Source organism: Phyllobates terribilis, unplaced genomic scaffold, assembly GCF_046119375.1.
Source record: "Phyllobates terribilis strain yellow unplaced genomic scaffold, ASM4611937v1 Scaffold_7__3_contigs__length_470593459, whole genome shotgun sequence".
In the NCBI taxonomy this organism is placed as follows: domain Eukaryota; kingdom Metazoa; phylum Chordata; class Amphibia; order Anura; family Dendrobatidae; genus Phyllobates; species Phyllobates terribilis.
In genome coordinates, this window is record NW_027362767.1 from 301186169 (window position 1) to 301303065 (window position 116897).

At 43.2% G+C, this 116897-nt stretch overlaps 1 protein-coding gene across 3 annotated transcripts; it reads left to right on the plus strand.

Moving 5' to 3' along the window:
* Positions 1 to 29394: 29394 nt before the first annotated feature.
* ZC3H12B (zinc finger CCCH-type containing 12B) lies at positions 29395 to 106235 on the plus strand. Of its 3 annotated transcripts, none has more exons than XM_073641066.1 (6): positions 29395 to 29775; positions 91358 to 92160; positions 94015 to 94154; positions 96140 to 96374; positions 103610 to 103716; positions 104090 to 106235. In XM_073641066.1, exons 2-6 carry the CDS (start codon positions 91514 to 91516, stop codon positions 105520 to 105522), a joined length of 2562 nt encoding a protein of 853 aa, XP_073497167.1. In that variant the 5' UTR covers positions 29395 to 29775; positions 91358 to 91513; the 3' UTR covers positions 105523 to 106235. The 3 variants fall into 3 exon arrangements, with proteins under 3 accessions (XP_073497167.1, XP_073497169.1, XP_073497168.1); XM_073641068.1 differs by lacking the exon at positions 29395 to 29775 and adding an exon at positions 50165 to 50254; XM_073641067.1 differs by lacking the exon at positions 29395 to 29775 and adding an exon at positions 82295 to 82438.
* The last annotated feature ends 10662 nt before the right edge of the window (positions 106236 to 116897 follow it).

The window sequence follows — 116897 nt, forward strand, 5'->3', positions numbered from 1 at the left end:
AGAGGAGATCACATGTAGCGATGCCCAAATATTTGAGCAGCCACGGTCACATGAAGGCGACGGTGGGAAAGTGTCACAAGAGGTGGACGATGATGAGACACAATTGCCAGAAAGTCAGGAGGAGGACCAGAGTGTGGAAGACGAGGTGGTGGATGATATAGTAACTGACCCAACCTGGCAGGAGGACATGCAGAGCGAGGACAGCAGCACACAGGGGGAGGGAGGCAGAGCACCCCAACAGGGAGGAAGAAGCAGTGTGGTGGCCACAGACAGAAGGCGGGCAACCGTTCCCTGTAACACCAACATGAAGAAAGTTGCCAATACAACTGTTAGGTCTTCCTGAGTCTTTGCCGATAACCCCAAAAAGGCCATTTTCACCACCTGCCAGGCCAGCATCAGCAGGGGTAGCAAAACGACCAGCTTGACCACCACCAGCATGATCAGGCACATGGCAGCAAAGCACCCGACTTTGTGGACCGAACCCTAGGGTCCAGGAACAGTGTCTCCGGGTGAAACCACTGCTTCTTCCGCTGTTGTGCGTGCAAGCCAATCCCCTGTCCATAGTGCATGTGAAGATGCCTCCTGCCCTACACCTGTCGTTGCACACTCTTAACTAGCACCATCAGCAAGCACGTCCTTGTCCCAGCGCAGAGTTCAGTTGTCCATATCCCAGTCCTTGGAACGCAAACGCAAATACACAGCCAACGCCCAACAGGCCAAATTACTAAATTCCCACATTTCGTGACTGCTTGCACTCGAAATGTTGCCTTTTAGGCTCGTGGAGACAGAAGCTTTCCGCAACCTGATGGTGGCGGCCGTCCCTCGGTACTCGGTCCCCAGCCACCACTATTTCTCCCGGTGTGCCGTCCCCGCATTACACAAGCACCTGTCCCACAACATTAGCCGTGCCCTCAAAAATGCAGTTACTGGGAAAGTCCACCTAACCACGGACACATGGACAAGTGCTTGTGGGCAGGGATGGTACATCTCGCTGATGGCACACTGAGTTAACATAGTGGAAGCCAGGACCCAGTCGGACCTTGGGATGGAACACATCCTCCCGACGCCAAGGATTGTGGGCCCTAGGTCAATCAGGGTTGCCCCCACAGACTACAGCTCCTGCACCTCAGCCTCCTCCTCCTCCTCTTCAGCCTCCATCTCCGAAATGACCACATCAGTCACAAGCTGGAAGAACTGCAGCACTGCCTCAGCCAAGCGGCAACAGGCTATGCTGAAGCTAATATGCTTAGGTGACAAACCGCACAATGCTGAAGAGTTGTGGACAACTCTGAAAGAGCAGGCAGATCTGTGGCTGACACCGCTGAACCTACAGCCAGGCATGGTCATGTGTGACAATGGCCGGAACCTGGTGGCGGCTCTGAGACGAGGCTAGCTCACACACGTACCATGCCTGGCCCTTGTGCTTAACCTCATGGTTCAGCGGTTTATCAAAATCTACCCGGAGCTGCCGGATCCGCTTGTCAAAGTACGCCGTCTGTGTGCCCATTTTAGAAAGTCAGCTACAGCTTCCGCCACCCTTGCCGTGCTTCAGCAGCATTTGCAGCTTCTGGCTCACCGACTGGTGTGTGATGTCCCCACACGTTGGAACTCTACACTGCAGATGTTGGGAAGGATTTGTGAGCAGAGGAGGGCAGTTGTTGACTACCAGCATCAACAAGGCAGTCGGTATTCAGTTCAGACTCCACACATAAAACCTCAGGAGAGGACATGGATGTCAGACATATGTACCATTCTCCAAAACTTTGAGGACTCCACCAAGATGGTGAGCGGCGATGACGCCATAATTAGCGTTACCATCCCGCTTCTCTGTCTACTGAAACGCTCTCTGCTCACAATCAAAGAGGATACATTGCAGGCAGAGCACGATGAGATGGAGCTAGGAACCATACAGGGTGATTACACACAGCCCAGCCTCATCTCATCCCAATGTGGATTGGGTGACAAAGAGGAGGAGGTGGAAGAACAGGAGCTAGTTCCGCTCCTGTTATAGATGGTACTACCTGCACAACTGTCATACCGTCTGTTCAGCGTGGATGGCTTGAGGACAGAGAGGAGGAGAGCGTGGTCAGTCGTCCTCTTGGTGAGGACACGGAAGTCTTGCTGTTAGCAGTCTGGCATGCATGGCTGAGTTTATGTTACGCTGCCTTTCCAGTGACCCTCGCGTTCTCAAAATTCTGGGTGACAGTCATTACTGGCTGGTGACACTTCTAGACCCATGCTACAAGGAGAACTTTATATCTCTTATTTCTGAGGCAGACAGGTCTACAAAATGGGGCAGTACCAGAAGGCCCTTGTTGTGGAACTATTAAAAAAATTCCCATCTGAAAACGCTGGCGGCAGAGGTCACAGTTCGTTGGACAACCAAGGAGTACAGGCGAGAGAGACACAACTTCAATCCAGCAGAGGCAGGGGAAAACTGTCAAAGTTCTGGGAGAGTTTTCTCAGCCCCTCCCATTGCACAGGCCCTGAGGCGCGGGGTACTCTCACAAGGAGTGCAAAGTTTGGGAAGATGCTGAGGGAGTACCTTGCTGACCGTACCAACGTCCTCTGTGATTCCTCTATGCCTTATAATTGTTGGGTATCCAAGCTGTACACGTGGAATGAACTGGCTCTCTACGCCTTGGAGGTCCTGGCCTGCCCTGCCGCTAGCGTTTTATCAGAGCGGGTTTTTAGTGCCGCTGGTGGAATTATAACTGATAAGCGCATCCGCCTCTCAACTGAAAATGCTGACAGACTGACTCTTATAAAAATGAAGAAGGGCTGGATTGGGCCAGACTTCTCAACACCACCTCCAATTTTTTGGCATCTCTTGCATTCACTGCATAGGCCAACACAATGGGAAACCCAGTACGTAATAGTAGAGAAGATATGTGGCACCACCTCTGCTTTAAATATACTTTCCCTTTAATGCAGTGAAACTCCTGGATATACGGTGGTGCATGTCAAAGTGAATAATCATAACTTGCAAAAGCCAAAATAAAGGTATCACTCACCGATAGTTCCAAGGATGTCCTTTATTAGTACTCACAGTACTAATTGAGTTAAAATGTTCTCTAAATCGTATAAAGAGGGGTCTGATAGTTTTACCGATATAAAAAAATTTACAGGGGCATGTGATTACATACACCACATAATTAGATCTGCAAGAAATGAAATAATTCACTATATGGGAAATGGCACCAATTCTTAGAATTTTGTCAACATTATGGAAGTTACAGAAGGAGCAGTGCCCACATTTAAAGTTGCCTTTGGGGGCACTTTTTTCCAGCCAAGTTAACTCAATTATAACAAGAAAAGGGTCACCAAAATTAATACAACATATTATAGATTGTCATAATGCAGACCCAAAAGTATTACAATTTTCAGGACTAGAACAAGTAAAAAATTCCCCAAAGGGCGGTGATCGCAATAAATTATTGCTACAACACGAAGCCAGATGTCCGTCTCATTAATATTGCAGGTCAGTTAGTGACAGCATAAATTGTTTTTAACGCACTAATCATTCTGCACATGTATGTATTGATGTGTATAATATGCTGGCTGCTTAAAAAGCAGTAATCAGGTATTCACTTCACCTGGGACCCGTTGAAGCTCTGGAAGGGAGCGAAACAGCCGTCGTCCTCTCTCTCACTCCCCCGCATACCCTCAGGAACCTCCGTCCGATGCCGCAAGTTAATATGTACTGTGAGTACTGATAAAGGACATCCTTGGAACTATCGGTGAGTGCTACCTTTATTTTGGCTTTTGCAAGTTACAATGGGAAACCCACTTCCTAATAATGGGAACATTTTTTTTCAGGCGGCCCTCCTCTAGGTCTCTTCCAAGGGGCATTGGAGTAGGTCCAAATTTTTGGCAGCCCTTGCATTCACTGCATAGGCAAACAGTATGGGAGACCCACTTCCTAATAATGGGAACATTGTTTACAGGAGGCCCTCCTCTAAGTCTCTTCAAAGGGGTATTGGGGTGTGTCCAAATTTTCAAAGGGGTATTGGGGTGCGTCCAAATTTTGGGCTGACCTGCCACTCACTGCATACGCAATAACAGTATAGGAGACCCACTCTATAGTAATGGGAATAACAAAGCATAGCCGGCTGATGGCTCTCTAAGAATAGCAAGGGACGACTGCTGGTCCTTTAAGACTAGTAAAGGCCGCCTTATGGCCCTATAAAAATAGGCTTTGTGACTTTCAGAGTCCCTCCATCATAAATGAAACAAGATGTGTCTGATGATGTCTCACACACCACATGGCTAGATAAGGTTGTAAAATGTTAAAATGACATTTCCTGGTGAATGCATTTGTCACGGTTGAAAGCAATGCAAAATTGCAAAAACGCATCAAAAATGTTATGTGTGAACATAGCCCATGGTGTGGAGGAGTGTTTTTGGTTTTGGTTATTTATTTTGCCTTATATACAAGTCATTACCCTGAAAAGGATGTTCCTTAACATATTTCCCAGGAAAATCTATTTTGGTTTTGTTTTTGTATGTTTTATTGTGAGTCCATAAAAGTGGCGTAATACTCTGACAACGTTGTTGACAGCAGTGATCTGGGAGTCAGAAATGCTTCCAGGAGTCTTCCCCATGCTGTTCCCATGTCATTTGAGCACTGTTCCCATCGATTTGGGCAATTTTTAGGCCCTCTGCAGACCGCCGGGGGGAGCCGCCTGAAAAATGCTCGAGTTTCCCATAGACTTATGTGGCGCCCCTGAGGGTTCAGTCACCACAGAGGTACTGGTATCCCACTCTCAGGTAAGAATAGAGTGCTTCCCGGGACCCTAACACCTGCATCCAACACGTCCACTTCAGTAGGGCAGGGCAAGATTGCTCCTATGGGAGAGCACAGTCCCTGGCTGGAGTGGAGGGGAACCATGTAGTGGGGGTGAGTGGAGGACGTAGATCAGGGGAGCACTTGTGAGGGAGTGATATAAAAGAGGGAACCATCTTGGGAAGTGAGTCCAGTCAGAGAAGCCAGTAGGAGGAGGAAAGTGAGGGGAGCAGAGGCTCTGCAAGAGCTCTGCTCCAGAGCGGGCCTAGTGATAGGCCCAGGAGAAGGACTGAAAGAAGAGAGGAGAGGGAGCAGGAGAAAGGCTCCAGAAACAGAAGGGATCCCAGGGGTACGGGAAGTGCTGGAGGCCACCCGTACGTCCGAATCTGCCAGGCAGTGGAGGGATCGAGCCGCAGAGAGGACCGGCCCCTAAACTAGTGGAGAACTACAAGGCTCAGCTAGGAACCGGAGGCTGCTGTACTTGGAAGGTGCAGTGGCCACATCAGCAACTATATCGCCGAAAAGGTGGCCACATAGGGTCCAGGGGACTGCAGGTCGCCCGACAAGACCCGAGGTTACCGGATTGGGACACTGATTGTGAGGTGCAGGGCAGGAGGGCGAGAGCCAGCACAGGAAGACGACTGAGGAAGGCAAATAGAAAGGGGTCCTGTCAGGCACTCTTGAATTACCTGAGGGATTGCTGAACCCCTGCCTGGTGAACGCAGCATGACGTGGGAGGTTGTAGTCCGGAACCTGTCACCTGAGGAACTTATCAACTGTGAGTAAACTCGGAAGACTGCACCCCACTGTCTCTGTGATTATTATCTGCGCCATCACCCCTGCACTACAACGCCCAGCATCACCTATAACATCTACAACATCTACACTGCCCTGGAGCTAAGCTCTACCTGTGGAGAGCCACACCAGATTTGCTGCACTAACATCAGCTCCAGAGGACCTGCTCCGCAGCTGTGGCTCCCTTTAGCCGCATACCACAGGTGGCGTCACGAACTATATATATAAAAACTTTATTAATTCCCCTGTAACTATACCCCTTTTGATTGACCGCCCTGGGTCACGGACCGGGTCACCGCCACTGTGACATCTCCCCAAGCAACGACCGGCCCGGCACCGAATACCCCACGACCCAGGGGGCGCGACATATTTGGCGTCACGAACAGGATATGAACCCACCCGTTATCACCGGGTATTGTGCGCCTAGAGACTGTGTTTTATACTGAATGTGGCGCCCGCCCCAGAAGAACAGGCGCCATTATGTGCGAACCAAAAGACAACAAGAGACCGCCTCCCATCGTGGGCCGGGTCCCAGAATGGTGCCAAAAATGGAGCACGCCCCAAGCAGCAGTGATCATGAACGTGGATGTGTCCATCAAGGTGGGGGAGCTGCCCCCAGGTGTGGCTGACAGCAAGCAGCCATGGGACCGCCCCCGAAAGGGGAGAGGAAAAAAGAAGAAAACTGGGAGACAGGGTGTGGTCTCAAAGAGACCAGACAGACCACACCCGGCAGGCAAGATGGAGGGAGCCTGGAACCCCAGCCTGCGGCCTGCAGCAAGACGAGACACCTCTTACCTTGGGAGAGGTGATCAGTAAGCTGTCCCTGGAGGACGCGGAGTTCCTCCACGCCGAGATGTGTGAGCTAAGTCGGTGGGTGGGAGAGGCCCAGCAAACAGCCATCGCCAGCTGGAAGAGAGAGGTGCTGGAAAAGATGAGAGTGAGACGGCAGCAAGCACCGGAGTCCACAGGCAGCGCCCCAGCCCCGGTGGAGCCTAACCAGGACCAGGAGGCGGAGAGCAGCCCAGGAACGGCTGCGGGAGCAGGTAGAAAGAGTTTCCCTGACTCGCTCCTGGGCTCCCTGGTGGCGCCTCCATACTCGGGCGCGCACGCTCCCGACATACTCCAAAGACCAGAGTCCACCACACCGGGTGCCTGCTCCGCCGACCAGCTCCTCGAGCCCCTGGCGGAATCTCTGTACCTGGGCGCCTGCTCCGCCGACCAGCTCCGCGATCCCCTGGCGGAATCCCCATACCACCTGGCCTGCTCCGCCGATCCGCTCCTCGATCCCGTGGCGGAATCCCCATACCACCCGGGCGCCTGCTCAGCTGACCTGCTCCTGGGCCCCCTACCGGAGCCACCAGCCCCCGGACCTGAGTGGGCATACGGTGGCCCCACTTATGACTGGTCTGCCAGAAATGAGGACCAGCAGGGACTCCCTCTGACGCCCACACCTGCACCCCCGGTCGCCTGCCCAGGAGGAGAGGAGTTTCGGTGGGACGACCGGGAAGGGGACCCCATGGGGTTCCCGAGGGAGATGCAGGCCCTCTGGAGGGAAAAGGAGCGATATAACCGGTAGGTGCGGTGGGAGCACATGGAGGCCAGAAACATGGTGGCCAAGGCCCGGGCCCTCCAGGTAAAGTCCACCACACCCAGTCTCCATCTGGAGGGGATAGTGGTAAAATTTGACTTGGACGCTGAGTGGGGCTTTGTAAGGGAGCCCCACACTGATAGGTACGTATTTGTTAACCGGCGGGATGTAGAACCCCACCTCCAACAGGGGCATCCCGGCCGGGACCTATACCCTGGCGACTACGTCACCTTCACACGCCACAAGGGCGAACGAGGGTGGTACGCCCTTCAGGTGTACTGGGTGGCAAGAAGAGACCTGACCCTGCAGTCCCAGGCTGAAGACCCGGCTGGGTCAGCCTGCAGGAACCAAGAGTTTCCTCCCCAGAGGAAGCCCCGTTGTTAAGTTGTTTCAATAACAGAAACTGTACATAGTTACCTGGAAAGGTATGGCAGAGACACTGCAAGTTTGACAGATTTATGTGTGTGTTTATTTGATTACCCGGTAAGGGTACCAGAACTTGTAGGCTGAGGACTGTGAGCAGCCAAAACTCTCCATTGTAAATAATTGCACTTCTTAAAGTGCCCCTTATTGGTTTTATGTAACAACGAATGACCTCAGAACAAAAACCCGTTTGGCGTGGCCGAAGACGTGGTCCAACACCTGGATCACCTATGCCCTGCAGCCACGCCCCGGGCCTACGTTGAGGGTTTTCGGACGGGTCCCTCATATTCATGTTTGCTAGCTAGCACCTTGATAAAGAGAATGGACACCCGGTTGCAGATCGTGCTGTAACCTGTTGAAAAATGTTTCATATGGAAAAATATTTTATATGTGAATAAAAATGTTATTTAAAGATTCTTATAATGTTTTGACAAAGAAACCAGTAACGTTCAAGTAATGTGCCTCCCATAAAGGGAAGAAAAAGTTTTGCTGATTAATCTTATATGTGAATGCATTCTAAAGTTTTTGTAAGTTTGAAATACCTTGTTTTTGCTCTGTTCCAGCCTGCGGTGTTTTACCAAGGGGGTATGTGGCGCCCCTGAGGGTTCAGTCGCCACAGAGGTGCTGCATCTCACCCAGAGGTGTGGTATCCCACTCTCAGGTAAGAATAGAGTGCTGCCTGGGACTCTAACACCTGCATCCAACACGTCCACTTCAGTAGGGCAGGGGGCGAGATTGCTCCTATGGGAGAGCACAGTCCCTTGTCCCTGGCTGGAGTGGAGGGGAACCTAGTGAGGGGGAACCATGTAGTGGGTGTGGGTGGGGGACGTAGATCAGGGGAGCACTTGTGAGGGAGTGATATAAAAGAGGGAACCATCTTGGGAAGTGAGTGCAGTCAGAGAAGCCAGTAGGAGGAGGAAAGTGAGGGGAGCAGAGGCTCTGCAAGAGCTCTGCCCCAGAGCGGGCCTAGTGAGAGGCCCAGGAGAAGGACTGAAAGAAGAGAGGAGAGGAAGCAGGAGAAAGGCTCCAGAAACAGAAGGGATCCCAGGGGTACGGGAAGTGCTGGAGGCCACCCGTACGTCCGAATCTGCCAGGCAGTGGAGGGATCGAGCCGCAGAGGGGACCGGCCCCTAAACTAGTGGAGAACTACAAGGCTCAGCTAGGAACCGGAGGCTGCTGTACTTGCAAGGTGCAGTGGCCACATCCGCAACTATGTCACCGAAAAGGTGGCCACATAGGGTCCAGGGGACTGCAGGTCGCCCGACAAGACCCGAGGCTACCGGCTTGGGACACTGGTTGCGAGGCGCAGGGCAGGAGGGCGAGAGCCAGCGCAGGAAGACGACTGAGGAAGGCACATAGAAAGGGGTCCTGTCAGGCACTCTTCAATTACCTGAGGGATTGCTGAACCCCTGCCTGGTGAACGCAGCACGACGTGGGAGGTTGTAGTCCGGAACCTGTAACCTGAGGAACTTATCAACTGTGAGTAAACTCGGAAGACTGCACCCCACTGTCTCTGTGATTATTATCTGTGCCATCACCCCTGCACTACAATGCCCAGCATCACCTATAACATCTACACTGCCCTGGAGCTAAGCTCTACATGTGGAGAGCCACACCAGCTTTGCTGCACTAATATCAGCTCCAGAGGACCTGCTCCGCAGCGGCGGCTCCCTTTAGCCGCATACCACAGGTGGCGTCACGAACTACAGTACAGACCAAAAGTTTGGACACACCTTCTCATTTAAAGATTTTTCTGTATTTTCATGACTATGAAAATTGTACATTCACACTGAAGGCATCAAAACTATGAATTAACACATGTGGAATTATATACTTAACAAAAAAGTGTGAAACAGCTGAAAATATGTCGGATATTCACGGTTCTTCAAAGTAGCCACCTTTTGCTTTGATGAGACTGCTTTGCACACTCTTGGCATTCTCTTGATGAGCTTCAAGAGGTAGTCACCGGAAATGGTTTTCACTTCACAGGTGTGCCCTGTCAGGTTTAATAAGTGGGATTTCTTGCCTTATAAATGGGATTGAGACCATCAGTTGTGTTGTGCAGAAGTCTGGTGGATACACAACTGATAGTCCTACTGAATAGACTGTTAGAATTTGTATTATGGCAAGAAAAAAACAGCTAAGTAAAGAAAAACGAGTGGCCATCATTACTTTAAGAAATAAAGGTCAGTCAGTGCGAAAAATTGGGAAAACTTTGAAAGTGTCCCCAAGTGCAGTTGCAAAAACAATCAAGCGCTACAAAGAAACTGGCTCACATGAGAACCGCCCCAGGAAAGGAAGACCAAGAGTCACCTCTGCTTCTGAGGATAAGTTTATCCAAGTTACCAGCCTCAGAAATCGCAGGTTAACAGCAGCTCAGATTAGAGACCAGGTCAATGCCACACAGAGTTATAGCAGCAGACACATCTCTTCAACAACTGTTAAGAAGAGACTTTGTGCAGCAGGCCTTCATGGTAAAATAGCTGCTAGGAAACCACTGGTAAGGACAGGCAACAAGCAGAAGAGACTTGTTTGGGCTAAAGAACACAAGGAATGGACATTAGACCAGTGGAAATCTGTGCTTTGGTCTGATGAGTCCAAATTTGAGATCTTTGGTTCCAACCACCGTGTCTTTGTGCGACGCAGAAAAGGTGAACGGATGGACTCTACATGCCTGCTTCCCACCGTGAAGCATGGAGGAGGAGGTGTGATGGTGTGGGGGTGCTTTGCTGGTGACACTGTTGGGGATTTATTCAAAATTGAAGGCATACTGAACCAGCATGGCTACCACAGCATCTTGCAGCGGCATGCTATGCCATCCGGTTTGCGTTTAATTGGACCATCATTTATTTTTCAACAGGACAATGACCCCAAATACACCTCCAGGCTGTGTAAGGGCTATTTGACCAAGAAGGATAGTGATGGGGTGCTACGCCAGATGACCTGGCCTCCACAGTCACGAGACCTGAACCCAATCGAGATGGTTTGGGGTGAGCTGGACCGCAGAGTGAAGGCAAAAGGGCCAACAAGTGCTAAGCATCTCTGGGAACTCCTTCAAGATTGTTGGAAGACCATTTCTGGTGACTAGCTCTTGAAGCTCACCAAGAGAATGCCAAGAGTGTGCAAAGCAGTCTCATCAAAGCAAAAGGTGGCTACGTTGAAGAACCTAGAATATAAGACATATTTTCAGTTGTTTCACACTTTTTTGTTAAGTATATAATTCCACATGTGTTAATTCATAGTTTTGATGCCTTCAGTGTGAATGTACAATTTTCATAGTCAAGAAAATATAGAAAAATCTTTAAATGAGGTGTGTCCAAACTTTTGGTCTGTACTGTATATATATATATATATATATAAAAACTTTATTTATTTCCCTGTAAATATACCCTTTTTGATTGACCGCCCTGAGTCATGGACCGGGTCACCGCCACTGTGACATCTCCCCAAGCAACGACCGGCCCGGCACCGAGTACCCCACGACCCAGGGGGCGCTTCACTTACATTGGGCTCGTTGCTCGGGTCGAGCACCCGAGTATTCTAATGTGCTCGACCCGAGCATCGAGCACCCGAGCATTTTAGTGCTCGCTCATCACTAGTATTTACATACACATTTAACCGTTGAGGCGGGGCTGTTAGGGATATGTTTGGATGGCATTTTTTGAGATAGATTTACTCCAAAAAAAAAACTATAAAAGGTTAAAAAATACTAAAAATACTGAAAAACACTTCCGATTCATCTGTATTGAAAAATGATTTGCTGTTCATACGTTCAGTCTTCTGATCATTTTCAATTCGCTTCAGGTTTTAAAAAAAATGCCAACCATATAAAGGAAGTGACATTATCAGTTCTTCAGGTGATTTCCGCTTTGAAGCCGCTCCATAATTTACAATAGAAGTTAATGGGAGACTACAAAAACGTCATCAAGATGCAGTGTTTTTGAGCATTTCTGCAGTGTTTTAGTCTCATAAAACTTTAGCTTTTTATTCATTGCTTAATGGATTTCAAACAATGTAAAAAAAAAATTGCCCACAAAAAAATGCATAAAAGAAATACACAGAAAATGCCAGAAGACAATGTTAAATAAAAACGCCTAGAAGGAGAGATCTCTCAGTCGGTTTCTACTTGAAAAACAGATAGTCATAAATTATGTAAAAAAGAAATGCCTCAATAATTTACAGGTTGCTTTTTTTTCTTTTACACACTGAAAAAAGCATGGACTCTATAGGTATGATTTCCCATTGAAGTCTATAGGAAACGTATTCATTTAAGCAGAATCTGCTTCAAAATCCAGGTAAGCATGTTTTGTGTGACCATAACCTAAGGCTAAGTTCACATTTATATGCCTGCAGACATACAGCGTTTCCATCAGACATATGCATTAAAAATGTACATAAACATGCCATTCGTCGATCTATGTCTACCTATACTTCAACATCTGTATTTAATGTCAACCTATGTCTGTATTTAAAAAAATTAAAACATTATCCTTTTTTTTCAACTAGTTTTTATTGTTTTTTTGGGGTGGGGTGGGGATTTGCAGAGGGTGTTTCAAGGAGTACACATTTTTTCCTCCATTCAATTCATTAAAAACGTATATGTTTACTGCTTTATGATTTAATATGTCACCCATTAAAAATAGTGGAGAAAAAAATGTATGAGTGTTTTATACATTTTTTTTTTGGGGGGGGGGGGGGACGACAAAAAACGTGGTCGGCTGCGCTTTTCTGTATGTACTCAAAAAATGCATAAATATGGCAAAATGTAATCAAAAGAACCTATAATTTACTACGTCTTGCCCATTTTATTCTATGTGTACGTCACCTTATACTTCTATGGATTTTTTTTAATTCAGGAGTATACATCCGGGGGATTGCATTGTGTCAATGTGAACCTAGCCACTAACACACTGACACTAATAACAACTGACTGTCGCTTCACTTTTGTACCAAATTTGGCGCAACTCCAGTAATTCCCCCGTGGAGTAATTTTCTGCACATCAAGCAAGACGTCTCATCTTTTGTGACTTTTTGCTCCAAAAGTCACAAAAACAGCTGAAAACAGGAAAAAAATACTATTTTTGACTTTGCTCCAAAGTCTTGATTCTTGGGTGCCATTTTGAAGTATTTTTAAAATGAACAACAGTTGCAATAGGAGGAATCTCTATCCAAGATTATGTGCTAAGAATCATGGAGAGACGCAAACACTCTACAGTAATGAAGCAGCAATGTTCTATCTACAGCAATGTTCAGCGCTTCTAGAGAAGAGCGCCCTCTACCAGAATAAAACACAAACTGCTTCCACTTTTTTCTTCAAACATCAGACATTCCCATCTGTTTTACAACCAGGACAAATTAATAATAGGGTCAGAAATACAATTGGAGCAGTAGTTACAAAGCCCACAATTTGCCTTACCCGCATGATATCATATAACACTAACAGCTTGTTCACACAGCGGTTTTGATATGTTTTGTTAAGCGCATTTTTTTCTTGCGAGGAAAAAACCCACAGCGTTTTACAGTAACAGCGTTCTAAATCTTTATCTTAGCTGATTTAATCTCCATTTATAATTTTCTCTTAGTTTCTGTGTGTTTCCTTCCAAAAATGGATAGAATATGAAATAAAACAAAAATTGAAAGGAATTTGCACTTTTACCACGATAAGTAATATATTTAGAGATGTATCTGGGACAGGTGGGTGTCCCGGCCCCATTGCCCGGCCCTGCTGTCTTCTGTTATGGCCGTTTCCCTTTACTATAGTTTACATCAGTTTTTCTAGTAAAAACTACTAAATAAATGCTAAAAAGAATGGATATACACGGGTGCTTCTCACTAAATTAGAATGTCATCAAAAAGTTAATTTATTTCAGTTCTTCAATACAAAAAGTGAAACTCATATATTATATAGAGTCATTACAAACAGAGTGATCTATTTCAAGTGTTTATTTCGGTTAATGTTGATGATTATGGCTTGTCAACAGAAGATGTCACCTACAGTGGCTTGCAAAAGTGTTCACCCCTTTGGCATTTTTCATGTTTTGCTGCCTCACTACCTGCAATTTCACTCTTTTTTTAGAGAGAGTTTGCATCAGTCCATGTAAAGAACATGCCGACAACTGTGAACATTTGGTTTTCTTTTTATTGTCAAGCAAACAACAAATAACAAAATATGACAAAATAACTGAAAATTCAGTGTGAACTATTCACCCCCTAAAGTCAGTACTTTGTAGAGCCTTCTTTTACGCAAATTCCAGCTGCAAGTCGCTTTGGCTAAGTTTCTATGAGCTTTCCACGTCTTGCCACTGGGATTTTTGCCCATTCTTCAAGGCAAAACTGCTCCAGCTCCTTCAAGTTAGATGGTTTCCTCTGATGAACATTAATCTTCAAGTCTGACCACAGATTTTCAATTGGATTAAGGTCTGAGCTTTGACTACGTTTCCCCTTAAACCACTCAAGTATTTCTTTAGCAGTACGCTTTGGGTCATTGTCTTGTTGGAAGGTGACCCTCCGTCCCAGTCTCAAATCACTGCCAGATTGAAACAGGTTTTGCTCAAGAATATCCTGGTCGTCGCACCATCCGTCTTCCCTCGACTCGGACCATTTTCTGTGTCCCTGCTGTTGAAAAACATCCCCACAGCATGATGCTGCCACCACCATGTTTCACAGTGGGGATGGTGTTCTTAGGGTGATGAGCTGTGTTCATTTGGCGCCAGACATAGTTTTTACCTTGGTGGCCAAAGAATTCAATTTTGGTCTCATCTGACCACAGCACCTTCCTCTATACATTTTCATACATACAAGTTTGCCACATGTTTTTTGGCAAACTTAAAACGAGCCTTACAAATTTTGATTCTAAGTAAAGGCTTTTTTCTGCCCACTCTTCCATAAAGGCCACATCTATGGAGTGTACAGCTTACTGTGGTCTCATTGACACTCCAGTCTCAGCTTGGGAACTATGCTGCTTCTTCAGGGTTACCTTTGGTCTCTGTGCTGACTCTCTGATTAATGTCCTCCTTGCCCGGGCTGAGAGTTTTGGTGGGCATTTCTCTCTTGGCAGGTTTGTTGTGGTACCATGTTCTTTCCATTTGATGATAATGGATTTGATGGTGCTCCGGGGGATCATCAGAGATTGGGATATTTTTTTTAATAACCCAACCCCGACTTGTGCTTCTCAACAACTTTGTCCCTGACTTGTTTGGAGATCTCCTTGGTCTTCATGGTGGTGTTTGGTTAGTGGAGCCTCTTGATTAATGGTGTTGCAGCCTCTGTGGCCTTTCAGAAAAGGTAAAGTGTATATACTGATAGACATGTGACACTTAGATTGCACACAGTTGGACTAAGCATGTGACCTATGAAGGTATGAAGGTAATTGCTTGCACCAGAAATTTTTAGGGGCTTCATAGCAAAAGGGGTGAATACATATGCACATGCCAATTTTTAGTTATTTGATCCCATAAATTTAATTTATGCCTATATTTTTCTCAATTCACTTCACCAACTTAGACTATTTAGTGCTGATGCATCACACACAAAACGGATTACAAAAATATTTAAACACAGGTTGTATTGTAACAAAATAGGTAAAAATACCCCCTTGAATAGGTATTCAAGGGGGTGAATACTTTCACAAGCAACTGTATAGAGTAATTGGATGTAAATGTTTATTTGTGATCTTTCCTACATCTCATCAGTACTGTGGTTCCCATATGGTCCATAGTCTGACGATGGCTGATAACAGCAAATCACAGTATCTCCCTACCATTACTAAGGACATACTTGAAATTGTAGGTTCATGCTATACAAATGTATATGGGGCTGACCTGACATTACAATCTATTGCTGTTCTAAATTTGGTGATCTATACATGTACTGACGGTGGTTACGGCACTGCCTTCATGTACTGACGGTGGTTTCTTCGCTGTATTCATGTACTGACGGTGGTTCTGATGCTGCATGCACGTACTAATGGTAGTTTGGGTGCTGCACTCATGCACTCATGCTGCACTCATGTGCTGACAGTGGTTCTGATCTTGTACATTTGTAGCAATCCATAATGTGCTTCATGGCTATGTTAAAACTTAAAAAGCGTCAAAACTTTGAAATCACGAGGAGGATTTGGTGAGTTTCCAAAAAACTCAGTTTAAGTTAGCATGTGTTCACATTGATTTTTTTTGGAGCAGAAACTCTCCAAATCCTTCTCAAATACTCAAAATTTGGTTCTGATGATGCAATAATGTACTGATAGTGGTTCTTGCGATATATTCATGTAACTACCCCTTTAAAATTTATTTTTGCTGCCTTTGATGTTGGTTCAGTATGGCAATGTGGCCCTTGGACCACAAAATGGTGTGCACCCATGGTTTAATAGCACATGGGTAATATGGTGAAAATGTCAGATGCAACCAATTTTCGGGTACACAAACTGCAGTTGACATTATACCCTAATTTTGACTGTGCTTCCATATGGTGTTGTACACTGGTACGATATGACGTTAGTGTACTTCCAGATGAGTTTCATATGGTGTCTCTTACGTGTACCATATGAATTGCGAAGCCAGTACTTTAGGGGAGGAGAATGGCACTTACAGTAACCATCCTGTGGTATTTACATTCGTATCAGATCTTTTAGCCCATGTGTTGAACATTTTTGAGTATTTCAGGTTTATGCTGCAGAGAGATCATTAACAGCCAGCAGATGGCGCTGTGTTCTAGACAACATTGTATGACCCCTCTGGTTAGTTTTGTATTGTTTTTCCTGCATCTTCCATGTTATAATGATGCAGATAATGGTTGTTATGTGTCCCAAGAAGAACATAGACATTGTGGGAGAATGCTGAGTGCTGAATAATTGTGCTGAAGACTGGAAATCTGCAATAGAAAGATGGCATCATGATCTTATGAAGCATGGCACCATTTTTTCCCAATGACATTCAAAAAATCTTGTTGCCCAACACCAAGTCCCCGATTCATCATTGCCTTTGCAATATTTGTCAAGTTTTCCACCTTCTTTTTGTTTGCACCCAATTCTTCATTCTATTTGCACCTTTTGTTAAGTTTATTTTATACGTTCTTTCTGTTCGTTTTTTGGGGTTTCTTCTTTGTGGGTGCAGTTTAATGATTCCAGATGTTTTTGCCTGTGTCACCAGTACAAAGGTTGCAAAAACAGTTGAAGACAGAACAAAAGACCATTTTTGACTTTGCGCCAAATTTATTAATCCCATGCTCCATTTTGAAGAATATGGTATCAAAAATGGCAACTAATACCACAATACAAAAACTTTTATGCCCAAAAATGACGAAAGATTTCTCAGAGTGATACCTTTATTGGCTAACCAGAAAAGATTTTTTTTTCTGATTAGCCAATAAAAGGTATCACTCTGAGAATACTTTTGTCATTTTTCAACATAAAAGTATTTACATTGAATTTTCTGGCTGACACGGTACCACAATATAACTTTGTATTGTACAAGTACACAATGCAAAAAGAAAATTGAACAGAAAAGAAAAATTGTAAATGATGAATTGGGGTCTAAATGTACATCACAAAACTCTACAGGATGACATTATGTCCATATTATGGTTCTGTAGCCACTCAGAACTGGTATGGAGCCATAATATAGTTATGGAGTATAGAGAGTAAAGTAAATATGCATATCGCCTCTGCACTTTCCGATCATTATTTTGGGGTATGACAATGTAATGCTAATATACTGGTGTGGCCCTTTAAGCCAATTAGGGAAAATGAAATCCTCTGATTAGTTGCCAGGGGCAACACCTCCCATTTTGCACTACACCAGCTTTAAAGGGGTATTCCCATCTCCAAGATCCTATCCCAATATGTGGTAGATGTAATAATAATAATAATATTAACAAATACCACCAATTAGAAATGTAGTATAGTTTTTTTTTATTCGCTATCTCTCTTACCTCATGTTGCAGGCATTGCAGGACCTTAGGTATCCATGGTTACGACCACTAGCAACTAGCTAACTCACTGTCAACGTATCAGTGGTCGTAACCATGGATACCTAAGGTCCTGCAATGCCTACACATGAGGTAAGAGAGATAGCGAATCAAAAAAAACTATACTACATTTCTAATTGGAGGTATTTGCTAATATTATTATTACTACACGTTGGGATAGGACCCTGGAGATGGGAATACCCCTTTAATACAGGACTTCCACAATGTTCACGTTTACGAATAATAAATGATTTTCTGCATATAATTGATGGGTCCTGTTAGAAGAAACGCGACTAATAAGCCGTGGTATCTTTTTTACCTCGGCGCCACCTAACTGAGGCAAATTGATTAATTTGTGGTATAAAAAGTACACGTAACCTTCATTTAGTCATAATGTGTGTACGGAACAATTAGAAAATTCCAGGGTTTCTAGTGAAACACAAAGGAGGGGGTGATCCGAGTTACGGGAAGACACAGCTTAAATTTAATAGACCAGTTGATTCAGTGGGTGGGTGTAAGGTATCTGCTCCGTGCGGCAGGGTGGTTGCCATGCAACAGGCTCCGGAGAGACACGGCACAAACATGGGAAGGTAGAGGGAACGCTGATTATCCCTTACAAATGGGAACACTAGACTTAGTCTGCGCTGGTAATTAAGCACTTCATCACAGGCACACCGTATACTGTGTGTACGCTACTGGTGGAGAGACCGCAGTTCACACATGAACATTTATTCACTATTATTCAACTTTTCCGAAGTGAGATCTGCAGATGAAATACAATATATTTGGCACATTACTACATGGTCATGCCCTTTTTTTTTTTTTCAAAATAACTTTTGGTCCTTTTGATGTCTAAATTTCAGGAAATTGGGGTCCACAAAATGTAAAAATGTGAACATCTGGGCTCCATTCATACCTGTGTTGTGACTTTCCTTACAAGCACAAGTCAGAACACTGGGCCGGACCCCCTGCATGGCAGACAAGGGTTTGTCGGACAATGAAAACCTTTTTTCTTAGGCTTGGATCCAGCCCAGGCTGCTCCAGAGGTTTGTTTCGTAACAAAACAAATAAAGCACACTTTACTCAACCTCCCCAGGTCCAGCGCTGAGTCTCCGCTGCTGCTCTCGATGTCTGTTATTGCCTGCAGTGCTACCATCACGCCGCCAGCACTGCAGCCAATCAATGAGCTTAGCGGCTCATGCCATCCACTCAGACAGAGTTGTTGAGCTCACTTATTGACTGCAGCGCTGTCGGCATGACATCAGCACTGCAGACAATGAAAGAGACTGGGAGACTCAGCGCTGGACCCAGGGAGGGTGAGTAAAGCACAGTTTGTTTTTCTAAAAGAAATTGCGTCTGGGAATAAAGGATTTCTGAACTTGGAAAATATATTTACTGCAGTAAAACAAATCCCTTTAAGTTCTCCTTCACTCCTTTTTTCAGCATTTTTATTTGCATTTATTTTGTAACATTTTGAACATTTATTCTTAAATAGTATAAAGCAGCCTATGAGGAAATTGCTAGGAAAACAAAACTCTATGCCCTGTGTTGCATTTCAAATACAAAAGTCACTGACCTGAAAAAAAAACAAAAAAAAACTAAAACACAAAGTTAGGAGGGAATTCATCAAAGTTTTTACACCAGTTTGCTGGCTTATAAAACTTGCAAATTTTTGTTCCACCCATAGCTGCACAAAAATATTGTCGTTTTTTGCATTTTTACATTGGTGCAGCCACCTTTCCTTAAAAAAAAAAAAAACAAAGTGAGTGAAGCTCAGTGGAATGCTTGAGGTGAGCTGCTGCCCTAAAAATCTGCTATTATTTACACTAGAATTTTATGTAATTTAAAGTGGAAATATATTCCAGCTATGCCTCTTAGTAAATTTTATCCATCTTACTCTAGTGAGATCTTTATCAATACAAAAAAGTCAACTATTTTTTATTTATTATTCTATTACAGCTAATACAAAGCCAGAATGTCAAAAAGTATTGCTGACAAGTTTTATCCATGCAGCGTATGGTGTAAATGCTCCAATTCATCAAGTAGGGGGCGGATGGACTCAGATGTGCCTGATTCATTAAGAAGTTGTGCTACTTAATTAATCAGACGCATCTTAAAAGTGGTGCGCGCCTCACCACAAATCTTACTCCAGTCAGAGACTGGAGTAAGATTTGTGGTATAAATTTATAGTTGTAAATTGAAAGAGGTGGAATCAGCATGCCTCATTCTGCCCCAACTCCACCCATTTTGGCACAGCTGGACAAAACTGTTGTGAAAATACCAAAAGTTGCAAAACTTTGTGCAACTCAGCGTTGTGCAAAAATGTTGCAGCTTGTGAAAGCATTTTCCTCAGGACCTTTATTTTGCATTTCCCTGCAAAGTAACAACAAATGGCTCACCCCATTAATTTCACACCAGCTTCCAATTAAGACTATTTTTTTCGGCACTTAAATTTAAAAAAAAATAACTATGCATGTTTGGTATATCCATAATCTTAATGACGTGTAGAATCATATTGTCAGGTAATTTTTATCGTATAGTAAACATGGTAAATACAAAAAAAAAAAACAATTGTGGAGTTATGATTTTTTGCAATTTTGCCAGATTTGGATTTTTTCCCCCACTTTCCAGCACAAGACATGATAAAATGGGTGAGTCAAAAGCACAACTCATCACGCCAAAAACAAGCACTCATACGTCTATGTCGACAGAAAAATATAAAGGTTATGACTCTTGGAAGAAGAGGGAAAAATGAAATTGCAAAAATGGAAAATAGTCACGTTAGAAAGGGGTTAATGTAGCCTCAAAGATTAACAATCATTACAATTTTTATCTCAGAAATTAATATTACCCATATAATAAAATGTGTAATATATCTTATCAAAGATACCTACTTCTTTCTCCATCTAGACTGATTCATCATTCTCAAATCATGGGTAAAATCTGTCTTCAGATTACATATTTTCCCATTACTGAGATAGGAGATTGCAGTTGGTGCTCAAGAAGTTCTATGGAGGAGGAAGGAGCTGGAGGCATACACAAACATTTTTCTGCAGGTTCTCCTAAAACCACAGTTACACTTTAAAATATATAATGGAGAATGTAACAAAAAACAGGAATAAGGGAGCGATGCGGAATAGAACGCATGCAGGATACAAAGATATTTTACCACAATAAAAACATAACGCGTTTTGAAACCGATCCTGTTTCTTCATCAGATATGACATACAATGACATAAAGCCGACTTTAAATATGAGAACATCACAGACAAAAGGCATTTACCAACACCAGGTCACTATACTAATGTACTACAGGATGCAGCAGCCTCCATGAAAACGGAGGAGGCAACACAGGTGCAAGATACTGATGGACCACCACTCACACGCCGACCATTCATGGAGGGGGTGGTCACCTAGTATTGTATATGCGCACAGATAAGGCTTGTATAGGGTGCCAGTCACACAGGTAAGTGTCGTGCTCATTGTCTGGCTTACAGCCTATGGGCTTGCTCACACAGGCGTATCCAACCTATAAAACATCGGATAGCACTCAGCACAATGTTTTACTATGGGGCAGTGCAGATCTGCTATTTTTTTTTGTTAATTGCAGCATGCTGCAAGTGGCTCAGCAAATCTGATCACGCACACCCATTCAAATCTATAGGTGCATGTGAAACATTGGACTGCACTTGGATGTCATCTGAGTGCAGTCCGATTTAAAAGAGTACAGACAATGGAGAAGATGGAGAAATTAAGTTCTCCATCTTCTCCACAGTTGTGATACAATTCTCTTATGTGAGAGGATCACATCACAGTAAGATGACACTCAGCCCAAACTCTGATCACAGTTTGAGCTGAGTGTCATTAGCATAATCGGCCCGATTCTCTCAGATAAGAAAATATACGCCAGTGTGACGCCAACTTATTAGTTATGGAAAAATGCAAGAGCGCCATCGGGTCTAATCCAAAAAATAAATATTACATAAAAGTATTAAAAACTGCTCACCTAGCAGGGTTGTGTAGGACACAACACCTATAAAGCCTGGACTCCAAATGCTGCAGCTTCCTATGGATATGTCAGAGATAGATGCTGGGAAAGGAAGTTGTTTCTGCGCTCTCTGGAGTCACAACAAACCATTAGTATTGATAAAAATATAGGTTTATTGTCTACGTGTTTCAGAGTCCACCGATTCCTTCCTCAGGACAACCCGACCTATTAGTGACACTCATACTAGTAGACCAGGTGGGCTTCCCAACACTACTTTATACATCTTTTTTGTTGCACATTTTTTTATCTTTTTGCAGGGTGCAGCCAGGTCTTTTAGTATTACCTTGGGCTATTTGGGTATTTATCCCTGTCGGGTGCACTTATAAAGTGCAAAAAAAAAAGGAGCATGGACCGCACCTCCAAAAATCATACATTTGATCTAATGCCTCTCGACAAAAATATATATAACTGAACATGAGGTTCTTAGTTTAACATTCTGATCAGACTGTATGAAGCCGCTGCCACGTCGCGGCAAACCTCGTAGTGGGTCCTAACATTTCCTACCTGAACGGGAGCGGAGCCGTGCGCCAATTTAATTTGCAGGAGACTGCAAAGAGGGTCCAGCCTATTTTTGCTCTCACTTGAGAGCTTGAGGAAGGTGAGTCACAATGCTCCTTTCTTGTGGTGTTGGTGCAGTGTGTCGGCCATTGTTGCTGTGGTTTTGTGCTTGTGGGGCGGCATGGCCTGGAGTCATGGGGACTCGGTCTTGCAGCATGGGTGCTGTGAGGCACCAGGCCGCCCGCCCTGCTGGTGCATTGTCGCTGCGGTGGTGGTTGGCGCACGGCTCCGCTCCCGTTCAGGCAGGAAATGTTAGGACCCACTACGAGGTTTGCCGTGACGTGGCAGCGGCTTCATACGGTCTGATCAGAATGTTAAACTAAGAACCTCATATTCAGTTTTCTATATTTTTGCCGAGAGGCATTAGATCAACATATGTTTTTGGAGGTGCTGTCCATTCTCTTTTTCAGCTTAATGCACTTATAAAGTGCTGTGCAGCCGCCGGATCTAATACTATAGGCATCACTATTAAGCTGTACGGCTGCCTTTTTTCTCTGATGGAATATATTCCTGAAACCACTTTGAATCGCTACCGTAGGATGAGCAATAAAGAATCCTTTAGAATTTTGAAGCTTTGTACACTCACACCGGAGACCAGCCAACACTGATACACTGCAGAGGTGTCTGCTAACTTAAAGGGGTTGTCCGGGACTTTAACATTGATAGCCTACCCTTAGAATAGGTCATCAATGTCTGATCGGTTGTGATGCGACACCTGGCACCCCCGCTGATTAGCTGTTCCCGGTGTCAGCGGTGGCCGGAACTGATCAGTTACAGAGCTGCACAGCATCACTCCATTGACTGTATAGTGGCCACGGTTGGGTACTGCACGTCTGCCCAATAAATAAGGGGTGTATGTGCAGTACCCGGCCACGCCACTATTCCGTTGACAGAGATTGTGCTGTGCTGTGCAGCTTTGTAAAAGATGCAAAACCTACAAAAGACAAAAAATATATATCTCATACCCTACCATCATTATATATAAATGTAAAGCAAAGTTGCATATGAAATATAGGGTACTTAGTGATCAAAAATAGTTCACTAAGTACCCTATATTTCATATGCAACTTTGCTTTACATTTATATATAATGATGGTAGGGTATGAGATATATATTTTTTGTCTTTTGTAGGTTTTGCATCTTTTTGCTAGTGTGAACATGCTCCTATTTCTTGCATGTGTACCATCTTAGACCTCAGTTCACATTGCTTGAGCTTTGTAAAAGAGCAGTTCCATTCACCACAGACTGCAGGAACAGCTGATCTGCGGGGGTGCTGGGTGTCTGACCCTGGCCAATCATACATTGATGACCTCTTCTAAGGACAGGCCATCAATGCTAAAGTCCTGGACAACCCCTCTAAGCAACAACAGTAAATGTGAGAATTAAAAAATACCTCCGTTTTAAGGCTATGTGCCCACGATGCAGAAATGAAGCAGAAAATTTCTGCAGCATTTCTGCATCTCCCTGGCAGAAAAAACGCATGCAGATTGTGCATGCGTTTTTCCTGCAGAATACATGCGGATTCACATGCGTTTCCGCATGCAGATTGACAAGCGCTTTCCAGGCGATAGCATCACTTGGAAAGTGCTTGACAACTAGGTCACACTGTATAAATCCATGCAAAAAGCATGGATTTATACAGTGTGAACCGTAAAAATTAAAACAAATAAAGCTATACTCACCCCCGATGCCCCGGCGTGGCTGCAGCGCTCGTTCCTGTCTGGTTCCCGGCTGCCGGCATATCGCGAGACAGAGCGGTGAAGGGCCTGCGGTCACATGACTGACGTCACCGAAGGTCCTTCAGTGATGCCGGCATTCAGAGAGAAACCTTCGGACAGGTGAGTATAAACTTTATTTGTTATTTTATTCTTTTTTTACAGGTACAATGGTACCCAGGTCTGGATGAGAGTCTCCTCTCCTCCAGAACTGGGTACCATCCGCACATAGAGACGCATAGAAGCCGCTTGTAAAAATGTACAGTCGCGGTTTCTATGCGTTTCAATGCAAGTCAATGGCGGGAGTTCCGCTGCGCTTCCGCAAAATTAAATGACCTGCTGCAGATTTTTGTACGCAGCATAAACGCTGCGGAAAAATCCTGAGCATGTGCATAGAACATGCAGAATCCCCTTGGGGACCATGGGGTGCGGATTACCTAGCGTTTAACAAGCGTTTACGCTGCGGAAATTCCGCAGCATAAACGCTTGAAAAACGCTACGTGGGCACTCAGCCTAAGAGCACTTTGCAATTTTAGAAATTTAAGAACATGAAGCAACCTCGTTCAACATTTTTAATAAAACTTAAATGCAAATTTTTTTTTTGTTAACCCAAAATACATGTAATTAATTAAAATAATTGTCCTCAAAGATGTTGATTTTCTCTCTTATTTGATCTCCATCAGCAGTGTGCACATCATGGTCAGTGTCTTGAAAACAGTTGAGAAGGTTTAAATCTGCTGTTGGCATCAAAGACCCATTTACATGTGATATCTTGTAGACAGCACTCAGATCACTTTTTGTACAGGACTTGCAACGCTAGTAAATCTGTCTGCAATATGTACAATATACAGGAACCGACATAAACCAGATTTTTGGCTGCAATATCTGAAACTGAAAATCAGTGGAATTCATCTAAGGCTATGTGCCCACGATGCAGAAATGAAGTAGAAAATTTCTGCATCATTTCTGCATCTCCCTGGCAGAAAAAACGCATGCGGATTGTACATGCGTTTTTCCTGCGGAATACATGCGGATTCACATGCGTTTCCACATGCGGATTGACAAGCGCTTTCCAGGCGATTTTTGCATCACGTGGAAAGTGCTTGACAACTAGGTCACACTGTATAAATCCATGCAACCGGCATGGATTTATATACTGTGACCGAAAGAATGTTTAAAAATAAAAAAATAAAGCTATACTTACCCTCCGATGGCCCCGGCGTGTGCTGCCGCGTTCGTTCCTGGCTCGTTCCTGGCTGCCGGGATATCGCAAGACACTGCGCTGAAGGGCCTGCGGTCACATGACTGTGACGTCACCGCAGGTCCTTCAGTCCTGCAAGCAAGCACAGGGAAGGAGACCGGGGGCCGTCGGAAGGTGAATATAATCTTTATTTTTTATTTTATTCTTTTTTTTACAGGTACAATGGTACCCTGGTCTGGATGAGAGTCTCCTCTCCTCCAGACTTGGGTACCATCCGCACATTGAAACTCATATAATCCATGAGTACAAATGTACTGACACGGATTATGTGCGTCTCAATGCGAGGCAATGGCGGCGATTACGCCGCGCTTCCGCAAAATTAATGGACATGCTGCAGATTTTTGTGCGCAGCATAAACGCTGCGGAAAAATCCGCAGCATGGGCATTGAAAGTGTGGAATTGCATAGGGGACCATGGCAGAAGGCTTACCATGCGTTTATCATGCGTTTACGCTGCGGAAATTTCCGCAACAAAAACGCATGAAATACGCATTGTGGGCACACAGCCTAAGGCCGGATTCCTACATCAATGAAACACTGACTGTTCTCGGATCGGAAGACCCAGCCCGATCACCAGTTCTCCTTTTCTGAGGTCAGAAGACCCAGTGGTAGGGCCAGGTCTTCCAATGCGAGGACTGTCCGTGTACCCACGCACACAGCAAAATTTGCACTCGTTACATGCTGATTTTGTTGCGGATTTGCATTGGATTTCAAAGAGTGAAATCCGAAATAAAAACCTTCAAAGAGAACTGACATGTCACAGATTTTAATCCCTTCAATGCGGCCAGTTTTCGATTTTTGGTTTTTGTTTTTTCCTCTCCTTCTTTCCCGAGCCATAACTTTTTTTATTTTTCTTTCCACATAGACATGTGAGGGCTTGTTTTTTGCGGACGAGTTGTACTTTTGACTGACACCATTCATTTTACCATATAGTGTACTGGAAAACAGGAAAAAAAATCAGAGCGGGGAGATATTGTGGGAAAAAAAAATGAAATTCTGACATTGTTTTTTGGGAATTGTTTTTACAGTGTACATTTTGTGGTATAGTGACCTGGCCATATGATTCTACTCATCAGTATGATTACGGCGATACCAAGCATGTTCAGCTTATATATTATTTTAGTAGTGAAAAAAAAAATCTAAATTTAGCAAAATAAAATTTTTGAGGTTGTGTCGCCATATTTCGAAACCCGTAACCTTTTTATTTTTTGGTCGATGGAGCTGTGGGATGGCTTACTTTTTGCAGGGAGAGACAACGTTTTTATTGATAAAATCTAGGGATAGATGTGACGTTTTGATCGCTTATTACAGCATTTTTTGTGGAATTGCAGAGACCAAAAGAAAACGTAATTTTTGCCTTCTTGATTTTTTTCCTTTATGGTGTTTACTGATCTGGCTAATTATTTTTTTATTTTGATAGATAGGACTTTTCTGAACGCGGCGATACCACCTATATGTGTTTTTTTAATATCTTTATTTTTAATGGGAGAAAAGGGGTGATTTGAACTTTTATGGGATTTTTTTCATATTTTTTTAAAAAAAATTTTTTTACTTTTTACTTTTCTTAATTGTATTTGAAGCTGTGATCGTCTGATCGCTTGTGCTATATACAGAGATGCCACAACATCGCTGCATATAGTAAAAATCACATTCTCCTTTGAAACCCAACCAAAGGTTGGGTTTCAAAGGAGATCCGTAATGACAGGCATGGAGGTCTTCAGCAGATCAGGTGCTGGCAGCAGCCGGTAATACTCAGTGACGGAGCTGCTCCATCTACTGATAGTGGATGCGGCCGAGTACTGCACATCTGCCCCCTACTCAAATCGATATGGTGCAGATGTACCCTACCGGGCCACGGCCACTATCAGTTTGACACAACAGCTCTGTTACTGAGCAGTTACTGCCACCGCCGGAGCCTAAAACAGCTGATCGGTGGGGGTGCTGGGTGATGCACCCCCACCGATGAGACATTGATGCCCTATCCTAAAGTATTGGACAACCTCTTTAAGTACAAAAACGAGTATAGTGAATTCTTATTATTTGGATAGGTGTATATAGGTGGAGCACAAATGATTGTATGTACCGTTACTCACAAAAGATACTACCCAACGGGATACATTACAAATTTTTTAAATCAGTATAGAACTTCACTAAGGAGCAGAGCCTATGGATTCAAATTACACTACTCAAAAAAATAAAGGGAACACTCAAATAACACATCCTAGATCTGAATGAATGAAATATTCTCATTCAATACTTTGTTCTGTACAAAGTTGAATGTGCTGACAACAAAATCACACAAAAATCATCAATGGAAATCAAATTTATTAACAAATGGAGGCCTGGATTTGGAGTCACCCCCACAATTAAAGTGGAAAAACACACCACAGGCTGATCCAACTTTGATGTAATGTCCTTAAAACAAGTCAAAATGAGGCTCAGTATTGTGTGTGGCCTCCACATGCCTGTATGACCTCCCTACAACGCCTGGGCATGCTCCTGATGAGGTTGCAGATAGTCTCCTGTGGGATCTCCTCCCAGACCTGGACTAAAGCATCCGCCAACTCCTGGACAGTCTGTGGTGCAAAGTGACGTTGGTGGATGGAGCTGACATGATGTCCCAGATGTCCTCAATCGGATTCAGGTCTGGGGAACGGGCAGGCCAGTCCATAGCTTCAATGCCTTCATCTTGCAGGAACTGCTGACACACTCCAGCCACATGAGGTCTGGCATTGTCCTGCATTAGGAGGAACCCAGGGCCAACCGCACCAGCATATGGTCTCACAAGGGGTCTGAGGATCTCATCTCGGTGCCTAATGGCAGTCAGGCTACCTCTGGTGAGCACATGGACGGCTGTGCGGCCCTCCAAATAAATGCCACCCCACACCATTACTGACCCACTGCCAAACCGGTTATGCTGAAGGATGTTGCAGGCAGCAGATCGCTCTACACGGCGTCTCCAGACTCTGTCACGTCTGTCACATGTGCTTAGTGTGAACCTGCTTATATCTGTGAAGTTGCCAGTGGCAACTTTGCCAATCCTGGTGTTCTGTGGCAAATGCCAAGCGTCCTGCATGGTGTTGTGCTGTGAGCACAACCCCCATCTGTGGACGTCGGGCCCTCATACCACCCTCATGGAGTCGGTTTCTAACCGTTTGTGCAGACACATGCACATTTGTGGCCAGCTGGAGGTCATTTTGCAGGGCTCTGGCAGTGCTCCTCCTTTTCCTCCTTGCACAAAGTCGGAGGTAGCGGTCCTGCTGCTGGGTTGTTTCCCTCCTACGGCCCCCTCCACGTCTCCTGGTGTACTGGCCTGTCTCCTGGTAGCGCCTCCAGCCTCTGGACACTACGCTGACAGACACAGCAAACCTTCTTGCCACAGCTCACATTGATGTGCCATTCTGGATGAGCTGCACTACCTGAGCAACTTCTGTGGGTTGTAGAGTCCGTCTCATGCTACCACGAGTGTGAAAGCACAACCAATATTCAAAAGTGACCAAAACATCAGCCAGAAAGCATTTTATAACATGTCAATAATTGACATTAAATGTCTTTCATTTTTTAAATCCATTTACTTCTCTCCACTTCTGCCCCAGTCTTTGTTGATATGGCTACAGCGATGATGTCACGTGGACATCATGGGACCACTGCAACCAATCACTGGGCTCAGCATTGATGCCTATGTAGATGGCGCTAGACCGCAGAGCCTGGTGATTGCCTGCAGCGGTCAAGATATACTGTGCCATTAAAGGGGGGTAAAAACATCTGAATTTACTTTCAAATAAAGGTGGACAAGCCCTTGATCACAGCTCATGTGCTGCTTCTCTGTGGTGGACCGGTCCGGTACCGAGCGCTGATTACTACACACGATCGACCCTCTTTTACCTCCCTGGTTACACAGCCGACGAAACCCGATGGGAAGAGGATTATTTTGAGCGATTGTGTTGCCCACAGTCATTGCCCGCTGACCAGCTGCTGATAACAGTGATATTAACACTGGCACAGGCGCGATCCGATCACCAGGACAATGCAGGCGCCTGGTGCGAGCGACTGCAGCATGTTCACACCAGCTGATAATTGTAAAGCAGCGGTTTTTCCCTGATTTCCTGATTATGGGCTCGTCTCTGTCCCATTACTGCCAGGCTCAGATGGGAGGACGGCACCAGAGCTCTGATGCAGAGGTTCTTACATCTGGTGCTGCCCCATGACGAGCAGCGTGCACTGCTGGGCAGGAGCGCTCCAGGAGTCGTGCACTCCCACCTCCCCTCCATAGATGGCGCTGCGCTTCAGGTTTCCCAGGCCCAGCCGCCCGCCGTTGCTAGGAGACCTGGAGCGGGCGGTGTGTGGGCAGCTGCAGGCAGCGCTGGGGAGCTGATGCCGCGGGCTCGGGCTGCTCGCTGAGGTGGAGGAGGGACGGAGGGAGCTGCAGGGCCCGGACCTGGATGAAGGCCGCTCCCGGCGTGTGCCCTCCTCTCCAGGGTCTGGCTGAGGCCTGTCCGGCCTGTGTCGTGCCCCGTAGTGCGCTGCTGGAGGACTGCACTGGAGGATACGGCGCCCTCATGTACAGCCGCCTGGCGCCCCGCACTGGTCTCCGCCATCCGTCTACACCGGGGATGAGGAGCAGCGCAGACAGGCCGTGGTGAGTGTCAGTGTCACGGGCACCTGCGACCCTCTGTGTGCCATTGCCTCGCCTCCTCCACCTGTGCCATTGCCTCGCCTCCTCCACCTGTGCCATTGCCTCGCCTCCTCCACCTGTGCCATTGCCCCTCCACCACCTGTGCCATCGACCCCCCTGTGCCCATGCTTGATGGGAACTCCCTGTACCCTGCCTTCAGATGGGGGCACCCTGTTGTGTACTATGCAGGCTGCCCCACACATACCTGCTACTATCCACTGGTATCATTCCATGCCAGCCAGTGCCAGGCGCTCACGTGTGCCAGCAGACCAGTCCACACATATCCACTGGTATCATTCCATGCCAGCCGGTGCCATGCGCTCAAGTGTGCCAGCAGACCAGTCCGCACATATCCACTGGTATCATTCCATGCCAGCCGGTGCCAGGCGCTCAAGTGTGCCAGCAGACCAGTCCGCACATATCCACTGGTATCATTCCATGCCAGCCGGTGCCAGGCGCTCACGTGTGCCAGCAGACCAGTCCGCACATATCCACTGGTATCATTCCATGCCAGCCGGTGCCATGCGCTCAAGTGTGCCAGCAGACCAGTCCGCACATATCCACTGGTATCATTCCATGCCAGCCGGTGCCATGCGCTCAAGTGTGCCAGCAGACCAGTCCGCACATATCCACTGGTATCATTCCATGCCAGCCGGTGCCAGGCGCTCAAGTGTGCCAGCAGACCAGTCCGCACATATCCACTGGTATCATTTCATGCCAGCCGGTGCCAGGCGCTCAAGTGTGCCAGCAGACCAGTCCGCACATATCCACTGGTATCATTCCATGCCAGCCGGTGCCAGGCGCTCAAGTGTGCCAGCAGACCAGTCCGCACATATCCACTGGTATCATTTCATGCCAGGCGCTCAAGTGTGCCAGCAGACCAGTCCGCACATATCCACTGGTATCATTCCATGCCAGGCGCTCAAGTGTGCCAGCAGACCAGTCCGCACATATCCACTGGTATCATTCCATGCCAGCCGGTGCCAGGCGCTCAAGTGTGCCAGCAGACCAGTCCGCACATATCCACTGGTATCATTTCATGCCAGCCGGTGCCAGGCGCTCAAGTGTGCCAGCAGACCAGTCCGCACATATCCACTGATATCATTCCATGCCAGGCGCTCAAGTGTGCCAGCAGACCAGTCCGCACATATCCACTGGTATCATTCCATGCCAGCCGGTGCCAGGCGCTCAAGTGTGCCAGCAGACCAGTCCGCACATATCCACTGGTATCATTCCATGCCAGGCGCTCAAGTGTGCCAGCAGACCAGTCCGCACATATCCACTGGTATCATTCCATGCCAGCCGGTGCCAGGTGCTCAAGTGTGCCAGCAGACCAGTCCACTCACGCTTACTGATCTGAAGTTTACAGTCAGTGCTACCCCTATCCCCCCCCCTACTGACACCTCCTTTCTGACCTCTAGGATAAGGCACAGCCCAGTGCTGTCACATGGAGGAATCGGTGCCCTCCTCCGTCACATCATATTGGTACGTCAGGCCCAGCCGCTGGTAGCGGACAGCAGGGTTCCCCTTGTTCAGTTTATGAGACCCCACTTTTCAGGACCACAGAGAGTATTAAAAGGGAAAAAGTTTGTTGAAAATATGATCAAGTCATCAGGAGCTTTCCAATAATACAGGAAACACAATTCAGCACCATGTCCTCCAGCACGGACTCTGGTGGCCCCCCGAGTGTTAGTATAAGTGTCCAGCATGTCACCCTACTACTGGCAGCAGTGCGGCACCTGACCACTGCGGATGTCACATGGCGGCCACAGGTAAACAAACATTGCCAAAACTAGTGATGCATCACTACTGCTGGGTCCGTGGGGATAAACAGGTGACGAATGCTTCCCATTTAGTTTTACAGGATTTGTTTAGTTAAAAATTTTTTTTAAAGGAATTAGATACCTCAATTGCCAGTAATACGATTTTAACTCTCATGGCCGTGTTGTTGCCTGCTGGTGAGTAGGGATGAGCGGACCCGTGGAAGTTTAGGTTCTGGTATCCGACCAAACTGTAGTCCAAATTTCTCTCTCTTGACTTCACTTTGAACTATGAACATTACAACAGACATCCGGGAGAAGTCAGTGTTCGGCGTTTAGCACCAGACACTAAATGTCCAGTATGAACCCCGAACTTTACAGTTTGGGTTCGCTCATCTCTACCGGTGAGCGATATGCAGGGGCCTAGGAGCCACTTGTGGGGATCATTGTGCACCATTACATTGCATAGGGAGGAATGCCAACTCTCCTGCATATTTGCTCCATTTCATAGAATAAGGCCTGATTCAGATGTCTGTTCATTTGACATGCAAGAAAAATAGACCGAGTTTCAGCAGCGATTTTCTTCAGTTTTTCTCATATATTGTAAAAAAAAATTTCCCCACCTAACAGTGAATGAAAATTAGACCACACTCAGATGGTATCCAAGTCCTGTCCAATATTTTTTCACAGACCCATAGACTTTAATTGCCAATTGTGGTCTGACATTCACATCAATATCGGACTTGTCTCAGATTTTTCATGGTCCACGAAAAAGAACAGACATGTGAATAGTCCCATTCACTATCATAGGTACAATGTGATCTATGAAAAAAACACAGAGCTCTCATACACATTTTGGTTACTATCCATCGACTCTTATTTATAGTAGAGCTGCGTCTTTAAGAAGTCATGTGATGATTACTCCATACCATTTAAAATGATCAACTGAGAGTCCGTCCTCGCCTATGTAGCATAGTCTCTTTTCTTCATTCTCAGCACAGGGCTGACTCTCTTCTTAGCTTCTTCATTACTATCCTGTCGCTTTCTACATTTCTTTACTGCTTCTCTGCTCGTGTGACTAATGTTTGTGTCATTGTGGCAGTTCTCTAGTTATTAAACCATGAATACCAGGTTAGACTTCCATGTAACGCACAGAATGTTTGCACCCCAAGTTCTGTGGTTGCTTATGTTCACTTTTTCATGGTAATTATCAGATGTAGGTGTTTCATTGTATTTGGGCACAAGGTGGCGACCTTTAGAGTTTCATTTTATATCAACGAAAGAAACAACCCCCTAATCAGGTCTCTGATAATGTCCAACTTTTCTAATAGAGGCATAAATGTTTCTTCAAGACCTACTGTATGTTATCTACAAAGTGCATCCTGTGTGAATATAGGGGAACGCATTGAAATCTGTGGGTGACGATGTCCCTGAATGGGCTTTCCTACCCTGTGACACTACAAACTCTATAGGGTGGATTTACTCATTCTATTTTTTTTAAACAGAGTTAAATACAGGTAATTCATCACAGTGGCTCATACTGGATGATTTATTAGAAGCCTCTTTAAACTCTTCTGTTTAACTTTACACGATATCCTGGTTGACTTTTTGTGCTCACATTCAGGTGCGCATTTTAAGACGTGCACCATTTACAGATAAATCACTCCCCTCAATGTGATTTACAGAATAGATCTAATGCTAAGGGTGCGTTCACAATAGTAAGTCTTCCCAATGTGCACTGAGAAATTAAGGCTTTTCTGGCAGGAATATACACCTCTTTATGGTTTTTGTTGTTGCACTGTGCCTAGATGCATTTACTTTGCAGGTGGGGTACACACTACTAAGTTGAGAGTACAGTTTGTTTCGAACTCGCTCTTCAACCATGATGCCTTATGCTCAGAATCGGTACTGTTACTGTGGTCTACATGCTAGAAATTACTGTATATTGTCTATTTAGTTGAATAATTAAGAAACATGTTTTTCCACTTTGCATTATTATTATTAACCATGCCAGTGTTTTTTTATGCACATATAATTCTTATTCACACTCAATATTCTTGTTGTTTAATTTTTCATCCCACTTCAGTTCCTCTTCATTTTTTCCACGTTTCCCCGCGTGATTTCCAGTCTGATAAACAATGCAGTAAGGTGTATACAGGAAGTCAGTCTCTGACTACCTGTGAGCTACAGGGTGACATCATCACCTATCAAATCCCACTCGGCTCCACCCTCCTTGTTCCCCTCTATGTCCTCTCATGCAGCTAAAGCTATTGATGAAGACTTTTGACACTCTCTAAAATAAAAACTCTTTGTTGCCCACAGCAAACAGAGCACATCTTTCGTATTTCAAGAATGCATGATTAAAAGCAGATTCATAAAACAGTCTAAAAACAAACACTTTGCTGCCCATTGTAATCAGTCATACAACAGCTTTCAATTTGTATTAATGGGGTTGTCCAGGTTTGGCACAAAAGTCTCCAGTCACTTCAGGTCATTGCAGACTTGTGAATCCTCAAAGCGGACACAACATGCACTGTCAGGATTCTCCGGGAGTGGGCGGTTATGTGATTGCAAGTATGCGATATGCATACTATCGGCCACATTCCGACTAGAAGTGCGCGATCTTCCTCAATACACTCACGTCTAGCCGGAATGTGGCCGCTAGTATGCATATTGCGTGCTTGCAGTCACATCACCACCTGCTGTCAGCACCAGAGAATCTTGACAGGGTGTAGTGTGTGCTCTGTGAGGATTCACAAGTCTATAGTCCCATAAAGTAACTGTAGACTTTCGTTCCAAACATGGACGACCCCTTTAATACAAAATTAAAGCTGTTCTATGATTGGTTGCTATGGGCAGCAAAGACAGTTTTTCTTTTAGACCGTTTTATAAATCTCTTCAGATTCAAACTTTACATAAGAGAGCAGTGATAAAAGATAATCTGCCGCGTGCCGCCCGTCGGATGCGCGGAGGCTGCCGCGTGCCGCCCGTCGGATGCGCGGAGACTGCTGTATACTTAGGGGGCAGAAGCTCCATGTCACTGATCTATCACATTCTGCTGTTAGAGGAGAAATGTGATGAGATTTTGACATCATGGGAAATTAGAAGAAGGAATCAAGATGGCAACCCAGACCTGGCACATGAAGTAACTCAGAAATACACAAGAACCTCTACCCACCACCTCCACTCTCTGCATGCCCATCTTGCCCTTAAGCTTAATGGAGCACTTTGCAGCGGAGACTGAATCATAGTCACGCTCAATGAATATATAACCCAATTGTGCTAAGTCACAGATTCTTGTCCTCTTACAACTTCTGTGGGTGGCAGAGAAGAGGAGGAAGCAGACAGAAAGAGAAAGCTGCAATAAGCTGCACAGACTGGAGACCCAGGATGAGACGATTAACTAGTTAATTCCTGGGAGGTCAAGCTGCTTTAGACAAAATGGATTAAAGGAGTGGCAGGCATCTTTATTGTTCTGAGTTATTACAATCTACAAGTTTATTTCTCTCAATTGGAGAAACAAAATATTTTCAATGGGAGACCTGAAAGAAGTGATGTTTAGTGGCAACTTTCCAAGCTACTTGGGTCTCTTTATCAGGCATGGTGTAACAAAGTATCCAAAGTGACACACGCATTATTTAGTAAGTGTAATTGCCCTCATATTGCTGATACCTGCTTTCTACCATAGCTGTGTGGTGGAGGTGGCTTTCTTTCAGTGCGGTGGTGCTGCTGTACTTACATCTCCAAGGTGGTACGGCTCTGATGAAGAGAGGGGCCGAGTCAATGATCAGCTTGCTTCTGGGAGAACTGGACAAATGGGGAGGAGAAGGAATGGACTATTTTCAGAGAGGTGTCATCATTTAGTTTGGCAGAAGTCAGGACTGACCAAAAGTCTTTTACTACAGGAGAATCGTCATTACTTGATGTATCGGCCAAGGAATTTTCGGGTAGGATAAGACATCAATATATAAGTCCTAGACAATTCCTTTAATAGGGCTTGCAGAAATCTTTACAGAAAGCCAGAGTAATCCCATTCAGATGTCTGACACAGATTTTCCTTTGTATGTATGAGATTGCTCTTTCCAATAGAGCTTGCAAGTGCTGCTCCGAAGTTCACTGGATCTGGCCCGCTTCATTGTTTCTGCGCTCCCATTATGCTGCAGAGGGAAAGCTGCCTCTTCTCGTAGTTTTTCAGAGTGCAGATGTCCAAGCTATCACTCATTCAGGAACACACTGTCCCCCGGCAATCCGGAAGTTTGGAGCTTTCCTGAAAACTAAGTATGAGACGGCCCCTTTAAACGTTAAGACACTTTTTGCACCTCACTAGACACTTTTAGAAAGAGTGTGGAAAACCATGTGCGGCTAAGTGTGTCTGTAAAATACAACAGATTTACTAAAGGTAAGCCCCAGTTTTTTGGTTCAAAAAGTGATTTAAAAGTAAGGCAACTAATCAGTGATGTAAACATAGGCCAGACGGTCTGAAAGAGTGCACCAGATTTATCCTGCAACATTTGATAATTGTGATGCATTTTAACACTGAATAGTCTAAAGGCTCATTTTAGATGGTTAATAATTGGGGAACAAGTGTTCTAGATTATTGACCCATCTAAACAGGCTGGCAATAGTCTGCCGAAATAGCTAAACACTTGTTTGTCAGATGCAATGATTGTTACACTCGTCCACAACACATATTCCCCCCATGTAAGCTGGTGATGTGCTGCTGATACACAATAATTCTGTGTTCACAAAATCCTCATCGGCCATGTAAACAGGCCATTGAGACCACCTTATAAATGTGCTCACCGTCTGATTTTTACAGGAAATCTGCCCCAGTCTGTGGACAGGTGAGGCACTGTCTTTTGGACATAACAACTGTAAGGTATATTTACATCAATCTGTTCTTGCGGTGTTTCTTTTTTACATGCTTTATCTGTAAGTAATGTATGGCTGAAGACCTCGCAAAACCAAAACATTTCATGGTTAAAGCTTATATGATGCATTTTTTTTTAAACTACAGCTTTGACCACATAATCAAAAGGTATCATACCCTGTGCAAATATTATGAGACTTGCTGTTATCACATGTGGGCTGTCCTTACTAAGCTACAGGGCTGCTTTGTGGAAAATTACATAGCTAAAAAAACAATTCACTGACTGCATTATAACAATTAGGCAACTTTGCCAAAATACCTGTCGCACAGCCAAAGTCTGCTAGGTGTCGCTGCTGCATCACACTGCAATACAAGTCAATGGGGAAGCGGTTAGACTTTTTGCGACTTGTTTGTCGCTGTCCACTCGGGGTTGTAATGTGATTTGTATTGCACCTAGCAGACTTTATCAGATTATTTTTGAGGAAATGTTCCAATAATAGGGGAAGGGTGAAATAGCAGACTTTTCATTTCATTATTGGTGGAAATTTAAGCAAAAAGGAACAAACATCTGCTTGCTCCATATTTCACAATACCAGTTGAGTACTTGGTGTCCTCCAAATATGTATTATGTCTCCCTTGACAATTTTGAAGTGTTGCTAAGGATATACCGTAGTATGCCGAAATACATACAAGTGCTTTTCACTAAATTAGAATATCATCAAAAAGTTAATTTATTTCAGTTCTTCAATACAAAAAGTGAAGCTCATATAGAGTCATTACAAACAGAGTGATCTATTTCAAGTGTTTATTTATGTTAATGTTGATGATTATGGCTTACAGCCAATGAAAACACAAATGGCATTATCTCAACAAATTAAAATAATTAACAAAAAACACCTGCAAAGGCTTCCTAAGCGGTTAAAAAGGTCCCTTAGTCTGTTTCAGTAGGCTCCACAATCATGGGGAAGTCTGTTGACTTGACAGATGTCCAGAAGGCAGTCATTGACACACTCCACAAGGAGGGTAAGCCACAAAAGGTCATTTCTAAAGAAGCTGGCTGTTCAGAGTGCTGTATCCTAGCATATTAATGGAAAGTTGAGTGGACGGAAAGTAGGCATTAGACCTACCGGTAATAGGGTTTCCAGGAGTCCCTCATGACAGCACCATCAGGAGGTCGTCCTTCATATCCTTGATCGGGACAGGAAACACACAAGAGGTTAAAAGGCCCCCCTCCACCCCAACTACAGTGATTTTTTTCAAGTACCACACCAGGATGGATGCAACTCTATTTTATTTGCCTTTCAACAATCTATGTTAATTTCACGTAACCGTTTGGGAATATTTTTGGAGGGAATATAATGGGTGCTGTTATGAGGGACTCCTGGAAACCCTATTACCGGTAGGTCTAATGCCTACTTTCCAGGACGTCCCTCCTGACAGCACCATCAGGAGAATACCAGAGTATACATTTTAGAGTGGGACCACTGCCTGGAGGACCTTCCTTCCGAAGGCCATCTTTTGGCCTGATAGAATGTCCAATTTATAATGTTTACAGAAGGTGTTCAGATTTGTCCAAGTTGCCGCTTTACAGATTAGGTCCACCGATGCCCCTGCTCTTTCTGCCCATGATGCGGACATAGCCCTGGTAGAATGGGCTCTAATATTTTCTGGAGGGGACTTTCCCTCAGCTAAGTAAGCTAGACTAATTACTGATCTGACCCATCTTGCTAATGTAGATTTTGTTGCTTTTTTCCCCTTATTTTTTCCCCCAAACTGTATGAATAGGTTGGAATCTATGTGCCAGTCCTTTGTGACCTCTAAGTATTGTAGAACTACTCTCCTGACATCAAGTGAGTGGAAGGCTAGTTCCTGATCATTCTTATAGTCCTGACAAAAAGAGGGTAGGACAACCTCCTGATTCATATGGAAAGGGGTAACTGCTTTTGGTAAAAAAGCTGGGTCTAACCTGAGGATAATACAATCGTCTAGGCATTTCAGGTATAGGTCTCTGATTGAGAATGCTCCAATCTCCCTTATCCTTCTCGCTGTGGTTATTGCGACTAAGAACACTGTTTTAAGTGAGAGGAATTTTATGTTCGATTCTATGAGAGGCTCGAAGGGCTTGTTGCATAGGCTCTTCAGGACCATGTTTAAGTCCCATGGTGGGATATGGGATTTAATTGTTGGTCTTAACCTTGTTGTAGCATTAATGAATCTTTCTACCCATGGATGGTGAGCTAGCGGATTATCCATGAAAGCGCTCAATGCAGCAATCTGTACTTTTAATGTTTTGGGCCTTAGACCTTTTTCAAACCCTGTTTGCAAGAATTCTAGTATTTTAGGGAAGTCTGGAACGGAACTCTCAGATGCTGGTTGATACTGAGAACAGAATCTCTTCCAGATTTTTGTATAGATGGCTGATGTTACAGGTTTCCTACTATTTTGCATGGTTGAGATTACTGCGTCTGATAGGCCCCTAGATCTCAGGATCTTCCTTTCAGGGTCCATGCCGAAAGCTGGAGAAACTTCACATCGGGATGGAATATCTGTCCCTGAAACAGCAAGTCCTGCCTCTCCGGACGGATTATTGGATCCTCCAGGAACATTTTCTTCAGTAAGGGGAACCAACTTCTCTTGGGCCAGAAAGGTAGAATTATTATCACCCTGGCTCGGACTTCCTGAATCTTATTTGGTACCCACGGTATCAAGGGTAAAGGAGGGAATGCATATGCTAGATTCATGTTCCATCTTTGAGTTAAAGCATCTATCCCTTCTGGTCTGTCTTCTGGATTGAGGGAGAAAAATTTTGCTGCCTTTACTTTTTTCCGTGTGGCGAAGAGATCCCATTGGGGAATGCCCCATCGATGTGTTACCTGACGAAACACCACCTAGTTCAACTCCCATTCTGACTGTAGAACAGTTTCTCGACTGAGGAAGTCTGCTACTGTATTGTGAGAACCTTTTGGATGCACTGCAGATATTGAAAGGACTGATCTTTCTGCTCACTGGAAGATTTTCCCCGCCAAGGATTGTAGAAGGTGGTGACGTGGACCTCCCTGATGTTTGAGGAAAGCCACTGATGTCATGTTATCCGTTAATACTCTGACATGTTGACCTTTTAGATGTTTTTGACACCTTTTCAACGCCTCCCAGATGGCCTGAAGCTCTCTCAGATTTGATGATCTGGGACGATCCTGCATCAGCCAGGTACCTTGTAGGTATTGACTGTTTACATGAGCCCCCCCAGCCTCTGCTGCTCGCATCGGTAGTGAGAGTCATGAATGGGGTTAATTTCCACATGACTCCTTCCTCTAGGTTGGCCTTGGAGGTCCACCAAGTCAATGAGCGTTTGGTTACCTTCGATAAGGAAAAACTTTTGTCCAGATCGACCATTTTTTGATTCCAGGTTGATAGAATTTGTTGCTGCTATTGTCTCTAATGGAATTGGCTCCACCTGACTCCCGGTATGGAAGCTGTCATGAAACCCAGGATTTTCATACATTCTCGAATGGTAACTTTTGTCCTCCTCCTGAATTTCTTGATCTTGATCTTGACCCTGACCTCTGTTTCTTTCCCGACAGAAAAGACATTTGTTCTGAGTCTAGAAGGATTCCCAAAAAAATCTTTCTTCTTTCTGGAACAAGATGTGATTTTTCCCAGTTTATAATCCATCCTAAATTTCTTAGGGTCAGGATGGTTGATGTTAGGTTGGTTTTTAGCTGCTGTGGACAGTCTGCCAATACCAGGAAGTCATCTAGATATTGAATGATTAATATTCCTTGTTCCCTGAGGAACGCCATAACTTCGGCCATCGGTTTGGTAAAGATACATGAAGCTGAAGATAGGCCAAACGGAAGACAAGTGAACTGGTAATATAGAATGGTGTCTCCTTCTTTTAGTGCAAACCATAGAATTTTTTGACTGTGATGGTGAATTGGGACATGATAATAGGCCTCTTTATTGTACACATCACCATGTTGTGTCCGATTAAGGGAATTGTCGACCTGATTGATTCTATTTTGAATTTTTTGTAAACGACTGATTTGTTTAGAGACTTCAGATTTAATATGGTGCAATAATCGCCCCCAGGTTTCTTTATTGAAAACAGACCCGAGTAAAAGCCCAGTAACTCTTCTGCTACTGGTACTGGTATCAAACTCAGGAGCACTATCAGTTTTCTGACGTCTGTTATCAGTCTTTTGGTGTCCTGGGCGGATTGGGTTGTTGACAGGTGAAACCTTCCCTGCGGGATCTGTCCGAATTCTATCTTGTAGCCCTGTGCGATAGATTGGAGAATCCATGGGCTGTTGGTAATCTTCATCCATGCTCTGTGGAAAAGTTGGAGTCTTCCTCCTACTTTCCTGGCGTCATCTTCTACGTGTGTTAGCACTTGTAGTGGGAAGGGGATTCCTCGAGATACCTCCCTTCTGGTAGCCCCATCTACCTAACTTCCCTTTTCTGGCTATTGCTGGTAACGAGGTTTCCGAAAGGAGGACACCTTCTTAGGTTTCTCCTCTGGAAATCTTTTTTTTTTCATCTGAGGCTTTCTCCAGTATTTCATCCAATAGTGGACCAAACACCCGGAGGGCTGAAAAGGGAATGGCACACTATTTACTCTAAGAATGACTCTCTCCTGACCAGGTTTTTAGCCATATTGCTCTTCTGGATGCAGTAGAAAGGGCCCCATTCCGAGCAGCAAATCTTACTGATTCTGCCGAGGCGTCGGCAACCCTGTTGCCATCTTGAGTAGCAGAATTGAGTCGAGGATCTCCTCTCTGGATGTCTTCCTCCTCAGGTGGTCTTCCAGTTGTTCCAGCCATATACTCATGGATCTTGCTACTGAAGTGGATGCAATATTGGCTTTTATTATCCCCACAGATATTTCCCAGGTCTTTTTAAGGAGACTGTCTGCCTTCCTTTCCATTGCATCCTTTAGAGATGATGAATCCTCAAACGGGATGGATGTTTTTTTCGCTACCCTGGCAATCGGGATATCAATTTTTGGGGATTCGTCCCATAATGTTATATCTTCTGGTTCGAATGATAGGCGAGTTCTGAAGCTTCTGGGAATTACTAGCTTCTTCTCTGCCTCCTCCCACTCTTCCAGGATCATTGCCTTAATGTGATTATTCACAGGAAAAACCTTATTCCTGTGGGTTCTCAACCCCCAAACATCTCATCCTGCACTGATGATGGTTGGTAAGTGTCTAACTGCAGTAAGAAACACTATGCAGATAACAGTGTATCGGTACCTTCCCAGGAGAAGAGATATTTTTTCTTCTCTTCTGGGGGGTTAATGATAGTCTTCCCTGTCCTGATTGGGGGCAGAAAAATCCGACAACTCTTCCTCCCCAGAACTGGACTCCTGCTCCTGACGTGGCCTCTTGAGACAGGGCGCTCCCTGAGGAGCTTGTGGAGCGACTAAATCTGTGACAGTACTCTGCACTTCCTCTCTTACTATGGCTCTTAAGTCTGACATGAAGGAGGAATGTTCTTCTTTGACAACTTTTGCAATACAGGTAGAGCATAACTGTTTCCCGTATGTGTCCGGTAGTTTCTTGCTACAGATGGCGCATCTCCTTTTCTTAGGAGCTGATGTCATCGAGTCTTTTTTAGGTGTCTCCTTGTCCTAAAACGACAAGGAGCACAAGACTTTTTACTACCGTATACAAATGGGAATGTGGTGAGACGAGGGGAAGTACTCAGTAAACTTACCTGGACTGGAGGTTCAGTCGGAGTGTCAGAACGACCAGTGGTTCTATCTGCCATTACTGGTGTGCTGGTTGACTGATAACCTTAGTCCCATCCCCCCCTTAAATAGATTTTCTCACCTGTCTTCCATCTGCATCGTCAGAAAAAAAAAAGGTGTTTCTCCTTTAATTTTCAGTTTGGCACCATTTTTTTCAAATTTTCCGGAAGTGCGTTCCACTGTGGAACGCACGCCGGCTACTAGAGGTTCGCGTATCGCTCCCTCTGTAACCGGAAATGCTCTCTCTGCCATCTTGTGGCGCACGCTTGAGCTGTGCACAGGGCTGCAGCCGCAGGAATCCAGAGCCCCCTTTGCGGGGGGAGACGGTTCCACTCCTACCGGAAAATGGCTGAAGGACCCTGGCAGGAGGGAGGGGAGGAGTGCGAGGACCCCGGCCTAATCCACCTGCGCCCAGCTTCAGGAACTCCTGCTCCCGGTACGTAATCCTCTTCTGTGTCCGTCCCTGATAGGGACAGGAAAAACACTGGAGTTGAGGTGGAGGGAGGGGCCTTTTAACCTCTTGTGTGTTTCCTGTCCCGATCAAGGATGTGAAGGACGACCTCCTGATGGTGCGGTCAGGAGGGACTTCTTGGAAAAAGTGTGGTAGAAAATGATGATTTTGGCTTACAGCCAATGAAAACACAAAAGTCATTATCTCAGTAAATTAGAATACTTTATAACAGCTTGAAAATGTTTTTAAAATCCGAAATGTTGGCTTACTGAAATGTATGTTCAGTAAATGCCCTCAGTACTTGGTCGGGGCTCCTTTTGCATCAATTACTACACAAATGCGGCATGGCATGGAGGCCTGTGGCACTACTGAGGTGTTATGGAAGCCCAGGTTGCTTTGATAGCAGCCTTCAGCTCGTCTGCATTGTTGGCTCTGGTGTCTCTCATCTTCCTCTTGACAATACCCCATAGATTCTCTATGGGGTTAAGGTCAGGCGAGTTTGCTGGCCAATCAAGCACAGTGATATTGTAGTTTTTAAGCCAGGTCTTGGTACTTTTGGCAGTGTGGACAGGTTCCAAGTCCTGCTGGAGAATGAATTTTCCATCTCCAAAAAGTTTGTCGGCAGAGGGAAGCATGAAGTGCTCTATAATTTCCTTGTAGACGGCTGCGCTGACTTTGATCTTGATAAAACACAGTGGACCTACACCAGCAGATGACATGGCTCCCCAAACCATCACTGTTTGTGTAAACTTCACACTAGTCCTCAAGCAGCTTGGATTGTGGTCTCTCCACTCTTCTTCCAGACTCTGGCACCTTGATTTCCAAATGAAATGCAAAATTTACTTCCATCTGAAAACAACACCTTGGACCACTGGGCAACAGTCCAGGTCTTTTTCTCCTTGGCTCAGGTAAGACGCTTCTGGCGTTGTCTATTGGTCATGAGTGGCTTGACACAAGGAATGTGACACTTGTAGCCCATGTCCTGGATAAGTCTGTGTGTGGTGGCTCTTGAAGCAATGACTCCCTCAGCAGTCCACTCCTTGTGAATCTCCCCCAAATTTTTGAATGACCTTTTCTTAATAATCCTTTCAAGGCTGCGGTTATCCCGGTTGCTTGTGCACCTTTTTCTACCACACTTTTTCTGTCCTCTCAACTTTCCACTAATATGCTTGGATACAGCACTCTGATCAGCCAGCTTCTTTAGCAATGACCTTTTGTGGCTTACCCTCCTTGTGGAGTGTGTCAATGACTGCCTTCTGGACATCTGTCAAGTCAACAGACTTCCCCATGATTGTGGAGCCTACTGAAACAGACTAAGGGACCTTTTTAAACTCTTAGGAAGCCTTTTCAGGTGTTTTTTGTTAATTATTTTAATTTATTGAGATAATGCCATTTGTGTTTTCATTGGCTGTAAGCCATAATAATCAACATTAACAGAAATAAACACTTGAAATAGATCACTCTGTTTGTAAAGACTCTATGTAATATATGAGTTTCATTTTTTGTATTGAAGAACTGAAATAAATTTAATTTTTGATGATATTCTAATTTACTGAGAAGCACTTGTGTGTAAAGTGCATTAGTTTTGAGAGGGAGTAAGGAAGAGTGTCTTAGGCCAGGTGATAACGGCGCCTGAGCCCACTGACAGGCAGCTATTCTTAAGGGGTATGGAGGCCTAAGCATCCATCCACCACAGTAATGCACTTTCCTATACAATATAACAAACTGCAAGGAGATGCACACCTGCCAGATGGAGGCTAGAAGAACTTGCTTTTGGCCTCTGTCTGGTGAATGGGACCTGTTAGAAAGTAACAATAATCTTAGCCTACAATATTTATCAGCTTTTCCTAAGTGCTCAGTCGCAGTAGACATTATGTCTAACATGTCTAGTTATTTGAGCTAAATTTTTTAACATGCTCTTTTATAATTTTTTTCCATTGATTTTGCTATCAATTTAGTGACTTTTCATCAGTAAGGTTCTTTTAGTTATGTTGACTTTTGGCATTTATTTTCTCTGTTCACTTGAGCAGGAAAAAAAAAGCTTTTGGCAAAGTGTCACTGATTCTATTATCAGATACATACTGTATAATACAGAGTATTATCTTGACATTGTAATAGCGGTTTTTCACACGCTTGTCACAAGCCTAGTGGGCCAGGTGTGTAGTTTATTACTGCATTTTCCCCTCCAAGAAGACGACACATCAGGACATGACTAGCCTATATCTGCATTTCTGGGCATCTTGTGTGTGCATGGGAATGAATGGTGCAAATACACATTGTAATCTATGTGATTAATTTATAATGCAGAGGCCGTCATACACTTTTTTTTTTTTTTTTAGCTCTTTGGCTGGATTCACACATCTGCAAATCTGAGGACGGTCTGGCTGTGGGTCTCCTGATCCAAACTCATAGGTATAGATGACACTGTTGAGATCGGGCCAGGAGACCTTCGGCCGCTCAGCGCATCACAGTTCATACTTTGACCATGATTTGCACATATATTCAACCTGCCATGTGCGTATGTGCACCACCTTGTGAGATTATCCCCCCCAAAAAAACATTTACTTCATTGGTAATAATTGTCAATATGCTGATCAGCAGTGGAATGGTGTGCAGCTTTTAAAAACTTTTAATTTTAGATTTATTTTACATAAGAAAGCAAAATCTCTGTTTGCAATCACCCAGTCTGTGTGGCAATAGCTCTTTCTGGCCTGGACATGGCTGGGCTTGTGCTGTCTGTTTTCCTACCCTTATATTGTTGCTGGTAATTTTGTGTTGCTGAGGTTCTTCTCCAGCTATAGTACTGAAGAGCAGCAAATAGATCCCCAGCACCCCACACACAGAGAAATCTCCCAGCATGCAGATAATACCGTGAGTCATCCCTATGCTAGTCCTTACTACCTGACAGATGACTCATTTCTGCACTGGAGCTCAGGTGGCAGCTTTTTCTGGCACAATAGATATTTTACATGTTTTACCTCCAATGTGTAGGTAAAAAGTCTTCCTTCATTCTTAGTTACCGTCCTATATAAGAGATAACATAAAAGTATCTTCCAAATGCTGATTGTTTCATTTAGCCAGATATGGTGTATCTTGGCTAAATTATAGGGGAGGGGGGATATTTTTCTATTGTTTAACATTCTATCTATAGTCTGATAGCTGATACAAGGAGGAATAGAAACATGGAAAGAGTTCAGATTTTCAACTATTACTATGTAGTCAGTGCTGTGAATGAAAGATAATGTATCAGTCTCTACCATCTAAACCAGGCAGAACGTAAGAAAAAACAGCTGGCCATAAATAGCCGAATTTGGAGCACAGAGAAATATCATTGCCAGGGATGGAAGCAATGATAACGTAATAAAGGAAGGTCCAACTTCACGGACATAAAATCTTCTTTATTGGTGAGTAAATAAAAACATGTCTATATCCCACCGTTAGTTCATGTTTGGGAAAACTAACGCGTTTCTGATGCACATGGCATAGATTTTATGTCAGTGAAGCTGGACCTTCCTGTATTACTTGATCTAAACCAGGGGCATGCTAGCACTTGTCATGCAGTGCTAAACCTGCCCCTGTTTAAAAGGAATCTGTCAGTAGGAATCAACCCTCCTAAACAGTCTATATGGTGGGCATGCAGGCAAGTCATAGGAGGCTGAATAAAAAGACACTTTGATATCTGTGATCCGATGTCTAATTTCAGAGAAATCCACATTTATCTTATATGCAAGTTTCTTATATGCTGTTTAGGACTATATTTTAATTGAAAGGAGGCGTTACCAGTGTGATAAGTAACTATTACAGTACAGTAGAACTGAATTTTGTCTCCTTACAAACCAATGTGCTGCAGCTCCAACAGCTCTGCTGTATTGCAACACAGTAAAAAATGTTTTTTTTTGTTTTTAAAAGGTTTGGCTTGATTAAAGATAATAAATGGACACAAACTTGCCTTCCAGAGTAGTGGCTGCAGCAGTCAGGTGGTTAGAAGAGCATGTCATCAGAGAAACATCTGATGATGTGCTCTTTTAGTCACTCGACCACTGCAGCTATTCACAGGCTGCAGTGGTGCTGTGACTTCCAGACGGGGCAGACTCCACATTTGGAGCCTCCGCAGACCTCTGAAAGCTGGCTGCTCCACATCCACATGAGCGCTGGAGGTTGAGTATGCCTCCCTTTTGTTATTTTTAATCCAGTAACAATAATTTTACTTGTAGACTACCCACTTAACTAGTGGCACATTTAGCACTATACTTCTATTCTTTAGAGCTGCATTCCCTCAGTTTAGACACTTGAATGCTACTGACAGATTCCCTTTATGGATCAATAACTTTAGCTATTAAATGAGATCTATGTTTTCAATAAAACTCTGCCAACAAAGACCAGTATGAAATAAAATCCAGCATCAGGACATCCAGAATGGACAGAGTAGGCAAGCACCTGTATACAGTTACATCGTACAGGCGCATTAGCAATGCGAGAATGAAACGGAAATTGGATTCTGTGAAAAAGCTGCGCTGACGTGAACAAAAAGATAGAGGAAAGAAAATCACAAGACAGGAAATAAAATGAAGGGAAAAGACTAGAAGGAATAGGGAAAGAACCGGAAGGTGCGGGATGGTCAAACCTCCTATAAAGATGGAAGGATGAGAACGCCCTGACAGTTTACCTTTAATAGAGCTAGCATAGAGATGGATGAGGTCTCTACTATTTCCTTTTTTTTGTTTATTTGCTGGAAGTCTTGTCTCCTCTATTGATATCATGCTTCTGCTGGTAAAGGAGTGATTCAGATAATCATCATATACTGTATTAGGGAACTGCAATAATTGGAATTCTCTAATGTATAAGAAAGGGTTCCACTAAGGTCTTCTTACTATGATTGGCACCAAAATATGTAGCCCTAGACTAAAGTGAAGAGATCGAAAATGCTGTTCATCGGATTTGGAGGCTCAACTCTTTCTAGTTAGACTGGCCAAAAGCCAGTATGGCTTATGTCAGGCAGATGCGAACAAATAAGGCCTCGTTCACACAGCAATGATTTTTCTCATACACAGAAAGTGGACCAATTTTTCATCACTATGCTATATCAGATTTTAAGGATAAAAAAGGGGGAAACAACAAGCGCAATAGGGTCTGATCTTGTAGGCAGGTAACTGATCACCTTTTGGGGTTGTGACGCCCACAACTGAGGAATCGAGGCAAGAACCAGCTGCTGCAGCTCGCTCAGGACAGGAAAATCTGCCGTGTAGCAAATGTTTGGAGGATAGGAATGGTGATCTGCGCTGCCGAGGAGATATAATCCCAATAACATTAATCCCTACATTACGTCCTATGGATTATTGGGAATATCTCCTCGGCAACGCAGATCCCCACCCCTATCTTCCAAACAAATCAGATTTTCATACATTTTTGGTCAGTGTCTCAGTTTTTACATGTCTAGTATTTAAAAAGATACATCACTGGTGTAATCTAGAGACCAAAACTTAGACCTGTGAACAGCGACACTATTATGGGACATGTTTTATCTTCGAAAAACTTAAGAACTCGTATGTGAAAACAGGTGTCTGAATGAGGCCTAAACCGAGCAGAAGAGAACAAATCACATGTAGGAACAGTGGTTCAGATTTAGGCCTCATTTAGACGTCCATTTTTCAAATAAGCTTTTTATCGGTGGTTTTCGAAGATGGGAAATGTACCCATTCCTGTCTAAGGAATTGTTCACATGTCCACGTGTTGTTTTTTTTGTGGACAATGGGTGTCCACAAAAAAAAATCATGGTGATACAGTAGTGTTCAAAATAATAACCCCGTGCTCAAAAACATGAGTTAAGCAAAAAATCTTTATACTAGTTTTTATTTCCATGCATTGGGAACATTGCACACTGTTTTCTATTTCAAAACATGAAGAGAAATGTATAACATATTTATCTGCTTTACAAAAGATAACAAAAAAAAGAACATTGGGCTGTTCTAAAAAATAGTGTCTGCATTTGTATTTACAAACTCACAATATGTACTCTTTTTTTTGAGGATTTAGCATTCCTTGAATACCTAACTTAATATTTAGTTGTATACCCACAGGTTTTTTTTAGAACTGCTCCACATCTATGTTGCTTAGTCAACCAACTTCCTTCACGTGTCACCTGTTATTCCAGCCCAGGATGCTTTGACTACATCCCACAATTTTTTGGCATTTGTTGGCTTAGCCTCAGAAACAGCATTTTTGATGTCACCCCACAAGTGTTCTATCGGATTAAGGTCCGGGGATTGGGCTAGCCACTCCATAACCTCAATTTTGTTGGACTGGAACCAAGATTTTGCTCATTTACTGGTGTGTTTAGGGTGGTTGTCTTGTTGAAACACCTATTTCAAAGGGCATATCCTCTTCAGCGTAAGGAAACATGACCTCTTCAAGTATTTTAATATATGCAAACTGGTCCATGATCCCTGGTATGCGGTAAATAGGTCCGGCACCATAGTAAGAGAAACATGCACATATCATGATGCTTGCTCCACCATGCTTCACTGTCTTCAGAGTGTACTGTGGCTTGAATGCAGAATTTGAGGGTCGTCTGATGAACTGCCTGCGGCTCTTGGACCCAAAAATAACAATTTTACTTTCATCAGTCCACAAAATGTTTCTCCATTTCTCTTTAGGCCAGTTGATGTGTTCATTGGCAAATTGTATCCGCTTCGTAAATGTCTATTTTATAATAGTGGGACTTTGCGGGGACTTCTTGCTAAGAGATTAGCTTCACACAGGCGTCTTCGGTCACAGTATTCACAGGTAACTTGAGACTGTCTTTGATCATCCTGGAGCTGATCATTGGCTGAGCCTTTGCCATTCTGGCTATTCTTCAATCCATTCGAATGGTAGGCTTCAGTTTTCTTCCACGTCTCTCTGGTTTTGCTTCCATTTTAAAGCATTGGAGATCATTTTAGCTGAACAGTCTATCGTTGTCTGCACTTATTTATAAGTTTTACCCTCTCCAATCAACTTTTTAATCAAAGTACGCTGTTCTTCTGAACAATGTCTTGAACGACCCATAATTCTCAGGCTTTCAAGGAGAAATGCATGTACAACATGTGCTGGCTTCACCCTTAAATAAGGGCCACCTGATTCACACCCGTTTCTTCACTGAATGATTGACCTCACTAATTGAACTCCACACTGCTATTATTTTGAACACATCCCTTTCAATTAATTATTCATATACATAGACTCAAAAACCTGCAGATCATGAATGCAGAGTCTGTTGGTTTTCTTAGAATCTACTGCACCAACTGGTAAATTGTTTGACACATGGTAAAATAATTTATACCAAAAACAGTGATTAATCTGCTAAGTCATATTGGACTGCTATTATTTTGAACACTGCTGTATGTCTGTTTTTGATTGAATTCACAAAGTTACCCGTACAAGTCTATGTGTACCTGACAATCACGGCCAGCTCATGGGTGATATCTGTGTGTTTTCCATCATTTATATTGCAGTGAATAGGAGAAGATGCGCAACTTGTTTATTTTTCCATATGTGAAAATCCCTGATGGTAAAAACTGACACTGACGAAGAACTGTTTTTTTGCAGATGTGAAAAATCACCTAAGTGTCAATGAGGTATTTCAATTTTTTTTTCCTCTTTATGGTGTTTACTGAAGGGGTTAATTTGATATTTTGATAGATTCAGACTTCTACGTAGTATTTTTTTTTTCTATTTCTTTTCTTTTAAAAGAAGAAAAAGGGAGTGATTTTGAATTTTTTTATATTTAAAATATTACGTTTTTAGTCCTCTTAGGGGACTTTAACTTGCGAACATTTGATCACTTATACTATATATTACTACACCACCGATCAGCCTGTAGCTGACATTCATAGAAGTACCAAGATGGCAGCAATGGGGGCCTTCAGCAGGCCCCAGTGACTGGTAACCCATTGGTACTCCCTTTCGCATAGCAGAGGGCCAAAGGGAGCCAAAGCACCCAAGCAAGCATTTATTCCTTTTAAATGCTGTTTTCAGACATTGACAGCGTCATGTGAATGGCTAATAGCTGCAGCCAGAACTCCGCTTCAGAGGCGGCTGTTTGAGATAGATGCTGGCCATGTAATATTGCCGGCATCAGCTACGTGCGGAGGGAGCTCAGCTCCCCATGCAGACCCCTTACCAAGATGTTAATTTATGTCCTTGTGCATGGAAAGAAGCTGTTTCACCTGTGAAACCACATGTCTGATCGTATTGGCTGTGCGGTTTTGCAGATTTAATAGCGGGTTCTGGCCTGATTCATCAAAGCTTTCACAACAGAATTCTGCAATAAAAGCTTTGAAAAGTCACAAAATTTAGGCACAGCTCAGAGTGGTACCTAAATTTTGCAGCTTTTGGCGTCTTTATGCCAATTTCTCTCAGCTCCGACGAAATGTGCGGGTGGTGGGGGTGTGACGCCACAGTTAGTCTAATTCATGATGAGCTGTGGCGTTCCCTATGCCAAAAATCTCATGCCAGTACTTGACTGGAGTAAGAATTCTGGTGTGGCGCATGCAACTAGTCAGACGCTCAAGGTTCATGAACAGTCATGCACCTCTTCACGATTAAGGAGTGTCTGACTCCAGCACATCCCCACATCATGACGGGTCTTGATGAATTGGACCCTAAGTGATTGTTCAGAGAAACTGTAAAATGACCACACTGGCACACATGGCTGTTACGGCTTAAAACTGCTGCATAACTGCTGCATGTGAATGAAGCTTAAGTAAAACCCCGGCTATTACCATATCTCTGTTGTGGTGCGTATTTTTCTAAAGAAAACGATCTTGGCCTGAAATGTAATTATCCCTAGATGTTTATTTTTCTGCTTGTTTAGTATGAAAGGACCTTTTGAACTATGATTAATGTTTTATATCTTACTTTCCTCGCTGACCGTGACCTAAAACTACTGTTCTTTGTTTTCTCTGGAGATAATTTTAATATACACTTTGTCTCCTTATTGCAGTGTCATTTCTGCCAGGTAAAACAAGTGATCTGATGGCATCAGGAATGTGCTTCCTGTAATGATGAGTAATAACCACAAGGTTGTGCTTCAGGATCACTTCTCTGTAGGGCTGTACTCTGACAAGGAAATCATAGGGCTGTCTCTGTTTTTTGTTCCCTGGGACCCATGTGGCGGTGCGTAGCTATGCTGTAAATGATAATGAATGATTTTATGTATATAGTGCACTAGACTTAGTAACTTAGAACATGACTGCCATCTTACTATACCTCATTCTTCTTCATATCTGTCTATAGTAGTACCAAGTTAAAGGGATATTTCCATCATAAATGAGTATTGTTGAATAGTGCTTGTAAAAACATGCCCTTTTGAAATTTACTCTTTATTCAAATTTTTACTTTTGTATACAGCTCATTTCTTGTAAGCACTGCTTTGAAACTGTCTGGATCACTGGAACGCAGTGTTATTTCCTAATTCTGCCCAGCTTCAAGTGGTCTGTCTCCTAGGCAACGAGCTGTAAACAAAAGAATGGTTTTACTGAATCAAAAGCGGCTGCAAATTGTGCTGTTGTTTTTGCTGCAGCTCCGCCTCCAGCGTCTTTTACTCTATATTTCCAAGCATATAAAGTAGGTGGCTTCCACTCAGAAGCCACCCGAAGAATGAGCATGTCACTTCTTTTAACCGTTCCAGGGTTTCCGAACTCTGAAGTGGGTTAAAAGACGTGACGCAAGGAGGAACTTGCACACCGCAGTGTCATTTTGACATTTCTGTGAATTCTGCTCATTTTATGGGGCAGTTTTGCATAGCTTTTTCAGGTGTGTGCACAGACGCCGTGTTCTCATACTGCCATAAAGTCACGGTTTGCACTTACTAAAAATGTAAAAACTTCAGCCCGTCTGGCAAAAAAAAAGCAAAACAAACCCTTGTACGTCTATATTGATGATGGAGCCTATTGTAAAAATGAAGAAAAAAGTGCATGTTCACACACAGTAGGATTTTCACATTGTGGAACTGTAGCAGTTAGTTACAAATTCTGTGCACTTTTGGAATTAGTTGCAGATTTTTCTCTGAATTTGCAGCTGGTTTAACTAATGCGTAAAAAGGGTGAAATTTCCAGTATATATTAACACAGTGAATATTGCAAATCCTCTCCACATGTCGGGTTCTGCGCTGTATTACACTTCTGTAACACGTCTTCAATTGTGGACAGAAAATCTGCAGTGTATGCACTATATGTGAACATACTCTAACACAAAGGTAGCCATATATTGCATACCTGTCATTCCAGTGGTTTTTTTTTTAAATGTTACCACATTTCACTGTAGATCTTGCTGAAATTATCCTCTAAATTCAATACCTTCGCATTTCTGCTCTTAACTGCCAATATTCTAATTTAATTGAGCACACCATCTTACATTAGGTCAATAACTCCGACGACATTTCCATATTGGAAGAAAAATAAATAGGATCGAGCAAGAAAAATCCTTTACTGACTAAATTGATCCCATCAATTATTAACCACAAATTCCTTGAGAGTTGTCATCACATTTAAATCTGCACACCTTACTGCCAAGTCTTGAAGAATCGGATTAAGTCCCTTCACCCTACACTGGAGAGACCAGAGATCAATACTCGTGCTGTATGGATCCGTGTTCCTCCTAAATCCATGGGCAAGAACAAGAAAACACTCACTTCACTCACTGTTCTAACAGTCTGTAAATTAAAGCCGCAAACGAAGGTGGGAGGACTGGGATTACTGTACATTCTTTCCTTGTAAGATTCATTGGACATATAGAGATCAGTAAAATAAAGATATTGGCCCACGTTTATCAAAAATGGTGTAACTTGTGCAAAATCTCTAGTGTGCTCACTTCAACTCTGCCACTCTATATTTATGGAATACGATCAATTATAAATGTTGTGCAGATTACGCCAATGCAACATTTTAAGCTTGATCATACACTCCCCAATGTTACAAAAGATTGAGAAGAATTTGTGTAATGTTGCACGCTTTTACGTTGAGTTTTGTGAATGTTGCAACTTGTGTATAACTACATCAGTTGTGGTTAATTAATGATAAAATGTAACCAAAGCCCCTTTTCTCATTAGTTCTGCTAAAGGTGCTTAAAAACGGTGTGTTAAATGGCATAAAAAAATTGAAAACTTTGGCTCACTTATTTACAAGATGTCACAAATTGCACAAAATTTAGAGTGCAACCGCAATGATAGATGTCCGTCATTACTTTCCACAAAAGACAGGCGATGCAAATCGGAGATTCGTGTTAGGAACAGAAAAATAGAATTCATGGGGAGAACTAGAGAATAGACTTAGAAATAGGTTCAACTTGGCACAGAATGTCACAAAACAAAAATCCATCCATAAGGCTGTGTGCCCACTATGCGTTTTTTAAAAAACGCTTGTTAGTAGGCCTGCTATGTTTCCCAATGATAAAAAAAAAATCTGCAGCACTACCACTTATTTTGCGTAATCGCTGCGTTTTCGTCACCATTGACTGGCATTGAATCGCATAATATCCGCATGACTACATGTGCACATGCGGATATTAAGCGATTCAATGTGCGGATGGTACCCGGGTTTGGAGAAGGGGAGACTCTCATCCAGACCCGGGTACCATGGTACCTGCAAAAAAAAAAAAAGAATTAAAATAAAAAATACACATTATGCTCACCTTCTGATGACCCCCGGTCTCTATAGAGATGCGTCCTGGCTTCCCGGCAGCTCGCGATGGTCTAAAATGACCTTCCATTACGTCATTTAGTCATGTGACGGGTCATGCGACCGCTGACGTTGGCGGTTGTGTGACCCGTCACATGACAAAATGACGTCATGGAAGGTCCTTTTACACAACCGCGAGACATCGGGAAGACCGGACGCATCAGATAAGGAGACCGGGGGCCATCAGAAGGTGAGTGTGTTTTTTTTTTTTTTTTTACCATTTTATTCCTTTTTTTTAACTAACTTGGTCACACTATATAAATGCATGCCGTTTTATTTATATATATATATATTATATAGTACAGACCAAAAGTTTGGACACACCTTCTCATTTAAAGATTTTTCTGTATGTTCATGACTATGAAAATTGTACATTCACACTGAAGGCATCAAAACTATGAATTAACACATGTGGAATTATATACTTAACAAAAAAGTGTGAAACAACTGAAAATATGTCTTATATTCTAGGTTCTTCAAAGTAGCCACATTTTGCTTTGATGACTGCTTTGCACACTCTTGCCATTCTCTTGATGAGCTTCAAGAGGTAGTCACCGGAAATGGTCTTCCAACAATCTTGAAGGAGTTCCCAGAGATGCTTAGCACTTGTTGGCCCTTTTGCCTTCACTCTGCGGTCCAGCTCACCCCAAACCATCTCGATTTGGTTCAGGTCTGGTGACTGTGGAGCCCAGGTCATCTGGCGTAGCACCCCATCACTCTCCTTCTTGGTCAAATAGCCCTTACACAGCCTGGAGGTGTGTTTGGGGTCATTGTCCTCTTGAAAAATAAATGATGGTCCAACTAAACGCAAACCGGATGGAATAGCATGCCGCTGCAAGATGCTGTGGTAGCCATGCTGGTTCAGTATGCCTTCAATTTTGAATAAATCCCCAACAGTGTCACCAGCAAAGCACCATCACACCTCCTCCTCCATGCTTCACGGTGGGAACCAGGCATGTAGAGTCCATCCGTTCACCTTTTCTGCATCGCACAAAGACACGGTGGTTGGAACCAAAGATCTCAAATTTGGACTCATCAGACCAAAGCACAGATTTCCACTGGTCTAATGTCCATTCCTTGTGTTCTTTAGCCCAAACAAGTCTCTTCTGCTTGTTGCCTGTCCTTAGCAGTGGTTTCCTAGCAGCTATTTTACCATGAAGGCCTGCTGCACAAAGTCTCCTCTTAACAGTTGTTGAAGAGATGTGTCTGCTGCTAGAACTCTGTGTGGCATTGACCTGGTCTCTAATCTGAGCTGCTGTTAACCTGCGATTTCTGAGGCTAGTGACTCGGATAAACTTATCCTAAGAAGCAGAGGTGACTCTTGGTCTTCCTTTCCTGGGGCGGTCCTCATGTGAGCCAGTTTCTTTGTAGCGCTTGATGGTTTTTGCAACTGCACTTGGGAACACTTTCAAAGTTTTCCCAATTTTTCGGACTGACTGACCTTCATTTCTTAAAGTAATGATGGCCACTCGTTTTTCTTTACTTAGAATTTGTATTATGGCAAGAAAACAGCAGCTAACAGTCTATTCAGTAGGACTATCAGCTGTGTATCCACCTGACTTCTGCACAACACAACTGATGGTCCCAACCCCATTTATAAGGCAAGAAATCCCACTTATTAAACCTGACAGGGCACACCTGTGAAGTGAAAACCATTTCCGGTGACTACCTCTTGAAGCTCATCAAGAGAATGCCAAGAGTGTGCAAAGCAGTCATCAAAGCAAAAGGTGGCTACTTTGAAGAACCTAGAATATAAGACATATTTTCAGTTGTTTCACACTTTTTTCTTAAGTATATAATTCCACATGTGTTAATTCATAGTTTTGATGCCTTCAGTGTGAATGTACAATTTTTATAGTCATGAAAATACAGAAAAATCTTTAAATGAGAAGGTGTGTCCAAACTTTTGGTCTGTAATATATGTATGTATGTATGTATATGTGTGTGTGTGTATTACAATATATATACCGGAGAGACCTGACCAGCACCTCCTAATGTGAACTGGTGCCAGCTGCTGTGACTAGCTCCATATGGCCAAGATACTTCTCAACAATTAAAATATTAGATCTAAACTGTTTTGCTCAGCAACAAGTACTTACAAAAAACGAAGGTTTTTAGCGCATAAATTGGCCATCAGTGTATATATAATATAACACACACACAGTGTCTGTGCTTGGAAAAATGAACATGTGTGAACATGCTCTAATTGTTCACATCCAGGGCCCTCTTACTCCGATCAGTCATCAGCTGAATGAACATATAAACATACCTGGCAATCAGCCCAAAAACAAGCAAACATTTGCTTGTCATCTGATTTGCATCTTTGATGTGGGCATAAGTCACCGGTTGTCAGCAGCACATGGTCTCATGATAGGGATATTCTGCCATTAATAATGATAGGTTGTATTCATACAGTTTGCACATTCCTGATGATTAAATCATGTAAAACAAGGGCTGATCGACTCCAGTTATTGACGACCATCACTTGTTCTAGCAACTTATACAAAGAGAACACAGCAGCAAACTGTAAGCGCTAAGATGTCTGCAAACATTGAATATATGAAATTTGAACTGCATTACTGCTATATAGAATATACTTATAAAAATGAAGGTACTTGGCGCATACATTGGCCAATTCATGAGAGCCCATCAACAAAGGCAAGGTGACCTTTCTTTGATGGACCTAAACCTAATATTTATCAGTCATGCCTCTCCCAGGCTACAAATTTAATGGGCAGGTAGGATCCAGCACTAATTAAAAACACCCTTTGGCTGATGGGAGGAGTGCAGTGTCAGAAAAGGAGGCAATCTCAAACTCCAATAGTAAACTGCAAAAAACTGACCAGCACCTCCGAGCAGAAAAAAAGCTAGTGTGAACAGGTGCAAGCTACCATGACAGCATGGCAGCTTGCACCTGTTCACACCAACTTTGTTCTGTCCAGCGGTGCTTGTCAGGTTTTTTTTGGCAGTTTACTATTGGAGGTTGTGACTGCCTCCTTTTTTGGTTGATGGGCACTCATGAATTGGCCAATTAATGTGCGAAGTATCCTCATTGTGTAAGCATATTCTATATAGCAGTAATGGAGTTCAAATCTCATATATTCAATGTTTGCAGACATCTCAGTGCTTACAGAACGCTGCTGTATTCTTTTGTATATTATGCAGTCATGGCAGCTTGCACCTGTTCACACTAGCTTTATTCTGTTCGGAGGTGCCAGTCAGTATTTTGTTTTTTTGCAGTTTTAGCAACTTATCAGTCTGGGTAAAGCTGCGTTCATACGCAGCAGATATTGTGCAGCTGTAAATCACAGAAGTCTTTCAAATGTTTCCCTGCACAATCACTTTATGGAGAAAGTGAACGTCTGTTTCACCTGCAGAATTGCTAGGTCCTTACAATCACCCATGCTGCTCTGCAGGTGAAATAGCTGTTTTCTTGCAAGATACAGCAGATCCAGTGATTGTGCAGGGAAACAGTGGAAAGACCGCAGCGGCATAGTACTGATGTGGTTTGGGGTTCATTCAGACGTTAGTGATTTTTTTTCAAACCTACAAGAAGACCATAAAATCATCCCAAGTGATGTGCAGACTAGTATATTATATAGGCATAATATAAATACACAGGTGAAGTATCAATCTACTAAACATTGCATAGTAAGAGTCTGTTGGTAATCCTAAAAGCAAATATACTGCTAAACATAGACTGGAGATTTCCTATGCTTGTAAGTCATACAAAGGCTAATCCTAATAAGTGCTATTCAATTATCTACCATACAATTGCTCTGGATAAGCAGAGTGATCCTATATGGATCATTTACCCATGATGAATAGGTACTGCAAAAACCAGCAGTCTTAACCTGGAATAGAAATGCTGGGGGCCACTAAGAAAGTGGGGGCCGTGGGTAACTGCCCATTTTGTCCCCCGCCCACTCCAGCTCTGACCTGAACTAGGGCTTATTTTTGGAGTAGGGCTTATATTTCAAGCATTCTCCGAAATACCTATAAAATCATGCAAGCGCTTATTTTCAGGAAAACGCAGTAGCTGCTGAACGAAAAAAGCCAGATTGTATACAACTGCACATGGATGACAAGTGAGAAAAAAAAATGACCCACTTTTCTGGATGAAAATCTGATTGATTTTTTTTTTTCCCCTCTCTTTATTATTATTGTTTGTTTTTTAATATTGTCGCGTGACACTAGCCTTAGACTGATACATAAGTAAATGGGTTTTATTATTGGTACAACCAGGTCAGGAGGGATTTTCAGCTTCTCATCATAAACAAGAATGCTTCTATTCCTTCATTCCAGTAATTTTTTTCCTTCCTTTCTATTTTCTATAAAGGGCAATGTTTTAACAAGATCACTTTTGTGGCTCCTGATGGCATAAATCCTCCCACCCCAATTGCAAATGATGTTATGAAGTGGATAAAGGTTTGAGGCTTCTATTGATGTAAACTTTGGACTGTAGTGAGAAAAAAAAAAGGAAAAAGGTGTACTCTGCATGATGTTATGTGTCCTAGGAGTCAGTCGTGACTCTCATGAAAAGAAGTATTTAGGTAGAAAGGTTTGGTTGCTAAGCGCTGGGCGTCTGTGGCTTCCCCCTCCCGGCTCCCAGCTCGTAGTATCTATTATTGAGACAACGCTACTTTCGTGGAGATGGCGAGCGGGCTGCTTTGCCAGAGCTGTACCATTCATCTTTTTTTTTTTTTTTTTCTGCAAAATTAAATTGTATTTATTTTATTTATTTTTTATGGGGTGGGGGGAGAAATTATGTTTGCATATGTCATTGTTGCATTCATGGATGTTGACCTTTTTTAAATTCTGTCATTTTTGGCGACTTGATTGCAATTCTTAGTGCTTGTTGCTGTTATGCTTCAACATGCGATAAGGAAATCATTCTATTACAACATGTGAATAAGATGCAAAAACTACTGATGACAAGAAATGAAAACCTCTTGCATAGTCATGATGAATTGTTTATTTCCATGCAGAACCTTTCATTTGTCCTAATGATGTAATTGTTTGATCTGGTAAATGCCACTGTTCTTCTGAATCTGGCATTGCATCTCTTTTGTTCCTGTGTCACTCCAGTCCTAAGATATGGCCCCTTTCATCCCTGTTTTATATGTCTAGTTGTGTTAGCCAGTTGGGTGTGGTCCTGAAGAAGACTCCCATAGAGAAGAGTTGAGGATCACTTAGTTATAAAGACTGGACTTGCATACTGAAAAGAGGAGGCCATATCTCAGGAATGGAGAGACGCAGGTACAAGCGACTCCAGGGAACAGTGGCATTTTCACCTGGTAAAAATTAATGCAAATTAATGGAAAGTGACAGGTCCTCTTTAATAGAGTAACCCAGTAATGAAAATGAAAATCAGTGATGACATTACAGAAATATAGCTATGGGAATCGCAGACTGTTTGGACCCGATTCATCAAAGCTCTTGTGCAAGATGTAAAAAGCTTTGAAAAGTAGCAAAATTTTGGTACACCGCGAGACTGCACTAAAATGTTGCGATTCTTGCCGGTCTTTCACCATTTTTTCCCCAGCTCCGACAAAATGGGCAGTTGGAGCGTGACATCCCCAGCTTGTCAAATCATGACGAGCAGCGACGTTTCTCACACCATAAATCTTACACCAGTCCCCAAATGGAGTAGGATTTGTGGCGAGGTGCATGTCACTTTTCAGATGCACCTCTTACTCAGGAGCATCTGACTCGGAACACCATGAACAACGCTGGTCTTGATGACCCCGGGGCCAATGTTTAGAAATCTGAAGCTGAACACAGGCAATGTATAAACTGTTCTTTGCATGTACAGCAAGAATATAACAAATATCTGACGTTAAATGACATACCAGGCGATTCTGGTATCTTCCAGTCTTTTTTACTTTTGACATTTAAAGGGGTTTTCCAGTTACTCTAATAGCTTCTTTTAGCACATTTAAACAAGAAGCGTGTTCTGTAATGTTGCATTAATCTTGGTACTCCTGCAAATTGTCTCTTTAGAGAGGAAGAGGACTAGAACTCTAGCGCCACCTATAGGAAGTAGCGATCCTAAAAGTCAGTATTGACTCTCCAGTGAGCCTTATCACATGACTTAGGATAATAGCCAAAACCAATTATCCTAAGTCATGTGCCAAGGCTTGTTGAGAGTTGTGTCCATTACACAGATGGCACCTGTCTCTAACAGCATCTATCAGATCTAGCTCCAATCACTGCTGTTAAACCATTTAGATGCTGCTGTCAACTTCTAATATTTACATGGTTGAAAATAGTGAGGGTGTCAATCATCCATCCCTCACAATGCCAGAGTGTAAATTTCACTATATGCTGCAATATCAAGCTATTGCAGTATATAATACAATCACAGCTTCAAAAAAAAAAAAAAAATTATATAATAAAAAGTAGGTGGACAGAAAGTGTAATAAGGTTGTGAAGGGGGAGATTTATCAAACATGCTGTAAAGTGAAACTGGCTCAGTTACCCTTAGTAACCAATCAGATTCCACTTTTCATTCCTCACAGACTCTATGGAAAATGAAAGGTGGAATCTGATTGGTTGCTAAGGGCAACTGAGTCAGTTTCACAGATCTAGTTTTCACAGATAGATCTCCCCCCAAATCTGTTTTCTTTTCAGATAATTCTGATAACACATAATGGCAAATAATTTAAATACAGATCAAAGAAAATGGATTTTAACAGAGTATTGGAAATCTCAAAATGCTGACACCGTTGGAGCAAATTGGGTTGAAACATTTGGTACTCAAGCCCCAAAGAGACAAACCATTTACCGCATTCGTGACAAATTCAATGCCACTGGCTCAATCCTTAATGCTCCAAAAACTGGTCGACCCAAAACAGTCTGTACAGAAGATAATAAACAACTTGTTGCTGAAACATTTGTTCAGAGTCCAAAAAAGTCCACCAGAAGAGCCTGTTTGGAATTGGGAATATATATATATATATATATATATATATATATATATATATATATATATATATATATATATATATATATATAAAAAGAAAGTATATTTGACATCACCATGCATGAAAAAAATTTGATCTGTCAAAATCTAAAGATAATTAACCCATACAATAAACAGCATAAAGAGAAAAAAAAGAAGCAAACGTTTGCTGATTTTTTTGCATCTTCTCCAAGAAATGCAAGTTTGCTGATTTTTTTGCATCTTCATAGTGATGAAAATTGTATTTACAAACAAAAACCACAGCCCAGCATGCTAAAAACAAGTCCTCTTACGCTTTTTCAACTGGGAAAAAATGTTACAAGACTCAAAAAATGGCAACCCAAACAAAATGTTTTTTTTTTTATTTATTTTTTTTTATTTCGATGCTTTTTAGGCTATGTACACACTGTGCGTTTTTGATGCGGTTTCGCAGCATTTTTTCTGCACGGAAATGCACCAAAAACGCTAGGTAATCCGTCTGCCAGCTAATGCAATGACAATCCCGATGTGCTGTGCACATGATCCGGAATTTTCCGCTCAGGATTGTCATTGCATTAAAATCCGCAGCATGTCCATTCTTTGTAGCGTTTCTGCAGCGCAAAAATGCACAAAGAATGGTATCCAGGCCGGGGAAGAAGACTACTTCTCCCATCATCCGACCGCCACTCCTGCTGATAACAGCGAGAGCAGCGCTGCTGAGGGGGAAGTAGTAAGTAGTAAAAATCTATTTAAAATAAAAAAAAAACACCTTTCTCACCTGTCTGGAAATAGCGAAAATACGATGCGTCCAGAGCGCTGCTTGTTGCTGATTGTGGGGATGTAGCGGCTAAACAAACAGCTGTGAGCTATTATTAATAGCCAGGGAACATGTTTGCCTAATGGCACCTTCCTAGGCTAAAAATAGCAGCTCTGAGCTGCCCCAGAAATGAGTTGAATGGAAATGCTAATGAGATTGGGTGTATGGGATTAGCTGACACCTATCCCTTTTGTTTAGTGATGACAAGGTGTCAATCAGACTCTTTCATAACAAAGCTTAATTAAAGTAAAGAGTTAAATAAACACAGACACAGAGTAAACACTTTATTTGAAATACAACAGACACATTCTTTAATCATTTAAATTAACCAATATACTCACCTCAGGTCTGATGGTAATCCAAGGGTTAAAGCGATGTCCCACATTTCTTTTTTCAAATATCTTTATTTAGCTCCAAAAAACATTCATTGATGTACAAAAACGCATCTAAAATCGCGGCAAAATGCTAGTTTTTTTTTCTGCAGCGTTTTATCTGCCAAGAGATGCAGAAACGTCTGCAATCAAATCCTGAATGTGCGCACATAGCCTTAAAAGACTAAAAAAAACACTGTATAAATCTCTGTAGTTGTAGTGACATGTAGAATCGAGTTGCCCTGTCATTTGTACTGCACATTGAACACCGTAAAAACAAAACCCAAAAAACTGGTAGATTTTTTTCCCCCCATTTTTCAGTACATTATGTGGAAAAGTCAATAGTGTGTGTCATTCAACACTACAACTCCACCTGCAAAAAAACAAGCCGTCATACGGCTATGTACACAGAAAAAAGTTATGGCTCTTACGAGGAGAGTAGGAAAAAACAAAGGCGCATTAATATTAATAATTATTATGCATTTATGCTGGATTGTATGAATTTTATTTCAAGTACCTATGTATTATACATTGCATCAGGCTGGTAGAAAACTTGGCTGCCATCGTGGTTACACATGGACTCTGGTGATTGTTTTTTGCTTCCTACTATTAAGGGGAGTTCTACTCTGAATGTTACATTTTTGTTTCACCTGTCACCTTCTAAATATACACCTGTGTGTCACAACTAAAAGAAAAGTTCATAAAAATTCCCAGCCTTTCATGACCATGTGCTTGTGCTGTTTGAAAGGAAGCATGTGACTGTTTCACTTTCATTGACAGAGCAGAAGATAAGAGAAGTTCTCTTTTGAAAATCCAGAATGAATAACTTGGTCCTAAAGCGCAGAGCTGCTGCTAAAGGCATCACTCGTTCTCATTCACTGCCGTCCATACAGTTCTATGCACTGATTTCCACAGGTGCCATATAATCCGTCTATCCTGGCCTAGAGTGAGTGTCCACCCAAGAAAATGTATATATTTTATTAATATGACCATGATTTTGTGCTGATTCATTTTTTTCTTGTTTGCTCATACTTTTGTTTTTCTGATAGTGTGACTCCCGATTAACCTCAGAACCCAGTAATCTAAATGATGTGGTTAATAGCTACAGAGTCATCTGAGGAGCTTGATGTAGGAAGGAAGCTCTCTATTTCTGCCCATCAGTTTGCCTTTAGGTGCTAATAATGTTTCCGTGGATGCCTGAATCCTGACAAAGATCTTATAGGTCTGCTAGGGCCATCTGCCTATTTACACCATGGCAGGGACATACCCTAATAAACTATACCACTCCTGCATGCAGCGTCCTGTTCTGATATTTATGCAAGGACAAGGCAATGATGGGTTACCAGGAAAAAATTGTAGTTGCCACCAGGATTTGTTCAGATCTTAATACATAGTGATGGAGAGAAGATAACACAGCATTGTTATCGTTGCATTAGTGCTAGTCATTTAGGCTGCATTTACATTCAGTAGCCAGGCTACAACTTTAAAACGCTGCAACATGTGTGTGAACACAGCCTAAGTGTGTCCTCACACACAGCAGTTTTCTGGTCTTTTTCTGCCACTATTGATGTAAAATCACGGCAGATAAAAGGGATACAAAGGAGGGCCCTTATTGGCCCTTTATCAAGCCAATAACATTAAGGATTTATGAATTTAGTAATTTTCCTAAAGATTTGTATTAAGATCAAATAGGATTTAGGGGAGCAAGGGTCTTGAACAATGGAGGGCATGACTTGTTAAGAAGCTTGCATGCTTTTAACCATGGGTTGTAAACATTTTTGGTCACTATAATTGCAGCAGATGGCACAGCAATGTTTGTTTTTGCAGTGGCTCCAGTGCGCGTGGATTACTCTAATGATAGATAGTATTTGTTCAGCACACATTACACTGACTAGTTTTCGTGCTAAAATGTTGCCAGCAGAATCAATAAAAAAAACTTTTATGCTTTTATTGCATTCAATATATACAGTCATGGCCGAAAATGTTGGCAGTAGTGAAGAGCGAGCATGCTTGGATGTTGTTATCTGAGTATTTTGGGCATCCTCAAGTAATACGTTTGAGCTCCAGTGGCTGCATGTTTCGCTGCTTTTAGACAGGCAATCCCCACATGTGTTTCTGCTATCAGCTGTCTTAACCACGAATCATGCAGCCGCGGGGACTCTAGGTTAACACCCAAGCCTGCTCGCTCATCACTAGTTGGAACCCTTAAAATTGTTCCAGAAAATTAAGTATTTCTCCCAGAAAATTATTGCAAAGAAAAATGTTTTGTATAACATGTTGATTTCCTTTGTGTGTATTGGAAAAACAGAAGAAAAAAAAACACACAGAAAAAAAAGGCAAATTGGACATAATTTCACACACCACCCCAAAAATGGGCCTTACAAAATTGTTGGCACCTTTCCAAAATTGTGGGTAAACAACTTTATTTCAAGCATGTGATGCTCATGCAAACTCCCCTGTGGCAAGTAACAGGTGTGGACAATATGAAAATCACACCTGAAACCAGATAAAAAGGGGAGAAGTTGACTCAATCTTTGTATTGTGTGTCTGTGTGTGCCACACTAAGCATGGAGAACAGAAAGAGATGAGAACTTGAGAACCAAAATTGTTGAAAAATATCAACAATCTCAAGGTTACAAGTCCATCTCCAAAGATCTTGCTGTTCCTTTGTTCGTGGTGTGCAACATAATCAAGAAGTTTACAACCCATGGCACTGTAGCTAATCTCCCTTGACATGGACAGCAGAGAGAAATTGATGAAAGGTTGTAATACCGGATAGTCCAGATGGTGGATAAGCAGCCCCAATCAAGTTCCAAAGAAATTCAAGCTGTCCTGCAGGCTCACAGTGCATCAGCGTCAGCGTGAACTATCGATCGACATTTGAATGAAATGAAATGCTATAGCAGGAGACCCAGGAGGACCCCACTGCTGACTCAGAGACATAAAAAAGCTAGACTGCAGTTTGCCAAATTTTACATGAGAAGCTAAAATCCTTCTAAGAAAGCATCTTGTGGACAAATGAGAACAAGATAAAGATTTTTGGTAAAAAACCGAAAACAGAATGAGGCTTACAAAAAAAGAACACCGTACCTATTGTCAAATATGGTGGAGGTTCAAAGATATTTTGGGGTTGTTTCGCTGCCTGTGGTACTGGGTGCCTTGACTGTGTGAAAGACATCATGAAATCTGAAGATTACCAGAAGATTTTGGGTCGCAATGTAGTGCCCAGTGTCGTGTCAGAAAGCAGGGTTTGCATCCTAGGTCTTCCAGCAGGACAATAATCCCAAACATACTTCAAGAATCCCCCAGAAATTGATAGAAACAAAGCGCTGGAGAATTATGAAGTGGCCAGCAATGTGTCCGGATCTAAATCCCTTTGAACAACTGTGGAGAGATCTTAAAAGTGATGTGGGAAGACACCCTTCAAATATGAGAGACCTGGAACAGTTTGCCAAAGAAGAGTGGTCCAAAATTCCAGCTGAGAGGTGTAAGAAGCTTGGTGATGGTGCAGCCAAAAATTAAGTTGAGGGTGCCAACAATTTTGTCTGGCCCATTTTTGTGGCTTTGTGTGAAATTATGTCCAATTTACCTTTTTTGTGGTATTCAAATACACACAAAGGAAATTAATGTGTATAACAAAACGTGTAATTGCAATACACACATACACACACACACACACACACACACACACACACACACATAATATTTTATTTTTTTGTAACCTGAAAATGAGAGCAGTGATCTTCTTTTTTCTTTTTTTTGCGTTCTTCATTTTTATAGGAAAACAATATAGCCTTGTTGATTTATGAGAAAATCAATGCCTGCTAAGCAGTTTCTAAAACCACTGGTGGTTCACAATTTACAATATCTATGGATGTAATACTTGTCCTCTGGATACTATACAAAGTTCTGCAGACAACTTCACAAAAAACTTTCATTGAAAAGGTTGTCCGGTCTTAGAGTGGCTGAAGACTTGTTTTTATGTGACTTCAGACTTGTGAATCCTTACATCACATGCACTGCGTACTATGAGGATTCTCCAATGAGGACGCCGGTCATGTGACTGCGATATCTGTACTCCCAGCCACTTTTTGACTAGACTGTTTCCAACGGTTATAGGAAGTTTCGCCCCCAGCAATTTGCCCCCATCAGTTCGCCAGCAGGTACATTTCGCCGCTATCATTTAGCTCCCAGGAATATTCACCCCCGGACGTTTCGCGGGGCGAAACATCCGGGGGCGAACTGGGGGTGAAATGTGCGGGGGCAAAACATCCTGGGGGCCAAATGCTGGGGAAGAAATGTGCGGGGGCCAAATGTACCCGGGGGCGAATTGCTGGGGGCGAAACATCCAATTCCCGTTTCCAACAGAGTCAATACACTTGCAGTGAACGAGGCTGTGCCCATCTAGTCAGAATGTGGCCATGAGTATGCAAATTGCATACTTGTGGTCACATGACTGCCATTCTTGGCACCCGCACTGGAGACTCCTCACAGCATGCATACATCGCATGCAGCTGCTGCAGTACTCCCTGTATGTGATTCATCCAAAGGCGGGGAGTGTGAAGCCAGCACTGATTGGCCTCAGGGACTGTGTAATATAATGTTACATGAGCCCCTGGAGAGCCAGTGCTAATTGGCTGCAGGGATCGTGTGACATAAGTGTTACGTGAGCCCCGGGAGAACCAGTGCTGAACCCCCTGGAATGGCTCCCGCACCAGAGGTGTGTGTATAGGTGTTAATTTTTTACAAGGGAAAAATATGAGGACTGAGAAGGGAGGTGTCCAAGGTGTGGGCAACCTCTTTAAATCCAACCTTTGGCTATGTTCAGCCAGTTGTGTTGGAAATTGGGCCGCTCATATCTGCAAATTGCAGACTTAACTGGTTCTGTGTGCAGCTTTGTGTTCTGGTCCGCATTGCAGACTAGTGCTGGAGCTGCCTTTATATTGCATGCATTATTCTGGTCTGTTAAATGAACCAAAATTGTGCATGCTGCAATTCTTTTTTTCTCTTTCCACTTGCATCAGTCCACATGGAAAACTGGCTGTGTACACTGGCTATAAAATGTCCGTATTCCACTATCCGTGTGCGGCCTGTGACGCACATGGACTGATTATACACTGGTCTGAACTAGCCCTTATGGTATAAGAGTTAACAAACCTGTGAATGTCCGTTCTTGCCGTGATCGATTTGAAGGTAGATTACAGGATCGGTTCTAGCAAGGATTGGGCAATTTCATGGGCTGTTATTTCCTTCATTTGTATCAAATGAGGCAGAACTCTTTAATGAGAATGTTCCGTGCGCTAAAGTCTACAGAAACGCTGATCAATAACCCGGTAACTGCAATGTCAATGGAAGCTGACTTTGTGTTAGCAGCAGGTTAGGACGCGTCCTTCACACGGGAATGATGTGCTGGACTGTGTCTATAGAAGATTACGTGCTGTACTTTATGGATAAACTATTGTGGATGATGGTGGTATATACCTTTTTGTTGATGGTGCTTGGGATATATTGTGTCTGAAAGTTAAAGTTACTTTAATTCACTACATAAATGAGTATCTCCCTTTGCGAGCTACATTTAGTATTATGTGATCTCAGTCCAATTTTTTAATAGGAGTTAATTACTGAAGAAAGTCCAATATAAAGCAGATCTGTCATAACATTTTAAATGTGGGCATTAATAGAAATTAGCAATGCACCATATAACAAAGGCTTCTGTCACCTCTGTGATCTGTCTTTTAAAGTCTAGACTCCAAAGAAGCTTCCTCCTTCTTCAGATTCACCCCTGTGTTATTAGGTAAAGGCATCAGTGGGTGCCGAATACCAATGTGACCCTGCCCTGCACATTGTTTTAGGGTCAGGATTATTGTGTAGAGAACACACCCCATTTACTATAAACTATGCTATGTGTGACAGACTTGTAATACTACTTGTGATTGTGAAACCTAGAGCCTACTTCCTTATTGGTGTTTGCTCACATGTTCTTTACAGTCTGAGTTTCCAAAGAACTCATCAAGAGTGATACCATTGACGTAGAACTAGAAAAAAAATGATCAAAAACTGCAGTTAGAGTGACCATCGTTTTAATCCTCATTCAATAAGTCAATATGAAAATATGCAATTTTGTAATATAGTGTCTTCTCGGAGAAATCTGCTTCTTTTTCTTTCTGTTCACTCTGTTTAAGGGAGAAATCTATAAAATCAGTTTTCAGTGAAGACTGACTTCCCCATAACTGAGATAGGAGCTTACATTTGCTGCTCATAAAAGTCTATGGAGGAGGAGCAGGGATGAGGGAGAATAGCTGGAGGATACACAGAAAATCTTGCTGCAAGTTCATCTGAAAAGACCGTTACCATTTAACCTTTTTAAAGGGAATCTGTCACCCCCTGGGAGATATCAGACCGCTAATATGGTCATACAGGTTATAGAAATGTTAATCTATACTTACCTGTATGTCCCATATTAGAGGTCTTGTGGCTGTGAAATTGCTTTTTATAAAATCCTTTTTCCTAGGCTTGGCGTCCGCCTGCCCTATTTTACTGATCTGCTCTAGTGCGCAGGCGCCGGAAGTCACTGTGACTTCCCCTCCAGTGACCTCTGGCGTGCGCAACAATGAGGTCTGGTCCTCACTTCCTCCCGGCATCCTGCTATCCAGGAGGAAGTGGGGACTAAACCTCATTGTTGCGCACGCCAGAGGTCACTGGAGGGGAAGTCACAGTGACTTCCGGCGCCTGTGCACTGGAGCAGATCAGTAAAATAGGGCAGGGAGGAAAAAAAAAAAAAAAAAAGCGTCTTCAGCTATAGGCGCATGCGCAGGCTGTGCAACCCTAGACTGCACGTCACAGGGCCCTGTGACGTGCAGGGGAGGGGGGAATATTTAAATTAAGCAGAAGAGCGGGCAATTCTTGGCGTCCCCTGGACGCCAAGCCTAGGAAAAAGGATTTTATAACAAGCAATTTCACAGCCACAAGACCTCTAATATGGGACATATAGATAAGTATAGATTTACATTTCTATAACCTGTATGCCCATATTAGCGGTCTGATGGGTCCCAGGGGGGTGGCAGATTCCCTTTAAGGACACATCCAATTTATGCTTTTTCATTCTTTTCCTCCCCTTTTTCAAATAGTCATAACTTTTTTATTATTTTTCCATCCATATAGAAGTATGACTGCTTGTTTATTGTGAGATGAGCTGTAATTTGAATGACCCAATTCATTTTACTGTATAGAGTAAGGGAAAATGTAAAAAAAAAAATTTCAAGTTCAGTAGAATGGTGAAAAAGAAATTGCAATTCCACCATTGTTTTTGGGGTTTTATTTTTACAGTGCAATGAAAATGACAACATGATTGAAGGAGAAATACAATACCAAACATGTCTAATTTTTTATTTCCATGCCTTGACCCCTTTGCCCCCCAAGCCTGTTTGCACCTTCATGACCCTTCCAAATTTTACAATTCTGACCACCGTCACTTTGAGTTAATAACTCTGGAACGCTTCAACGGATCCCACTGATTCTGAGCTTGTTTTTTCGTGACATATTGTACTTCATGATTAGTGGTAAAATTTGTTCGATATTACTTGTGTTTATTTGTGAAAAAACTGAAATTTGGCCAAAATTTAGCAACTTTCAAACTTTTAATTTTTATGCCCTTAAATCAGAAAGCTATATCACACAAAATAGTTCACAAATAACATTTCCCACATGTGTACTTTACATCAGCACAATTTTTGAAACATAATTTTTTTCATTAGGAAGTTATAAGGGTTAAAAGTTGACCAGCGATTTCTCATTTTTCCAACAAAATTTACAAAACCATTTTTTTAAGGACCACATCACATTTGAAGTGACTTTGAGGGATCTATATGACAGAAAATACCCAAAAGTGACACCATTCTAAAAACTTCATCCCACAAGGTGCTCAAAACCACATTCAAGAAGTTTATTAACCCTCACAGTTCACCGTTCATTTATTCACAGGAATTAATGGAATGTTGAAGGACAAAATAAACATTTAACTTTTTTTCACAAAAATGTTACTTTGGACCCAATTTTTTTTTACTTTCACAAGGATAACAGGAGAAAATGGACAACAAAATTTGTTGTGCAAATGGAAGGGTCGCCATTTGACTTTTTGAAAATAAAATTTGCTGGAATAAGTAGTGAACACTGTCGCTTTTGGAGAGCCCCTGATGTTCCTAAGCAGTGGAACACCCCCACAAGTGACACCATTCTGGAAACTAGACCCCTCAGGGAACTTATCTAAATGTGTGGTGAGCACCTTGAACCCCCAGGTGCTTCACAGAAGTTTATAAACTTGCACCGTGAAAATAAAAAAAATCACATTTTCCCACAAAAATGTTTTTAGCCGCAAATTTTTTATTTTCACAAGGGTAACAGGAGAAAATGGACCCCAAAATTTTGTTGTGCAATTTCTCCTGAGTACGCGGATACCGTATATGTAAGGGAAAACTACTGTTTGGATGCACAGCAGGGCTCAGAAAGGAAGGAGTGACATTTTAGAATGTAGACTTTGATGGAATGGTCTGCGTGTGTCATGTCTTGTTTGGAGAGCCCCTGTTTTGCCTAAACAGTGGGAAAACCCCACAAGTGACTCCATTTTGGAAACTAGACCACTCAATGAATTAATCTAGGGGTGCTGTGATCATATTAACACCACAGATGGGTCACAGAATTTTATACCATTGTGCAGTGAAAAAAAAAATAATTACAATTTTACCACCAAAATTTAGTTTTAGCCCCAGATTTTACATTTTCACACTGGGAAATGAGTAAAAGTGGCACCAAAAATTTGCTGAATGTAGAAATACCCCATATGTGGCTGTACAGTACTGGTGAGACTATGGAGGGACGGAGCACTATTGGCCTCCTGGAGCACAGATTTCTCTAGAATAGTTTGCAGACTCCATAAACAGAGCCCCTAAGTGCTAGAAGAGCAGAATCCCCCCCACAAGTGACCCCATTTTGGAAATTATACCACTTTGGGAATTTATCTACAGGTGTAGTGTTGATTTTGACTCCATGGGTGTTCTCCAGAAACCAGCAGCAGCGGATGTTGCTGAGAGAAAATTTCAAACTCCCGTTGTAGTGACCAGTATGTTGTAGTGACTAGTACGTTATGCCCAGCACGTTTTAGTGACTAGTACGTTATGCCCAGCTCGTTCTTCTGGAGACATGCACCCGTAAATTAGGCAGGCTCTCATCGCTACAGAAATGCCGAACATGTGGACGCTAACTGCGGTTTAGGCAGACTGTGTCTCAGAAGGGAGGGGGCATTTGGATTTGGGAGCGCAGAATTTTCTGAATTTCTTTTGGGAGGGAGGAGCCATGGCGCTTTTCCAGAGCCTTTGTACTAACAGTAACGTGGAAGCCCCTTATATTTCTATCGAGAGATTACGGACCTGAGTGGGGGGCTTGCCTTTTTTTGGGGATTGATTTGAAGGTTTTAAGAACGTTTTGGATCACATTTATCCGACGCTTTACACTGAGCACTTGTATTGGCTTTTCCATTTATATCTCCGAATGACACGATTCGGATGAAACCCGGGAGGGATTCATTCACTAATGAGGAAGCAGAGTTACAATGGACTCCGTCTGGCCTCTATTCAGCGGTGGTGTTCTTTTCAGAAGTGCACAAAACTGTGGCCGACGGCACTTTCATGCACACCTAAAAAGACGGACACCGCTGGATCACAAATCAAATGGCGTCCACAGTGCCTCCATCTGCCTCATTATAGGGAATCTTCCACTGGGTGTTCCGTCCGAATCATGTATTTCAGAGATTTACATGGAAACCCTGGTGTAAGCGCACAGCGCAAAGTGCAGGATAAATGTGAGCTGAGCCTTACTGCGATCTTTGGGAAGCAGAATGAACAAATCAACAGCAGGTGAAGAATTGGTTTTATTTTTTTTTCGATGCCGTTTCTCAGTATAAGTGATTAGACTACTTTATTCTTCGGGTTGGTGCGATTACAGCGATACCAGATTTGTATTGGTATTTTATGTTTGGCAGCTTCCACACACTAAAAGAGACTTTTTTTCGCGCATCGCCATATTTTGAGGGCTATAATTTTTCCGTACTTTGGCCGACAGTCAAGTGAGAGCTTGTTTTTTTGTGAGACCAGTTGGCTTTTTTATTGGTACCATTTTCGGGCATGTGACATTTTTTGATCACTTTCTATTCCGATTTTTGGGAGGCAGAAGGAACAAAAACCAGCAATTCAGGAATTGTTTTTTTCTGTTTTTTTTTCTGTCCTTGCGCGTGTGGTAAAATTGATAAGGCAGCTCTATTCTTTGGGTCAGTACGTCTACAGTGATACCACATTTATGTAATTTTTTTTAATGTTTTGTTGCTTTTACACAATAAAAACTTTTATAGAAAAAATAATTATTTCCAGTACGTCCCCATGACAGCACCATAGGAGGAGTAATCCCATATCCTGTGTAGGGACAGGAAGCACAAGAGGTTAAAAGCCCTCCCACCCCCAACCTCCTCAGTGTTTTTCCTGTCCCTACACAGGACAGGGAGTGCAGGAGGAGCGCTGGTGCAGGAGCACTGAAGAAAAGGTTTTTACCTTGGGGAATCAGGGGGGCCACGGCTCTCTCCTTCCCGCCGTCAAGCGGGTCCTAGGCCAACACTCCCTGCCGGGAGTCCCTCAGCCTCCGGTGTGCTGGAGCCTCCGGGTGCCGCTTCCCCATCGCTGGGGCTCTCGGCGTCCTGCTCTGGGCGTGTCCGGCTTCTCCCGGCTCCAGGACCGCCCGGCGTCGAAACCGGAATTCCGGAGATGACTACTTCCGGTGGTGGTAGCGCGGGAAATTCAAACCGCAGTTAGACCAGACGCCAGGGAGCAGGAGAAAATGACAGGACGACCAGGTAAGATATAAGAAGGTGGGCTGGGGAGCAGCAAAGGCTGGCTTACAGCTTTGGCACCCCTGGCAGTACAATGGCTGACGTGTCTCACCCTGATACCCTCCCTGGATCACCCCACAGTCATGTGAGTGTACCATTACCCCTTTTTATATGGCTAATGGAGCTTACGCTTACCAGGCCCTCCATATTTTTTATAGGATGTCTCTGGGCAATTACCACCTCCTTCTGAAAAAAAGAAGGATATGGGGAAAAAGGCCACAGTAAAATCCAAGAGGTGCTTGGATTGTAACATCAGACTTCCCTACTCATATACAAAGCGTCTATGTGCTGAGTGTAGAGCCTCCATGCTAAAGGAGGAGCACGGGGCTTTATTAAATGAGATGCGTAGTATAATTAAAGAAGTAGTTCAGGCTTCTATTACGTCTTTACAGCCCCCAGGTTCAGGAGTCCAGGATGTCCCGTGACCCAAAAGACCCAGAGAAGATATAGCACCATCTTCTGAGGGTGAAATCGACCCATCTGGCGACTTGGACAGTGAGACCATTAGTCTACCTCAGGGTGGGGAACGGAAAAGATATACGTTCCACTCAGATGGTATGGATATTCTTCTACGAGCCGTCCGAAACACGATGCAAGTAGAGGAAACGGAGAAGATCAGTAACATTCAGGATGAGATGTTTGGTTGTCTTAAAACCCAGTGATCCATGGTTTTTCCTGTTAATGCTCATGTGAAGGACATGATACTGGAGGAATGGGAAGATGCGGAGAAGAGATTCTCTATACCACGAGACTTCCGCGCCCGACTATCTTTTGACCCAGAGGACACCAACGTGTGGGACACTGTTCCTAAAATTGACGTCCCAGTGGCTAAAGTGGTCAAGAAAACCTCTAAGTCCTGACGAGTCCTCAAAGGGGATAAAGATCCTATGGATAGGAAGGCGGACGGACTTTTGAAAAAAGCCTGGGAATCTTCGGTGGCAATCATTAAATCTAATATCGCTGCTACATCTATTGCCAGATCCATGAGAGTCTGGCTAGAAGAGCTACAGAGTCACCTACAGGATGTCACCCTGAGGGAAACTCTCCTTCAATCATTGCCCCTGTTAAAGATGGCAACAAATTTTTTGGCCGACGCTTAGGCAGATTCGGTCAGATTTGCGGCCAGAAATAATGTGCTTTCCAACTCAGCCCATAGAGCTGTTTGGTTAAAAACATGGTCTGGAGATACAGCTTCTAAGAACAAGCTGTGCTCTATTCCATTTTCAGGGCTCATAGAGTATTCGGACCTGTACTAGATGACATTCTAGAAAAAGCGTCCGATAGAAAGAAGGGCTTCCCTGAGGAGAGAAAGAAGGTGCAGCCCTTTCGCAAACCCTTCCCCTCCCGAAAATATAACACTCAGAAAAAAGGGGGGTCCACAAGCTGGAGTTTTAATAAGGGGAACAAAGATAGGAAATACCAGCCCAGTACTAGCTCCCGTCCAAAACGACAATGACTATGTCAGAGTTGGGGAGCGATTTAAAGTTTTTCAAAAACAGTTTGCATCGGGTCACTCAAAATCCCTGGATACTAACAACAATAGCACAGGGTTACAGGATAGAATTTTCTCAATATCCCACTCAAAAATTCCGCCTGACAAAGGGTTCCCCTACCTCTCTTTCCCGTCTATGGGCAGACATAGAGAAGCTGCTACATCAGAGGGTTATTGTGCCAGTTCCGGAACACGAACAACATCGGGGCCACTACTCCTCTCTGTTTTCAATAAAGAAACCATCAGGGGAGTTCCGTACAATAATCAACTTGAAACCCCTAAACTGATGGGTCCGTTACAAAAAATTCCGCATGGAATCAGTAAGATCAGCCATTCCTCTAATAGACGCAGATGCGGTAATGTGCACCCTGGACCTTAGAGATGCATACTACCACCTGCCAATACATTCCTCAAGTCAGCAATATCTGAGATTTGCACTACCATGAGGCTGTCAGATTCTACACTACCAGTTCCGATGTCTTCCCTTTGGCCTGTCATCTGCTCCCAGAATCTTTACGAAGATCATGGCAGAGGTGGCGGCCTATATCCGACTCAGGGATATTACCATCATTCTGTACTTGGACGACTTCCTGGTGGTGGCAGGATCTCCTCTAGATATGACGCAACATCTGGAAGTTGTCGTACAGACATTTACCAACCTGGGTTTGATTGTGAACAAATAAAAATCCAATCTTATCCCCAGTACTTCACACATCTTCCTAGGAGTCCAGCTCGACTCCCGAAGGCGAATGTCTTATCTCCCGGAAGACGCTCTCAATTCCACAAAGGATTCGTTCTTTTTCAAGAGAGAAAAAACCTTCAATCCGAAAGGCAATGAGTATTTTGGATTTATGACGTCATGCATCACCTGCGTCAGATGGAGCCAGTTCTATTCCAGTCCTCTACAGAAATGCATCCTGGAAGTGACTGACTGACATCAGAATTACCTAGACAGGAGGATGTCTTTGTCCAGAGACGCCCAGGACTCTCTACACTGGTGGCTCGACCAGAAGAATCTACAGACGGGAGTGCAGTGGATTCTGGAACCTTGTCTTTTAGTGACCACGGACGCAAGTCTCTCAGGATGGGGAGCTCGAGTGGGAGATTCTTATCTCCAAGGAACATGGTCCACAGAGATTCAGACCCGAACATCAAATTTTCAGGAACTGCAGGCGATCTGGGAAGCCCTACAGAGAAGCCGGGCTGTCTTAAGAGACAGACATGTAAAAATCCTGTCGGACAACATCACGGCAGTCTCCTTCATCAGACATCAGGGCGGACCAAGGCACCCACTTCTCCAGTCCCTGACCAAAAGGATATTCTTAGGGATAAAGAAAATAATGAGGTCCATTTCAGCAGTTCACCTTCGGGGATCCGACAATCGAGAGGCAGATTATCTCAGCAGGCGTCAGATGAAGGCTTCAGAATGGGAACTGAACGAAGAGGTGTTCCAGCAACTAACTCGCAGAAGGGGTCAGCCGCACCTAGACCTTTTTGCATCCAGAACGAATGCAAAGACAACATCTTTCTTCTCTCTCGACCCAGGAGATCATCCTCTGGCAGTGGATGCTCTCTCACAATATTGGGGAGAAGGCCTAACATATGCCTTCCCACCTGCCCCTCTAATTCTGAGAATGCTGCGGAAAATTCAGGAAGATCGGGCGACAGTCATAGCAATTGTCCCGTTCTGGCCAAGGAGGAGTTGGTTCTCCCTTCTCCGTCATCTAGCGTTGGAAGACCCAATCGTTTTACCATTTCAGGAGGATCTTCTGATGCAAGGTCCACTGTTGCATCAGAATCTTCAACAACTCCAGCTCTCAGCCTGGCTTCTGAAGGGGAGATCCTGAAGATTAAGGGCTTATCCGCCAGAGTGATCCAGACTATGCAGGCTAGTAGAAAACCTGTAACTCAGGCCATATATAAAAAAGTCTGGAAGACCTTTTGTCAGTTCCACAGGACGGTAGACACCTCTCAGCCAGACATCCCTGCGATCCTTGATTTCTTGCAGGCAGGATTTGACGCAGGTCTTAGACCAAGTACCTTGAAGATGCAGATTGCGGCACTAGGTGCTTTCTTCGACACATCATTGTCCTCACATCCCTGGATAATCAGGTTTGTCAAGGCAATCCAGAGACTTAGGCCTACCCAGAGAATTCCTTCCCCTCCGTGGGATTTGAATCTTGTCCTGAGAGTCCTTTGTAAACCTGCCTTTGGCCCAGTTAATGAATTGGGAATAAAGAACTTGACTCTGAAAACAGTCTTCTTGGTGGCAATCACCACAGCTAAACGGTTGGGTGAAATACAGGCTCTATCTATTGTCGAGCCTTGTATGCAGATTCGGGATGATTGCATCATTCTGAAGCTGGATCCAAGTTTCTCCCCGATGGTGGTGTCATCAATGACCTTAAACCAAGAAGTGGTTCTTCCATCATTCTGCGAAAACCCTAGGAATCAGAGGGAGGAAGAGTTCCCCCATCTCTATGTCCGCAGAGCAGTGTTGGCCTATTTGGAAGCCACTTGGAACTGTAGATTAGACTCTAATCTTTTTATACAGTTTGGGGGAAAAATAGAGGTAGGAAAGCTTCAAAACCATCCTTAGCTAGATGGGTCACATCCATGATTAATCTACCATATCTTTCAGAAGGACAGCCTCCCCCTGAAATTATCAAAGCCCATTCCACCAGAGCAATTTCCACCTCATGGGCAACTAGAGCAGGGGCTACCATTGAACAAATATGTACTGCAGCCACATGGTCAGGACATACTACTTTCTGCAAACACTACAAGCTAGATGTTCTCTCACAGCAGAGATCTGTGTTTGGTAGGAAGGTACTTCATGCAGTTATCCCACCCTAAGCTATGAGTTCTTGGGTATACTCTTATGGTGCGGTCATGGGGACGTACTGGAAAACCGGAATTAGTCTTACCGGTAAAGATGTTTCCAGGAGTCCACATGACAGCACCCTTATTTCCCTCCCTATATTGCTACTGTATGTGACTCTAACATATGTCTAAGCAAGTCTAAAAATAAAATTTTGTTGTACCCAGCCAATGTGGTTCTTGGAAAATCACTGAGGAGGTTGGGGGTGGGAGGGCTTTTAACCTCTTGTGCTTCCTGTCCCTACACAGGATATGGGATTACGCCTCCTATGGTGCTGTCATGTGGACTCCTGGAAACATCATTACCGGTAAGACTAATTCCGTTTTTTTGCATCCCTTCATTCTGAGAGCTATAACTTTTTTATTTTTCCACTGATGGAGTTGTATGGCGGCTTGTTTTTTGCGGGACAAGATGACATTTTCAGCGGTATCATTCTTATTTACATTTTGTCTTTTTTTATCGCACTTTATTCCACTTTGTGTTCGACGGTATGATGGTAAAGCATTCTTTTTTTGCCTTGTGTTTTATTTTTTTACGTGTTCACTGAAGGGTTAACTAGTGGCACAGTTTTATAGGTCGGCTCGTTCCAGACTTTACCAAACGTGTACTTTCTTTTGTTTTATATTTTTTTTTCTTTTTCATAAAAATATTTATAGGTACAATATATTTGTTTTCTATTTTTTTATTTATTTTTTTCTACTTTGTCCCACTCTGTGACTTTCACTTTTGCAGGCTGGATGATGAAGCATAGCAATGCAATACAGGTGTTAATCTTTTAATGGTAGTTTTTCTCTGTACGTTCTATTCCTGGTTTGGGTGTTCAAACCCTGACCAAGTACTCACATGTGAATGAGGCCTAATACTCTGAATTTCCTAGTGCCATTATCACACAATAGTATTTATAGCTGCCAACAGTTGGGGGAGCCACAAGCAGAAGGCATACAAGGGGCTCATGCAGATGTCCGTGGACATTGGGCCAATCTCAGACCACAATGCACAGACTTACCATGGGTGTCCCGACCAAAGCCTGACTATCTCTAGAAATACATGAAGCGGTTATGCTCCAGTCGTGAGACGCGCGGTCACTCCGTGCATTAGCAGTCCATGCACTGACCGATTTTCAGAGGCACTCACCCAACAAGGGGTGCAGCCTACTGGGAACTGGATAATTTGGCGCAGTGTAAGCCAACTAATAGTTTGAACTTGGACTAGATAGCTTGAAAATACACCAAATGTATTAATCTGCATGAACCATTGTGATAAGCCTGGCACGTTTTTAGGTTGTCTAGTGAAATCTGTCTGAAAGTTAGACAGTTAGACAGTTGTAGTAAATCTGCCCCACTGGTTTACATGTGCCACAGGTTGAGAAAATCTAGCTGACGTTTGGTCAGTCTTATCTTCCATGTAAAATGTAATTGAATTTGTAATGCTGGTTGGCGAGGCATGAGGTGGGGAGCTGAGGGTGGTGAAGACGGGTCTTAGACCTAAAGACTATGCAAACTTTACAAGTCTTTTTTTGTTGTCATAGTGCAATAAAAATGAAGCAACTTGAAAGTTATTAAAAAAAAAAAAAAAATCCTGTAGTGTCTGTAGTCCTACATGTCTCCATAGCTATGGACTACAAACAAGCCTGTGTAATCCTGCGTAGATACAGTGTTCCTCCACCCCGATTTTCCTGGTCACTTGCCTTCCATAGATTAGCCAGAAGGATACATAGAGGAAGGAGTCTGTGCTGGATGGCACTGTGCAGGGTATGTGCGGACTGGAGCTCTGGAGACGTACAGGTCTGCACAGGAGCAGAGGGAACAAAATGCCTACAGCCCCTGGCAAAAATTATGGAATCACCGGGCTCGGAGGATGTTCATTCAGTTGTTTCATGTTGTTGAAAAAAAGCAGATCACAGACATGGCACAAAACTAAAGTCATTTCAAATGGCAACTTTATGGCTTTAAGAAACAATAAAATAAATCAAGAAAAAAAATGTAGTACTCGGTAAGGGTAATTTTTTTCAGACCAAGCAGAGGGAAAAAATTATGGAATCACTCAATTCTGAGGAAAAAATTATGTTATCACCCTGTAAATTTTCATTTCCAAAACTAACACCTGCATCAAATTAGATCTGCTCGTTAGTCTGCATCTAAAAAGGAGTGATCACACCTTGGAGAGCTGTTGCACCAAGTAGACTGACATGAATCATGGCTCCAACACGAGAGATGTCAATTGAAACAAAGGAGAGGATTATTAAACTCTTAAAAGAAGGTAAATCATCACGCAATGTTGCAAAAGATGTTGGTTGTTCACAGTCAGCTGTGTCTAAAATCTGGACCAAATACAAACAACATGGGAAGGTTGTTAAAGGCAAACATACTGGTAGACCAAGGAAGACATCAAAGCGTTAAGACCGGAAACTTAAAGCTATATGTCTCCAAAACAGGAAATGCACAACAAAACGAATGGGAGGAAACTGGAGTCAATGTCTGTGACCGAACTGTAAGAAACCGCCTAAAGGAAATGGGATTTACATACAGAAAAGCTAAACAAAAGCCATCATTAACACCTAAACAAAAAAAAACAAGGTTACAGTGGGCTAAGGAAAAGCAATCGTGGACTGTGGATGACTGGATGAAAGTCATATTCAGTGATGAATCGCGAATCTCCATTGGGCAAGGTGATGATGCTGGAACTTTTGTTTGGTGCCGTTCCAATGAGATTTATAAAGATGACTGCATGAAGAGAACATGTAAATTTCCACAGTCATTGATGATATGGGGCTGCATGTCAGGTAAAGGCACTGGGGAGATGGCTGTCATTACATCTGCAATAAATGCCCAAGTTTACATTGATATTTTGGACAGTTTTCTTATCCCATCAATTGAAAGGATGTTTGGAGATGATATAATTTTTCAAGATGATCATGCATCCTGCCATAGAGCAAAAACGGTGAAAACATTCCTTGAAAGAAGACACATAAGGTCAATGCCATGGCCTGCAAATAGTCCGGATCTCCATCCAATTGAAAATCTTTGGTGGAAGTTGAAGAAAATGGTCCATGACCAGGCTCCAACCTGCAAAGCTGATCTGGCAACAGCAATCAGAGAAAGTTGGAGCCAGATTGATGAAGAGTACTGTTTGTCACTCATTAAGTCCATGCCTCAGAGACTGAAAGCTGTTATTAAAGCCAGAGGTGGTGCAACAAAATACTAGTGATGTATTGGAGTGTTCTTTTGTGTGTTTGTTTTTCATGATTCCATATTTTTTTCCTCAGAATTGAGTGATTCCATAATTTTGTTTCCCTCTGCTTGGTCTGAAAAAAAATCACCCTGAGTACATTTTTTTTTTCTAGATTTCTTTTAGTGTTTCTTAAAGCCCTAAAGTTGCCATTTGAAATGACTTTAGTTTTGTGCCATGTCTGTGATCTGCTTTTTTTCAACATTAAACAACTGAATGAACATCCTCCGAGCCCGGTGATTCCATAATTTTTGCCAGGGGTTGTAGTGTTGATTAAAAAAAAAAAAAAAGAGCAACTTTGATGAGCAATAAAACTATGAATGCAAAGTGGACTTTCCTTAAAACTATTGCGATAAAGTTGCATGAAATTTTTTGCATAACTCCGCAGTTCAGTGTTCCCCCAACTCCAGTCCTCAAGAGCCACCAACGAATCACATTTCTAGCATTGCCCAGGTAATACTGAGGAGATCCTGAGAAGGTGATCTGCTGGTGGCCCTTGGGGACTGGAGTTGGGAACACTAGTAGTTGCACAGACATTGTGTGGCTTTTGGCGATCTTAATCCAGTCCCAATGAGCGCCAACTACCATATGCTGAGTGTAGCTTCACCAGGGGGCGGCTGAGCGTGGCCAGCAAACTATAACTTCTGCCATACAAGTGCACAAGTGTCTGGCGGTGCCCTTATTGTACTTGGTGCCCCTCACCCCATGTCCATAAGGATTGGCGTGCCCTGATGACTCCGCAGCCCTGTCTGGCACTATGCCTGGATCTCACCAATGCCCATAAATCAGCATCATAATGATCTTGTGGCCACATAATGCCCAGCGCTGGGGTGTCTGCCATCTTTGTACTCCTAGGAATCCTGACAAAAACTTATCCTGTGGGGCACAACCAGGATTTTCTCATTGAAAAGCACAGGGCACATGTTATGTGCGTTTTTTGCACTGATTTCCCCCATTCCTTGGGGTGAATATTTCCTCTGGGGTAGATTCACATGAGCGTATAAAAAAATGGCCGCGTTTCATCCAGAAAGTGTTCCGATTGTCTCCACACTTGTGATCCGTGTGCAGTCCGTTTTTCAGAGCAGCAGCTGTATTCTGGCAGCAGGGCTGTGCAGATCCAGTGTTGTGCTGTGAGTTCTCCCCCTGATGACCCCAGGCCAGCAGAGCAGGTGATGTGAGCGCTCCCCCTCCCCCGTCATCTCCCCACATGATGCCGGTAAGCCCCAGAACAGCACGGGCTCCGGGATCGGCTGCCCACTGTGTGCGGCACTTCCCTGCTCCAGTCACGTGCTGGTCACATGACGGTGAATTCCCCTGTCCCGGGAGGCGGGGCCGAGCTCCCTACTCCGATGTCAGGACGGCAGCCCGGGCTGGAGCGATCACACACGGCCGCTGTCCGCTGCATCTCCCGGGATCGGCAGGTAAGGCTGTGTGCTCGCCGAGGGCAGGCTGCTGGGGCAGTGCTGGTCCTGGTGGCCGGGGCGGCAGTGATGTGCGGGGATGGTGCCTGTCCTCAGCAGGAAATACTCTGATTTAAAAGAACCAGGAAAAAAAGTCACTTAATTCTCCTGTAACTGATGAGTGAGCCCTGACTGATACCGGAGGATATACAGTGGGGCCATGGAGTGCCCCGTACCATGCTGCCCCAGGGGCCCTCCTGGGTACCATCCACATGTCTGACACTCACCTGTGCCCAGGGGGGATGCAGGACAGTATCAGTGCTGGCACGCTCATTCATTGTAGTACCACCGCTCAGATCGGTGCTGGCACTTTGTCATTGTAGTACCACCGCTCAGATCGGTGCTGGCACTCTCATTCATTGTAGTACCACTGCTCAGATCGGTGCTGGCACTCTCCTTCATCGTAGTACCACCGCTCAGATCGGTGCTGGCACTCTCATTCATCATAGTACCACCGCTCAGATCGGTGCTGGCACTCTCATTCATTGTAGTACCACCACTCAGATCGGTGCTGGCACTCCCATTCATCATAGTACCACCACTCAGATCGGTGCTGGCACTTTGTCATTGTAGTACCACCGCTCAGACCGGTGCTGGCACTCTCATTCATTGTAGTACCACCGCTCAGATCGGTGCTGGCACTCTCCTTCATCGTAGTACCACCGCTCAGATCGGTGCTGGCACTCTCATTCATCATAGTACCACCGCTCAGATCGGTTCTGGCACTCTCATTCATTGTAGTACCACCACTCAGATCGGTGCTGGCACTCCCATTCATCATAGTACCACCACTCAGATCGGTGCTGGCACTTTGTCATTGTAGTACCACCGCTCAGATCGGTGCTGGCACTCTCATTCATTGTAGTACCACCGCTCAGATCGGTGCTGGCACTCTCCTTCATCGTAGTACCACCGCTCAGATCGGTGCTGGCACTCTCATTCATCGTAGTACCACCGCTCAGACCGGTGCTGGCACTCTCATTCATTGTAGTACCACCACTCAGATCGGTGCTGGCACTCTCATTCATCATAGTACCACCGCTCAAATCGGTGCTGGCACTCTCATTCATTGTAGTACCACCGCTCCGATCGGTGCTGGCACTCTCATTCATTGTAGTACCACCGCTCAGATCGGTGCTGGCACTCTCATTCATCGTAGTACCACCGCTCAGATCGGTGCTGGCACTCTCATTCATCGTAGTACCACCGCTCCGATCGGTGCTGGCACTCTCATTCATTGTAGTACCACCGCTCCGATCGGTGCTGGCACTCTCATTCATTGTAGTACCACCGCTCCGATCGGTGCTGGCACTTTGTCATCGTAGTACCACCGCTCCGATCGGTGCTGGCACTCTGTCATTGTAGTACCACCGCTCAGATCGGTGCTGGCACTCTCATTCATCGTAGTACCACCGCACAGATCGGTGCTGGCACTCTCATTCATCGTAGTACCACCGCTCAGATCGGTGCTGGCACTCTCATTCATTGTAGTGGCACTTTCATTCATTGTAGTACCAGCGTTCAGAGACACTTGCATTAGGCGTTCCTGCGAACCTCTTGGTACACAGCAGTCACTATACAGCTAAGATCCTGAGCTATAGGAAACTTTTGACAATCGTAGAAGGGCAGCCATAAAAAATGCCCTGTTCACACAGCACAAGAGGTATATAGCCGACCAAGAAGAAAACTGTAAAACGGGTTCAGTTTGATCAGTGAACTTTTAATGAATATTGATATTGTGCTTTTTCACTGTATGATGATGATGGCTGTGCATCAATCACAGGAGAAGCATCCTAATGTGTCTGTAGGATTGTCACAAGGGTCCATTGATTTCTCCCAGTGCCTCATTATTTCTGTCTCATGGTGAGCTGTGCTGCAAGGTAAATAATGGGAGTCCATATAACCGAGGCGGTTGATCCGGCACTTCCAATAAAACGTGTATTTTTATTCAGACAATTTCATCCATAAAAAATATATAATTCCATAAGAAATCCACAAAAACATATGGAAAAGTGTGTCATCTGAGGAAATAGTCCCAAGGGAGATACATTCAGGGTAATGGTTGACGAGTTTCGAAGTGATAGGTTATGAATAAGAAGTATCACTTCGAAATGCGTCAGCCATTACCCTGAATGTATCTCCCTTGGGACTATTTCCTCAGATGACACACTTTTCCATATGTTTTTGTGGATTTCTTATGGAATTATATATTTTTTATGGATGAAATTGTCTGAATAAAAATACACGTTTTTTTGGAAGTGCCGGATCAACCGCCTCTGTTATATGGACTACTCCTTTTGGAACTTGGATCCGTGCACACCTGCATCTGTGAATAGGTGAGCTGATTGCCTACAATTTTTCTTTGAAATAATGGGAGTCACCTAGGATTTGTGCCACCTTTTATATATAATACTATGGTGGTTTCCCGTGTGTCCTTAGTTATGAGCGCTTTGCGTTGTATTTATATTATGTTTGTTCATTTATAATTGATATTAAAGATATGTATGGTCACATGGTTTACTTTACGAGACGGGAATCCCCTTCGTAAACTGATGTTATATCACAATACGTTGCCACTTTGTGATCAGTGCTGCGTCTCCTGCACAGCAATCCAGTGGACAGGGGGGCTCCATCCAGGTGAAGGAGCCGAGTGCAGACCCCCACTGATCGCGGAGGAGGCATATACTAGTGGCTATGACATATCTACTGTACTCAGTAAAACTTTTCTGCCTTTTTATCTAGCATGTTGTAGTGTAATGTTTTGTGATCACATCTATTCCTTATTGCATGATATGAGACTACATTGATATTTGGTGGAAAAGTCCCTCAGTGTACACCGAATAATCCCCCATACCAGGTCAGATGAAGCCTAATATGACAGTAATGAGGGCGGGTTTCAGGAAGGCACAAGGAGCCTTAAAAATAAAAACACAACTTCCTTATTGATGCAATCTCCCAGTGTTTGCATGAGGAGGAATGAGGAATTCTTATAGGAAAGGGCACAATGATGGTGCTGTTCTCATGGTCCCCCGCACCCATCAAACCTCTGCCGGGGTGCCTACAGATGCTGTGGATATTAACTGATTGTGCACCAGGCTTTTCATCATGGAAAGGGTATTGTCTAATTGGTGGTTATATATTATTGTCACCTAGCATGACGGCGTCCAGCTTTTTTTTATGCAGTCGCCATGACCTCACCGTTTTGTGTTCGGAGAAAGATATTCTATAATTGGTCAACTTTTCATCACAGAAAAGCTTATGTAATGGTGGGGCTTCTTTGATGTAATAATGAATGTTTTGCTGCTGCTTTTTGAAGGGACAGAGCAAGTTATAATAAACCTAAAATGTTACAGTGCAGTCAGATACCGGTATGTTGTAAAAGATTGATCTATAGGGATCAGGAACCAGCGAGAGCCATTCTCCGTTCTCTATACTAAATCCACTGTATTTGACTGGACAAAGTGAATCAATGAAGGACACTTACAGTTTTACTTTCAAACCTATCCTGTGAATTCCATTTGCATTCACTTACTGTATGGTAGATGCTGCAGTGACATCAGAGAAAGTCAGGAGCCCTGATTTCACAAGTCTCACTGCGCTCGCTCGCCGGTGATGTCAGCGTTCAGCTGTGATGCTGGAAGATCTTATGCAATCATTTCTAATAAAAGCTCCTCTGCCACTAGTTAGGGTTACTAAGGCCACGTTCCTACACCAACGTTCAGCAGGAAATGCTTGTAAATGATCTATTCTATACCCCGTGCACCGGGCAATGAGCGCATTGTGGATTCTATAATCCACAGCATGTTTTATTATTTCTGTGGCTTCCACAGACCAATCCTGGATATTCAATTTTTATTTTATTCTTTTTTAGTACCCCCACAGTGAATATAACCTGCTGTTACAGAAAAACAGATTACCTGGATTAGATTTATATTGTAACCATTAATTGTTAAATCATACATCCACAGAATAGGGGATACAGTTATGACGTGTCTTCAGTTAATGTGATTACTGCTTATTATATAATATGAGCCATTTACAAGATATTTTAAATTAAAGATATTTACTACTAAATGAACAATATTCATTTAATGTGACCTTTCCATTGGGCCACAAGAAAACCTGCTACACTGCAAACAATTACAACCTACACTACAGTAAATATACTATCCGCATCCTTTCTTCTCTAGTTTTCATATGTGGCGTGGCCTTAAGACGTTTTACATGTTTGTTTGTTTTTTGTTTTGTTCATTTGCTTTTTTACGATCTTTCATTTTGGAGATATTTGTGCTGCTTTTGTATCTTTTTTTCCTGCATTGTCTAGTCTGCCTAGAGTGCTTTGTTTCTCTGATTGATGGCTTGTTCACGTCTTGGTAACCCATAAATATGACATGACTGTATGTAAATAGGACCTGAGGGCAAAAAAAAAAAAAATCAAAATTGGTTTATTTCCTCATGGGAACTTTTCCCAAAAAAATAAATCACCCTGTGATCTCACTTCATGACTCACATTGGAAAGGAAATGTGAATCTGAACTTATAATCACGTGCTGCTTTGTCAGCGTCTCCATAGCTGGTAATGGATATCCACTTATGTATTCTGGGTTGTGTTAGAGAGAATTTAAGTTACTGGGGGACAGTGCATTTTGCCACAGGATTATCTGCTCTATACTAGGAAAGATTCCTGATGTATATACCAGCCCATTGTACTGACCCACTTTATAGAAAAGCTCAATCTGCTCTTCTTTCCTATAGTTGATAAAAAGTTCTACCAACATATATCAGGCCACATTTTGTACCTTTGCCAGGTGAGTAGATCCTATAGGTACATTTCATGTATATGCTGTAAGTTATTCCTGCCTTATACACTAGATATAGCGCTCTAATGCTCTGACGAAATTGGAATAAAAAAAGAAAATCCTCTGCAACAGACGGGCTTTGTTGAAGTAATTGCATGATCCCGCTACATATAACATGTACTTATTTTCCTGTTTATCAAAGAGGTGGCATATACTCAGACGTATAATATGACTTCCACGTATAAACATGCAAATATAACACTTTGTAGCTCCCCTATCTGATGTCTGCTGCGCCTCACGCATCATTGTCAATCCTTGTCAACATGGCTAGAAGTGTGCCATTATAGAGTAGGTGGACGTAGGCTGGAGCTGATGTCATGATGCCTCTAGAAGGTGACGTGACCTGCTTTTACATCTTCTTCCTTGTTTTTCAGACACTTTACCCTGCTTTTATTATTGTAATTGAATTTTTGAAGAGTCCTTTTGAGTGTGTAGAGGGACGTTCTAGGGTAAGCGAGAATGGATTGCAGGATGTTATTGCCAAGTGGTTAATGGCCAAATGAGAAAGCCCAAGCTTTGGTTCAATCATATCTCTTGTGATAGATGATGACAAAATGTCAAGGGTTTTAATAACTAATTGAAGCGAGAAAGATTTGTTCAGCAAAACAATGACACGCAAAGTTTGAAGAGGGAAGAACTCATCAGTGAGTATATCTGGTATCTTGTATTTTGTATTTTTTATAGCTAACATTTAGCCTAAAAAAAAAACAACACAATTTTATTATTGATAATGTTAAAAAGCGGACACAACAAATAGCCTAAGTGTGAACACATCCAGTAACACTCATGGACCACCCAGCTACCAAAATGTATGAGTAGGGTCCGAACTAGGGGTTGTGGAATATCAACCCAGTTCTCGGAATTCCCAGCCCACCAGTTGTATAAAGGGCCAGCACCCAACTACCTCCTACAAATTGTAAGCAAATTGGAGGTTTAACTGGGGTCCCAAATGATATTAGCACAAATAAAAATTGTAGGCAATCAGCTCACCTATTCACAGATGCAGGTGTGCACGGATCCAAGTTCCAAAGGGAATAGTCCATATAACAGAGGCGATTGATCCAGCACTTCCAATAAAACGTATATTTTTATTCAGAAAATTTCATCCATAAAAGATATATAATTCCATAAGAAGTCCACAAAAACATATGGAAAAGTGTGTCATCTGAGGAAATAGTCCCAAGGCAGATACATACATTCAGGGTATTGTTTGACGCGTTTCAAAGTGATACTTCTTATTCATAACCTACCTTATGGAATTATATATCTTTTATGGATGAAATTTTCTAAATAAAAATATACGTTGTATTGGAAGTGCTGGATCAACCCCCTCTGTTATATTAGCACAAATCTCTAAGTATACTGAGCTAATTAAGTGACAAAAGTGCATATAATAACCGACAAGACAAGTTTCTCACTAGTCTATGATGATGATCAGGTACTACATGTATATTTTGGCTAACAAGGCCCAAAGTCAAAAAGCCTATATGCTGATACCTACATAGCAGTGGAGGTTGGCACCCTACTTAAAGCTGGCAACTTGGCTACTCCACGGCGGCTCTCCCTAATTGGTGCTGGTTAGCCCTAAGACTAAACAATTTGTTGCATAACAGTCAAATGCAACCAACAAATATGCACAGTATAACAATGGTAATGCATTAAATGGAAACTTATCTTGTTGTAAGTATAGATGATGTTGCTAAGATAAATGCCCCTGTTTCTATCGTTATTGCGGGCTCATCTATCCTTTTGGTGCATATGTCCCTGTTTTATGGGCCTCCTGAGGAACCAAAAATGGGGACATGTATCGAGGCAATAATGGGGCATTTATCTTAGCAACATCATCTTTACTTACAACAAGTTGTAACTCCTTGTTAATAACGTGGAGTCAGTGATGGGATTGGCAGAGAGTAGAGGTGTATTAATCGGGCAGCAGATTAATAGGATAGTTTAGAGGTGTGCGAGAATGTTAGATGGGAGACCACAGCGCAGGATATTGCAATAGTCTAGGCGGGAGATGATGAGGGCATGTAGTGACCTTTTGTTGACTGTGGGTTGAGGAAGGATACAGGAAAAGTTTTGAGTTGGAGGTGTTAAGGTCATGGACTTGCGGTTTGAAAGAAAGAGCAGAGTCATTTACTTTATGAGGTACATGCCCATTTAGTTGCATTAGGCTGTGTGCCCACGATGCATTTTTTAAGCGTTTCCGCAGCGGCAAAAATGCTGCAGAAACGCTTTAAAAACGCTTGGTAGAAGGCCTGCAATGTTCCCCAATGATAATCCGCATGTGCTGTGCACATGCTGCTGTAATTTCCGCTGCGGATTATCATTGCAGAAAAAAACGCAGCACTACCAATTATTTTGCGGAAGCGCTGCTTTTTCGCCTCCATTGACTTTCATTGGAACGCATGGAATCTGCATCACTGGATCTGTACATGCGGAATCCAAGCGTTCCAATGTGCGGATGGTACCCCGGTGTGGAGGACAGGAGACTCTCCTCTGGACCCGGGTACCATAGAACCTGTAAAAAAAAGAATAAAATAAAAAATAAGTATTATATTCACCTTCTGATGGCCCCCGCTGCGCTCGTCTTCACTTGCCAGCATATCGCGGTGGACTGAAAGACCTGCGCTGACGTCATTTAGTCATGTGATGGCAGGTCCTTCAGTGTAATGTACCGCGAGCTGCAGGCAAGCCAGGATGGAGCGAAGCAAGACTCCGGGGGCCATCGGAAGGTAAGTATATATTTATTTTTTGACATTCTTTCGGTCACACTATATAAATCCATGCCGGTTGCATGGATTTATATAGTGTGACCAAGTTGACAAGCACTTTCCAAGTGATGCTAAAATCGCTTGGAAAGCGCTTGTCAACCCGCATGTGGAAATGCATGTGAAGAACGCTCCACATCCGCTTGTCCCTGGCAGGAAAAACGCATGTACAATCCGCATGTACAATCCGCATGTACAATCCGCATGCGTTTTTTTCTGCCAGGGAGATGCAGAAACGCTCAGGAAAAAATCCGGAGCATTTCTGCATTGTGGGCAAATAGCCTTAATGTGCGGCACTGGATTTGTGGAGATTGAAAATGTTTCTAAGAAAGTCTTGATTTTGCAGTTACTATTTTTACATTTCAGGAAATAGGTAGAAAATTACAACGATCTGCTTAATGTCTGTATCCCATAAACAAAACTAATACATCATGGGTGTAAATCCATGATGGTCAGCTACAGTTATATCACCACACATTGACAGCACACCAAAAAAAAATGTGTGAAGTGATTGGGATCTTTGTTATACAGATCACATTAATTTTAATAAGGGGAAAAATTCTGTAATTTGGGATCGAGAGCATGATGGCATTTTTGCTACAGATCCAGTATTTTAAAAAGGTAAATAACTTTGGTTTTCATTTTGCCTCTTTTTTTACATTTGTTTTTATTAGAGGCGTCTGTGAACCGTTAGTGTTCTGACCATGTACAGCACTAAAACCAGAACTGTTGACGGACGATAACCATTTGTTATGATCCGTTTGCAATAGACTGTAATGTTCATAAACTCCATCCCCTCCAATCCATCTGCTGTCCTTTCTTTAGTTGGAAAAAAAGAGTTGTGCAGACACATGCTTTTTACGTTCCATTCTAAGAATGTTCAGCAGACGGAACGGAGACAAATGGAGAACATTTTTGGGCGCTTTAGTACATTTCATTTCCACTCTTATATCCTCATATAAACTGTTCATGTGAACAGAGCTTACGTGAAATAGAGGAACTGGTTTTCTGTTTTCACATCACTTTTTTTGTGTGAAAGAAGAACCCCTTTAGTTTATTCCCTGCTGCATAAATAGCGGTAGCCCATTCCGGAGCACGGTAGCCATACTGCCAGTTTCTAGTTAGAATGACATTGTCATGTCAAAACTTTTGCAAGATTTTGCTTTCCCGTGATGATATTCTGAATTTGCCATTCAAGCCTCTTATTATTCCTGTGTCCCTTGCACTAATCTTGTGTATTCTCTTTTGCAGGAATACATTTGTTACCTGTATCCCAGAGCATTCCTTGCAAGACCTTACATCCCTAAGCTGAGGTGGGGTCGCACAGCCTGGAAGATGCCATAAATTACAGCTGTAATTAAGTGAAAGAGGGGGAGCTTGAAGATCTCTGGTCGTCTGCTAAACGTGATGACGGCCTGGTCCATGGTCAGAAAACTGGAAATGGAAAAGAAGAGGCCGTCCAAAGAAGAAAGGGCGGCTGCAAATGAAATGGACTACTCACAAGACCTTGGAGACTGCAGTGAATCTGATGAATGGACCAGCTCAGAGAGTGAAGCCGAACAGGGAGGCCGGAGTGGAATTGGGAGTTATGTCAATACGCTTTTTCAAGGTATAGACATTGCAAGTAAGCCACACAGACAACTTTGTAGATCACCGTGTTTGGACCGTCCCAGCTTTTCACAAGGCAGCATTCAAGTTCTGCCGGAGCACCAAACAAAGCTGCTAGATACTAAAAGTCACCTGGACAAGGAGTATCAAGCTAAGATGGACTTCGCCCTAAAGTTGGGATACAGTGGAGATCAAATCCAAGCTGTCCTCAATAAGCTGGGTGCAGACGCCCTTATCAATGATATCCTGGCAGAGCTGGTGAGATTGGGAAATAAGGGAGAGTCAGAAGCACAGGGCAGTGGAGACATGGTCACTGCCAGCCTAGTACCAAGAGGCCCTTGCACCAAAGAGATTGCAAGTCCAGAGCTATCTTTAGAAGATGAAATTGTCGACAACACGGACAACCTCAGACCCATTGTCATCGATGGAAGCAACGTGGCGATGAGGTCAGTTTACAAATATACTTAAAAGTATTATTTATTATTTTAGATGGCGAGACGCTTATTGATCACTTGGAAAAAAAAAAACATTTCGGTCCCAAATGGTCATTTCTAACTGAACAATGGGATCAACATTAGCTAAGTCAGCCAAGCCCACTGGCGCTATATATGAACACTGTTGGGTGTTTGTGTGGGGAGTTGGGAGAAATAGATGTCATCTGCATTAGCATTTAACCAATAGCTATGTAAGAGATGCATGGGCACCTTAAAAGGAATCGGTCAGCAGTTTTTTTTGTGACTGTGACCGAATCTGAGAGCAGCATAATGTAGGGGCATGGATCCTGATTCCAGAGATGTCAGTTAAAGGGCTGCTTTGATAAAATCAAGTGTTTTCTCTGCCAGATCTGCAGTTCTCTACATGCTGAGCCCTGTATAACTCTGCCCACACCACTTATTGGCAGCTTTCTGTATGCACTGTGCATATGTAGTAAGGTGCCAATCAGTGCTAAGGGCGGGGTTATAGAGCTCATGAATATGGAGGACTATCTGTGGCAGTTCTTTAGTGATGATCTCTTGCTGATAAAACAGTGATTTATATGAAAACTACTGGGCAAGCAGCCCAGTAAGTGACACATCCCTGGAATCAGGGTCTCTCTCTGGTCTCTACCATTATACTAGTTTCCGATTAGGTGTCAAACACCTGGTGACAGATCCCCTAGGAGTGCTCCTGCATAAATCCATATTATGACTCCTTGCAACCTCCGAGCTGTAACATTGCATGAAAATGCATCAAATCTGGAAAAGAAAATAATAATAATAATGCATGCGGTGCCAGTTACTTAGGTATTCTCTCCTACAAAATTTGCATAAAAAAAATGAGGTTATCAGCGAATGGAAGTGGACTTCATATTCCAGTATTCATTACTGGAGTTCATATACTCATTAGGGCTAGTAATGGAGTGAAATACACAGAGTAGTATTAGGATGTATTACATGATATGTGACCTTGTGACTCGTCATTATCTATCTGTGTGTGTGTGTGTGTATAGCATATTTGCAGTGGTTGTGAGTGATGGTTGTTTATTCCACCCATCTGATGATCCCTCTTCTTCATTGTCTTATGACAAATTCATCTTAGTCAGTAAAGTTCACCCCCAGGCGTAATCTCCTACCCAGTGTAACACTGAGCGTGAAGAGACGAAGCCGCACACTGGGTGGTAAAGTTACCATGGCAACTGTATGACGCCCAGCCGGTGTTGTACAATGGTCCTATTGATTAGGATAGAGCCAGTGTATGATTCTTACTGGGCGTCGTACAGTTGCCTCGTCTCCCCACACAATGTCAGATTAACCTGCAGAATCATATAGAACAAACTTCATAAATTATTCTGATTTTATAATGAATTTATAAAGTGAAGTTTAAAATAGATGAATAAATATCATCAGTCTAAAGCTGGCCATACACATGCAAACATCCGGAGTAGAGCTATCTCTCCCGACTCCAACATTCACACGAGTGGCCTTTTATCTCCCCCTATATCATCTGTCGAGGCTGAGTCAGGAGACCCCCATACACATTGTATTGTCTGCCGATCCCCGCTGCTGATGGCCCGGCCGTCTAAAGTCTAATATATGCGCTTCCCTTTATTGCAGATACAAAACATAGCCAGATTCCTCCTTTACTGTACATTCATGCACATGGCAGTAAAAAGTGCAAGTGCAAATACTCTACAAAAGAGGAAGAGCAATGAATTGTTAATGACTTTACTGATCATTTACTCAGCGGTGTGGAAGGAATAGAGCTATAATAGTGTCATGCTCTGTACATTCCTTATTTGTTTTGTTTCTCATTTTTTTCAGCCATGGCAATAAAGAAGTGTTTTCCTGTCGAGGAATACAGCTGGCTGTAGAGTGGTTTCTTGAGAAAGCACATAAGGATATTACGGTGTTTGTGCCGGCATGGAGAAAAGAACAGTCCCGACCTGATGCCCCAATCACTGGTACTTACCCTTATTACAGCTGTGTCACTCACCTATGCAGGGCGGCTCCAGGTTTTTGTGGGCCCTGGGCGAAAGAGTCTCACTGGGCCCCTTTAGCACATACCACGATTCATGATGCACAGATACCACAGAGAAATATATATATATAGTGCAATGCAAAGATTTCACTTACTACATTACATGAGCGATATCTATTGTAAATTCTACAATAGCTCAGAAACCGGCGAATCCTCACAGTGCAGACCGGACAGTATAGTCCTCCATACAGTATTATGGGCACCATATAATGCTCCATACAGGATACTGACCTCCTTATAATGCTCCATACAGGATACTGGTCCCCATATAAAGCTCCATACAGGATACTGGTCCCCATATAACGCTCCATACAGGATACTGGTCCCCATATAGTGCTGCATACAGGATACTAGCCGCCATATAATGCTCCATACAGGATACTGGTCCCCATATAAATCTCCATACAGAATACTGGTCCCCATATAAATCTCCATACAGAATACTGGTCTCCATAGAACGCTCCATACAGGATACTGGTCCCCATATAACGCTCCATACAGAATACTGGCCCCCATAAAACGCTCCATACAGAATACTGGCCCCCATATAACGCTCTATGCAGGCTGTCTCCCCCCCCCCCCCCCCCCCCCTTATAATGCCCCATGCAGGATGTCACCCCCCCCTTATAATGCCCCATGCAGGATGTCACCCCCCCCTTTTAATGCCCTATGCAGGATGTCACTTCCCCCCTCCCCCTCTTATAATGCCCCATGCAGGATGTCACTTCCCCCCTCCCCCTCTTATAATGCCCTATGCAGGATGTTGCACCCCCCCTCACCTTATAATTAATGTCCCATGCAGGATGTCACACCCCCCCCCCCCCCCTCCCTTATAATGCCCCATGCAGGATGTCACACACACCCCCACCATATAATGCCCCATGCAGGATGTCACACACACACACACCCCCCCCCACACACCATATAATGTCCCATGCCCCCATACATGAAAAAAATAAAAAAATCCAATACTCACCTCACTTCTTACCTGCTGCTGGCGCTGCTCCAGACTCCAGCGTCGCCCGCGTCTTCCCGCTCTGCACTGTGACAGGTCAGGAGAGAGCGCGCGCGGTATAAAGACATCACCGCGCCCTCTGACCTGAAACTTCACAGTCAGAGGACGCGGAAGACGCTGCGGAGGCACGGGGAGGGGTAAGTATTGTGCCGGCGCTGACACCGGGGGGTGGGGGGTGGCGGGCGCTGACACCGGCACCGCACCGCTCATGGGTCCCATAGCGCAGCGGATGCCCAATGGCAGTGGGCCCCTCCGCCTGCTCAGGGCCCCGGCACTTGCCCGGGTGCTGACGCCGGCCCTGCACCTATGTGTCATAGATGGGAGTAGTTTCACAATAATAAACCAGGAACATCAGATTAATAGGAGGTTCCCTATAAACGCTACTTGTATGATACTCCATTCTTTTGTTACCGCAACATGGATGAAATGTGAGTTTTAGGATAGTGTACCGCAGAAGTTTGTGTCCATTCATCTCCTAGGGATCGTTGGCGAGAAGTCTTTACCAGTATTTATCCAAAGAGGCCGATATGTATCTTAAAAACAAAGCTCACATTACGTAGCTAGATACATATTGTGGAGAAACGCCTATAATTGAAGAGCAGTATATAAGAAAAACATAGTGTCTGCTATTTATATCAGATGTAATCATTTATACACTTAGATAATTTATTAATATCCCAGAGGGCATAAATGAGAGGTCTTTTCTGCTTATATGTTTGTATGTCAATTTCTGGCTTTGTTTTATGAATTGTTTAAATAAAATATTTATTTTTATACTTCACTTGGCCAGTACTTAAAGTATTTGGTGCTTCTTCAGGATACATATTGTGTCCAAACATTATCCAGAAGTTACAGTTTATCAGGATGTTAATATTTATTTTTTGTCTCCTTAGATCAAGAGATTCTTCGCAAACTAGAAAAGGAGAAGATTTTGGTCTTCACTCCATCACGCAGGGTGCAGGGCCGCAGAGTGGTTTGCTATGATGACCGCTTTATAGTGAAGCTGGCCTTTGATTCTGACGGCATCATTGTGTCCAATGACAACTACAGAGACCTCCAGAATGAGAAGCCTGAATGGAAGAAGTTTATTGAAGAAAGGCTTCTTATGTATTCATTTGTCAATGACAAGTAAGTGTGCTGTAAAAATAATGTAATCCAATTATTACCAATTACACCCTTTCTAATAATTGTTGCATTAATACAGAGAGATATATGGCTCGTTGTGTTTTGTAGTATAATCCCCCCCCCCCCCCAAAAAAAAACAAAAACCTAATAATTGCACAATCACTTTGTCATTTATGCTTTTTCTTTTAAATCAATATGACCAACATATTAACCCCTTACCGATATCTGCTGTACATGTACGACGGAAGTCAGTAGCCGGAGTATAGAGTGGGCTCACAGGGTGAGCTTGCCCCATACCCGTTAGGTAATGGTTGTGTTACAGCCAGGGCCTGCCTCTAACAGCTCTGGTGGTGTGCAGCTTAGCTCCGCCTGTGACTGTTAACCTGTTAAAAGCCGCTGTCGTACTTGGTAGCGGCTTTAACAGCGCACGGACATGGGGGTGCATCATTCTATGCGCACATTGGCGATCGCGAGGTGCCAATGGGTTGCTATGACAGTTGGCAAACTAGTAAATGCAGTGAAAAGAAAAAAAGCGACGTTTTTTTAAAAATATGAAAAAAAAGTTAAAATTACCCCCCCCCCCTTAAAAAATAAAGATGATAAAATACACTTATTATTTATTATTATAGCGCCATTGATTCTATGGCGCTTTATATGTGAAAAAGGGGGTATACATAGCAAAAACACTTACAATAATCTTAACAAAACAAGTCAGCGACTGGTACAGGAGGAGAGAGGACCCTGCCCACGAGGGCTCACAATCTATGAGGAATGGGTGAGGGTAGAGCTGGTCGTGCAGCAATGTCGTGGAGCGGTGGTTACTGCAGGTTGTAGGCTTGTCGGAAGAGGTGGGTCTTCAGGTTCCTTTTGAAGGTTTCCACGGTAGGCGAGAGTGATATGTTGGGGTAGAGAGTTCCAGAGTAGGGGGGATACACAGGAGAAATCTTGTATACGGTTGTGGGAAGAGGAGATAACAGGGGAGTAGAGAAGGAGATCTTGTGAGGATCGAAGGTTGCGTGCAGGTAAGTATCGGGAGACTAGGTCACAGATGTATGGAGGAGACAGGTTGTGAATGGCTTTGTATGTCATGGTTAGGGTTTTGAACTGGATTCTCTGGGCAATGGGGAGCCAGTGAAGAGATTGACAGAGAGGAGAGGCCAGGGAATAGTGGGGGGACAGGTGGAATAGTCAGGCAGCAGAGTTTAGGATAGATTGGAGGGGTGCGAGAGTGTTGAAAGGGAGGCCACAGAGCAGGAGGTTGCAGTAGTCGAGGCGGGAGATGATGAGGGCATGCACTAGTGTTTTTGCAGAGTCTATGCTGAGGAATGCGGTAGATGTTTTTGAGTTGGAGTTGGCAGGAAATTGAAAGGGCTTGGATATGTGGTTTGAAGGAGAGATCAGAGTCCAGGGTTACCCCAAGGCAGCGAGCTTGCGGGACTGGGGAGAGTGGGCAGCCATTGACGATGGATAGGTCAGATGGGGGGGATGAGTGAAAAGATGGAAAGATGATGAATTCTGTTTTATCCATGTTAGGTTTTAGAAATCTGGCAGAGAAGAAGGATGAGATAGCGGACAGACATTGTAGGATTATGGTTAGAAGGGAGGAGATATCGGGTCCAGAGAGGTAGATCTGTGTGTCATCAGAATAGAGGTGATACTGAAAGCCGTGAGACTCTGAGCTGTTCCAGGCCAAAGGTGTAGATGGCGAAGAGCTGAGGTACTATAACTGAACCTTGGGGGACACCGACAGATAGGGGGCGAGATGAGGAGGTGGTGTGTGAGTGGGAAACGCTGAATGTCCGGTCCGTTAGGTATGAGGAGATCTAAGATAGGGCCAAGTCCGTGATACCAAGAGATGAGAGAGTCTGTAGTAAGATGAAATGGTCCACTGTGTCAAAGGCAGATGACAGATCCAGGAGGAGGAGGACTGAGTAGTGTCGCTTGGATTTGGCGGTAAATGGTCATTGGTGACTTTGGTCAGGGCAGTTTCAGTCGAGTGATGCGGTCGGAAGCCAGATTGTAAGCTGTCGAAGAGGGAACATGAGGAGAGGTGGGAGGACAGTTCATGGTGGATTTGTTGTTCCAGTAGTTTTGAGGCATAGGGTAGAAGTGATATGGGGCGGTAGCTGGTCAGAAAGGATTGGTCAAGGGAGGGCTTTTTGAGGATGGGTGTGATTGAGGCATGTTTGAAACATGAGGGGAAGATACCAGTTGTTAGTGACAGGTTGAAGAGGTGTGTTAGGGTTGGGATGAAGACTGTGGTAAGGTTAGGGATGAGGTGGGACAGGATTGGATCAAGTTCACAGGTGGTGAGGTGTGACTTGGAGAGTAAAGAAGAGACTTGATCTTCTGTAATGGTGGAGAAGTGGGGTTTGGAGGAAGAAGGTTGAGTAGATATGAGGAGGGGCTGTGGGGACTTTAGGGAAAAGCTTTGTCGATGATGTCAAAGTCTTTGGCTGAGAGGAGAGGGAGGAGGCTCTGGGGGATGGAGGAGAGAATTGAAAGTGTTGAATAGCTGTTTAGGGTTGTGAGACAGGGAGGATATGAGAGATGAGAAGTAGGTTTGTTTTGCTGCAGTGAGTGTGGACTTGAAAATAGTGAGGGATTGTTTGAATGCGATGAATTGTTCGATGGAGTGGGACCTTTTCCATCTCCGCTCAGCAACCCTGGAGGCCCGTCGCAGTTCTTTAGTAAGGTTGGTGTGCCAGGGTTGCCTGTTTGTGCGAGCGTTGGTATGTGTGAGAGGGGCGACTGAGTCGAGGGCTGCGGCTGTTGTGGTATTATATAAAGCAGCAGCAACATCTGTATCATGTAAGGAATTTATGTCTGTAAGAGGGAAGAGGGATTCATAGAGTGAGTGTAGGTCAAGGTGTTTGAGGTTTCTGTGAGGGTGTGCAAGTTTTTGGAGTGGGGATTGTGGACCTGGAGAGGAGAGGGCAGAGAATGTAACAGGTTGTGGTCGGAAAGAGGGAGAGGAGAGTTAGTGAGGTTAGATAGGGAACAGAGGTGGGTGAAGATGAGGTCCAGTGTGTGACCATCTTTGTGAGTGGGTGCGGAAGACCATTGAGCAAGGCCGAAGGAGGAAGTGAGGGATAGGAGCTTAGAGACAGATGAGTGGAAAGTGTCGATGGGGATGTTGAAGTCACCCATGATGATAGTGGGGATGTCAGCTTAAAGGAAGTGAAGCAGCCAGGTGGTGAAGTGGTCTAAGAAGGTGGTGGTTTGCCCTGGGGGTCGGTAAATTACGGCCAGTTGGAGGGGGAGTAGATGCACACACAGTGCACCTCAAAAGATGGGAGTTTAACGGAGGGCGGCAGTGGGATTTCGGTGAAGGCGCAAGTATCTGACAGGAGAAAACCTACGCCTCCACCATGTTTGCTGTTGTGGCGGGGCTGTGGGAAAGGTGGAATCCGCCATACGAAAGTGCTGCTGGGGAGGCTGTGTCAGAGGGGGTGAGCCAGGTTTTGGTAATGGCGAGGAAGGAAAGTTTGTTAGTAATGAAAAGGTTGTGGATGTAGGAAAGTTTGTTGCAGACGGAGCCAGCGTTCCATAGACCTCCTATTAGTGCTACTGGGTAAGCGGGGATTAGGTGGATGGGTATGAGGTTAGAAAGGCTGCGAAAGTTTGTAGTAGGTCGTGGATTGGAGGTGACTGTGGGGATGTGGTGAGGAGGGCCAGGATTTGGAGAGATGTCACCGGCAGTGAGGAGGAGCAGAGAAAGTGTTAGCAGGTGGGAGTAGGAGAGGGGTGGCTGGCTGTGTTTGGAGATACAGGATTAAATATTGATGAATAGTTCTGAGGAGGGGGGGAGGTGAGGTGGATGGAGGGAGAGATGAAGAGTTCCTTGCTAGGTATTGGGGTTAGTGGGGTTACTAGAAAGTGAAGGACTATAGGGGAAAAGGTGAACGCTAACTAAAACATAGTTGAAAGAGAGTAAGCGGTTTACCTGACTTCTGCTCTGACTAACTGCCTCTGAAGTAACTGCCACTCATCTCCGAAGCCACTTTGCACAAGAAGATGCGTGCACAACTGCGTACATTACTGCGGACATAAGTCTGATCTATCAAAATAATTAACTCAAACAGTATACTGTAAACAGAAAAAAACAAAGATTGCGGGTTTTTTTAGTTGCTGAATTATCACAAAAAGTGGTAGAAGTCATCCCATTTTGGGCTAGATATGACATTTTGATCAATAAAAATTTAGTCTTGCCTTGCAAAAAATAAGCAGCCGCACAGCTCTATCGACCTTAAAAATGAAAACGTTACGGGTCTCGGAAAATGGCGGCACAATAAAAAAAAAAAAGAGAAAACATTTTTTTGTTTTGTTATTTCTTTTTTTTTTTTTGTCCCCATCACTAATATAAAAAAGCAACTGGACAAGTTAGGTATTGCAATAGTCGAACTGATGAGGAAATCATGATGCCAGGCCATTTTTATCAATGTCAGAATTGCAGGTTTTTTCACAGTTTCACCATACTGGGATTTTTTTCCAGTACACCATGTGGTAAAATGAATGATGTCATTCAGAAGTACAACTTGTCCTGCAAAGAAACCTGTCTATGTGGAGAGAAAAATAAAAAAGTTATGGAAATTGGCCATATTGGGAAGGGGTTAAACCTTCTGATGCAAAGTGATGTAGTTAAGGACCGTTTTCCATTTATCGGCCATAATTACTTTTTTTCCCTCTATTGTGGTAGTGAAGCGACAAGGAGTAATCCCATAGATTTCTATAGGATTGTTACCAATCATCTGGCGCATCTATTGCATTGGACTGGTCTTGATTGGTTTTGACCCAAAGCAAAAAGGTTACATGTAGCGTTTTTTTATTAAGCTATGGACTGGTTGACAACTAGCTATCCGTTGTCTCCAGCATGTGGCTTAGGTGTAGAACCACTGGCTGGACACAACTGATATGTGGGGAACCAACCGTAGGCCCCCTTCACATGTACCGGAGACACGTATGGGACAGCAGCACGGTTGACAAGGGCCAATAAAAGTCAAAGGGTCTGTGTAGATACGTACAGCACACGAATGACATCCGTATCCGTATGCCATCCATGTGACACGTACCGAAATAGAATGCAGAATAAAAATTACAGAGTTTTATGTATTAAAGATGTGCAACTATGATAGATGATGGATATCCGTGAGATATATCATTTGTGCCTTGCATGTGCATCTTATTGTACATAGTATAACCTCATAAATAAATGAAAAAAAAAAAAAAAGATGTGGGGTCCCCCTTCATTTTTGGTAATCAGCAATCGTGGTAAAGCAGATATCTGAGAGCTGATATCAGGCTGGGAACGTCCCTGGTTTTTGGGCCCTTATCAGCCTAAAAATACCACCCTGCAGCCACCTCAGAAGTGGCGCATTACATGAGATGCTCCAGTTCTGGCACTTCGCCTTGGCTCTTCCCGATACCCTGGTGCGTTGGCAATCAGGGTAACGGGGTTTGTGATTGATGTCAGCTGTGGCGTCTTGGGCAGCTCTGCATGACTCAGAAGTGGCTGTTGGCCAAGTCTATGGAGCTTTAGAATGAGGCTACATAGGCTTTGTACGGCGGTTTCGATAGACTTCGCTGGATTCCCTTGGACTACGTCGGACTTGCGTGGGATTTTTTTTTTTAATAAAGTGGTGAACCAGGGAAAGTGTGGGGGAGTGATACTTTATTTAAATATTTTTTTTTTGTGTGTTTCCTTTTTATTACTGGGTTAGTAATGTGGGTGTCTGATAGACAGCTCTCCATTACTGACAACAAGGCTTGATGTCAGCTGTATTTTTGGACAATTCACAGCTGACATCAACCCCAACTACCATTACCCCGATTACCAACACACCAGAGCATCGGGAAGGCGAAGCCCCAGAATTGGAGCTTCTCATGTGAAGCTTCACTTCTGGGTAGCTGTGGGCTGATATTTTTATCCTGGGAAGGGCCCAATTACTAAGGACTTTCCCAGCCTGATAATATCCGCTCTCAGCTGTCTGCTTTACCTTTGCTGGTTACCAAAAAATTTAGGGGACCCCACATCATTTTTTTATTTATTTATTAGGTTAAAAGATGTACAGTAAGCTACACATACAAGGCACAAATTATATGTGTGACGAATTTCTATTCTCTATCTATCTTTGCATATCTTTAACACATAAAAATCTGTAATTTCTATTCTGGATTCTATTCCCGGTACGTGTCGCACAGACGGCACACACGTAAAAACGAACCATTGCACACGTACGTTTTTTAAGCAGTTGTGTCAAGATTGCAAAGTATAAACTGAAAAAGAAAGGAAGCTCAGCCATAATCTTCATTTGGGCAGTTATATTGTTGGTGTAGGGACCTAATCTAAACATCATGTGACAAATTTGATCAAAATGTGCTAAGATGTTCCACTTTATTTCAACAATGGAAAGTTTGTAAGGGTATGTTCCCACGATCAGGAAGAGTAGTGTTTTGTGCTGCCTCCAAAACGCTGCGTTCTACGTTACAAGCACAGTTTATAGCAATCCCATGCCCACTGTGCTTCTATTTAACGCTGCGTAAACTCACCCGCGGTGCAGGTTTACGAGCCGCAGCATGTTAATTTCTGTAGCGCTACGGATTTTGATCAATTGAATGTCATTACTTGCGGTGGATTCGCATGTATTGACAAACCACCAGTGCGGCAATTAGAACGCATTGTTTTGGACTTGGCGAAAATACGCTACGTTCAATGCTCTGCTATTCCTGATCGTGGGGACGTAGCCTTAATAACATTTTAATGTATCCATGGAAATTGTCCTCCGATTGAGCACCTGCTTACACATTTCATCAAATACACAAAACTCTCTAAGTCCATGTTTCCTCAAGAAAATACACTGCATTTTATCTGCTGGTGTCAGCACCAGAATAGACAATAGCAACCTTCACTTCTATAATTTTTGCTGCAATTTTTTCTATGCTTTGTCTTTAAAGCGTTTAGATTACAGATTTGAAGCAGCATTTTTGTTTTGTTTTTTTTTACTATAAATGCAGAATTGATGGGATTCTGCACTTAAAAACACAATTCTGTTTTTGCAAAAAAAGCACCAAAAATATACAGTGAAACAGTCTTTTAGCGTACGTTTAGATGAACTCACATACACTTAGTTACACGCAGTGGATTTTCGGCACACAAAAGAACACCACAGAATAAATGCTGTGTGTACACTTTTTGACAACATGACCTAATGAGTTGACTGAATCCGATTTATTTCCAGGTTTATGCCTCCTGACGATCCTCTAGGAAGACATGGCCCCAGCTTGGAAAATTTTCTGCGCAAAAAGCCTGTTGTACCGGAGCATAAGAAACAGCCTTGTCCGTATGGTAAGTAGATGTTACATGAGTGGATGTGTTTTTTTTGCTTTTTTTCTCTCCCCGTGTGATATATGTGAAATTGTGAGAATGGAGACTGAATACATAACATCTGCTTGTCTATTAACTATAGCTCAACAAATAATTTAGCCCTCACAGTTGGTCAAGCTTGAGCTCAAATAATACCATTGTGTGTGGTTTGGTTAGTTATATATTACTTTTTTGTTTACTGCATGGCAACATAACTTAACTGTGTGATATTGTTTTCTGTCCTTTCGTTGTTTTGGACCTGCAAAATTATTATATACAGAGCAGAAATCTGAATTTTAGTAGTTGTATTTTATATATTTATCATTCTATGTTCTTTTTTTTTTAAAACTTTCAGGAAAAAAATGCACCTATGGGCACAAATGCAAGTACTACCACCCTGAGCGAGCGAACCAGCCTCTGCGGTCAGTGGCTGACGAGCTCCGTATAAGTGCTAAGCTGTCAGCTGTGAAGACAATGAGTGAAGGGGCCCTGGTTAAGTGTGGAACGGGCCCATCTATTTCCAAGGCAGATGGGTCCATTGAAGCTAAACGTATAGCCCCTAAAAGACAGTCTGATCCAAGTATTCGTTCTTCAGCGGTTGAACCAGAGCAGAGACTTTCAGCAGCCCGCAAGTCAGAGGCTAACTCTGTGCCATCGCTTGTGTCGGCCTTGAGCGTTCCAACTCTGCCGCCTCCCAAGAGTCATGCTGTAAGTGCTTTGAACACTCGCTCAGCAAGTAGTCCTGTACCAGGGTCATCTCAGTTTTCTCACCAGAAATCCTCTCTAGAACACATGACAAGCGTACACTACCCACCGATTTTGGTGACGAACAGCCATGGCAATTCTGTGAGTTACACTGAGGATTATCCAAAATACGAGTCACTTGGAGACCACGGTTATTACTCAATGCTTAGTGACTTTTCTAACCTAAGCATAAGTAGTATGCACAGCTCGGACTACTACACCTCTGAACAAGACCGAGCAGGTTTTTCCAGGAACTCCAGCCCATGTCCTGACAGCTGCATGAGCCACACGAGTAGCGATTCTTACTCTTCTTACAGTGACCTCTATTTGGGCATTGCAGACCAAGGCCATGAGGATACTATAAAGCCTCAAAGACCTCCACAGAATAGGCTGCAACCATTTGTACATGGCTATCATGAAGCACTAACTCGGGTTCAGAGCTATGGGCAGGAAGAACCCATGCAAACGCCTCGTAAACCGTCATCTTCGCATTTGGCTCTTCACATACAACATCCTTTGGTAGGAGCAAGGTCCAGCTGTCCAGGAGATTACCCAGTACCGGAGAGTATGCACCCTGCTGCCAACGCTCAGCCTGGTAGAGCTTTAGTGATGACCAGAATGGATAGCATCTCTGATTCTCGTCTTTACGAGAGTAACCCCATGCGACAAAGGAGGCCACCGTTGTGCCGTGAACAACATGCCAGTTGGGATCCTTTACCATGCCCCACAAACTCGTATAGCTACCACTCCTACCCACTGAGCAATAGTCTGATGCAGCCCTGCTATGAGCCCGTGATGGTAAGGAGTATGCCAGAAAAGATGGAGCAGCTCTGGAGGTCGCCACATTGGCCCATTATGAGCAGTGAACCCAGGGAGCAGCACATCATTCCTGAGCATCAGTATCAAACCTACAAGAACTTGTGCAACATCTTTCCTCAAGGGGTGGTGCTGTCAGTCATGGAGAAGAACCCACACATGACGGATGCACAGCAGCTCGCCGCTGTCATTGTATCCAAGTTGAGATCAGGTCATCACCACTGTTAATCCCACCTATATTGTCTGGACAATAGTATCTATTGATCAAGTTGCCTGAATAAAACCTGGCAGTGTTCTACACATTTTTGCTTACTTGGATAACCTAGCTATTAGTTTTCTGCCACCAAGTAATCTATGTATGGACACAACAAACTTTTTTTTTTTCCCTGTATTTATTATTTTTTAAGCTACACTTTGTGATCTTTTACAGCATTCCCGGAGGAGTGCATATTTTATTGTATAGGTATATTTATCCCTGATAAACCTGCATGACAGGTTAAACCTCAGTTCCTTGGGGGGTAAGGTCACTCGTTCCTATTCTTAATAAGGAGGATGGAAGGGGCCGCTTAAGCTCTCTGACGCTGGAGTTCCCAGCAGATCATCAAAGCACATGAGTTGCTTGCATTATGTTGTCTCTTCAGCTGTTCATAGAAGCACCTATTCACATTGTTAGCAATTATATTGCATGCCTAATTGTGTACTTGCAGTTGAATTCAATATAAATGTGTAGAGATAGATGCCTCCATCTATCTGTGTATAGTTTTATCTAGTGATTTAGAGAAGAAAAAAAATGGGCCGTCTTTGCTTGACTGCACAAAGACACTATTCATGGCCGCTTGGATCTGTTTGTATCTTTCAGAGACCACATACGACCTATTTTACAGTACAGACCAAAAGTTTGGACACACCTTCTCATTTAAAGATTTTTCTGTATTTTCATGACTATGAAAATTGTACATTCACACTGAAGGCATCAAAACTATGAATTAACACATGTGGAATTATATACTTACCAAAAAAGTGTGAAACAACTGAAAATATGTCTTATATTCTAGGTTCTTCAAAGTAGCCACCTTTTGCTTTGATGACTGCTTTGCACACTCTTGGCATTCTCTTGATGAGCTTCAAGAGGTAGTCACCGGAAATGGTTTTCACTTCACAGGTGTGCACTGTCAGGTTTAATAAGTGGGATTTCTTGCCTTATAAATGGTGTTGGGACCATCAGTTGTGTTGTGCAGAAGTCATGTGGATACACAGCTGATAGTACAAATTCTAACAATCAGCTGTGTATCCACCAGACTTCTGCACAACACAACTGATGGTCCCAACCCCATTTATAAGGCAAGAAATCCCACTTATTAAACCTGACAGGGCACACCTGTGAAGTGAAAACCATTTCCGGTGACTACCTCTTGAAGCTCATCAAGAGAATGCCAAGAGTGTGCAAAGCAGTCATCAAAGCAAAAGGTGGCTACTTTGAAGAACCTAGAATATAAGACATATTTTCAGTAGTTTCACACTTTTTTGGTAAGTATATAATTCCACATGTGTTAATTCATAGTTTTGATGCCTTCAGTGTGAATGTACAATTTTCATAGTCATGAAAATACAGAAAAATCTTTAAATGAGAAGGTGTGTCCAAACTTTTGGTCTGTACTGTATATGTATAATATACATGTTATTTTTCTTGTTGCGCATAGGTTTCTGCCGTGACAATGAATCGTCTGTCATACCTCAGTAATAGCCATATGCCTCTAAATGCAACCACTAAACCAGTGGTATTCATGCCAGTAACAATGACTACGGCCTACGTATTTAGAGGGGCCAAATGCAAATTATTTTGTAAAAAATCTATTGAAATTCTAAATGTACCAAAAGTTTTAAAATGTAGAATCCCTACATGCGAGAACGCATAAAGATTCTCGCTCTACGTCATGATAGTATCCACCACTGTGGAGAATTATTATAGATTTTGGATGAATATATTAGTAGATGTTGCTGGTCATGACATAGACGTTTATCTGGAGGTTTCCAAATCCAATAGAAACCAGAAAGAGCGATGGCAAGAAACAGACATCTGGGAATGTCTTGTAGTAGGACATGTCCTATGATGATGAGCCTCTATTATGTGCATGTTCCTAAATCTAATGTTCATGTTTGAGGTTTCTGAGATTTATACATGTCCATGATGATTGGGGGTAGTCTCCAGAGAGATCGAGGCAGCATTCAGCGACGGCCATCAGTATGTGACCTTAGCATTGCAGAAGGTGCTGCTCTCCTTCCCACTTCTTTCCAGCAGGTACTGGATCACTTTGGAGAAATAGGCTTTACTCTCTCAGCAATGAAGGTTGTGCTTTTTTTTGTGTAATATGTAGTTAAAGGAAAGATACTGCAGATTGCGTTACCCGGCCAGACGTTTTCTCGGTCATCTTTTGCTGCACTCAGGTTGCTGACCCTTAGCACTATCTTATTTAATTTTTTTAACTGAACCCATTGTATAATATTTTAGAGATGTTGAGGCCGCTCCCAGCCAGAGTCTTGTGCTCTGGACTTTAGTCGGCTTCAGTTTTTTTCATGAAAGCGTAGAAGGGCCAAGCTTAGAGCCCTTTTTGTTTCTTCATGAGAAGGTGATAACTGCCTACATGTTTCTTACTGCGAAACAAATGGAACGTCAGGCTGCCGTCAGGGTTTTCTCTGGCTTTCTGAGGAACGGGTGTTCGGCTGCTCTAATAATTTTTTATTCCACTGTTAAGGAGTCCAGGTACTCTAATACCCACCCACTTTGTAACTTTCTGCAATTGGGCCAAGCAAAGTAGTTCTAGTTTGGTAGTCTGGGTGTAAAGTCCGGTGACAGCAGGACAGCGCTGCGCAGGCTCCTCTTTACTCCTGCACAGAAATTGCATCCCACTATTGTGTATAAAATGATACTAATCCTACAAGACCATGATGTAAAGGTAAATCTCCCTCAAAGAGCTGGTGTTACTTATAGGCCATGTGCGAGCCAGGCATTTTTACTGCAAAGATGGCCTGAAATCCACAGGTTACACAGCAATGGTTGAAATCTGCAACACAGAGCAAATTCTCTGGTCACATCATGTATATGGGGTTACATATATTTCTACATTGCTGGCAGGATTTTGCAGCAGAATTCACTGTAAAATTTAGCTTTTCCTGCCCATCTCCTAAATGAACTAGTCCCTACCATATTAATGATAGTTGTCACTTTTAGTATATATTGGGGGTCTGCAGCTCTTACCCATTGTTGAATCCGAGCATGTCTGCTGTTATCTCAGAAATGAACTATGAGGCTGCCAGTCTGAATAAGGAGCAGTGTAAAAGTGGCCGTACAGATGAGATAATGGGTCGTCTGGTGAGCGATTTGTTATGCTGATCATATTCTGGTCACTGTTGGCCATCAGTCATTCACCCTGAGCATACATGTTCAATCACAATGGGGGAAGAATCAGCAAGTCTTTCTGGGAGTATTCTTTTAAGGAAAATGATCATTCTTTGATGAACAGCATTTGTCTATTTGCCCCCCCCCCCCCACAAAAAAAAAAAATCAAACACTGCTGATTTAATTTCTGCATTTTGATGGCTAAAATGATTGTGCTCAAAGAGTAACTAAAGCTTTGAAAACATGTTTTTCACTTTTCATTGTCCTAATGATCACATGCAGATAGGTGACGGAATCCCCCCACAGATCACTGAAACCCACCCTCCTCTACCTGAGAGGCGCAGCACAGCCAAGCGGACGGGGGAGGGGCGCACAGCTAAGCGAACGGGGAGGGACGGACGGGGGGCGGCACACGGCTAAGCGGACGGGGGAGGGGCGCACAGCTAAGCGGACGGGGGGGTGGCACACAGCTAAGCGGACGGGGAGGGGCGCACGGCTAAGCGGATGGGGCGGCGCGCAGCTAGGCGGACGGGGGAGGGGGCTCGCTGCTAAGCGAACGGGAGTGCACACAGCTAAGCGGACAATGGGGCGCAGCTTCTGCCAGAATGCACACACTGCCCACACTGCCCAGGGCACAGACTTGATACAAAGCATTGCCTACTATGCCTGTACTCTATTTTCATTTGTTCCACCCTCCTGTGTGTGATCCTGCCTCCTGAGCTGCTCTGGGGGGGTTGAGCAATTGGTGGGGGTCCCAGAACCCAGGCTCCCACTGATCTGCTTGTAATTGTAATTATAGGGCAATAAAATGTGAAAAAAAAGTCTGTTTTATTTACTCTTTACATTTTACTAAATGACAACATTTTGGTTGACATCAGCTATTTTTATTAACTAAAGTCTGTGTCTGGGCACCGTTAATCTCCCCCATTATTGGGTACTTATGACTCCATTAGACTACACCCTGTACCATAGGTCAACTGGAGTCACTGATCATTAGTAGAATAGAATAAAAAACACCCTAAACAATAAAATGACATATATATCCATTTCTGCACACCCTTTTAAAGCGGATTGTAAATCGCATTCCCCTTTTTTACCTAATTTAAAAATCCCAAACCTTTGACCAGTCTGATTCCAGATTGGCTCATGGGCAGCCGAAATACCCGCCTCTCTTAACCAGAATTGACCTTTTGTTTGTTGATACAAATTGTATCTTTTTTTCTTGATTGTATTAAAAAAAATGAGGAAAATGTGTGTGTAAATATACAAATGTACATATATGACCTTCTAAGAAAAAATAAAAAAGAAACTTGTATACGGACAGAAGTGTAGAATAGTTCCAGCAATGCATTTCCACTGCTATGTCTGTGACACTATGTGTCACTTTGTTGTAGTCCATGGTGTGGAAGCCACTTCACTGCCATTGTGCCTGCAGCCCTTTATGTGAAATACAAGGAGTTACAGGACGGGGCAGCAGTGAGGAGGTGGAATCCTCCTCTATGACCGGGCAATGTAGTTTATAAAGAAACAAGACCTTTTTCAGATTCACTTTATTATAAGTAAATGTATATCTATCAGTACCTCCGTACAGATGATGCGCGGGTACCCTGCGCAGACATTACATGACTCGTCTTATTCATAAAGTGTCCTGCTCGCCTGCACACAGTGGCTGCGTCACTGTCCGTGCTGATGCAGATTATTCCTTCCAGTGTTACTGCTGCATTTTTGTGGCGGCCTCCACTGCGGATAGACAACAGGTACACTTTACATTGATTTTATGTTCCTAAGTAGGAATCTTAGTATGGGCACTTGGTGTTTTGTAGTATTTTGTATAATGTGCACTGCAAAGAAAAGCATTATTAAGTCCCACTAGAATGCTTCTGCGGCAGTATTTGCTAGTGTTTGTATTGTGAAACATACAGCGCTTGTCATTTTCTATTTTTCTTGTGTTCGTTGCATGAGATGAAGTATTTTTGGTACGTACAGTAAGTTACTGGCATTCTGTTCAGCCTGCACTGGGCAGGAATCTCCCTGCCATGGATGGGTGGGTTTAGTCGTTTTACACGTCATACTATTTCTTGCCATTTTGTTAGTTGTGAACATTAGTAAAATAGATCAGAAGTGAATGAGTTAAGAGAAGGGTCTCAGCAAAATTTTCCTGAATTCTCTCGCTGGTTGTTGGACTGATCCTCAAGGGGGGAGGTATCTCTATGGACTGATCCTCAATGGGGGGAGGTATCTCTATGGACTGATCCTCAATGGGGGGAGGTATCTCTATGGACTGATCCTCAATGGGGGGAGGTATCTCTATGGACTGATCCTCAAGGGGGGAGGTATCTCTATGGACTGATCCTCAAGGGGGGAGGTATCTCTATGGACTGATCCTCAAGGGGGGAGGTATCTCTATTTTGTCATCAGTACAGGAACCCTAAGGGCTCCAGTCCATTAGGAATTGCAATACTGATGCTTTAAAGGGAATGTTCTGGATTAGGAAAATGGATCTACCTTTCTTGAAATATAGTGCCATGTGGTATTGTACTCCCTTGATTAGGGATGAGGTCTGATAACTAGACACCACAATATACAGATGTGACGATTTTCTTTTTCCGCACAAAACCTTTTAATAGTAAAGGTGGTCCGTCATGGAAGAGGTTATCAAGCATGATCTATTGAAGTTCTTTGAGGACTGGATTTGCCTGGAACCGATCCAATATGGTTCTGGAAACTTCAGTTTTAGGGCTGGCTCACACTGGCATATAACACGGCAAAGTGCTATGTGATGTTTTATCAGATAGCACTCAGCCCAATGTTATTCTATTGCGCAGTGCAGATCTGCTTCGGCATGAGAAAACAATCTCCGCATGCTGCAAGTGGCTCCGGGATTCAGATTGCACTCTCACACTCAAGTCTATGGGTTCATGTGACACATTAGACTGCACTTGGATGACATCTGAGTGCAGTCCAATGTACGCACACAGACGATGGAGAAATTAATTTCCCAATCTTTTCCACACCTGTGCTGTGATTCTCATGCGAGAGAATTGGATCACACTCAGATAACTCGTCTTGGCATAATGGTCCAGATTCTCACACGAGAGAATATATGTCAGTGTGACCCTGGCCTTAAAAGGATTTCAGAAAGTACATCTAATAAGCGTCACTGTGGCCTGCACGCCCTCTAAGGTGCTGGTTGGGGATTCTCAGGCTGATTCACAAACTTTATTGCTCCGTTGCCTTGGGCTTTGTTCAGATCTGTGTCGTCTTCCTTTTTATAATGGAAACAAAGCACCGTGCCACCTTTTGTCATATGATGGGTACAGCTGGGGCTTGTTAGACCCCAGTCTCTCATATGTGGTTGGCACATTAGGGAAGAAGGCTGCTACATACATGGCTGATCTTCTTTCCAATCTGATGGAATTTGCAGGGGACGCTCTGACACTAATGTGACCACAGCCTAAATTGTACAACCGTGTTAATAAAAGTGTAATTGAGGGGGAGCCACAATACCCCATACTACACGTCCTTGTTAATACAAGTGTAATTTGGGGAAACCACAAAATGTGCTGCTGTATTGAGACTTGATTTTAGGGTGAAGACACCAGCCACACAGTGAATGTAATGATGAGCTAAGAGGTTGCCTTTTAGCTAGAATATAAGTGTATAAATGAGCTTTGTGTGACCACTTTATTTATTACATGAGAAGGGGTGTATGATATTGCTTTATGGTTTGAGCCAAGTTTACTTTCAGATGGTATTTAGCATTATGGTATGGGCGTCACTACAGGTTCTTGCTTCCGTTTAGTACATCCGTAATATGGGGTGGGTTTAGATGACGGCTGCGATTATTTCACTTATTTTAGCGTTCTGGGGTACCTGCAGGAGATTTGCATTGCCCACCACAATGCAGAATATTTAACACCTTATCTGTTTCATGCCAAATATTTTTGTAATAAGTTACATAAAGTAGAATCCTCTTAATATTCGTGGGGTGGAGTGTAATCTTCTGTTATAATCTGCTGCCTTATCCTTGGTGGGGCTGGATGAGTTATTACAGCCTGGATAAGTGGAGAAGCCTGTACACTGCTGTAAGTTTCTATACCAGTCCTGTAAGTAAACTATTACCAGGGCTTTTAGTGCAGCCAAATATTTGTTCCTATGGAAAAGTGCGATTTATATTGGGTTTTTAACTGTCTTTCTTCCCATGATACACCTATTCAACATATGTATTTACTCTACCTTTAGTTTAGCGAAGTATGCTGTTTTTAGAGCATGTCCACCGATCTGTAAATCTCCAGTGTAACCATATGTTACAATGTGTATTGTTCCTATGCTTTGTAAATGGCTTATTGCCTTATTTAATTCTGTATGTTCTTTGCTTTTGACCATTTTAATCACACATTTTTCCCGTGTTGACGTGCCTGATGATCCGGGTGTGTTGACACACATTTATCTGTATATCTGATTGTGTGTATAAGATGAAGTCTACACTAAGCCTGTACACCGCTGCTCTGAACCGTTGGCCTTCGCTAGCAACTCTGTTCAGGAGCGATAGTAATCTGTTACCAAATGTTTCCTTCAACTACAGGCTTGTTTGCTGTATCTGCATTTTTAGTAAAGAGTTTTTTGTATTACAGTTTTGTTTGTCATGTTACGATTGAAAATTACATGATTGTAAATGCCCTAAAAAGTTGTGGACAGCCATTAAAGTGGGCCTGCTATCCTAGTATGCCTCCTTGCTGGGCACTTCACCATAGTCTGCCTCCCTGTTAGGAGCCGCATACTAAGGGCAGAGGTCTTGTGCCCAATCAGCCCATTATAAAGTATGTTATCCTGTTTGACTGCTAGAGCCTAATGGTCCATATACACAAGTCAATAATTGCTGAACAAATGTTCATAGGAACCCTTGTTCCCAACTATCAGCCCTTCTAAAAAGTTTGGCACATGCCCTATAAAAACACTTGTTCATCAGGTGTGATGATTTTTAAGTTCTCAGTAAACAGGAGATGTTTGATATTCTGTGGGCACAGAACAATCATATTAACAATCGTTCTGTGTTCATGGAAGTGCGGCTCACCTGACTAAACACGCCAGTGAATGACTGCCAATTGACTTTTATTTAGCAAATCCGTGGTCATTTAATGACCTGCATGAGCTAGTATAAAAAGGGGCATAACCGAGTGTAATGAGATCTAAGAAGTAACGTTTCTCCTTGTGGAGAGTGGCATGTCAGACTGAAGAGACTTATATGCCATGTATGCTTCTCTGGGAAATTAAATATGCAAATTGCCTCTTCAGAGAGGAGGAGGACTAGAACTCCAGTCTAGGGGGTAGCACTAGAGTTCTAGTCCTCTTCCTCTCTGAAGAGGCAATTGCAGAGTGTAATGAGGCGTGTTTACTTCCACCCTTTTTGCTTGTGGTCGATGGTTGTGTATATATGCAGATACGCGATAACCAGCGGTTTCTGCTGAAAGAACAAGTGATGAATGCAGCAGAATCCTTATTATGGATACTCTGTATTTTGTTAGACTTTATTAGCTAAATAACACGCCTAATCGTGGGAAGCAAAGGATGCTTGTTTGATCCTTTCTTGAAGCATAGGTTAAACAGTTTTGTAATTCATAGTGACATACCTATGTAATGTGTTAGATCCCAGAGCAGCGCTCCTAATTCTGCAAATGGCTACTGAAAACAGTCCACATGCTTGTAAAGAAGCACGTTGATAGAAGGACTGATTTTTCCAGAATGCAGTTGACCAGAGCAAAGCTTCATGTAGACATCATGCAGTAAGGAATCCTTCAGGATGGCACATACTTTGGATTGTAATGTAGTCATCTATCCTCACAGACAGTCACTAATTTTAATTATTCAGCACTTTTGTATACGATGGCCCAGCACATTATTACATGCATTCATTTGGATATTCTTGATCTAACATGTTTGTAGTTATATCCATGTCATAATGTGTCATTAACAGGATATTTTTAGTGACCAAAATAGCCATCCCCTATCTTTTCTATAGAAGGTCTCTGAGAATCAGACAATTTTTTCAGATCTCATAACTGGTTGTTACAAAATGGAGGCAGCACAGAATCATTTATATAGGTGTCAGTATAAATAATTGAATCTGAAAATCATTGTATTCCCCATCAAATAACTGGGGCAACTATTCAAATTTATGAATAAATTAACACCTGGGTGTCAATACCATGTGATGCCCCTCAAAGCCTTAAAGGAAGTGTCTCGTCAGAAAATGACCTGCTGCTTCAATCAGGTTTTTGTGTTACATGTATTTAAAAAAAAAAAAAAAAAAGGGCAATGTGTACTATAATACACAACTGACAACACAAGATCCACCAATCAAAATAGGTGATAGCTCTCCCTGCTCAAACATAGGTTCAAGGTCTGACTGTAGTCACTATGTACATATGTTGTTTCCTGAAACAGGAATGAAAAAAATCACAAAGTAACTAGGATGACACCTGAGAAAAAAATGGTCCGTTGAGAACACACTCTCACGGATGTGTGATTGCAGCTGAGGGAGGAGGTGTAGCATGTATTTAGGAATTACTAGTACTCATGATTTGGCTTTTATCCTAAATCATATTGCAAGGCTCATTAAAGGGTCGAGAGTGACTTGTAGGATCGCTGCTTCCAACAGGTGGCGCTATAGAGCCCTAGCCCTCTTCTCTGAAGAGACAATTTGCATCCAGTACTCATGAAGGGAACGTGCTTGTTTGGGGTTGTGATGCTTCACGCTCAAGAAACTCAGCGGTTTGTGCAAGGTCTGATTCAATGGTAAGCGTAAAGCCTGAAAGTCATCTCAGGAAATTAGGGTCTTATGTATCTTATTAGCAAATCAAAATCATGAAGAAAAAATAATAATCTTGTGTTAGTGGAGAAAAAGGAGAGATGCCTACAAATAAACCACAAGCCAAGCTGAAAATGCAACAGAAGTAATTCCTCCAGATGGCGCTACATCAGCCAGCAGTATGCATATCTCTCGAAGACAGCGGTAAAACCAAAAATCTTTGGAACACTATGCCTTTATTGCAATGAATGTGACAGGTAGAAACATTTCATTCATAGCCCAGGATGTAGAAGATAATGACTTTCTTCATGTCACATTGCCTCGTGTATGTACAGCTGCCGTTGGGCTTACATCACTTTTTGCCGATTTACTGATGGTAACAAAGGACTGAAAAAAATGCAGATTTTTTTTCAGTGAGGTTCTGTTCAGGCAAGCGACTTTGGTTGTTATATCTGATCGATTGAGTCAAAGATCTCCATTAATTAATGACCGTCAGTAACATGGAGTAGCTGGTTTACAGGCAGAACAACGCACGTAACTTGCCATGTCCGCAATGAGTTCACCGTATGCCTACATGTTATGTCATACGGTGGAGACGGCTATTGGTACGTTAGGCTTGTCTAAAAAATTAATGCAAATTTTGCACTTCAAATGTGATGTCTCAGTATCCTGCAATTTAATCTAAGCTCACCCCACAATATGGCTGCCATTAAGTACAGAAGGTGATGGTTCCTACCCGAGGATAAGTATCGCGTGTACACCAGTCCCACTACCACTAGATTACGGATGATACAGAACCAGAGTGGTTTTCCTCACGTACTGTACATCATGCTGCTCCTATATATTCCATGTCATTGATGTGTTGATCTGCACAGTTATGACGTTTCTGTACTATGGTCATAACTTTCTATTTGTTTTCCTTAAGATAAAATGTTACAGCGTAATTGTAAGTTCTATATATTTTTTTTTTTTTAAAAAAACCTCTTTGGGTTTGGTTTTGTGAACCCAAATATAATGTAAGTCGTAATGACAAACATGGACGTTAATAAATAAGAAAAACAAAATTCCTTGGTGTGTGGGTGTATATATTTTTTAATAGTATGCAACGGTGCTGCATGAGTGTTCATTATCCAACCTTTGTGCAGTTCAGCTCTCGAGTAAAGGCAGCCACGGGTTCTGGTCCTCAAGATATTTCTTTTGCAAAGGTTTCTTTGCTGGTCTTTATCCTCACCTTTGTGGTGGAGACGCGTCTTCATTCACACTAGTATTAAACTCTTTACAGTGGCACGGAGAGAAGATAATGAAAATTCTACAATACAATGAATACAGCATATTCCTTCCCGAACCCCTCCTCAATGAGCATTGCTTCTAGAGTGAACCCTTCTGTCATACAGAAAT

Excerpts from the sequence above, each read along its gene's own strand:
- ZC3H12B (XM_073641066.1), top strand. The coding sequence starts at position 91,514 with ATGACGGCCTGGTCCATGGTCAGAAAACTGGAAATGGAAAAGAAGAGG. Across the intron at positions 94,155-96,139 it reads ACCTGATGCCCCAATCACTG|ATCAAGAGATTCTTCGCAAA; the intron begins GTACTTACCCTT and ends TTGTCTCCTTAG. Across the intron at positions 96,375-103,609 it reads TATTCATTTGTCAATGACAA|GTTTATGCCTCCTGACGATC; the intron begins GTAAGTGTGCTG and ends ATTTATTTCCAG.